Source organism: Equus quagga, chromosome 12 (assembly GCF_021613505.1).
Source record: "Equus quagga isolate Etosha38 chromosome 12, UCLA_HA_Equagga_1.0, whole genome shotgun sequence".
Lineage (NCBI taxonomy): Eukaryota > Metazoa > Chordata > Mammalia > Perissodactyla > Equidae > Equus > Equus quagga.
Window position 1 is genome coordinate 27,741,187 of NC_060278.1, and position 110,746 is coordinate 27,851,932.

At 38.0% G+C, this 110,746-nt stretch overlaps 2 protein-coding genes across 11 annotated transcripts; both read left to right on the forward strand.

Annotated features, from left to right (window-relative positions):
- The first annotated feature begins 20,946 nt into the window (after window positions 1–20,946).
- Window positions 20,947–70,109, forward strand: LOC124248569 (aldo-keto reductase family 1 member C23-like). Of its 7 annotated transcripts, XR_006891077.1 has the most exons (13): window positions 20,947–21,076; window positions 23,061–23,228; window positions 24,335–24,451; window positions 25,740–25,817; window positions 26,269–26,391; window positions 41,766–41,875; window positions 42,765–42,930; window positions 44,607–44,689; window positions 47,622–47,717; window positions 61,479–61,586; window positions 67,483–67,572; window positions 68,865–68,979; window positions 69,730–70,109. XR_006891077.1 is itself a non-coding variant. In XM_046678772.1 (9 exons), the coding sequence occupies exons 1-9, from the start codon at window positions 20,993–20,995 to the stop codon at window positions 47,662–47,664; spliced, it is 972 nt and encodes a 323-aa protein (XP_046534728.1). In that variant the 5' UTR covers window positions 20,948–20,992; the 3' UTR covers window positions 47,665–47,890. The 7 variants fall into 7 exon arrangements, 1 of the variants encoding a protein (XP_046534728.1); XR_006891075.1 differs by lacking the exons at window positions 68,865–68,979; window positions 69,730–70,109 and adding an exon at window positions 69,027–69,721 and having other exon boundaries at window positions 20,948–21,076; window positions 47,622–47,813; XR_006891078.1 differs by lacking the exons at window positions 67,483–67,572; window positions 68,865–68,979; window positions 69,730–70,109 and adding an exon at window positions 69,027–69,721.
- Window positions 70,110–70,140: 31 nt separating this feature from the next.
- LOC124248568 (aldo-keto reductase family 1 member C23-like protein) lies at window positions 70,141–90,280 on the forward strand. 4 transcript variants are annotated; one of them, XM_046678768.1, is made up of 10 exons: window positions 70,141–71,050; window positions 76,285–76,414; window positions 78,198–78,365; window positions 79,509–79,625; window positions 80,903–80,980; window positions 81,430–81,552; window positions 84,305–84,414; window positions 85,327–85,492; window positions 88,258–88,340; window positions 90,022–90,280. In XM_046678768.1, exons 2-10 carry the CDS (start codon window positions 76,331–76,333, stop codon window positions 90,062–90,064), a joined length of 972 nt encoding a protein of 323 aa, XP_046534724.1. In that variant the 5' UTR covers window positions 70,141–71,050; window positions 76,285–76,330; the 3' UTR covers window positions 90,065–90,280. The 4 variants fall into 4 exon arrangements, with proteins under 4 accessions (XP_046534724.1, XP_046534727.1, XP_046534723.1 ...); XM_046678767.1 differs by lacking the exon at window positions 70,141–71,050 and adding an exon at window positions 71,116–75,191; XM_046678769.1 differs by lacking the exon at window positions 70,141–71,050 and adding an exon at window positions 75,041–75,191 and having other exon boundaries at window positions 76,289–76,414.
- Window positions 90,281–110,746: the final 20,466 nt, after the last annotated feature.

Consider the following 110,746-nt stretch of genomic DNA (forward strand, 5'->3'; position numbering starts at 1 on the left):
AATTTTCAAACAATGTGATATTGTAACAATATATAGCTTTTTTGCAATACAGTTTGAAAATTACAAAAGAAACTATCCAAATATTTTTAATCTGTGTCTTATTTATTTGTGTTCTAGAAATCTATTTGTAGAAAATATTTCAAAATAGGTTAGAGCATGTCACTCCCTTTTTCCCTCCCCCTCCTCCTTCTTCTCTCTCTCTCTCTTTCAAGTGATTTGTGAAAGAAGCTAAGCTTTTTTTCCTTTAATTTTTCCCAAACAATTGATGTTACTCATTGATCCCTGTGATACAGTTTGACGTGATACTCTGTCTTTGTTCCCCTGTAAATTAGAGGTTACAGCTAGGACCTGATCATATATACATGTCATTGCAAAATTCATGAATTATAACAAATATGATGTTTTCCCATGCAGTGTAGTAACTATTCTTATTGATTATCAAATTGCCACTATGTATTGTCTCTTCCATTGAACTCTGAGTCCTTTGGCATGACTCATCATCTTTCCTGTCTTCTTCATTTTCTAGAGTGCACGATCTTCTAGGCTCAGTTTGAAGCTTTTTTGACCAGAAATGGAATCAGTCATTGTTCTATGGAATCTTGATTTCTTTCAGTAGGAAATGGCATTTAGAGGCCACAACCTGGGTGTGTGAGTCTTTAGTCATTTTACACACTAATTAAAAAATAAAAATAAAATTATTTTATCATTTCTGAAAACCAACACCATTTGACGGTGTTTCAGAACTTGCATGGGAAAAAGTACCAACCTGAAAAATATAGAATATAAATTTCATTTTCGTCTCGGTAACTTACAGGTGGAATGTCACCCTTACCTCAACCAGAGCAAACTGCTGGAGTTCTGCAAGTCCAATGACATTGTTGTAGTTGCCTACAGTGTCCTGGATCCCATAGGGACCCAAACTGGCAGTACGAAAATCAGACTGAATCTCTGTCAGCAACCCTATTGATGAAGAATACCTTTTATTATGTTAAGTTTTAAATTTTATTATGGAAATGTTCAAGCATAAAAATGTGAGCAGAACACTATAATGATCAATGGATGAATGGATAAAGAAGATGTGGTATAAATATAGAGTGGAGTACTATTCAGCCATAAAGAGATGAAATCTTGCCATCTGTGACGACATAGATGGGCCCTGAGGGTATTATGCTAAGCAAAACAAGTCAGATTAAGAAAGGTAACTACCGTACAATTTCATTCATAACTAAAGATAAAAATGATAACCACAACAGAAAAGAAACACATAGATATAGAGATTAGATTGTGGGTTCCCAGAAGGGAAAGGGAAGGGTACAAGCCAAAAGGGGTAAAACGGCACACGTATATGGTGACAGGTGGTAATTAGTCTTTGGGTGGTGAGCATGATGTAGTTTACACAGAAATGGAAATATAATGATGAATGTCTGAAACTTACCTAATGTTATAAACTGCTAGCTCAAGAAAATAAGAACATGCCAGTGTTTGCATCATAGAGAATTCTCTACTTCTTTACCCTTAGTCTCTGTGTTTGATGAGCTTCCACACAGGGCAGACTTACCCATTCGACACATAAGGTACAATGACTAGGACTCATTATACTTTCAGAAGCCTGTAAAATGTTTCATCTAAATTCTTTTTAAAATCAGGAGAAACATGATTTTATTCATAATGACTGTGTAAGAATTGACCCATCCTGAATGATATTCATTTTTATCCTACCACAAGAGTAAATTGTAATATTTACTGAAGGTGAGGGCCCAGGAAGTCAAATGTGCATAGCTTCTGTGAAAGTCATACACTGGCCCTGCTTCCACTTACTTTCCTAAGTATCCAGTGGCAATTCTCCTTAATGTTTTCCTGTCCCAAGATGCCATCCATTTCTTCCAACTTTATCTCTAGATTGTCCATTTTTCCCATCACAACTTCCATATCCTCAGCCCTGTGATCTCACCAAACAGAATTATAAAGGATCACTAACTTAATTGACACAAAAGTTACTGACTGATGTGTGCCCAGTGCCACACACCAAGGTGAGATCCTCTGAATTTCCCAAGTCTTCCTCCAACGTGTCCTTTGTCCATCAGGAGACTATCCCCTGGAAGCCTCCACCTCTTTTCACTTTGACTTCTACACTAACATACTATGCCAGTTGTTCAGTTCCTTCAGGAGCAACTCAGGATGAAGAAAGAGAAGACTCATTGAACTGAGAAGTTTAAAAGGGAGTTTAGAGATAAGGTGAATAAAATTTGAGTTATAGAATAAATGTTTAGTTCCAACAGAAAGATCTCAAAATTCTCCTTCTTGTTTGTAAAACTGTATAATCATTTTGAGAAAGATGTTTTTTATTCTCTAAGGTTTTTAAGTGTAAATCTATGATCTCCTTCCTTAGGCTGTGAATGCCTAGTCTCCCTCATCTCTATGGCCCTGTGCCAACCTCAGAGCTCCTAGCTTACAGAACTGCTCAGAATGCACTCGAATGGAACTGAAATGAAAAAAGAGGAATTTAAAAAGGAAAAGAAGAAGATGAAGATAAAGGAAAACAAGAGTAAATGCTATTTATTGAATACCAAGTATTCTCAAAAGTTATAAAGTCAAATAACAGTGATCACGTTTTGTTTGTATGGTTATGTATATATACATGTTGTCTCCTCAATACATTACAAGTTCCTTAATGGAGGGCCCTGGACTGTTGAGGGAGCTCTGTACAGGCTTGTTGAATGGATGCATTAAAAAGAGCCGCAAAATCCTTACTGTGATCATTCTCATTGGCAAGGAACAAAAGTTACACCTGCGGTGAAATGTTTACAACAATTTAACCATAGTTCTTACTTCTAAATAAATATAAATTGTAATCTAAATCAAACTACATGTCACTTTGGCTTTTATATTACATGGTAATGTTGGGGAATTGGGCATGCAGGTGGAATTTGCACACAGAAAGGGAGCCTGCACTTATGTGTGTGGGAATAGAAAGAGGGATGTGATTTAAAAACTAATTTTCAGCCATCCTGAAAACATGCTCAGAGAAACTGTCCCTTTGACAATGTGAAGGCACAAGTAATACGTTAATATGCCTCCCCTCCTTCTCTTTCAACATAGCTGATCATCTTTATTATTCATATTCTGAAGGATATTGACCACAAGCTATCCACCATGAACTTTCCAGAATTTCCTGCTTCTAACAGTGTGGAGAGGAATTCTGTTCTTCATGGTGGTGATTCAAAGCAGAGATTCTAATGCAGGCTGTTGGCCTTTCTTTTTTGCCTCTTCATTTTTTTTTTCATTTTGTGAAATCATAAGAACTTCAAAATGAGGATGTTTGCTCTTCCTGGTTATTAAAATAATACATACAAAATACAGAAAACTTGAAAAATTAAAAGGAAAAGAAAGAGAATAAAAATAACTTGTAATTAGCTCATTTAAAAATTCTGGAGAGGAGTGATATCAGCATCAGAGTGAATTTTTCCCTGGGGCACTTGTCTCTAAATACAGCTAAATGGACATTCATTAGCCATAAAGGGATTCCCTACACAGCACAACAGGATGCTTGGGAGTTCCATGCAGCAACACATCAGAAGGTGGGTGGACAGGAGCCCTGGGAAGCAGTGGAACTAGGTAAGCACACCCCTCTCCCTCACTGGTGGCAGTGATACTGGTCACAGTTCCTCAAACAGTGGCTGATGTGACTGTACGAAGAGGGAGGGAAGCCAGGCCAGTGTGTGAATGCTTTCAGAGTGGTAGCCTTGCCCACAGGAGTGCCCATCAGGTGTGGCAGTTCCCTGATTAGAATGTCCCCCACTGAGTGGTGGCAGCTCAGCCCACAAGATTGAGCCCTATCCCTCCAGCACAGTACCTAAGCTGAATGACCCATGAGAGCAGTGCTGGCACTCACATGAAAGAAAGTAGCTCTCCTGCCTAGCAAAACATCTCAGCTGACCTGCTGCCTGCATGAGAGTGATTCACTGGAAAGTTGTGGCCAGTGCACACAAACACAGAGAAGCTCTATGGGCACAACTTTCAGCAGAAAGGGCAGGGCAAGAAAAAAGAAAAAAACCATGCTCCCTCCAGCTGCAGAAGGTGGAATCTGTGACCTGATATTATCACAAATGTTCCAGCAAAGGGTCAATTCCTCATACACCACAAAGATCTACAGTAACACTTGAGAGAAGAAGGAAAATGACAAGTCTCCAGACACCAATCCTCAAGTCACAGAAATTTACAATTTAAATGACAGAGAATTTAAAATAGTTATCACAACAAAACTCAATGAGTTACAAGAAAACTCAGAAAGACAGTTCAATGAGCTCATGAATAAAACTAATGAGCAGAAGGAATACTTCACTGAATAAATTGAAACCCTTAAAAAAGTATTCATAAATTCTGGTTGTGAAGAACACAAATAAGGAAATAAAAAATAATTTAGAAAACATAAAAAATAGAGCTGCCCTTAAGGAGAAGAGAATAAGTGACCGATAAAATAGAAGTCTCTAAATGCTTCAGATGGAGGAAGAGAGAGAACTAAGATTTTAAGACAATGAAGACATTCTTTGATAAATATCAGACTCAGTTAGGAAAAGCAACATACTGACTATAGGTATTCCAGAGAAAAAAGAGCAGAGAGTGTGTTCAAAGAAATAATGGCTGAGAACTTCCCAAGACAGGGGAAGAAATTGGACTTACAATTACATGAAACCAATAGAACTCCTAATTATGTCAATGGAAAAAGACCATTTCCAAATCATAAAATAGTAAAATTGGCAAAAGTTAATGACAAGGAAAAGATATTAAACGTGGGAAGGCAAAAGAAAATAATCTACAAAGGAACCCCTATCAGACTTTCAGTGGATTTCTTGGCAGAAACCTTAAGGGCTAGGAGACAAAGGAATGATATATTCCAAATACTGAAAGGCAAAAACTTTCACCCAAGAATACTCTATCCAGCAAGCTATCCCTCAGACAGGACAGAGAAATTAAAGCTTTCCCATATAAATAAACACCGAGGGAGTTCATCACCACCAGACTTGCTTACAAGAAATGGTGAAGGAAGCCCTACTCCTAAAACATGAAAGCAAAGGTTTACAAAGCTTTGAGCAAGAAGATAAAGAGGCAGACAAAATCAGAACATTGCAAGTCTCTATCAGAACAGATTAACAAAGAGTTACTTACAACATAGAAGATAAAAGGAAGGAAAGCATCAAAAGTAACTGTAAATACTTCAACTTAGTCACAAACTCACAACACAAAACAGAAAAACTTGTGACAACGATAATTCAATAGAGGAAGAGGGAAGGGATGGAATCTACTTAGGCTAATGGAGGTAAGAGTCTATCGAAAAAGGGACTACCTCATACAAGAGATCTTTAATTCAAACTTCATGATAACCACTAAACAAAAATTCAGAGCAAATCCATAAATAGTAAATACAGACAAAACTGGGAAAACTATCACCAAAAAAATCTAACTGAAATGGCAGTCAGATATGCCAGGGAAAAGAAACAATAGAAATGCAGAAAACCTGTAAAACAAGAGACGGAATGGCAGTATTAACTCTCATATATCAATACTCACTCTAAAAGTAAATGGGTTGAATTCTCCAATCAAAAGACACAGAGTGGCTGGATGTATTAAAAAAGAAGACCCAACAATATGTTGCCTCCAGGAAACACATCTCAGCTCTAAAGACAAACATAGGCTCATAAGGAAAGGATGGAAGACAGCACTGCAAGCAAATGACAAGCAAAAGAAAGCAGGTGTTGCTGTACTTATATCAGATAAAGCAGACTTCAAGATTAAAAAGACAATCAGAGATGAGAAAGGCAGCAAAAATGATAAAAGGGGCTTTCCACCAATGGGGCACAACACTTATGAATATATATGCACCTCACACAGAAGCACCAAAGTATACAAAGTCCCTTTTAATAGACCTTAAAGGAGATATTAACAGCAACACAATAATAGTAGGGGACCTCAACATTCCACTTACTTTAATGCATGGATCATCCAGACAGAAATTCAATGAAGAAATAATGGATTTCAATGAAACACTCGATCATGTGGACTTAATAGATATATAGAGAGAATGTTCCATCCCAAAACGGCAGAATGTAATTTCTTCTCAAGTGCATATGGAACATTCTCAAAGATAGACCATATGTTTGGAAAAAAGGCAAGCTTCCATAATTTAAGAAGGTTGAAATAATATCAAGCATCTTTTCTGACCTCTCTGCTGTGAAACTAGAAATCAACTACAAGAAAAAAGCTGGCAAAGTCACAAATACATGGAGACTAAACAACATGCTGCTGAACAACCATTGGATCAACAAAGAAATCAAAGGAGAATTTTAAAAATACCTGAATACAAATGACAGCAAAAACACAATATACCAACTCACGGGATGCAGCAAAAGCAATTCTAGGTGGGAAATTTACAGTAATACAGCCTTATCTCAACAAACAAGAAAATTCTCAAATAAGTAATCTTAAACTACACCTAACAGAACTAGAAATAGAAGAACAAATAAGGCCCAGAGTCAGCATTAGGAGGGAAATGATAAAAATTAGAGCAGAAATAAATGAAATAGAGACTGAAAAAAACAATAGAAAGGATCAGTGAAACCAAGAGCTCGTTCTTGGAGAAGATAAACAAAACTGACAACTCCTAACCCAGATTCACTAAGAAAAGAAGAGAAGCCTCAAATACATAAAATTAGAAGTGAAAAAGGAGAAATCAGAATGGATACCACAGAAATATAAAGGATTATAAGAGAATACTGTGAAAAACTGTATGGCCAAAAATTGGATAACCTAGAAGAAATGGATACATCCTTAGACTGATACCATGGTTATAAACCCTTATGATCTCAATAAAATAATTTAAACAAAAATAAACACACAGACACACACAACATACAAAAAAGACAAGTAATCACAATCCATTAAAAAGAGGAAAATAAACTCACAGAAACTGTTCCTAAACAAGCACAGGCTTTGGACTTAGTAGACAGCTTTAAAACAACTGTCATATGTATGATGAAATTGCTAAAAGAAAACATTGACAAAGAACTAAAGGAAATAAAGTAAATCATATAAGTATAAAACAATAATATCAAAAATATATAGAAATTATGGAGCCTAAGGAACAGAAAGAAAAGATTAACAAGTAGTTAATTTCATAGTGAGCGTGATGCAGTCTACACAGAAAATGATATATAAAAATGTACACCTGAAATTACACAATGTTGTAAACCAGTATGACCTCAATAAAATAATAATAATAAAAAAAGAATGTTAAACTTTTGGTGCATTTTCCATAATGCCTTTCCTGGGAAATGTAGGGTGTGTGTTTATTTAAAAATTGAAATAATCTTCAACATACAGTTTGTATACTTTCTTTTTGCTTAAAATAAGTATTCTCACAAGCTATCAAATATCATTAAAAATTCCAATATTATATTCTGCTTGTCATAAAGCAGTGAATGTGCTAATTTATTTAACTTCTTAATCATCTGCCTATGTTTTGTCGTGTTGAAAAATTCTTGTATATTTTGAAATTGATTCATTTGGCAGCAAACTTTATTGAACATCCTTCGTGTGCGAGAGATTGTTTTACAATAAATGAAGGAGACAAGAATTAAATAAAGTGTCTTGAGTTTAAAGTCTAGTGGAGGAAGAAGAAGATGGAAGAGATGAGGAGTACTCAGCTGTTGTGAAAGGTAAGTTCCTGTCGGGAGATAACTCCACACAGTCTCTCATTTCTTTGTTTTTTCCTTTCAAAAACGTTATTGTTTTCTTCAGGTCATAATGGTGTGTAAAACTGTGTAATTTCAGGTGTACGTTATTGCTTTTTAGTTTCTGTATAGACTATATTGTGCTCAAAACCAATAGTCTAATGAAAATATTTGCAAATCATGTATCTGACAAGTGTTTAATTTCCAAAATATGTAAAGAACTCTTACAACTCAACAACCAAAAACAAACCACTTGATCAAAATATAGGTAGATGAAATGAACTCTTTTCCAAAGAAAAGTCACTAATTATTAGGGAAATGCAAATCAAAACGACAATGAGATATCACCTTACACTAGTCCGAATGGTTATAATTAACAAGACAAAAAAATGACAAAAGTGGGAGAGGTTGTGGAGAAAAAGAAACCCTCATACACTGCTGCTGGGAAGGCCCACTGGTGCAGCCACTATGGAAAACAGTATGGAGATTCCTCAAGAAGTTAAAAATAGAGATACCATATGATCCAGGCTCACATTTCTGTACCATGAGAAGCAGAGGCACTGACTACCATGCAGTCCACACTATTTTTTCTAGAAGTTTGTCCAGCAAACATCCTTGGAATGTAGAGATAGTAGATCCCTCTGAAGAAATGGAAGGAGCAGATTTTATACTTTTTTTACTTAGCATATGAATATTTTCCCAAGCTATCAAATATTATTAAAAATTCCCATGTTACATTTTGCTTGTTGTAAGTCAGTGGATCTTATTTATTTAATTTCTTAATCATCTGCTTCTGTTTTTGCATTTTGATTAGTTCCCGTATATTTGGCCATGCATTCACTAATTCAGCAAAAACTTTATTGTGCATGATTTTTATGCCTGACACTGTTTTATCAATAAAGAAACTAGACAAGAATTAAATGAAAATAAGAAATGTTTTGAGTTTTCAGGCTAGTGGAGGAGGAAGACCAAAAAGGAAATAAGGAGTACTGAGCTATTAGAAATGGGTAAATGCCCATTGGGAGATAATTCTGCAGTCTCACATTTCTGTATGCCTGATAAGCAGAGGCACTGTCTATCCTGCATTGCAGACTACTTTTTCAAGAAGTATGTCCAGCAAACAGCCTTAGAATGCTCCCTCCATAGATGTTGAAGACATGCCCACTCTCTGGCAATATAAAGAAAATACGTCCCTCCAGAGAAAGGGCAGGGATGCTCAGTGCCTGCTATAGTCCATCCAAGTTCCCTACACCCAGTTTTCCTCCTCTAAGTCAACATGTAATCTTGGGCATCCTGTGGGCCCCTTCACTTCACACTGTAGAAACGTGGGGTCAAGGACCAAGCATAGCAAACCTTATTGTGGGAAATACTTTCACAACATATCCTTGTATGAAACCATCACATTGTAACTCTTAAAATTACACAATGTTTCATGCTAACTATATTTCAATAAAGCTGGAACAAATGCTGTCACTTTGGCTACAGCTATTGTTGTGAGTCATAAACAGCCCTTTTTCTGTGACCCACAATTTTCATGACTTCTACCAGCACTCATGAAACTGTGGCAAAGTAATTGGCTAGTTTGTAAATCAGATTAAAATCTTAGATCCTTCATGATGATTGACATGGATATGGAGAAAAATTAAGCAGGCAGGAAAAGAAGTAGTCATTGGCAATAGGAGTGTTAGGTGCTATTTTAAATAGGATGGTTGAAAACACTTCACAGAGAAGGTGATACGAGCAAAAATTTGAATGAGACAAGAGAGTGAGTTTTGTGGATGTGTGGGAGAGTATTCCTGAACATGGAACAGAAAATTCTAAGGCCAAGAAGAAAGTGTGCTCCTATAATATCTAAGTGACAGAAAGTAGGCACATGCAGGTGACATTTCAAGAGCGAGGGAGGTCGTAGTAGAAGATATGGTCATATCCACAATGAGGGATTATGTCATGCAGGCTTTTGACATGGCTTCAACTTTTGTCCAGGGAGAAATGGAGAATGATTGAAGAGTAACTACATGACCTGGCATGTTTTAAATGGAATCACTCTGGATGTTACATTGAGAATATAAAAGGTAAAAGACTCCTCTGTTAGATTTCCCTACAAAAGTGAGTGATGATGTTGGATCGACCATGGTCTGAGCAGACAAGGTGGTCAGAAGTTGTTAGAATATGGATCTGTTTTAAAAGGAGATTCAAGAAGGCTTTATAACATATTGGATATATGGGCAAAGGAAAAAAAAAAGGAGTCAAAGTTGACACCAGATATTCTGAGATGAGGAATTGGAAGGAAAGAGTTGCCATGTGCTGAGATGGAGACGATGGGGAGGAGCAAATTTCTGTGGAAAGATGATGAGTTTAATTTTAGACATGTGCGTTTGAGATGCCTGTTAGGTATCACGATGAAGATGCTGTGTAGACAGAGGGGTAGACATGTCTAGAGGGAGAGGAGAGGTCCAGGCCAAAGATACATATTTGGGATTTGTCAGAATACACTTGTCATTTTAAAGGCACAGAGGTGGATGATCAGACAGATTAGATGGGTGAGTGTGGACAGAGAAGAGTCATAATGGGCCCCTTCAATAATAAACTGTTAAAAAAAAGTAGAGGATCAAGCAAAGGAGGCTGAGAAGGAGGGCTGGAAAGATAAAAGGGAAAGTGGGAGATTGTCATTTTGTAAAGCAAATGTAGGAACCATTTCAAAGAAAAGAGTCAGATGCTACTACGAGGACAAGTAAAATGAAAACTGAAAAGTCACGATTAGATTGGAATCTAGTACTCAGAATGCAGTGTGACCAGAGCAAAGGTTAGAATAGACAATGGTTAGATAATATCCCATTGCAGTGGGGATATTAAATTCCTTAGATAGAAAGAAATAGATAACTGTTCTTTTAAGGCTGATGTCTTCTGACCCTATTATCTTATCCACTTCTCAGTTCATACTCTTCAAGGTCATTGCTTGTAATTCCTTTCCAGGATATCTTGACATGATCCTTGTTCACACAGACAACTCAAGCTTCTCAGTGTTTCAACATCCCTCAACTCTGGAGTGTTTCTACTTCAACCTATACTACCAAAAGTAATTACTCCATTTTGTTTACTCCTTAGAATTGCTTCATCTGTGAAATCTGGTTTAACACATTCCACTCCAATCAGCTCTCTTTCTCTGTGGTTTCTACTACACCTCAATCCATAAGTTTCTTGATTCATCCTGAATGGCAATCACTGAGTCTCTTTTTCCCCTTTTCATCCTTTCAGTTCCCATTGAAGTTTACATATTCAAATCAGGTTAGGTAATAAATTAAATTGAAATTAAATCAGACTCCACTCATTCTCTGAATTTCTTCTTTAAACAGATTTGTTGCTGGGTGAGGTCTCCTGGCTATTTCAGGTCTTAGTCTGTCATTGTACCAATCATACAGGGCAAATGTTTCTAGAAAGAAGAGAAGGGCTCTGCTTTTATTAATGTGGAAGTTTTTGTTTGAATCTGATCCCCTATGTTTTAAAAGCTCACCAAGTGGTTCTAAGTGTGACCAAGATTTGAAACATCTAATCTAAAGTCCATCAGATTCTCACTATGATTTCAGTGGTCAAGGTATTTGCCTTCCGAACACCCATTGTACTACAAATGGTTTGTTTAGGTCACTCTTGTTAACTCCATTGCCCTGGACATGTAATCACCGTGGGAAGAGGACTGTGTCCCATTCCTAGCCAGTGACACATGAGAGGAACTGTGCAGGGGGCTTCTAAGACAGTTTCCCTCACTTCTTAAAGCAAGCGGCCCCTCTCCTTTAAGTGGATATGCCCTATTGATATGTGTTGTGAAATTGCTGCCCTGTCTTCATCCAGCCCTAGGAGGATGCCAATACACAGAAGAAGGAAAAGCCAAGAGAACATCAGAGAAGATCTGGCCCTCCCGTGATAGAACCATGGCTAGCCCTTCCTCTGGAATTCTTGTTATGGGGTAACACATTTCTGTGGGGCTTAAGCCAATTAGAGGTAGGCTTTCTTGACGTGGTTGTATTCTAACTGAAAAAGCCATACAAGTTAATCACTAACTCTACACCTCCCTGCACTATGCATCTAGGCAGGAGTTTCACAATCTGTGGAAACTGCTGAGTCATCCCCTGAGAGCAGGAGCCGTGTGGATTCTAAAGGTTTCATGATAGTATTGGGAGATGTTATAATAAAAATGACGCTGTAGAGGTGGTGATCCCCAAAAGAGCCTCAGGTTCTCCTTCACTCATCTTGAGGCCACATTCAAGAGACACTTTGTTCCTCAGACAGAACCTAATTCATAAAACAATAGTGAGTGAAGTGTATTTTACTTCAAATTCATAGGGTGTGAATTTCATCAAACATCATAATTCAAACTCCATAAGTATCTCTTTAAACATTACTGTTTTTCCCCAACGTTCCTCCCAGGGCAATGACAGTGCCTCACATGCTATCATCTCCACCCTCCCTCCCTTCCATCCCTCCTCTCACACAGCCTCTATCATTGCCTGCCTTTTCCAAACCAATACAGTCTTACATTTGGCCCGCAGAGCCCCTCAGCCCCACGTTCCACAGCTATAAGCCTCTGTCAAGATAAACGGCACTCCTTTTGTTTCCACAGAACAACACATGACTCCAGTCTCCCCCGAGAAAATTCATTAAACAAAATAGGTCATTTCCGAGGGACAAGGGCTGCTGGGAAATTATTTTATTTATTTTTTAAGCCATGTCAATATTTTCTCTTCTGAGCAAATATTTGCTGTTCTCTGTGCACTGAGAATTCTCTGGTAGGGAATGAATGAGGAGAAAATAAAGCAATTATTGACTGGGAACATGAGCATTCTTTATTTATAGTTCCAACCTGCTCTCAAGGAGCTTATGACTGATAAATCCTTAGTTCTCTTGACATACAGTTTTCTTGTTCACACTGATTGTATAAACTGGGGAAAATTTGAATCCCCAACAACTCCATTAACCCAGAATGGTCAAGCACGAGCCCTTATGGAGTAGCCAGTTTCTCCAGGGCACCTTGGGAAGCTAGGGGTTTCTAACTGGTCATTGAATTCATAGGGGACTGTCTAGCCTGGGCCCTTTTATAAAAGATTCAGAGGTGAGCTGACTGTGGCTATTTTGTAAACTGGTATTTGAGAAGTCTTTTTTAAAGACTGAGTAATGTATGGTTTTTCTTTGGAAAAATCCAATAATGCCTACCAGGCATGTTTTATAAGGCATTCCATGTTTTTCCTTTTTGAGCAATTTAACATCGCTGATGCAATGGACTATTTTCTGACCATTGCAGGTTCTAATCACTGTCTAGGTCACACTGCATTCTGAGTATTAGTTTCTGAATGACCACAGAAGAAGCACTGATTGGGATGAGTCCAAAACTTACTAATTCAGAACAAGATTTCATAGCACTGAGATGTAGGAGGGGGGTGGGTGTGATTGCTTAGTTGGTGTAAGCTGTCTGTCTCTGACCTTGGCGTTCACAATGAGAATGACAGAGAAGCTCACCAGTAGTCCCCCCAAAGCCACATCTGTTGTCTTTAAGAAGCTGTAGTTCAGGAAACTGAACTTATTTCTTCATCTTCATTAAAGCTGTAATCAGAAATTCTACCTATTCTATTCTATTAGAAATTATCACTAATATTTTTCTGCTCTAAGTCTTGCACGTAGTTAATTGACATTCATTATTTATAAGGCGGTCCTGAAATATCTTCTTGTCTATGTTTAATATTGGAAACTCACTTGTCAATATTGCAAGCTAGGAGGAATTCTGCTCTACCCACACTATAATTCCACATAAAATAAAGAGATTAGAAACTTTGATCTTTGTTTCTTTTCAGAAATTAACTAAAAGAACAATGACCATAGCTTCCCAAATCATGGAAAACTGACTATGACTCAGATCTGTGAAGGAGTAAAGCAGAAATAATTTTAATATTAATCCAGACACATCCAATATATATATTTCAACACTATAATAAGTACAGTGTTCACCACACTAGGACCTCATGCCAACCAGTGCTTCCTTCCTACACTTATTCAGAAACTCATACTCAGAATGCAGTGTGACTGGAACAAAGGTTAGAAGAGGATTATGGTTAAATATTAGCTGATTGCATTGGAGGATATTGAACTCCTTAAAAAGGAGAAACAAGTAACCCCAAACTGCTGCTTGAATGTATAATAATTCTCCTTGAATGTGTCTGGATATTAAAATTTAACAACATTCTGAAAGAATTCATACCATTTGAATGAGTAGCGTCAGTGGGACAGATGGCAGCTGAGTTGAAAAATCAGAAGGCTGACTAAGGAAGAAAATTCAGAAGGTGAAATTCAAATAACATCCAAAATCAGAGGGGCTCAAGGGAAGGTCAGGCTGTGGAATTGCAACTACCGTATTCTTCTTCTTTTTATTTAAGATTTTATTTTTTTCCTTTTTCTCCCCAAAGCCCCCTGGTACATAGTTGTGTATTTTTAGTTGTGAGTCCTTCTAGTTGTGGCATGTGGGATGCCACCTCAGCATGGCCTGATTAGTGGTGCCATGTTGATGTCCAGGATTTGAACTGGTGAAACACTGAGCTGCCGAAGCGGAGCTTGCAAACTTAACCACTCAGCCACGGGGCGGCCTCCCTTTTTTATTTTGAGTGTTCAAATTTTTAGTTGTTTCATAAATGTTATAATGTTTTTTGTTATATTTTATCTTATTATTTCAGAGATGATTTGAATCAGGGTTTTAAAATATGCATACATTGCATCGAGTTGAAATCTTCTGTTTTCCTTTTTTTTTTATTGAGTTGATAATACTTTACATCACTGTGAATGCAATCCCAATTACAATCGCAACAAAAAGAATAAAATATCTGGGAATAAATTTAACCAAGGAGCTAAAGGACTTATACAATGAAAACTATAAGACATTATTGAAATAAATAGATGATGACATAAAGAAATAGAAAGAGACTCCATGCACATGGATCAGAAGAATAAATATAGTTAAAATGTCTATACTACCCAAAGCAGTCTACAGATTCAATGCAATCCCAACCAGAATCCCTATGACATCCCTCACAGAAATAGAACAGAGAATCTTAAAATTCATAAGGGGCAACCAAAAACCCCAAATAGCTAAAGTAAGCCTGAGAAAAAAGAACAAAACTGGAGATATCACAATCCCTGACTTCAAAATGTACTACAAAGCCATAGTAGTCAAAACAGCATGGTACTGATACAAAAAAAGGCACACAGATCAATGGAACAGAACTGAGAGCCCAGCAATAAAACTGCACATTCATGAACAGCTAATCTTCAACAAAGGTGCCAAGAACATACAATGCAGCAAAGATTATCTCTTCATGGGGCTGGCCCAGTGGCGCAGCGGTTAAGTTCACACGGTCCGCTTCCCAGCTGCCCGGGGTTCGCTGGTTTGCATCCCAGGTGCAGACATGGCACTGCTTGGCATGCCGTGCTGTGACAGGTGTCCCACATATAAAGTAGAGGAAGATGGGCACAGATGTTAGCTCAGGACCAGGCTTCCTCAGCAAAAAGAGGAGGACTAGCAGTAGTTAGCTCAGGGCTAATCTTCCTCGGAAAAAAAAAAAGAGATTATCTCTTCAATAAACGGTTTTGGGAAATCTGAACAACCACTTGCAAAAGAATGAAAGTAGACCATTATCTCACACCATACACAAAAACAAACTCAAAATGTATCAAAGATTTGAAGATAAGTCCTGAAACCATAAAACTCCTGGAAGATAATACAGGTAATATACTCTTTGACTTCGAAATGCCATGTCTTCTCAGACAAGGGAAACAAAAGAAAAAATAAACAAGTGGGACTTCATCAGACTAAAGAGCTTCTGCAACACAAAGAAAACTAGGATCAAAACAAAAAGGCAACTCACCAATTTGAAGAAAATATTTGCAAATCATATATCCAACAGGGGGTTAATCTCCATAATACATAAACTCACACAACTGAACAACAAAAAAACAAACAGCCTGATCAAAAAATGGGCAGTGGATATGAGTAGACATTTTTCCAACTACTACATTCTTGATCTCAGTGTCAACAATTTGTGATCTCTATTATTGAGACCATGGGGCAAGTCCTGAACATCCCCAATTTGAGCTAAGTACTGGGTCCACCAAAATCTAGACAACCCGCTCACTGATTGTGAATAATCCTTGGAATTTCTAACCTGGTGGTTTTCAGTAGGGTCATCATATGTGCTTACAGCAGATCTACTGTGAGAAGAGAGGGCCTACACCAGGCTGTTGGGGTATGTAAGGAATCCCTTAGATGTGTAAATCACTTTGGTTAGTATTGCCATCTTAATATCAAGTCTTTCATTTATGAAAGTGATTGTCTTTCTGTATATCTGGTCTTCTTTAATTTCTTTAAACAGCTTTTAGTATTTTTATTGTACATGTCTTTTGCCCCATTAGTTGTTATTCCAAAGTATTTTATTCATTTTCATGCTGTTATAAAGGGAATTGTTTTTATAAATTGCATTTTCAGATTGCTCTTTGTTCATGTATAGAAATGTAATTGATTTTTCTGCATTGCTTTTGTATTGTGCACCTTTGCTGAGATTATCTATTAGTTCCAACAGTTTCTCATTTGATCTTTAGGGTTTTCTACATATAAGATCATGCATCTTGGAACAGAGATGATTTTACATTTTAATTTCCATTTTGGATGCATATAATTTCTTTTTCTTGTCTTATTACTATAATAGGAACTTGCAACACTATGCAGACTATGAGTGGCAAAAGAGGCTAAATTTTTCATATTACTCATCTTAAGGGGAAATATTTTTTTCCCTGTGTGATGTTACTTGTGGCTTTTTCATGTGTGCTTCATTGAGGAAGATTCTCTTTCTAGTTTGTTGATTTTTTTTCTCATGAAACGGTATTGTTTTGTGAAATGCTTTTTCCACATCAACTGAGATGATCATGTCATTTTCTTAAATCCTATTAATGTGGTATATTGCATTTAACAATTTTTATATGTTAAACAATCGTTACATTCCAGGAATGAATCCCACTTGGTCATGGTGTAAAATTTTTAGTATGCTGCTGAGTTCAGTTTCTAATTTTTTTTTGAGAATTTTTAGTTCTCAAATCATAGGGAATATTTGTCTTTAGTTCATTTTCTCATAGTATCTTTGTTTGGCTTTGTATCAAGGTAATGCTGGCCTCATATAATGAACTAGAAAGTATTCCATGCTCTTCAATTTTTTGCAAGAGTTAAGAATGATTGTTGTTAATTCTACCTTAAATGCTTGGTGGAATTCATTAGCAAAGCAATCCGTCCCTGGGCTTTTCTTTGTTGGGAGGTTTGTGATTACTGATTCAGTCTCCTTAACAGCTATAGGTCTACTCAGGTTTTCCATTCCTTCATGACTCAGTGTTTGTAAATTATGTGTTTCTAGGAATTTTCCATTTCATCAGAATTTCTCAATTTATTAGCATACAGTTGGTCATAGTACTCTTTTTTTCTATTTTCTTATTGATCTTCTGTCTAGTTGTATTTTCCATGATTGAAAGTGGGGTACTGAAGTTTCCAACTAATTTTATAGGGTGTCTATTTCTCCCTTCAATTCTGTCAATGTGGTTTTTACATATTTTGGAGCTCTGATGTTTGGTACATATGTGTTTATAATTCTTCTATATTCTTGGTGGATTGACACTTTTATCAATATATAATATCCATTTTTTTGTCTCATATCACAATTTTTATCTTAATTTTTTTTGTCTGTAACTGATATAGCCACACCAGCTCTCTTTTTTGTTACTATATGCATGGAATATGCTTTACCATTTTTCCCTTTCAAACTGTTTGTGTCCTTAAACCTGAAGTGAGTATCTTATAGAGAACATATACTTGATTCTGCTATTTTAAACACGCTCTGCCAATCTGTACCTTTTGATTGGTGGAGTTTATTTACATGTAAATTATTTACTAATAGGGAAACACTTAGATTTTATTTTTTTCCATGTGACTTAAGTTGCTTATTTCCTCCAGTAATACCTTCCTTTGGGTTTAGAGGGTTTTTGGTAGTGACATATTTTCATCCCTTCTCACTTTCAATTGAATATATTCTATTGTTACTTTCTTTCTGGTTACCATGGGGATTATGGATAATATTGTAAAGTTATAATAATCTATTTTTAATTGATACTCGTTGAACTGCAGTGCCATGGAAAACTCTGTTCCCATACAGCTCTTTCTCTTCTCCTAATTATGCTACTGATATCACCAATTTCATCTTTATGCATTGTGTACATATCAATGTAGATGCATAACTAGTTTTATGCATTCATCTTTTAAATTTTATAGAAATGAAAAAATAGTTACAATCCGAGATTATGAAAGTACATGACTTTATGTTTGCACATATATTTACCTATACTGGAGGCCTTTTTATCTTTATATGAATTTGATTTTCTTTTAATGTCCTTTTATTGAATCTTAATGACTCCCTTTACATTTCTTGTAGGGCGGTTCTAGTAGTAATGAGGTCTTTCAGCCTTTGTTCATTTGACATTGTCTTAATTACTCCCTTATTTATAACAGATATTTTTGCCTAATATGGAATTCTTGGTTTTCAGGGTTTTTTCTTTCTTTTAGAACTTGAAATATGTAATCTCAATACCTTATATCACCCAAGGTCTCTGATGAGAAATCTGTTGATAATCTTATCCAGGATCTCTTGTACCTGATGAGTCACGTTTGTTTTGCTCCTTCAAGAAAGTCCCTGGACTTTGTTTTCAACAGTTTGAATATCATGTATGTAGGTGTGGATATCTTTGAGTTATCCTACCTGTAATTCTTTGAATTTCTTGGATTTGTTGATGATAAGTGTTTTACATCCAGTTTCGGGAGTTTTTGTTCATTATTTCTTCTCCAGATAATCTCTCTGTCCCATCCTCTCTCTCTTCTCGCTCTGGCACTCTGATAATGTGTATATTAGTCCTCATGATGGTTATCTATAAGTCAGTTTAGGGTCAGTTCATGTTTCTTCATTTTGTTTTTTCTCTTCCTTGGGCTCCACAATTTCTATATCTATTTCATATTATCATTTTATTTGTATATGATTTATCTGAATTCCTTTAGTTTTATGTCAATTTTTGCTTTAGCAATTTGAGCATACATAAGACAGTTGTATTAAAACTCTTTCTCTACTAAGTCCAATGCGTATGCTTGTTCAGGAACATTTTCTGCCAGTTTTTTTTCTTTTTAATCAATAATGGTTTGGGGTTTTTTGGTACGTTTATGTGTATGTTTAATGGGGCATTAGAAAAAATACTCACCTCTCCCAGTAATTGCAGATTTGTTCTGTGAACTGACAGTGTTTCACTTCTTAGCTTGGCATACTCCTAGTCTTGAGATCAGCCCAACATGAAATGTGAAAGTCTATTCTGTTCTTTTGGGATCATGTATCTTGCCTGGCCTGTGTGGATTTTTTAACTCCCCTGAATACATGGGTGATTTATGAACGTCTGAATATCCCAAAAATACATACTCCAGATCCTCCTCAGTGCTTTATGTGGTCTATTCTATGTCTTCACTCTTAATCTCTTGCCTCTGGCAAGAAACTATAGATCTGTGAATCTACAGTCCCCCTGCAGCCAAATGAGCCATTCCAGCTACCTTTCAGCTCAATCTTAGAGTCCAGCAAAACAGAAAGCAGTCTTTCAGGCAGCCCCCAAATAGCTTAGAACATTGCAAATCAGATCTCTGATCACTCTGGTTTGAGGGAGGTAACTGGGCAGCGGGGTAATGGCTCTTACAGACCAATTCAGCGCTGTGCCAGGAAGGAGGAGGGGCAAGGGTGAGTCAAAACATGGTGAAATTTCCCATCACTTTTAATAATGGCTTTTTCCTAACTGAGTGCTCATTTTATTCCTGTAGATCTTTGACAATTTTCCACAGCTCCTATAAGGTTATTTCAGCTAGTTTGTGGTTGTTTCCTTATGTTCCCATGGGAGAACTCAGAGTTTCTAGTCCACCATTTTGCTGACATCACCTTGTGTGTTCAATTTTCAATGACTTAATAATATTTCATAGTATCAATGCATCATGATTTCCCTAACTGTTCCCAAGTTGATTGTAATGTAAGTTGTTTATAGATTTTTCTTTCATGAATCCTGTTGAGCAAGGTAATAAATTATGTAAAATATTTCTCAGTTCTTCTGGTACTTACATCATGATAGTTTTCTAAAAGTGATATAACTGGGTGAAATTTATAAACACTCTGAAATTCTGTTTTCATACTGCAACTAATATCCAAAAATTGTTAATAATTAAGAATCCCCTTGCCAAAAGATCTTTCAAAATTACGCCCTTGTTAGGACAGTATATTCTTTTTATAAAGCAAGGAAGAAAGAAACAAAAAGAATTCTGCTGATGGCAAAGGTAAAAAGGCAAATATTCTTTCAATTTGAAGTTTTAATTCTTTATTAAGGGTCAGAATTTTGAAAAATGCTGATTAATCATTCCTCTAAATTGGGGGTGTGTGTGTGTGTGTAAATGGAGTAAGATAGTTAATTGTCTCAAATAATTTCTGATCAAGAAGGGGCTTATTGGGGCTAGCCCTGTGGCTGAGTGGTTAAATTCATGTGATCCACTTTGGGGAGACAGGGTTTCACTGGTTTGGATCCTGGGCATGGATTTGGCACTGCACATCAAGCCATGCTGAGTCAGTGTCCCACATAGCACAACCAGAAGGAGCTACAACTAGAATATACAACTATATGCTGGGGGCTTTGGGGAGAAGAAGAAAAAGAAGAAGAAGGAGGAGGAGGAGGGGGAGGAGCAGGAGAAAAAGGAAGATTGGTAACAGATATTAGTTCAGGTGCTAGTCTTTAAAAAAAAAAGACGGGCTTAATCATGGCAAATAGAAAGAGATTGACATCTGGAGGTTTCTAGTCTAAAATACAGTCAATATTATTGTTCAGCAAGTCTCTTGTAATAATTACAGTGTACGTGGATCCTGAATGAAAAATTTACTGTGTAAGAAATTAAAGATTTCTTTACTTCTATATAATAGTTCATTAAGTTTCCTCTTTGACAACAAACAAACACATTAACTGGTTCCAATTTTCTTCTCATTCCATGGCTTAATCTTTTGTCCATGCTTCTCCCACAATCCTTTTGCTAATAGCTGGACTATGGACTTGGGTGTTACCTTCCTGTTATTCATATAACTTGTGAGGGCAGAAGAATAAAACAGTCTGTTTTGATAGAGGAACAACAGGCAATGGATCCCAAAGGTTGGCGTGTGGAGCTAAACGATGGTCACTTCATTCCTGTCCTAGGATTTGGCACCTTTGAAGGTGAAAAGGTAAGAATAGTGGTCATGTATTTAAGGATTCAAAAGAAAAAAGACCTATCATGAGTGGAAGCTGACTGCGGTTGTCAAGTCATGGAAATCCTGTGTGGCTTTACCAGGCTTATTTGGTTCTTCTAACCAGGCTGGAACCATTGTTTATACAAAGAGACTATGTAGCCAGGGTTCAATATGCATTGGAGTCTAATCATGTGGTCACCTACAGATTATTGTGGATTCTCCTCCAGGTCCTATCTATTTCCCAGCTTGGCAAGAGAGATGAAACTCAGAAGTCAAGAATACTGATTATCATGTGCATTGCTTTGAGTATGATTACATGGGAGTGGTTTCTCTGCATATTTCTGGAATTCAAAAAATCTTTCCCCCCAACAAGAAGACATGATCCAGAGAAAGATTTGTAGTTAGAGTTCCTGGAGATGAGGTGAATGACAAATGATGGGAGAGAGTTGCTGTTCTGCTCTGGGGTAGGCTGCTGAGTGCCAGGCAAAACATACTGTGCCTGTAGTTTCCTTCATACTCCTCCTTTTGCTTGGGAATTTATCCAGAATAGAAAATATGGTATCATTTGAAAGAATAATCTTCAGTCTTCCAGGAAAAGTTTCAAGATTTGGTCCCTTGTTACTGTACATTTGGTTGAAGCAAATAGGTTGAGTTTGAGCTTAGAAATAAGAGTAAACAAGTGGACAAGTCACTAGACTGTAAACCAGAATGTTTCCATCCAATTCTGTCTTTAGATAAGCTGTATGACAAGGGATGAGGGCTTAAACTTTGAGTCTCACTTTCTCATCTATAAAACAGAAGGAAATATTCAAAGAGATGTTTTGGAGACAGATGACAGGGCTTGTTTACTTTGTAGTGAAAAGTGAGATGAAGGGGAGGCAAGGGTCAGGGGTACCACTAAAGCTTCAGCTTCCATAAACTTCTCAAGGCCTTTACATGTCAGGAAAGAGCATGAACAGCAGAGGGCAGTTAGACCATATACCTAGTTCCTAGCAACATCATTGAATAAAGAAAACTTCTGAAATACTTAAAAAGAAATGGAATACTATTCAGCCTTAAAATAGAAGGAAATTCTGCCATTTGCAAGCTCATGGATGAAGCTGAAGGACATTATGCTAACTGAAATAAGACCTACACAGAAAGAAAAATACTGCATGATGTCACTTGTATATATATGGAATCTAAAAATGGGAAACACATAGAAGCAGAGAGCAGAGGAGTGGTGACCAGGGGCTGGGGAAGGGGCAGTAGGAGAAATGGGGAGAGGTTGGTCATAGGATACAAATGTCAGTTATAAGATGAATCAGTTCTGGAGAACTAATGTACAACGTGGTGGCTATACTTAACGATAATGTATTATATTCTTGAGATTTGCTAAGAGAGGAGATCTTAAGTGTTCTCACTCCACATGTAAAGAAGTTATCTGTATGATGTGATGGGTATGTAATTTAGCTTAATCGTGGTAATCATTTAACAATGTATACATATATGAAAACATCAAATTGTGCAACTTAAATATGTACTTCTTAATACAATTATACTTATATACAATTTTTATTTAGCATGTTCTGTGTGACTACATTAGTATTCTTAGAAGCTATCATCTTGTTTCTTGAGACTTCATTCCATGTATCTTTTCCCTGTGTTGATTTTGCTTATAACCTCTTGAAATATAAATCATATCCATGACTACAACTATATGCTGAGTCCTTAGTGTTCTTTCTGCAAATCGCTGAACCAGGGGATGGTCTTAGGAACCTTGATTGCTAGTGATGAAGCAGTAAATGCCCAGGATTGAAGGGGTTTCCTGGGAAGTCCAGCTTTTATTACTTACAAGGAACGACCCAGGCAGATTGCATTGTGTTCCTCACCACACATGCAGAAGTGACCTAAGACGTGAGGTAAAGGACAAAGTTTGTTCCTTATCTCTCTCTCAATTGAATGAATATCCAACTACTACCTTTGTTTGCTCACCTAGGTTCCTAAAAGCAAACCTACGGAGGACATTAAATTAGGTATAGATGCTGGGTTCAGACATATCGATTGTGCGCATTCATACAGTAATGAAAAGGAGATTGGACTGGGTATCCGAAGCAAAATTGAAGATGGCACTGTGAAGAGAGAAGATTTATTCTGCAGTACAAAGGTGCTGTGTATGTGGTGTGTGTGCACAGGTGTGAACATGATTGTGTGGAGAAGATAATTATGTGACAGAATCAGTAGTTGTTTGGTGAATTGGGCTTATTGGCACAACCTCTTACACATATTCATGTATTAAATTTACTGTCAAAATAGATGATGGCAAGGGCTGGCCTAGTGGTGCAGCAGTTAAGTGAGCATGCTCCACTTCAGTGGCCTGGGGTTCGAGGGTTCGGATCCCAGGTGCAGACCCAGCACCACTTGGCAAGCCATGCTGTGGCAGGTGTAACACATATAAAGTAGAGGAAGATGGGCACGGATGTTAGCTCAAGGCCAGTCTTCCTCAGCAAAAAGAGGAAGATTGGCAGCAGATGCTATCTCAGGGCTAATCTTCCTCAAAAAAAAAAAAGAAAGAAAAAGATGATGACTTTCTCCTCCTTGCTTTGTCCACATCTTTTGATTTTAAGGTAAAGTCAATTTACTTTTCTGAGGCTCAGGCCATATCAGTGTGATTTTGCATTGAATAAGGCAGAATTGTGATGAAATTATAGCCCTTCTTATTATCTGGGTGACTTACTAAAATTTCTTAGTATTCTGAACCTCAATTCTAAACTCCACCAGTAAGACAGGTAAATACAAGAGGCACTTTGTGTATTAAACAAGATATAGCTAAAGTGTCTCGAATTGTGTCCAGCCCCTATTAATGTTTTCAAAGCACTTTTTCCCTACAGTTATCGAAACAAAAGAGATACCACTTATTCCCCACAGGACTGGACATTTGGTAGAATTAGGCTATGTTTGTGAACTGATTTGTAAACTCCATCAAGCGGAATACAGATAATGGGCATGGTTATTATTTGGTAGCACATTTTGTCTCTTGGTTCATTTCACTCCATTGTTAGTAGATGTACTGATGATAAACCCAAACAAATAATGGAGTTTCTGTGGGTAATTCAGATCAAAAAGGAACCCAAGAAGGAAAAAAAGCATTTTTCCTCTGTGGTCATCAGCTTCCAACCAGTAGAAAAATGTCTAATTATTATGTGAAACAAGAAAAACAAAACTGACTGAAGTATTAATCAAACACAACTTCCATTCTTTTAACTTCTGCAGCTTTGGTCCACTTTCCTTCGACCAGAGTTGGTCCAACCAGCCTTGGAAAACTCTCTGAAAAATCTTCAACTGGACTATGTTGATCAGTATATTATTCATTATCCAGTGGCTCTGAAGGTTGGCAATTTGTGTGATCACACCTATTTTACTACTTGGGTCACAATGTCTATTTACTTGCATGGATGATTGAATTAAGATTTTACTTATAAGGATGTAGGCATTATTACACTAGAGAAGAATTTCCAGAACAGTCATTCCTCATTAGCTGTTTATGTCCTTTTTTTGAATCCTCAATTTCCTTACCATGCCTCCCAGAGAAAAGGGTTGAACAAGCTCAAGTCCTCTGCCTCAAAAACTTGAGGAAATAAAAATAGGCATCTTCAATATGCAGTCCTATTCATGACTCCCGAGCTTCTTGGGGATGTCACAAACACAGTTTCATGCAGCTGTGTTGAGCAGTGAAACTGCTGTATCCTTGGGCATAATGAGTTGATCTCCTCTTTTGCCATTTCAAGTGGGAAGCAGATATGATGGTGGCACCTCTGGGTGGCTCTAAAACTAGCCGCCTTCATGGCATTTGTGACACCTTGACTACACCATTGGCTATCTTCGCAATGGAATTTTGTAGACTGCACTTAACCATTAATTAGTGTGTTATGTATAATTCTTCATTGTAAGTTATAGAGAGCTACTCAAGCTCTCCTATGAAGAAGTTTATTGGTCTATGTCAATGGGAAGTCCATGACATGGATAGATTTAAGAATTTGGAATAGTCTTCAGAAATATCTCCTCTCCCCTATCTCTTAACTTTGCATTGCTATTGGTTTGCTTCATTTTTGTTACAACATTTTCCACTGATGGCAAATATGGCCATGGGACATTGCAAGGCAAGTGTTCATTTATACTTGAGAGTGTCTCTGAATCTTTCAGCATCCATAATAATCCTTAAGAGAATTTTCAATCAATGTTTGGTTCATGTGCCTGCCCTTGGACCATTGGAAACTGGGAGGGATAAGGAACTCTGATTGTCTAGTCTGGGCCAAGATTGCAATAGTTATTCTGGAAATAAGGCCATGTATCTTACTGTCATCCCAGTGCTATGGAAGCTTTATGTAAGAAGAAAGTATAGGGAGCAGTAACATAAGTCACAATGAGTCCACAAGAGGACCTTGGGAAGTGGTATTTATTAAAACATACAATAAGTGTAAGAGCTTGGAGGAAGCCTGCTTCCTAAAGACATTCCTTACAGCTCCATAAACAAATAACATCAGAAATATTAATATCTAGAATGTTACACACCCACCTCATGTAGGTTTAGTTTCTTGGCTCTAGATGGACCTGACAGCCTAGCTAAGTGTGGGGAAATTATCTTATGACATCACTAACATAGCTACTTCTACTCCAGCCAGGGGAGGAACTTTTTCCAGAAGATGAACATGGAAAACTGATATTTGACACAGTGGATCTCTGTGCCACATGGGAGGTGAGTGCTTGAGGAGAGAGCACAGAGGAGAAAGACAGAAGGGAATCTAGTTAATTTCTTCCACTTGTGAGAATGGGCTATGCACTTTCAGATTTAGAAATTAATTAAAATAATGGGTATGCTGTAGTAATGTGTAGGAAATAATTACTGAAATGTTTATAGAGAGGAACAGAGGAGGAGAATTTGGGACAATGAGGATAGGCATCTCTTTTCTTCAATGTGTAATACTCTTTCACATTTTTCTAAGTAGAAGACTGTAATTCTTACTCTTGCTGTCACTGCATTCTTTCCCTATTTAATTTACTAGATTTTCTCTTCTTGATAATCATGCCAATTGGGTTCATTGTGGTGTCTCGATAGTTGTTCCTTGTAACAGATTTTTTTTTCTTCCATATTTTCTTGGTTTATAGCTATTTTAACAAATGATTCTTCATCATCGCTTCCTCCACAGGCCATGGAGAAGTGTAAGGATGCAGGATTGACCAAGTCCATTGGCGTGTCCAACTTTAATCGCAGGCAGCTGGAGATGATCCTGAACAAGCCAGGGCTCAAGTATAAGCCTGTCTGCAATCAGGTGAGCACCCTTGGTCTCATCTTCTTTCTGCACTTCACCTCCTTCTTCTTACACTATTGTCAGATGTCTATTCTCCCTACCTTTTTGGAAGAGAATATGGTAAAGAGCAGAGCCTCTGTCTAGATTGGCATGAATAGAACTCATAATTGTACCTCTGTTTTGTAAAGTCTTTGTGAACAAACTGGTGAGACTTTAGTTCTAAATTGCACATGAGAATTTAGGGAAGGTATAGGAGGTAATGGAGGGCTAAAATAGTTACCAGACCTTAGAGGGCAGGTGACGTTTCCCTCAGCTGTCAAGTAAAGCCAGAAATTGGATGGGTGAGTGATTTGGAGGGTATTAGGTACATCATGATGATCATGAAAACATGGAATGGGCAGTAAATAAGGAAAGAGTGAATATAAGATGAAGGCGATGCCAGGGATTTTTGTGCCATTTGAATACCTGGATTCTTCATCTTGGTATCTCTGTTTTCAGGGGTCTTCTAGTGGGATGCATGGATATAAGAAAAATTAGCTGTAGATTATGAAAGTCGTCTAGGCTAGAGGGATGGTTTATAGTGATACTAGTGTTGGACAAAATCAACATTCAGGAACATTTAGCGGGAACATAGAGCAGACCTTGTGATTTACTCAGTCTTTGTCTGGTTCTCATCATTGACTTATACCCTTAAATGAATTGTTTAGATACATTATTCTGTGTCTGGTTCTGTGCTTCTACTTTTTTTTTGTTCTATTATTTTTAATTATGAAAAGAATGCTTAGCAGATTGTTCATTTTAGACAGATAATTTTAGATTCCTCATATACCTGGTATCATGTAGTAGTTGTCCTGCTGTGCATGTCTCATTTCATTTGCCATATGTCCCCAGGGTATAACTTGGAGTCAAGGAGTAAGAGTCTTTGATTGCAAAATCCGGCCTATAAAATTCAAGAAATTGACATAGTGTTATAACATTATTGATTTTCAATTATAAATGTTAAAATACTCATGTAATTCTAATATTAGTTTTACTCCCAATTAATATTATAAAAATTTTCAGATATTCAGAGAAGTGAAGAGTATGATACACAACATACAGGTTTTCCCTCCTATATCCAAAATTGTTCACATTTTGCCACATTGGCAAATATATGTATATATATGTGTATATATCTGCATACATATATGTAACATTTTGGCAACCTTCTTCAAAGTAAGCTATAGACATGATAATTCACCCCTACAGACCTCAGAAAGATTATCATCTAGTAGCCAATCCAAATGTGTCTTTCAATGTCATTTATTGATCTTTTTTTCTAATGAGGAGCCAATTGTGGTCCACATATTACTTTCAGTCATGTGTCACTCTCAATCTAAAATAGTCACTCAACCCTTTTTATACCGTGACATCCAGACAGGTTTTTGTGAAATGTTCTGGATTTATCTGATTGTTATCTGGAGATGTTAATTAACTTGTTTCTTTATCCCCAGTTTCTGTAAATCAGAAGTTATATCTGAATGCCTTATAACATTAAAGTTAAATATTTATGGCAAAAAAAAAAAAAATCCTTTGCATGCTGTGTTCCTCACCTCACACTCCATTGGGAAACCCATCATGACAAGTTGTCCCACTAGGAGAGATCTTAGTTTTATTCTCTTGGTTAAGCGAGTGTTAGCCAGGTCTTTTCTTTGTAAATGTGTATTTTCCCCTTTGAATTTACCTAGTATTCTGGTGGGTGGTGATTGTCATCAGGGGAAGTCATATTGCCCCAAAGTTTTCACAGAATGGTTGAGTAGCCAGCAATGATTTTACCAGCAAATAGTTATTTCATTGAGATTTATAAATAATCGTTTTAAATTTTTTCTCCTTTTTAGTTAATTAATTTTCATGTTTTTATTGAGTTCATAATAGTTTATATAAATGTGAGATTTCAGTTGCACATTATTTTTTGACTATCACCACATAAATTCTCCCCCTCACCTCCTGTGCCCACCCTCCATCCCTTCCCCTGGTAACCACTGAACTGTTTTCTTTGACCATGTATTTGTTTATATTCCACATATGAGTGAAATCATCTGGTGTTTGTCTTTCTTAGACTGGCTTATTTCACTTAGCATAATTCTCTCCAGGTCCTTCCATGTTATTGCAAATTGGATGAATTCGTCTTTTTTTCTGGCTGAGTAGTATTCCTTTGTATATATATACCACATCTTCTTTATCCAATCAGTCGATGGGCACTTGGATTGTTTCCATATCTTAGCTATTGTGAATAGTGCTGCAATGAACACACGGGTGCATATGTTACTTTGGACTGTTGATTTCAAATTGTTTAGGTAGCTACATAGTGGTGAGATAGCTGGGTCGTATGGTAGTTCTATTTTTAGCTTTTTGAGGACTCTCCATACTGTTTTCCATAGTGGTGGCACCAGTTTGCATTCCCACTAGTAGTGTATGAGGGTTACCTTTTCCCCACACCCTCTTCAACACTTGTTATTTTTAGTCTTAGTTATTATACTCATTTTAACAGGTGTAAGGTGGTATCTTAGTGTAGTTTTGATTCGCATTTCCCTGATGATTAGTGATGTTGAAGATCTTTTCATGTGTTTGTTGGCCATCTGTATATCTTCTTTGGAGAAATGTCTGTTCATATTCTCTACCCATTTTTTGATCGGGTTGTTTGTCTTTTAATTGCTCAGTTGTGTGAGTTCCTTATATATTATGGAGATTAAGCCCATGTCAGATATACGACTTGCAAATATTTTCTCCTAGTCAGTGGGTTGTCTTTTTGTTTTGATTCTAGTTCGTTTGACTTCCAGAAGCTCTTTGGTCTGATGAACTCCCACTTGTTTATTTTTTCTTTTGTTTCCCTTGTCTGAGAAGACATGGTATTTGAAAAGATCCTTTTTTGTTCAATGTCAAACAGTGTACTACTTACATTATCTACCAGGAGTTTTATGGTTTCAGGACGTATCTTCAAGTCTTTGATCCATTTTGAGTGTATTTTTTTGTATGGCATGAGGTAGTGGTCTACCTTCATTCTTTTGCATGTGGCTGTCCAGTTTTCCCAACACCATTTATTGAAGAGACTGTCTTTTCTCCATTGTATGTTCTTGGCACCTTTGTCAGAGATTAGCTGTCTGTAGATATGCTGTTTTATTTCTGAGCTCTCAGTTCTGTTCCATTGATTTGTGTGCCTGTTTGGGGACCAGTATCACACCATTTTGTCACTATGGCTTTGTAGTACATTTTGAAGTCAGGGGTTGTGATACCTCCAGCTTTGTTCATTTTTCTCAAGATTACCTTAACAATCTGGGGTCTTTGATTGCCCCATACGAATTTTAGGATTCTTTGTTCTACTTCTGTGCAGAATATCATGGGGATACTGATTTGGATCGCATTAAATCTGTAGATTGCTTTGGGTAGTATGGACATTTTAACTATGTTTATTCTTCCAATCCATGAGCAAGGAATCCCTTTCCATCTCTTACAGTTATCATTGTATAAGTCCTTCACTTCCTTGGTTAAATTTATTCCTAGGTACTTGATTCTTTTAGTTTTGATTGCAAATGGAATTGTATTCTTGAGTTCTCTTTCTGTAAGTTTGTTATTGGAGTATAGAAAAGCAAGTGATTTTTGTAAGTTGATTCTGTACCCTGCAACTTTACTGTAGTTGTTAATTATTACTATTAATTTACTGATTGGTTTTTTGGAGATTTCTAATATGTAAGATCATGTCGTCTGCAAACAGTGAGAGTTTCACTCCTTCACTCCCTATTTGGAATCCTTTTTTTGCTTTCTCTTGCCTAATTGCTCTGGCCAAAACTTCCAGTACTATGTTAAATAAGACTGATGATAGTGGGCATCCTTGTCTTATTTCTGTTCTCAGGGGAATGGCTTTCAGTTTTTGCCCATTGAGTATGATAATGGCTCTGGGTTTGTCATATATGGCCATTATTATGTTGAGGTAATTTCCTTCTATCCCAACTTTTTAAGAGTTTTTTTTTTTTTTATTAATGTTATGATAGATTACAACCTTGTGAGATTTCAGTTGTACATTTTTGTTAGTCATGCTGTGGGTACACCACTTCCCCCTCTGTGCCCTCCCCCCACCCCCCCTTTTCCCTGGTAACCACCGATCAGATCTCCTTATCAATATACTAACTTCCACCTATGAGTGGAGTCATATAGAGTTCGTCTTTCTCTGACTGGCTTATTTCGCTTAACATAATACCCTCGAGATCCATCCACGTTGTTGTGAATGGGCCAATTTCGTCTTTTTTTATGGCTGAGTAGTATTCCATTGTGTATATATACCACATCTTCTTTATCCAATCATCAGTTTCTGGGCATGTAGGCTGGTTCCACGTCTTGGCTATTGTAAATAATGCTGCAATGAACATAGGGGTGCAACGGACTCTTTAGATTTCTGATATAAGTTTCTTAGGATAGATACCCAGTAATGGGATGGCTGGGTCATAGGGTATTTCTATTTTTAACTTTTTGAGAAATCTCCATACTGTTTTCCATAGTGGCTGTACCAGTTTGAATTCCCACCAACAGTGTATGAGGGTTCCTTTTTCTCCACAACCTCTCCAACATTTGTCACTCTTGGTTTTGGATGTTTTTGCCAATCTAACGGGTGTAAGGTGATATCTTAGTGTAGTTTTGATTTGCATTTCCCTGATGATTAGCGATGATGAACATCTTTTCATGTGTCTATTGGCCATATTCATATCTTCTTTTGAGAAATGTCTATTCATGTCCTCTGCCCATTTTTTGATCGGGTTGTTTGTTTTTTTGTTGTTAATCAGTGTGAGTTCTTTGTATATTATGGAGATTAACCCTTTGTCAGATAAGTGGCTTGTAAATATTTTTTCCCAATTAGTGAGCTGTTTTTTTGTTTCAATCCTGTTTTCCCTTGCCTTGAAGAAGCTCTTTAGTCTGATGAAGTCCCATTTGTTTATTCTTTCTATTGTTTCCCTCAACTGAGGAGTTATAGTGTCCAAAAAGATTCTTTGGAAACTGATGTCAAAGAGTGTACTGCCTATATTCTCTTCCAAAAGACTTATTGTCTCAGGCCTAATCTTTAGGTCTTTGATCCATTTTGAGTTTATTTTGGTGTGTGGTGAAAAAGAATGGTCAATTTTCAATCTTTTGCATGTGGCTGTCCAGTTTTCCCAGCACCATTTGTTGAAGAGACTTTCTTTTCTCCATTGTAGGCCCTCTGCTCCTTTGTCGAAGATTAGCTGTCCATAGATGTGTGGTTTTATCTCTGGGCTTTCAATTCTGTTCCATTGATCTGTGGACCTGTTTTTGTACCAGTACCATGCTGTTTTGATCACTGTAGCTTTGTAGTATGTTTTGAAATCAGGGATTGTGATTCCGCCAGCTTTGTTTTTCTTGCTCAGGATTGCTTTAGCAATTCACGGTCTTTTGTTACCCCATATGAATTTTAGGATTCTTTGTTCAACTTCTGTGAAGAATGTTCTTGGGATTCTGATTGGGATGGCATTGAATCTGTATATTGCTTTAGGTAGTATGGACATTTTAACTATGTTTATTCTTCCAATCCATGTGTATGGTATGTCTTTCCATCTCTTTATGTCATCGTCAATTTCTTTCAAGAAAGTCTTGTAGTTTTCATTGTATAGATCCTTCACTTCCTTGGTTAAGTTTATCCCAAGGTATTTTATTCTTTTCGTTGCGATTGTGAAAGGGATTGAGTTCTTGAGTTCTTTTTCTGTTAGTTCATTGTTAGTGTATAGAAATGCAACTGATTTATGCATGTTAATTTTATACCCTGCTACTTTGCTGTAGTTGTTGATTGTTTTTAATAGTTTTTCTATGGATTCTTTGGGGTTTTCTAAATATAAGATCATGTTGTCTGCAAACAACGAGAGTTTTACTTCTTCGTTACCTATTTGGATTCCTTTTATTTCTTTTTCCTGCCGAATTGCTCTGGCCAGCACCTCCAGTACTATGGTGAATAGGAGTGGTGAAAGTGGGCACCCTTGTCTTGTTCCTGTCCTCAGAGGGATGGCTTTCAGTTTTTGTCCATTGAGTATGATGTTGGCTGTGGGTCTGTCATATATGGCCTTTATTATGTTGAGGTACTTTCCTTCTATACCCATTTTACTGAGGGTTTTTATCATAAATTGGTGTTGGATCTTGTCGAATGCTTTCTCTGCATCTATTGAGATGATCATGTGGTTTTTGTTTTTCATTTTGTTGATGTAGTGTATCACGTTGATTGACTTGCGGATGTTGAACCATCCCTGTGTCCCTGGTATAAATCCCACTTGATCATGGTGTATAATCTTTTTGATGTATTGCTGTATTCGGTTTGCCAAAATTTTGTTGAGGATTTTTGCATCTATGTTCATCAGTGATATCGGCCTGTAGTTCTCCTTCTTTGTGTTGTCCTTGTCAGGTTTGGGGATCAGAGTGATGTTGGCTTCATAGAATGTGTTAGGGAGTTCTCCATCTTTCTCAATTTTCTGGAACAGTTTGAGGAGAATAGGTATTAAGTCTTCTTTGAATGTTTGGTAGAATTCTCCAGAGAAGCCGTCTGGTCCTGGACTCTTATTTTTGGGGAGGTTTTTGATTACCATTTCTATTTCCTTACTTGTGATTGGCCTATTCAGATTCTCCATTTCTTCCTGATTCAGTTTGGGGAGATTGTAGGAGTCTAGGAATTTGTCCATTTCTTCCAGGTTGTTCAATTTGTTGGCATATACTTTTTCATAGTATTCTCTTATGATCTTTTGTATTTCATTGGTATCTGTTGTGATTTCTCCTCTGTCATTCCTAATTTTATTAATTTGCGATTTCTCTCTTCTTTTCTTGGTGAGTCTGGCTAGGGGTTTGTCAATTTTGTTAATTCTTTCAAAGAACCAACTCTTTGTTTCATTGATCCTTTCTATTGTCTTTTTTGTTTCAATATCGTTTATTTCTGCTCTTATTTTTATTATTTCCCTCCTTCTACTGACTCTGGGCTTTGTTTGTTCTTCTTTTTCTAGTTCTGTTAGGTGTCGTTTGAGGTTGCTTATGTGAGCTTTTTCTTGTTTAGTGAGGTGAGCCTGTATTGCGATGAATTTCCCTCTTAGGACTGCTTTTGCTGCATCCCAAATGATTTGGTATGTCGTGTTCTCATTTTCATTAGTCTCCAGATAAAATATGATTTCTTCTTTAATTTCTTCAATGATCCATTGTTTGTTGAGAAGCGTGTTGTTTAGTCTCCACATTTTTGCACCTTTCTCTGCTTTTTTCTTGTAGTTGATTTCTAGTTTAATAGCATTATGATCAGAAAAGATGCTTGATATTATTTCAACTCTCTTGTATTTATTGATGTTTGCTTTGGTTCCCAAAATATGGTCAATCCTTGAGAATGTTCCATGTGCACTTGAGAAGAATGTGTAACCTGCTGTTTTTGGATGAAGTGTTCTATATATATCTATTAAGTCCATCTGGTCTAATTTTTCATTTAATTCTATTATTTCCTTGTTGATTTTCTGTCTGGATGTTCTGTCCATTGGTGTTAATGGTGTGTTGAGGTCCCCTACTATTATTGTATTGTTGTTGATGTCTTCTTTTAGTTCTATTAAGAGTTGCTTTACAAATTTTGGTGCTCCTGTGTTGGGTGCGTATATATTTATAAGTGTTATGTCTTCTTGGTGGAGAGTCCCTTTTATCATTATATACTGTCCCTCTTTACCTTTCTTTATCTGTTTTGCTTTGAAATCTACCTTGTCTGATATTAGTATAGCGACACCTGCTTTCTTTTGTTCATTATTAGCTTGGAGTATTGTCCTCCATCCCTTCACTCTGAGTCTGTGTTTGTCTTTGGGGCTGAGGTGTATTTCCTGGAGGCAGCATATTGTTGGATCTTATTCTTTGATCCATCCTGCCACTCTGTGTCTTTTGATTGGGGAGTTCAATCCATTTACATTTAGAGTGATTATTGAGATGTGGGGGCCTACCACTACCATTTTGTGTCTTGTTTTCCGGTTTTCTTCATTTTCCTTTGTTTCTCGTCCCATGGTTTAATCTGTTCTGATGTAGAGCTGCTACTCTCTGTTGTTGTCCTTCTACTTATCTCCTCTGCTCTTGGTTTTGTAGCCCCTTTCCTTTTTTGGATTTTTCAGGAATGAGGGTTTTCCTGAGGATTTCCTGTAGAGGAGGTTTTGTGGCAATGAACTCCCTTAATTTTTGTTTATCTGGGAAAGTTTTTATTTCTCCATCGTATTTGAAGGATATTTTCGCTGGGTAGAGAATTCTCGGCTGTAGAGTTTTGTCCTTCAGATTTTTGAATATATCATTCCACTCTCTTCTAGCCTGTAAAGTTTCTGCTGAGAAATCTGCTGATTGCCTGATGGGGGTTCCTTTGTAGGTTAGTTTCTTTTGCCTGGCTGTCCTTAGTATTTTCTCCTTGTCGATGACTTTTGCTAGCTTCACTACTATATGCCGTGGAGTTGGTCTTCTTGCATTGATAAAGTTTGGAGATCTATTGGCTTCTGTCACCTGAAGATCCATCTCTCTCACCAGGTTTGGGAAGTCCTCAGCCATTATTTCTTTGAATAGGCTTTCTGCCCCTTTCTCCTTCTCTTCTCCCTCTGGTATACCTATAATCCTTACGTTGCATCTCCTAATTGTGTCTGATAATTCTTGGAGAGTTTCTTCATTTCTTTTTAGTCTGGCTTCTCTCTCCTCCTCTGCCTGCAGCAATTCTATATTGCCATCTTCCAAATTGCTAATTCTTTCCTCCATATTATCGGCCCTACTGTTCAGAGCATCTAGATTTTTCTTAATCTCCTCTATTGTGTTCTTCATTTCCAATATTTCTGTTTGGTTCTTCTTTATCGTATCAAACTCTTTTGTGACATAGCTCCTGAACTCGTTGAGTTGTTGGTCAGAATTCTCTGTTAACTTATTGAGTATTTTAATGATGGCTGTTTTGAAGGCATCATCATTTAGATTATATATCTCATTTTCTTTGGGATTGTTTTCTGTGTATTTGTTACTTTCTTTCTGTTCTGGAGATTTAATGTATTTTTTCATATTGCTTGATGTTGTTGATTTGTGCCTCCACATGGAGATAGAGTTTAGTTGCTCCTTTCACTTGTTTCAGCTGCTGCGGTGGGGGAGCAGCTGTTTATGCTGCACCAACCAGGAACCCTGTCCACAGTTGCTAACTGGGCCTGGGCCCCTCCTCATAGTCACAGTGGTCCTTTGGATTCCCTCCTCTGCTGTGGGGGCTGTCACAGGGGAGCTTCAGGCTGCTGGTGCCTACTGTTGCAGCCCACCTAGATGTGCTCCCTCCTTGGGGTCTGCAACGGTGTTATGGGCTTTTCCAGTGGCCAGGGGTGGGATCACTTATATTTGTCACTCTGTTACTGTCGGCACCCACAAAATCTCACTTGTCCTCTATGGGTTGCAGGAGAGCTATTGGCATCTTCTACAGTCTGTGGTTAGTTCACCTAGCTATGCTGCTTTTGCCCTGGGGTCTTCCAGCCTTGTGGCTGCCAGCTGGGTGCTTTCTACTGGTGCTGTGCAGAGGCTTTCCCTAAGGCTGCTGTGAGCCTATAGGGTTTCCCCCTAGGCTATGGAGCTGGGTCTCTGGAACTCCCCCCAGCCCCAGTCCTCTCTGAGATCCCCGGCAATCCCTAGTCCCATGGCAGCCGGGGGTCACCCCGCCCTCTGGGATTCTCTCCGGGACTTTCCCGGAGCCGAGTGCTGGGTGTGGCCCCTCCGCCAATGGCAGACAGAGAGCTCTGTCTGCTGCCCGGGCAGAATTCTGTAACTTCCCCTCTGGGGTGCAGAGCGGGCCTCTGGAGCTTCCCCCAGCCCCAGTCCTCTCTGAGATCTCCAGCAATCCCTAGCCTCATGGGGCGGGCAATGGCAGCTGGAGGTCGCTCCGTCCTCTGGGATTCTCTCCGGGACTTTCCCAGAGTTGAATGCTGGGCGTTGCCCCTCCGCTAAAGGCAGACAGAGAGTTTTGTCTGCTGCCCGGTTGGAACTCCGGAGCTTCCCCTCCGGGGTGCAGAGCCGGCCTTTGGAACTTCCCCCAGCCCCAGTCCTCTCCGAGATCTCCGGCAATCTCTAGTCCCATGGGGTGGACAACGGCAGCTGGGGGTCGCCCCACCCTCTGGGATTCTCTCCGGGGCTTTCCCGGAGTTGAGTGCTGGGCGTGGCCCCTCCGCTAATGGCAGACAGAGAGTTTTGTCTGCTGCCCAGGCAGAATTCTGTAACTTCCCCTCCAGGGCGTGGAGTCGGCCTTTGGAGCTTCACCCAGTCCCAGTCCACTCGGAGATCTCCGGCAATCCCTAGCCCCACCGTGCCAGCAGTGGCAGCCGGGAGACCTCCGTACCCTCAGGGACTCTCTCTGGGACCCTCCGGGCGCTGCGAACATCAGGCAGGATCTCCCGACCAATGGCGGGGAGAGACTCTCCCCCGCGGGCCCAGGTGTGCAACTCCAAAGTTTCCCTCTGCGTTTAGGAGTAATTGCGGGGGGTTAGGTAGGGTTCTGGTCACCTGTTTCCACCGTCACTCCTCTGTTGTGTGCTCGCTCCTGCCCTAGATGTGTGTAGATCCTCTGGGGGCATCCGTTGGAAGAAAGCCGCTTGTGGGTACTAGGCTGCTCGGTCGGGGTCGGAGAGTTTTCACCTATTTCCACATCCTCCCAGAGGAAAGTCCATCCGCCTTCCGATGTATAGTCGTGTGGGTATCTCAGACGTCCTGAGATGCTGTCTGGATATCCTTTGTTAAGCGATAAGTGTCCAAATAATTGTAGACTCGAAGGGGGAGAGACAAAGAGGACTACTCACGGTGCCATCTTGGGCATTAGTCCCCCAACTTTTTAAGAGTTTTTATCATAAACGGCTGTTCAATTTTGTCCAATGCTTTCTCTGCATCTATTGTGATTATTGTGTGGTTTTTATTCCTCAATTTGTTGATGTGGTGTATCACATTAACTGATTTGCAGATGTTGAACCATCCCTGGTATGAATCTCATGATGTATGATCCTTTTGATGTATTGCTGAATTTGGGTTGCCAAAATTTTGATGAGTATTTTTGCATCTATGTCCATCAGCTGTATTGGCCTGTAGTTTTCCCTTTTTATGCTTTCTTTCTCAGGCTGTGGTATCAGAGTGATGCTGGCCTCATAGAATGTGTTAGCAAGTATGCCATCTTCCCAAATTTTTTGGAATAGCTTCAGAAGGGTAGGTATTAAATGCTCTCTGAAAGTTTGGTAAAATTCCCCAGAGAAGCTGTCTGGTCCTGGGGTTTTCTTCTTTGGGATGCTTTTGATTACAATTTCGATCTCTTTCCTTGTGATTGGTTTATTCAGATTGTCTGTTTCTTCTTGACTCAACTTTGGGAGGTTGTAAGAGTCTAAGAATTTATCCATTTCCTCTACATTATCCATTTTGTTGGCATATATTTTTTCATAATATTCTCTTATTATCCATTGTATTTCTGTGGAGTCAGTTATTATTTCTCCTCTTTCATTTCTGATTTTGTTTATCTGATTCTCTCCTTTGTCTTTGTAAGTCTGGCTAAGGGTTTGTCAATTTTACTTATCTTCTCAAAGAATCAGCTCTTTGTTTCATTGATCCTTTATACTGCCTTTTTTTGTTTCAATAGCATTTATTTCTGCTCTGATTTTTATTATTTCTCTCCTTCTGCTGACTTTGGGCTTTGTTTGTTCTTTTTCTAATTCAGTTAGGTGTAATTTGAGATGGCTTATTTGAAATTTTTCTTGTTTGTGAAGGTGTGCCTGTATTGCAATGAATTTGCTTCTTAATACAGCTTTTGCTGCATCCCATATGAGTTGGTATGGCATGTTATCATTTTCATTTGTCTCCAGATATTTTTTTATTTATCCTTTAGTTTCTTCAATCATTCATTGCTTGTTCCACAACATGTTGTTTAGTCTCCACATCTTTCTCCCTTTCTCAGCTTTTTTCTTGAAATTAATTTCTATCGTTATAGCATTATTATCAGAAAAGATACTTATTATTTCAATTGTCTTAAATTTATTGAGGCTTTCCTTGTCTACTAACATAAGGTCTATCCTTGAGAATGTTCTGTATGCACTTGAGAAGAATGTATATCCTGCTGTTTTTGAATGGAGGGTTCTATATATGTCTATTAAGTCCAACTGGTTTAGCTTTGCATTTAATTCCACTGTTTCCTTGTTGATTTCCTGTCTGTATGATCTATCCATTGATGTGAGTGGGGTGTTGTGGTCCCCTTCTATTATTGTGTTATTATTAATATCTTCTTTTCAGTTTGTTAATAGTTGCTTTATGATCTTTGGTGTTCCTGTGTTGAGTACATAGATATTTGTGAGCATTATTTCTTCTTGATGGAGTCTCCCTTTGATCATCATATACTGCCCCTCTTTGTCTCTCTTTACCTGTCTTATCTTGAAGTCTACTTTGTCTGATATAAGTATTGCAACACTTGATCTCTTTTGTTTGTCCTTAGCTTGGAGTATCATTTTCCACCCCTTCACTCTGAGCTTGTGTTTGTCGTTGGAGCTGAGGTGTGTTTCCTGGAGGCAGCAAATTGTTGGTTCTTGTTCTTTAATCCATCTTGCCACTCTGTATCTTTTTATTGGAGATTCAATCCATTTACATTTAGGGTGATTATTGATGTATGAGAGCTTAATGTTGTCATTATATCACTCATTTTCCAGTTTTCCTGCATTTCCTTTGTTTCTTGTCCTGTGTGTTTTGGTCTACCCATTGAATTATGTAAGATGTGTTTCTTTTTTTTTTCTTTCTTTATTTTTTGTGTTTCCGTTCTGCTTTTTTGTTTAGTGGTTACCCTGATGTTTGTATTCAGAATCTCACGTATAAGATAGTCCATTTTCTGATGGCCTCTTGTTTCTTTAGTCCAAACCGATTCAGTCCCTTTCTTCCTCCACTCCTAGGTTGTTTTTCTCATATCTTATTAAACTCGTGTTGTCAGTTTTTGATTAAAGTGACAAGACTGTCTTTGTTTTTGCTGTCTTCCTTCCCTTTAGCCTAATGTTACAGTTGAATATTTGCTCTCCTATTGTGATTCTGTCTACCTGTTTATCTTCTTACTCTGTGTTTTGTGACCCTTTTCTCCCTTTTATTCTTTTTGAGGTATGAGGGCATTCTTAAGGATTTCTTGTAGGAGAGGGGTCTCATGGCTACGAAGCCCCTTAGCTTTTGTTTGTCTGGGAAAGATTTAATTTTTCCTGCATATCTGAAGGATATTTTTGCTGGAGAGAGTATTCTTGGGTGAAGATTCTTGTCTTTTAAAGTTTTTAATATGCTAGTCCATTCTCTCCTAGCTTGCAAGGTTTCTGCAGAGAAATCTGCTGAAAGCCTGATGGGGTTCCTTTGTAAGCTATTTTCTTCTGCCTTGCTGCCCTGAGTATTCTTTCCTTGTCATTCATTTTTGCCAGTTTTATTACTATATGCCTTTCAGTAGTTCTTTTTACATTGACATGTCTAGGAGATTTGGAAGCCTCTTCTACACATATTTCCCTCTCCTTCCCCAGATTTGGGAAGTTCTCCGCTATTATTTCTTTGAACACACTTTCAGCTCCATTCTCCTTCTCTTCACCTTCTTGAATACCTATAATTCTTATGTCCCATTCCTCATTGAGTCTGATATTTCTCAGATAGTTTCTTCATTTATTTTTAGTCTTCGTTCTCTCTCCTCCTCTGTCTGGAGCATTTCAACATGTCTATCTTCAGTTATGATGAAACACTCCTCCATGATGTCCACTTGAGCATTCATGGAATCCATATTTTGTTTTATCTCTTTCATTGTGTCTTTCATCTCTAAAAATTCTGATTGATTCTTCTTTATAGTTTCAATCTCTTTTGTGAAGTAGCTCCTGAATTCATTGAATAATTTCTCTACATTCTCCTTTACTTTGTTGAGTTTGTGAATGATAACTATTTTGAATTCATTGTCATTTAGCTTATGTATTTCTGTGTCCTCAGGATTGAGTTCTGAGTGCTTGTTGTTTTCTTTCTGGGTCTGGAGATTTTGATGTAGTGTCTGATGTTGGAAGGTCAGGTCTTTCTCACTCTGGTATTATTCAGCTGCCATTACCACCAATCAGCACTGGGTGAGTGTTGAGAGCTGCATATTCTGAGCCCTGTGACTTCAGCCAAGATCACAGGCAGTGGAGCGGTGTGGTACAGGGTTGGGGGGAGGGACACTTTCTCCTGCATGCACTCCAGGATTTCTCAATCAGCTCTTACTATCTGGTCTCCTGGGGTCTAGGATTGAGGAGATCACACCCCACGATAACTTTCACTCCATTAAAGGGTTTCCTTCTAGGCTAAAAGAACCCTAGGGAGTCCTTGGTGATCCTGTGATGAGTGACCCCTCCCCCACTCTTTCCCTCAGGGATCCTCCCATGGATATTATCACAGTATTTAGGGGAGGGAGCAAAGTTCTCTCTTACCCGTTCCAGCTCCTCCAAGGGGGGCTCCAGCTTCTATGTACTCTGTCGTGTGGCTGCCTGTCTCTCTGATGTTTTTGTGTTGTTTAGATATCTTATGTTGGAGTATGTATGCCCCTTTTTGTCGCATGTTGGAGGGGAGAGAGTCATGTGCAAGTTCACTCTGCCATGATGCTGACATCACTCTATAATCATATTAAATTTTATACACACTTTTATAAGTCTTTTTACATGAAATTTTAATGTAAACATAAAATTCACTCATGAAGTAAGGATAAAATATAATTATTCCTATAAGGCAAGAGAAAAGGTTAATTCCTTCCCATTGAATATCAATGTTCTGAGAGAGAAGTTATGCAATCCTCACCATCAGTGGCAACAAGGATTTTTGTTCTCTCTCTCTCATCACTATGGACTCATGGATTTTTATTTACTCTATGTGTTATAATTGCTCTTAGTCATTATTCCCTTTGCTGCTCAAATCTACTCAAATTTCACCAGTGGGATCCCCATCAAACTGTTGGACCTTTTTGTTTTCCTTTAGACATTCCTTCATGAGTCTTTGATTGTTTTCTGGCACAATTTGATGTTCAAGGTTCAAACAAGTTATATTCCTGTTCCACATCTGGATTTAGCTATGGATCCTTGTAGCATACAATGGTATTGTATAAACAAGATCTGATCCATAGATTTGCCTGTTCTCAGAAATATGTTTCTTTTTCTTTTTTTACCCTTTTAGGAAATCCCTAAAATATTTTAGGGAACATATATATGATATTTACTTTTTAAAAAATAATTACTTGATGTTGATGTTTCTAGTATAAATTGAATATTAAACAGTTTTTTGTTCAGCTTTTTTTCCTTTTAAACTTTCTGTTTCATATTAATATTCCCGTATCATGCAGTGTGACATTTTTCTATCTTGGCATTCTACAGGTGGAATGTCATCCTTATCTCAACCAGAGGAAACTGTTGGATTTCTGCAAATCCAAAGATATTGTCCTAGTTGCCTATTGTGCTTTGGGAAGCCAACGTCCAAAACAATGGTAATGAAGGCAAAAGGGAGTATGCCTAAAACACACTTTTGATGAAATATTTTAAATCATACTATACTCAGTTTTCTGGAATTAGCTCTCAACTGGCTTGGGGAGAGAGGGGAGGGACAGAAGAAATCCTTCCCCTTTGTCACCCCATGACCTAGTCAATGCTATTGCATTATATGTGTTGGTTGTAGATTAATCAATAACAAATGTCTGCATGAAAATCTATATATAATCCAAAAAATTGAGACAAAAGTCATAAGCTTAAGTCATGATTTAGATGTTTTTGAACTAATTAATGCATTTCTAGTAATAGACTCTCTGAGTTTACTTATGTCTAAAATCAGGATGGTAATATGTAACTCCTAGATTTATTATGATAGAACAAATTGTGATCAGAAACACTTTTGTAAACTTCTATGGAAATATTGCATACTATAAGTAATGATAAAATGAATAGTTCACCTTTTGTGACTACTCAACTTTTATCAATATCATACAAAATTTAAAATAAAGACTATCTCATTCATTTCCTTTCTCTTTCTCCTTTCATACTCTTATTCTTACTGTGAGGGCTATAATCAGAGAAGATAAACAGCCTCTGAGAAGTAAAAGGGAAAAAATCTATGATTTGAATGCAATGGTCTGGACTCAAACATGCATCAAAATGACCTAGAGGGCTTCCTAAATAGAGTTTCTGAATCAGGTGGTCTTCAGTAAAGTCAGGGAATTTACCTTCCCAACAAGTTACCAGATGATACTGTTGCTGCTTGTCCAGGGACCATCTGTTGAGAAGAACTGGTCTAGAGTGGACGACCTGGGTCTTTTTCAGAAGGCTGAGAACAAACTGAAAAATTCAGTTTAAGGTCTTCAGCATTTCTGCATTTTCTTCCAGGGTTGACCAGAGCAGCCCGGTTCTCTTGGAAGATCCAGTTCTTTGTGCCATGGCAAAAAAGTACGAACGATCTCCAGCACTGATTGCCCTTCGCTACCAGCTACAGCGTGGGGTTGTGGTTCTGGCCAAGTGTATCAATGAGAAGCAGATGAAAGAGAACATGCAGGTGATTGTTGAAGCTCTGGGCATGGGGCTCCTAAAGAGTATCCATCACATGAGTTCTTCTTTGTAAGGATCTTAAGACATCTTTGGGCCCTGATGAATTACCTATTATTTCCCATGCGTTTATTACTTATGTGTATTCTCACTGGTTTTCTCCTCTTTGCATGAGGCCAAGGCAGTGATTGTATACTTGCAAAGCCTTTTCATTCTAGGATAAGAATTGACTCACCCCTGCTTCTGGAAAATTTTCTTGTCCAGTGCAAGATACAGGCCAGGCCAGGTTCAAAGGGTAGAGAAACTTCCAAAAGTGCCTGTGTCTTTTCATTCAAATTTGGGTCTCTAATATACCTGTAATTGATTGTTTAATACAATGACAAAATGAACCTAAATATGTATATGTTGAAAGGGAAATCCAAATGTCCATCATTTCCCACAGCTTTTCACTGTCATCTCCGTCATGTGTCAAATGTCCCTCAGTTCATTTCTGGCCTCTCTCTTCTATTCAACTACTTACTTTTCTATACTGTCTATTTATAGTGGAAATGTTTTGCTTTCCAGAATGGTAAGTTTTTTCTTCATTTCTTTTTCTTCTTTAAGAACATCTTGTGTATTCTTCACTAGTTGTTCTTTTATGTAAAATATAGTATCATTTGTCAACTTTCACAAAAAATAATAGTGTAAGTCTTTGTTTCATATTGCATCAAAACTATAGCTTAATTTGGAGAAAACTGACTTCTTTACAATATTAAGACTTCCAATCAATGATTATGATATGTTTTTAAATGCTTTGATGTTATTTATATATTTTTAATAAATTTCAAAACTTCCTCCACAAGGTATTTACTTAATACTGCTGTTGGATTTATTCATAGATGACTAGTAAATTAGATATGCTTTTGATAGCTTTTACTAACTTTTTACTTTACAGATATTCAAATGTTTGGAAAAGTTGAAAGACTATTGCAATAAGTGTGTAACTCGGATCAATTTTTATATTTTTGAAATTTTGCCTGCTACCTATCAACCTGTCTATTGATTTATCTACCTCTCCAACTTCTCCATCTAATCACTCTCTTGGAATATTATTATGGATTGATGGATTTATTTGGTTCAACATATTAGCCATTACTCACATTCATTTTGATGCTTAAAATGTCCCACATTTAGACAGTAACGTTCTCATCAGGCTGGGTACTGTGTCCTTTGAACATGACATTGTTAGTATTTGGACAATTATTGTTTTAAATTACCTTGAATAAAATTTATTGACTTTCTAACTGTTCATTGATGGGATATAGACATCCACTTGTATTAGTGAGAATTACTACATTATGTTTTGTATTTTTTAAATCTATTTCTAGAGTCTTCTGGATCTGCTAAGTACATGACCCTATCTCTTTGAATAATGTGGGCTTTGTTCCCTCACTTTTTTAAAGATCTCTTTTTTTGTCTGTAGTCTTGTGCAGTTTCAATCTACCATATCTACTTATGGATTTTTATTTAATTTTTCTTGATACTTATTAATACTTGAGATTTTTCTTGATGTCTTTGAAAACTCTTGGAAATTCCTAAGATATTTTGAATATTGCCTCTGCATGATTCAGTCTGATGTGCCTGGATTTTCCAAATTGGCAATATGCAATCTGGAAATCAAAAAAAATCTTTCTACTTCTGTGGTAGGTTTTTGAATTCCAGTTGACTTCAGAGGACATGAAAGTCCTAGATGGCCTAAACCAAAATCTTCGATATGCTTCTATTAAAATGTAAGTAACTTTGGTAAATACGTTTGCTTCAGTTTATATTTTGATAATGAGAGTATGATCATTGTTAAAATTGATGTCAATACTAGGGATTCAGAGGCTAATTTGAGTCAGGGACGAGACAGGAACTTTCTGGAATCTCATGCAAGGCTCACTCCAGAGCTTTGTTCACTGACACAATGGCAGGATGAGTGGAGCAGGGTCGGCTTGGAATTATACACATGTGTCCTGCCCTCATCACTCCATGTAACTTTCCAAGACGCTTGATGTCATTTCTGAATCTGTATATTCCACATAGGATTCTCATTTCCACAACAATCCAGTGGACATAAACTGTGAATATCACCAGTGTAGCCTAATTGAATGTTTCCAAAACTATATTTATCTTCTTTTTCCTCCAACTTCTCAATTCTTTATCAGATTAAAGGATTCTCCATCAAGCTTGTGTTCATAGCAGAAATGCTCATTGCTCCCATAAGAATCTTCATGAGATTCTGCCAAGTTTATGTCCCTCATAAGTTTCCAAATCTCTCCCTTCCTTTTCATTGTATGTTTGTTCAGGACCCAAATACTGCATTTCCCTCCACAAAGGCTGTCATTGTGGAGTCCACAGGAATTCTTGGTTAAGATTTTCTGAAATATGGAGATCTCGACACAGAGGACAAAGTTTTCAAGAAGAGAAATATAAACCAAAGGAAGAATGTGGAGGCAAATCACAATTTGTGGAGATAATTTATAGCCAACAAAAAATCTTTAATATTCCTTCATGGCCTACTGTTTTGTAATTTTAAGAAAAAAATTTTCATTATAAATGAGGGAAAGGGAGGAATGCACATTCCCTCTCCCTGTGAGAATTTTAACTCGTAATAGCAATAAATGTGATAATGTATGGAAAGCAATTAGCATAGTGGAAAATTGTGAATACTCAAAAGCTGTAGATAATTTTTGTCCTTACCAATATACTTATTAATATAGAGACAAACGACGAATAAGGTATGTAAGTAATGATGAGAGAAAAAGAGAGTAGTAATGAATCAGCCATTCTTCAAATAAATTAGATGTTTTAATAAGAAGCCATTATTTTCTATCAATTTACATTTTGTGTTATTACTGAATAGAGATCATCCTACCTCACAGTAAGCTCCTTGGAGATGGAACCCAATGTTTACATGACATTCTTTCCATTTCTGGATCTAAGTGGATGTGTTGTATGTGGTGGGAAATTAGTAAATAATTAATAAATTTAAAAAATAGAAGTGAATGGACAATTAATCTTCGACAAAGGATCTGAGGGCCTACAATGGAGAAAAGAAAGTCTCTTCAACAAATGGTGCTGGGAAAACTGGACAGCCACATGTAAAAAAATGAAAATTGACCATTCTTTTTCACCATTCACAAAAATAAACTCAAAATGGATCAAAGACCTAAAGATTAGGCCTGAAACAATGAGTCTTCTAGAAGAGAATATAGGCAGTACACTCTTTGACATCAGTTTCAAAAGAATCTTTTTGGACACCATAACCCCTCAGATGAGGGAAACAGTAGAAAGAATAAACAAATGGGACTTCATCAGACTAAAGAGCTTCTTCAAGGCAAGGGAAAACAGGATTGAAACCAAAAAGAGCCCACTAGTTGGGAAAAAAAATATTTAGAAGTTATTTATCCGACAAAGGGTTAATCTCCATAATATATAAAGAACTCACACAGCTCAACAACAAAAAAATCAAACAACTCAATCAAAAAATGGGCAGGGGACATGGACATTTCTCCAAAGAAGATATACAGATGGCCAATAGACACATGAAAAGATGCTCATCATCACTAATCATCAGGGAAATGCAAATCAAAACTACACTAAGATATCACTTTACACCTTTTAGAATGGCAAAAATATCCAAAACCAAGAGTGACAAATGTTGGAGAGGCTGTGGAGAAAAAGGAACCCTCATACACTATTGGTGGGAATGCAAACTGGTGCAGCCACTATGGAAAACAGTATGGAGATTTCTAAAAAAAGTTAAAAATAGAAATACCTTATGACCCAGCCATCCCACTACTGGATATATATCCTAAGAACCTGAAATCAGTAATTCCAAAAGTCCCATGCACCCCTATGTTCATCGCAGCATTATTCACAATAGCCAAGACATGGAACCAACCTAAGTGCCCAGCAACTGATGATTGGATAAAGAAGATATGGTATATATATACAATGGAATACTACTCAGCCATAAAAAAGGACAAAGTCGTCCCATTCACAACAACATGGATAGACCTTGAGGGTATTATGTTGAGTGAAATAAGCCAGACAGAGAAAGACGAACTCTGTATGACTCCACTCGTAGGTGGTAGTTAACGTATAGACAAAGAGAACTGATCGGTGCTTACCAGGGGAAAGGGAGGGTGGGGGGAGGGCACTAAGGGTGAAGTGGTGTACCTACAACATGACTAATAATAATGTACAACTGTAATTTCACAAGGTTGTTAACTATCATAATCTTAATAAAAAAAAACTCTGAAAAAAAAATCGAAGTGAAATTGCATTCAGTAAACTGTATCACCATAAAGTATTAGTGCTGAGCAAGTGGCTGGACATGTCTTTTTCTTCCACTGAAGATTTGAAATGAGAAAGGAGAGACTATCTTGTTGCTTTATTGACATATGTAGCTAAGGAGAGGAAAATATTTGATTATTTGACTTTGCGTATTCTGTGTATTAAGTACAGGGCAAGGAATATTATTTGAATAATTTAATTATTATTATTTAAATATTATTATAAAGTCATGTTTGTGAAAGAAAGAAAGGCAGACTCTACACCTGGTCAGGAAATAAAATGTTTGACTTTACCTCAATGACAGCTTCATAGAAATCACTTCTCTACCACCATTGGAACAGAGTCATTGACCCCATATATGCCTTGTTTTTCTCATTTTAGTTTTGCTGACCACCCTGAGTATCCATTTTCTGATGAATATTAATATGGAGGCCTTTGTCCTGACTTCTACCAGAAGCTCTGCATGTGGATATTGAGGTGGGAACTGTCTCGGATGTTGGTGATCACACACATCTGCATGGGTTCCATCCATGCTGCTTAGCAGCTCATACTCAGCTAGCCTTAAGTGCTTAGGTCAGTAAGGAAAGGCACTCCATTTTTGTCACTTTCTGTAAAAATTAAAGATTTTTACCCCTAAATTGTTTTACCTACTCCTGTCTCTGTTGAATATTTTATTTCCTTCTGACTCTTAGAGCCAAAAACTGGTTTGCCTGGATCTTCTGGTGTAAGAAGTGGGAGGGGATACAATAAAGACAATTTTATAGATATTTCTGGAACAAGATGGATGAGTTTTCAGTCTCTAGGGAAGTAGTAGTTAGCAGGTATTTATCAGTCAGTGTTCCTTTAGCCTTTGAGGAATGAGAGGACATATTCCATGTGGTCTGTATGGTTGGGCATATATTGCAAGGATGATCAGCAATATGTAGGCTGTCTTTCAGCAGCACGGGGGATAAATGCTCCAGAAAATCCCAGAATTAAGTATTCCTGTGGCAGAGTTGGCCCAGGATGTTGGAGGGGAACCAGCCTGGAAGGTCATTAGGACTCAGACGTACATAATTTTTAGGAGAAGAGATTCGAGCACATACCTTTTTGGGAAAATTTGGAAAATGCCTCTCTGCTACTTTTCTCCTGTACATGAAAAGGAATTTTCCACAGTATTCTGTGGAATGGCCAGACCTGAAAGTCAGGACTAGGCTGCCATGTGTGCCCAGGAAACAGTAATGAGCTTGCTGGGGTGTTCTCAGATTGTAGTTCACATTTGTATGACTACAGCATACCCTTATATTATTAAGACATAGTGCATAATTATCAGGATTGAATCTTCTAAGATTTAAATTTTTTATAAGGGATCCTTGACATTTTTTTCAGTTAATTTATTAAAATGCGTCTTAAAGAGTTGCTCCCCTGGGAGGATCAATGTAGATGGCAAAGGTAGCCAAGTAAACTCCCTAGGCCTGATTCAGGCAGGAAAAATGTAAGGAGAAGATGCTAAGGCCAAAGAAAATATATTGTCTAACTAATTCAGAACTGTTCAAAAAATAGGGCCAAACTTTAATAATATTGAAAAAGCTAGACTTCTGGGTTTTGGTCACATAGATAAAGACCTTGGAAATCAACACTTCCTTCCTCATAAGGCAAAAAACAACAAACTAAGAATCAACAACTCTCCTTCGATCTACCAGAAAATCGAAGTCACAAAGAAAATTGCAGACCCCAAAATTATACAGACAGTTGGATACAGAGAATCGTGGCTTAATGGAAGCTGGAGAACAAGAAAGTTAGTGGACTGACATTACTCAACTTCAAGGCTTACTGGAAATGTACAGCAATCAAGACAGTGTTGTATAGGTGAAAGTACAGACACATTGATCAATGGACTGAATAGGGAGCCCACATATAGACCCACTAAAATATAGTTAACTGATCTTTGATAGAAAAGAATGACAACTCAAAGGAGAAAGATTAGTCTTTTCAACAAATGGTGTTGGAACAACTAGACATCCACATACAAAAACTGAATCGAGACTCAGACCTTACACCTTTCACAAAACTTAAGTCAAAGTGAATGATAGATCTAAATGTGGAACACAAAACTATAACACTCTACAAGATAATGTGGGGGCAATCTAGAGTACCTTGGGAATGGTCTTGACTTTTTAGATACAACACGAAAAGTCCAAGCCATGTGGGAAATAAATTGCTAGACTTCATTAAAATAACTTAAAAATTCTGCTGTGTGAAAGACACCATAAAGAGAATTAAAAGACCATACACTGTCTATGAGAAAATACTTCCAAAACTCTAACTGATAAAGTATCAGTACCCAAAATATACAAAGAACACTTAAAATTCCATAATAATAAAACAAAAACTCATTTTATCAACGAGCAAAAGATCTGAACTGACAGTTCACCAAAGACGATACATAGATGACAAGTAAACATATGAAAAATTTCTCAACATCATATGTCGTTAGTGAATTGAAAATTTTTAAAAATGAGATACTGCTACACATCTGTGAGAATTGCCAAAATCCAAAACAGTGACAACACCAAATACCGGAAAGGATGTGAATCTACAGCAACAGTCTTTCCTTGCTGGTGGGAAAGCAAAATGGGACAGCCATTTTGGAAGATAGTTTGGCAGTTTCTTTCAATGTCAAACATACTTCTACCATATACTCCAGCAACTGTGCTCCTTGACATTTAACCAAAAGACTTACAATCTTGTGTCCACACAAAAAATTTTACACAGATGTTCATAGCAATTTTTAGTAATTGTCAAATTTTGTATAGCAGTTCATTGGATATAGACACATAATTGTATCAATACAGTAGAATTTTATTCAGTGATAAGCATAAAGGAACTAACAAGACATGAAAAGACATGGAGGAAACTTAAATGAGTATCACTAAGAGAAATAAGCAAATCTTAAAAGGTTACATACCATAAGATTTCAACTGTATGCCATTTTGCAACTAGCAAAACTATAAAGACAATACAATGATCAAGGTTGCCAAGAGTTTAGAGGAAGAGGGAAAGGAAAGGATAGTTAAGAGGAGCATAGAGGTTTTTAAGATGATAAACCCGTTCAGTATGTAGACATTAAGGGTAGATACATGTCAGTTTGCATTTTTCAGTATTCACAGAGCTGTACAAAACAGAGAAACCCTAATGTAAACCATAGACCTTAGCTAATAATACTGTGTAAGTCTTATCTCATTAGTTATCATAAATGTCCCACAGTAACACAAGATACTAATAATAGGGGAAATGGGGGCATGAGTGGGGAGGAGAACAGAGACTGAACGGCAGCTCTCTGTACTTTAAAAACATTTTTTCTGTAAATACAATTGTATTCTAAAAAGTAAAGTCTATTAATAAAAATAAAAAATGTGTAGTCCAATTTTTATTGTAACAGTGTATTCCTGTTAATCGAAAAAGTTTTTGAGCACCTGCTAAGAGTCAGATTTTGCGACTGTCTTAAGACACAACTGTGAAAGGATCTGATATTCATGTAGTCAAGATGATGGTGTTTCTGATAACTCTGAGGTCTGTGAAGATGAACTGGAACAGGAGGTGAGGTCGTTCTCTGGTAATCAGCGACGTCTTAGTGAACTAGGTTAGCAGCCGTAATCACATGAGATCGTATGGAGTCATTTCGTAGAAACTTGTTTCCAAAGGAGCACTTTCTTCATAAGGAAAGTGGAATCAGACCTCAAGGAACCATCCACCTCTGTGAGTTGACCTGGTTATCTCTGCAGACTTGTGGAAGCTCTCCTAGGCTAGACATTTTCTGCCTGCACAGAATTTATAGATGCCAAAATTCTTTCATAGCCTGCCCAGAATAATAAGGTGCAGTGGCACCAAGGTAAAGAGCAGCTATTCCCTCGTCCTATGGGAAGGTTCAGAGATGAAGCCTGAGATGGCATGGTCTGTGAATGGCCCCTATGTCCAGGGTAGGCTTCAAGAACAGCCTTGCAGTTATAGAACTGAGCCACCTAGGAAAAATCCCCAGCTGGTCATTAATTTCTGCACTGCATTCTGTGGAATTGAAGCTGTCAAAAATAGTCCTTGCCAGAAGAAGTCATGGCAATTGCAGGCCCAAACACAAAGGAATTGAGAAATCATGGAATCTCTTACAGAGATTCAGCCAAGATGCTCCAAGTAAAAGGCCAAAGAGTTATACAAATATTGGTCGGTTTCAAATCAATGTCAGGAAACTTGATTTTCAGAAGGAAGAGTGCAATCACCCTGAATCTTAACCCAAGACCTGGGACCACGAGAGTTACCACACAACTCCAAGACAAGCAGGAACAAGACTGCTTCTCAAATCAAGTGTAATGAATCAGAGAAGGAAATCTACAACCATGAAAAAGAACCAAGAGAACCAAAAAATAGGAAAAAAAATCACACAAGAAGAAAAAACAAATGAGTAATTTAAGCATGACCTGAAAATAATCTGCTTAGCACTCTCAAAGGAATTAAGCAGGGACAAGTATTTATGAAAAGCCAAGGAAACTAAATAAATAAGAAAAGACAGATGGGAGAAATAAGTAATTAAAATATTAGTATATAAAAAATGAATTATTTGAATAAAAAGAGGAAAGCCTCAATAGACACAACAGACAGGAGACTACACACAGCAGCTATGAATTTTTATTTAAGTTAGTCATTGTTTTTAGAACCTACTTGACTTCTCTTTATCTAGCAAAGCCATTGACAATGTTATCTTTTGATGACTTCCATGTACAACAGATTGCTCAGTGTTTTTTACCCAGTTAAAATTATTTTGACTATAAACATTTTTGATATTTGCATTCAGTTGTTAAGCCACATTTACAAGTATTTAGGCTGAACTCTTCATATAACTGCTTACAAACTTTAATTCCATGCCTTTTATTCATGGCTACCACTTTTGACTCCTTCTTCTTGGCTTTCTTTCATGAGCCTCCACTTCTGCTCCATAGTGGGAAGCTGAATCAGGCCAATTCAGATTTAACGAGCAAATTCAGTGATTCAGTCACTTCAGGCTTAGAATTTGTCTTCTTTCGAGAACTTTCAAATCAATAAAAATACGTGGGAAGGCAACTGCATGCTCCCTCACTCCTTCCTTTGCTGGCTGTCTTGTTCTAACCAGAAGATAATGGCAGTCCACAGGCTTTGTTTTCCTCTCACAGGTCACTTTTGTGTTCCCCTCAGAACTCATGGACACTTTCAGATGTTGTGTACTCACCCGTAATAAGATCGAATCTCTGGCATTGCCACTGGAACACACAAAATGGGGGATTTTGGAATTATGTCCTCAAGGAAAATTCATTAATGTTCTCCAGTGACATCTGAGAGAAGGTGAACAGGAAAAATACTCCTTTATTAAAGGTCACTTTGCTGGAAATCTTATAATTCAAACATTAATTCTCCATTTAATAACCTCCTGTGGCCATTTTTAAAGGCAGATACAATGGTTTGGTGACTCACAGCTGACTTTGTAACTTAAATGTGGCTGTCTTGCCAATTACTGTTGAAGTCATCAAGACATCCAAAGGACTCCAGGTGACTACCTTGCTGGCATCGATTTGACTACCATGTTTTCTCCATATCTGTATCTAGTTTGCCCTCATTTATGAAGGCATTCAATGGACATTTTCACATCCTGCTGTGGCTACTTCAGTAGCCTGTCATGTCACACAACCTCTGCCCCTAGGGCTGAAACAGTTAAATCACCACATTTGGTCATTATGTGATCCACATTATGTGACCACACTTGGTCATTTTTGTGGGCCCTGCTTTAGAACAGGTGACCCAAGATCTTAAATCTCTCACAAGTCATTTGCAAAACAGAGGCTGTGCCATTGCCACTCACAAGATTCAAGGGTCTTGGTTAATGTAATGTGGTCTTCTGCAGGGTGAACAATTCCTGAGACCACCAAGCAAATTTTGTTGCTTAGGCCACCTTGAACATGAAAACAGTCACCTGTTTTGTTCAGATGCCACTTCCTTGGCTTGTTTCCCTTCAGAGACAACACACATCCTTCTTGTCGATTTTACCACACTTATTTCTCAAATTACTGGGGAGACTGCATTGTTCCTGGGACAATAAGAGGACGCCTTTGTATTAACATATGAGCTGTATGCAGGCCTGGCTGTGGTCCCAGGTTGTGACTTTCCAGTGATGCCCTGGTTGCCACGTATTACCTGGAGTTTATAGACCAAGCTGGACCTTAAGGGGCGCCCATGGGTTTTGTGACTAAAGAGCTGCCACAAGGTGCCTTGTAGGAGACAGCTTAGAAAAACAGATACTTGAGCCTACTGGGCTCCTGAAGACTGAGGTCCTGAGCCCCATTCAATGGTCTGAGGACTCAGATGCCTCTCGTCCATTAGTAAGAGACACTTCACATAGGCCACTGAGTCCAGACTAGGAGCCTCCTTGTTTAAATGACAATAGCTCTTTCAGGACAGTCCCAATCTCATGGAGGATGCCTACACTCACTCTCAGCTGCTCACCTGTGACCATGGGGAACGTGGAGGCACCCCCTCTACTAGCCCCCTTGTCAAAATGAGGAGCCCTTTTGGACAGTGGCAGTGACACCATAATATAGAATGGAGCTCACAGGCAAGTGGCATCATTCCACCTGCCTCTAGCACATTGCTGACCAGCATGGGACAGAGGGCTCTGCAGGATTGAAAGGTCTCCATTTGGCCCTCCTAAGATACCTCAAAGAGAGGCCTGAGTTTCCTGTTTTAATTTATTCATGGGAAGCTGCTAATGGTCTTGTGACATGGCCTGGAATGGAAAAAGCATAATTTGATTTTTTATTACAAGGACAATCACTTTCAGCAGCCCACATTCAGCAGGCATTTGTGTATTTTCTCCTCCCATTAGGGTTACCCATGTCTTGGCTCTCTCCCATGCCTGTACACAAGAGGCTTCATTTAATGTCATAGCAGACAACCTATCAAAAACTCAAAGAGCTGCACTGGCTAGCCCCGAGTCTTAGGGTCACAAGTAGGCCACCCCAACACATCTACTCTGCCCTAAAGCTGGTCATCTGGGTTCATAACAGGCCAACAAGTAGCCTGAGGGGTTGCTGTTGGCCGAGGCTAGTCCCTAGAGCAGGCTGCCTGCCCTGGCTGAACTGGATTAAATCTGTGCTCTAGTGGGTGTGGCAGAACCCTGGGCTAACAGGCCAGGGGAAGAATTTCAATGGTGTCTACCAGGGCCTGTATCAGCCTACCTGGACTAGGTCACAACAAGGGTCAACACCAATGTCTCAGTCTCCAAAGAGGTCTCTCCTCTCACCAAGGTGCACCCAGAGCCCACCAGGTGAGTATCTTTTCACCAAAGGACTGTCAGCCTTCTCTCTGGTGATTTTAGTTTGCTGAGAAAGATGACTTTATGCATGACCCCTTTAAGACCAAGGTCTTTATAGCTTTCCTCCAATAGCTTTTAAGGAGGTAAGCCTGCAGCAGTTATTAGCTATTGAAGCCAGCTAGTAAGACATTCATCTCAGTTGTGGTGAGTCTGAAGGATGCTTATAGCAGTATTGTCCCCCACTCCAGACCTCACTCCTCCAGGGGGGGGCTGCCTACCTCAGGGTGGCTCCCACCTGACTGGCTGAGAAACTCTGCTGCTCCTGAAGATGGCTTTTTTTCTTTCCAGAAGGAATTTATGCCTCTTCCACCCTAGTCAGGAATATCCCTTGTTGTGGGCGTTCTCTTCATTCAGTTTTCAGTTTTCTATCCAGGATAATTTTTCCAAAAATAGTCGTAACCTGGTTGTGTTCATGGGAGGAGATGAGTTCAGAGTGCCTACGCTGCCATCTTGAGATCTCTACCACATCAATTTCTTAAAGTACTAGAGAGCCGGCTTTCTTCCAGTGGGCAAACAGCAATAGAGGGCCTTAGGATTAACACACAAGCTGTCTGGTAAGCCTGGTCGCTGGTCCCAGGTTCCAAATTTCCACTGAGGCCCTGGCTGCCACACACTATGCCTGTGGGATTTTAGAGACCAGGTATGGCCCTAGGGCCACCCATGGGTTTTGGAATCAAACGGCAGTCACCTTGCACTTTGCAGGACACAGCTTAGAAAAATAAATACTTGAGCCTCCTGGGCTGTCTTGAAGACTGAAGTCCTGGGCCCCAGCTAGTCACCTCAGGATTCAGATTCCTCTTTGCTATGCATAACAGACCTTTCATGTGGGCAGCTGTCCCCAGACACAGAGTCTCCATGGTTACATAGCAACAACTCCTTCAGAACAGGGCCAAACTCCAGGAAGATGACTTCCCCCATGCTCATCCTTCATCTGAGACCGTAAAGGAGAGGGAGATGGATCCTCTGCCTCCCACCTTGGCAAAATAAGGAGCTCCTTGGGACAATGGCACAGACACCACTGAAACGAAGAACATAGAAGTTAAAATCTCCCCCAGAGTCAAAAATTTTAGATTAGCTTTACTAACTGCAGCTGTGAATGTCCAGTATAATAAATTGTTTAGAAATAACCAGGTCTTTCTGTTCCTCCTTAGCATATCAGTGAGCTGTCTTTCTTAGGAAATCACTGTCCAAATGACAAGATTCAGTCTCACAAGAGGAAATGCAGGCTGAAAATGAAAACTAACCAGAAAAGTGCAGAAAGTCACAGGAAAAGAAATTCAGTCTTCAAGGCCAAATGTAAGCTGGAGGGAAGGCGTTAACCAGCAAGGCATCCTGCTCCCCCACCCCTATGTAAAGCCCCAAATAAACACCTTTACCTTTTTTCCCTTCAAAGAGGCAGTTTTGAGTTTTAACTCCCTTCTCATTTGCCTACCTTTTGATAATAAACCTCTTTCCTTACCATAAGCCTAGCATTGCAGGTATTGTCCCTCCTGTGTGATGGTTAAACAGACCTGTGTTTTTCTTCAGTAACAATTTGGTGATCCAGTCTGAAGGCTGTTTGCCTGTGGCTCCCTGGCCCTGGTTAACTCTGATTTCCTGGGAAGAAGTCTCACAGCTGCCTAGGGGATTCACCTTCCAGATTATGCCGGATACTTTCCATCTGTCCTGGCATCACGGGATCTAAGACTAATTTTCTTCTGGCAAGGAAACAAGCGTTAGATTTTTTTTATTTGTTTCTTTGTTTTTGCTTGTGATCTGGAATGGGCATCCTTTTGTTGAGTGTCTGTTAAAACTGACTGGGTGTTATTTTTCCTTTCATTTGTTTCACTCTGCTTCAGGAGTTTTGTTCCAAGTTGTTGGAGTTTTGTCAGAGGGGGGCTCCAATTTTGTTGAAAGGACTAGGTACCTTGCTCAGAGAGAAAACTCTGTGCCCCATTTGTTTTGATTGAGTCACATCCTTAAGAATGACTGAGTCTTCCTTTTCTTTTCATTTGTTTGCCTCTGTTTCAGGGGTTTTGTTTTGGGATGCTGGAGATTCATTGGGGGGATGATTTTGTTGAAAGGAGTAGAGACTTCTCTCAACTAACTCTGGGCTCCATTTGTTTTGATACGTGTGTGTGTGTGTGAATATGTAATTTGTTTGCCTCTGTTTCAGGGGTTTTGTCCCAGGTTACTGGAGTTTGTTGGGGGGACCTGATTTCTTGAAAGTACTAATTTGTAGCTCCATTTGTCCTGATACTTGTGTGGAAATGTGAACATGTATAATATGTGTGGGGTGATGACATGATAGGAAACTCAGATGCCATTCCCAGTGGTAGCTTTCTGGGTTATCCTATTACAAAACTGGAAGGTTTTCAGTTAAAAACTTATGAAAAAGGAAAAGACCATATGATCAATTTTAGGGTCCCAGTTTACTCTCGTGCTCTTACAGATCCTAATGAAAATATTAAGTTACCAAAAACTAAAAAGAAGCTGAGAAAAAAAAAAAGGGACTCTTCTAAACAATGTGAAAAATTTTAAAGGGGTTTTTAAGAAATAAGACAGTGGCATGAATATAATAAACACTGAAAGGAGGAAAAGCAAAGAGGAATCAGAAAGGGAAGATTCACAGGACACATCCCAGTAGGAAAGAAATCTTTAGCTAGTTGTTAAAAAGAAAACTGCGATACATAAAACAGGTATTAATGAGGTAAAACAAAGGTTTTAATAAATGACTGCCCAAGGTTGGGAAGACTCATCAGAAACCTCACTGGTCTCCCAAAGATAAAGGACCTCAAAGAAATCTATTCTATTCACCCCACTTTGAAAAAACTATTTTTAAAATACCAGAAAGCAGAAATCACAATAAGAAAGATGACCATCAGTTTCTTGGGGCAACAGCTAGGTTGCTCAGCTTGCTAAGATTATAAAGATCAACATATTTGACCTAATATTATATGAAGGGGTCATGTCAACTTTGCCTGAACACTTTTTGTGAATGCATGTTATGTCTGGCTGAGAATGTTCCCCCAGACAGTGTTGTGAAACTAAGACTTGTTAATGGAACCATAATGGAAACTATGATTAGAGGGATAAGAGTTGATAAAATCAAGATAAAATTTTGGAAGAAAAATTTAGTATATTTAAATGAACTTGATGTGAAATGATGGCCATGCCTTTGCCTGATTGTGTTATAGATTATGTTGTAGGGATAAACATTTTTTCTCACTGTAGAACATTTCCTTTGTCTGATACTGTAACAGCACATAAATCCACTCTTCAGACAATGTTAGTTAAACATGCTAAAGGAGATCTCACATTAAAATAGCCAAAGTGGTGCAATTTCAGTCTACTCAATTTCAGTGTGTTTGTATATGCAATTGGAATAAGCAGGCTAGAAATTAAACAGCCAATGGGAAGCCTATTTTATTCTCTTGAGGCTTCCAAATGAAATCAGGAATACCTTACTTCCTCTTTAAAAGAAAATACTTAAATAGAAAACACGCCAGATTGGAGGATGTCAGCTGCACCAGCTGCCTTAAAGCTAACAAAACACAGCCAAATCTGCTGCTCCTCTGTCCTCTCTCCCTGAGCTCCCCTACATTAACACTCCCAAAATTTGTGACCTAAATGTAAGCAACTGAAAATAAGTAAACTTTGGAAATAATTTGCAATAATAACGTCCATTCTGGGGAAGCTTTGTTTCAGATGAGTCCACCTTATGGATCACCCTCAAAAGAGAGGATTCGAAACCTCTCAGACACAATGGATTGCAGTATTTGATTAATATGCAAAAGCTTTTAAAAGGCAAAATTATTTCAAAAACAGCTCTAAAAGGGATCCTTATAGCAAAAACAACAGAATCTTGAATAAAAATCTTTGGCCGTCTGAATAAGTCTATCTCCTAGAAAAACAGTTTGGAACCAACTATTCTTGAGTTTTGTGTCTGAGACCTGGTTAAAATTTCAAAGATCTCTATTTGTGTCCATCTGTCTCTACATGTATTTGCCTGCCTCAGGTGGTATAATTTATAAAGGAACTCTATTTAATTGGCTCAAAGCAAGTGCTTATATAAATGAATTTTAGATGTAATAAAACCCAACCCAAATGTTTTTCAAGTTGACATGATATAAAATGATCTTTGGTAAATGAAAGCTTGTTTAAGTTTTTTGGTTTGGTTATAATAATATGTTTTCATAGTTAGAAACATTGGATATGATACAGACATGTTATCTCTTTTGCAAAACTTGTCAGTAAAAAGAATAACATAGCAGGGGTCAGCCCAATCGCCTAGAGGCTAAGTTCAGTGCCCTCCATTTCAATGGCCCAGGCTTGGTTCCCAGGTGTGGACCTACACCCCTCGTCAGTGGCCATGATGGGGTGGCAACCCAAATACCAAAAACTGGAAGATTGACACAGATGTTAGCTCAGGACAAATCTTCCGCAAGCCAGAAAAGAGGAAGATTGACAATAGAAGTCAGCTCAGGGAAAATCTCCCACAGCAAAAATAATACTAATAATAGAAATAATAATAATACTTTTGAATAATAGCTGATTTTCTTTGATGTCTTATGAAATTTTTGTAGTAAATCTAAATATAATTGTTGGGAACAGTTAAACTAAATAGATGGGGAAATGATAAAAGCTTCTGGGAGAACTTTTTAGAAATAATTGTGTGTTACTGGCTGTGTACTTAAAACAACTTAAGATGATGGCTAATTGCTTCAATGTCACATGAAGTTTTTGTCAGTAATCAAAATGTAATTGTTGGAAACAAATAATTTAGATGGATAAAAATGGGCTAATTCTTTTAAGTATAACATTTATGTTTTATGGTATATTTGCTTAAAAATAGCTTCCAAAATTCTTTTGGTAAATTAAAACTTTAGAGTTTTGCTAAGCTAAATTAAATGATGAAATTTCATTGAATATCTGGATCATTCTGCAAATAAGATAAAATATTAAATATTGATCACTGAGAATAGATTTCTCTATTTTGGCTTCTTTTTTCAGAGTAACTGAAAAATGCTTGGGTTTCTTGATAAAGGTTTTGTATATGCTGAGAAATTTTCTTTGAGAAAGCATGTATTTCAAGAAAGTCGGTATACATGGAAACGAAAATGTATATTTTCAGTAAAGTAGATATAAAACAAAGAGATACTTTCATTGTTTTGTTAAGAAACATAAATTTTTCCTAAATTTCTAGGAAAGAAAGCATGCGATAAATTCTGAATATAAAAATTGACAGAAGGCTTGTGGAAGTAAAACCCTGAGGCGTTATAAGCATGATCAAGTTAGCTAAGATTTAAATGAATTTAATTAAGTAAGTTTCAATTTCAAAAGTAAGCTGGTGTAAAATTAGAATTTGTCTTTCTCTGTCTTGAAAGATTAATTTTCTTAAATTATTGGTGTGCTCTTGATAAGGAGGTTATAAAACGTTTTTATTTTTGAGTAAGTCTACGGAAAAGACAGAAATCTATCTTTAGTTAAAGTAACTTCCTATGGTCAAAAAGACTGAGGTCACTCTACTAAGTTTTTTTTACTATTTTCATTGTCACTTTGATTGAATGGATAACTAAGGATTGTCTCCTATTTGATCAAGTGTTTTGAAACTTTTTGATATTTTTGACAAACTTCCTGCAGAATTAAAGTCTTTCTTTTGACTTAAAAGGAACTTTGAGAATTATGAATTGGCCCTGGGACTTCTCAAATAATTTGTTCTGTCATTCTATGAAGAGAAAAATATTAAATTAATTAGGTTTATTTGGTATATTAAATTACATGGGAAGCATTGTCCAACAGATGATGATAAACCTCATGTTATATTGTGTGAGTAAATGCTATTAATAATTTTTTTTGAGGAAGATTAGCACTGAGCTAACATCTGCTGCCAATCCTCCTCTTTTTTCTGAAGAAGACTGGCCCTGAGCTAACATCTGTGCCCATCTTCCTCTCCTTTATATGTGGGACGCCTGCCACAGCATGGCTTGCCAAGTGCTGCCATGTTTGCACCCAGGATCCAAACTGGCGAACACTGGGCCACCAAAGAGGAACGTAACTTAATCACTTCGCCACCCAGACAGCCCCTAATAAATGTTTTTTAAACTCTATAACATTCCAAAATTTCTAATCAGTCCAAGTTTTTACTCACAATTCTAATTATGTTCTCACTGTGCTGCATATCACAGAAATAGGCATGTGTCTTTGCCAATTGCCATTTTTAAGTGTTATTTACAAACAGTTATTCACTTGGTGGTTTTGCAAACACATTTCATCTTCAGAGAGACTCGTGGAAATCACTGGAATACTTGTCTTTAAAATACAGGTTTCTGATAAACTTTCAGATTACAAAACTGAGTAAGGTAAGAAATTATAGAACTGTAATGGAGAAACTGATGGTTTTATAAAACTACTAACAAAATATGACACATTGATTACATAGGATTAATTAAATCGATGAGGTTGATTTTAATTTTTATTACATTTCATTTAAAATATTTCTGAATTTTTAATATTGTGTTTTTCCAGGTTTAAGGAAACCTTTTCTGTTTTATCTTAAGCTACTACAACTTACGGCAATTTGTAAGCAGAATTGAAGCATTTTTGTTCTTCTCCCTACTGCATCCCTCTATAATTTGGAAATTCTAGATGAGTGTTCTTATTACCATGGCAATATAGTTATTTGTGTGAGTTCAATAATAAACTTTTCAACTTATAGCAGGATACCATTGGAAACACTACTTGTATTGCCAAGGCTTTGACTGGGATGTCATATGAGAGAACCATACTTAGGTTAGGATATGACCATACGGCTTTAAGGAACAAGGATTGACTTTATGGAACAAATGAAACCACCTGAAAATATTGGCCTCATACCTTGTTTACAGAGTTCACAGCAACCAAATCGGGTGAATAAAGAAGATCATTTCTCTGGCAGGAGCAAGAGCCTCAGGATAAGTTGAAGACCTCGAAAAGAGAGGAATTCACCCAAATCTGTAGGTATTGCAGACAGAGTCTGATCACAAGTCCTTGGCTTGTCTTCCCTGGGCTCCAGAAGCCTTTAAAGTTGAATCTGAGATTCCTTTAAAAAGTTCTAGCAATGCATATTTAAAAGAACATATAGGATCAATTGCTAATCTTGCTATAAATATGTAAATAATTGAGACAACTTTATTGAAACTAGACTTATTTGATAAACCAACGAGTCTTAATTTGGCTATTTTTGGCAAAACTGAGAGTAATTTTAGAGAGAAAAATTTTGTCTCAATAGAAAGTACAATTCATATTTGTTAATGTTGGATTCTGATTGCGTTAATTGTCTGTCAGGTTATGTTTTCTATCTAAACTAGAACAAATTCTGAATTCCTATAGTTTCCTCAAATAACTGGTCCAAATGTATGTTTTCAATTTTTTCCATCCTTTGCACTTGGAATCCTTGAGAACTGGGATAATTCTTTTCACTGAAGCCCTATAAACTGAAGCTGGACAGCTAGGTGTAAACTAAATAGACAGCACCATGATAACCCATATTTGGACAAGCTTCATGCCTGTTGCTGTAAATTCTCCTGTTTAAATTCATAGTTTCATGCTTACTCAAAGTAGGCCTAACTTTGGGAGAAGCTTCTTACATTTTAAAGGTGATCAACAGAAGACCTGGAAGAAATTCTGAATGGACAAATAAAACCCTGATAGATTGGAAGTTACATTCAGAAGATGGTCTCCTAAAGATAAAGAATGAATCACTCCCAGGTTCTTACCTTAGTTGTTGGACTATTAGCAAGCTACTTGGCTCCATCATATTTCACTTGAGGTTCACGGATGGCAGGGGAGTTGAATAATTAGATGGCTGACTTCAGAAGAAAATTCAGCAGGTGAAATTCAAATAACATGTCAAATCAGATAGGGAGCAGCGAAGGCCAGGCTGTGGAATACCAACCAGTATATCCTTGATCTCAGTGTCATCAATTTGTGGTCCCTAAAATTCAGATCATGAGGCAAATCCTGGACTTGCCCAATTTGAGGTAGTCACTGGGGTCACCCCATTCTGGACAACCTCCTCAGGGATTGTGAATGATCCTTGGAACTTCTATCCTTGTGGCTCTCAGTAGGGTCACTACATGTGGGTACAGGAGATCCATTGTGAGAAGAGAGGCGCTACACCTGGATGTTGGGATATATATATAACGAATCCACTGGATGTGTAAATCTCTTTATTTAGTATTGTCAGCCTGATATTAAATCTTTCATTTATGCACGTGATTGTATTTTCATAAATTTTCATCCATAATTTAAGTTTGAAATTTTGATTACACAAGCCTTTTGCCTCCTTGGTTGAGTTATCCCTAAGTATCTTATTCCTTTTCATGCTGTAGTAAATGGAATTTTCTTTTTTAATTTCCCTCTAATATTGTTCATTGTTAGTGTATAGAAATGTCATTGAAGGGCTGGTCCAGTGGCCAAGTCGTTAAGTTCGTATGCTCCTCTTTGGTGTCCCGGGGTTTCGCAGGTTCATATCCTGGGAGTGGACGTTGCACCGCTCGTCAGGCCATGTTGAGGTGGCATCTGAAATGCCACAACTAGAAAGACCCACAACTGAAATATACAACTATATACTGGGGGAATTTGGGGAGAAAAAGCAATAAAAAAAAAGGATTGGCAACAGTTGTTAGCTCAGGTGCCAATCTTTAAAAAAAAAAGTCCTGGCTCTTTCCCCATCCATGAATATCCTAAATAAATAAATAAATAAATAAATAAATAAATAAATAAATAAATAAATAAATAAAAGAAATGTCATTGATTGTGTTGATTTTGTAATTTGCACCTTTGTTGAAATTCTTTGTTAGTTCCAAATTTTGTTGTTTGATCTTTAGGGTTTTCTATATATAAGATGATATCATTTTAGAACAGAGATAATTTTATTTCTTCCTTCCCATTTTAGGTGACATTATTTCTTGTTGTCTTATTTCTATAGCTACAACTTCTAATACAATGTTGATTTTGAGTGTCAAAAGCAGGCAAGTGTTTCCCATTATTAATATTAAGGGGAAATGTTTTCAGTCTTTCAACATCCAGCTTACTGTTAGTTGTAGGTTTTATATATATGGGCATTGTTATGTTGAGGAAGAATTTTCTCTGTCTGTATGTTTTTGTGTTTTTGATCACAAAAGGGTGTTGAGTTTTGTCAACTGCTGTTTCCGCATAAACTGAGATAATCATATGGTTTTTCCTTCATCCTGTTAAGATGGTGTATTACATATACTAATTTTTTCATGTTGAACAATGCTTGCATTTCAGGAGTGAATCCTACTGGGTCATGGTGTAAAATCTTAGCATGCTCTTGAATTCAGTTTTCTAGTTTTCTTTTTTTTTTGAGAATTTCTGTTCTCAAACTATATGGAAGACCTGTCTTCAGTTGATTTCTCATAGCATCTTTGTCTGGCTTAGTACCAAGGTAATGTGAAACTCATGGAATGAGTTAGGAAGTGTTCTCTCCTCTTCAGTTTTTTGCAAGAGTCAAGAATGATTGTTGTTAATTCTGCCTTAAAGTCTTAGTAGAATTCGCTAGTGAAGTAATCTGATCCTGGGATTGTCTTTATTTCATTTTTTAATTACTGATTCAATGTCCTTAATAGTTATATGTCTACTCAGTTTTCATATTCCTTCAGGATTCATTCTTTTATTTATGTGTTTCTTGGAATTTAGAATTTCTTCAGAACTTCTCAATTTGTTGGCATACAATTGTCCCAGTAGTCTCCTTTCTCTTTCCTTATTGATCTTCTGTCTTTTTCTAATCCATGATTGAAAGCAGGGTATTCAAGTTCCAAACTAGTTTTGTGGTGTTGTCTATTTCTCCCATTTAATTCTGTCCATGTGAATTTCAATATTGTGGAATTCTGATGTTTGGTACTTACATGTTTACAGTTATTCTATATTCTTGGTGGATTGACTCTTTTATCTAAATATAATACCCTTTTTTATTGCTTGTCACAGTTTTTGTCTTCATTTTTTTATCTGTTACTGGGTCAGCACACAAGCTCTCTTTTGGTTACTATATATATAGAATATCTTTTAGCATCTTATGCTTTCAAACTATTTGTATCCTTAGATGCACAGCAAGACTCTCATAGACAGCATAGACTTGATCCTGTTTTTTTAATCCATTCTACCAATCTGTATCTTTTGTTTGGTGGAGTTTATTCACATTTAAAGGAATTAGTAATCAGGAAATATATATGTATTTTTGTATACAACTTAGCACCTTTATTTCTTCTATACTTCCTTCATTTGTGTTTAGATATTTTTTGGTAGACACATATATTGATGTCCTTTACATTCTCAATTGTGCATATGGTATTGTAATTTTTTATGGTGAAGATGGGGATTACAGATAATATTGTAAAGTTATAATAATCTATTTTTTTTAAAGATTGGCACCTGAGCTACCAACTGTTGCCAATCTACTTTGCTTTTTTTCTGCTTTTTCTCCCCAAATCCCCCCAGTGCATAGTTGTATATTTTAGTTATGGGTCTTTCTAGATGTGGCATGTGGGACAACACCTCAGAATGGCCTAATTAGCAGTGCCATGTCCGGGCCCAGGATACAAACTGGTGAAACCCTGGGCCGCCGAAGCAGAGCATGTGAACTTAACCACTCAGCCACAGGGCTGGTCCCTAATAATCTATTTTGAATTGATACCAATTTAACTGCAATGCCATAAAAAAACTTTATTCCTATAAAGCTCTGTTCCCTTCTCCCTGTTAATGTTACTGATGTCACCAATTTCATCTTTATACATTGTGTACATATTAATATAGAGAAATTATTTTCATGTATTCATCTTTTAAATATTATACAAATGAAGAAATAGAATTATAAACCAAAATTACAAAAGTACATGATTTTATATCTGCCCATATATTTACCTTTACTGGAGGTCTTTCTATGTCTTCAGATGGCTTTGAGCTGTCTAGTGTCCTTTCATTTGAATCTGAAAGACTCCTTTTATATTTCCTGTATGGCAGTTCTAATGGTAATGAATTCTTTCAGCCTTTGTTTGTCTAAGACTATCTAATTACTCCCTCATTTTTGAAGGACATTTTTATCTGATATAGATTTCTTAATATACAGTTATTTTTTCTTTCCGCACTTTAGACATATCATCCCACTGGCTTATGTCCTCCATGGTTTCTGATGAGAAAGGTGTTGATAGTTTTATCCAGGATCACTTGTACCTGATGACTCATGTTTCCTTTGCTGCTTCAAGATAGTCTGCTGTCTTTGTTTTTCAACAGTTTGAATATAGTGCATGTTTGTGTTACATGAGGTAACTACTCCCATGTTTACTTCTTAGAATTGCTTCATGTCTGAAACCTTAACTTTAACACATTCCACTCCAGTCAATTCTCTTACTCTGCAGGTTCTAATACACCGTAATCCATCAGGTTCTTGATCCATCATGAATTGTAGTTATGGAGTCTGCTTTTCTCCATTTTCATCCTTTCAGCTCCCATAGAAGTTTACACATTCAAACTAGTTTAAATAATAAATTAAATTGAAATTAAATCAGACTCCACTCATTCTTTCCACATTTCTGCTTTAAACAGATTTGCTGCTAGGTGAGGCCTCGGCTTTTCTACCTCTTAGTGTGTCCTTGTACCAGTCATACAGAACAAATGTTTCTACAAGAAAGACAATGACTCTGCTTTTATTAATATGGACCCTTTTATCTGAAGCTAAGTCCCCACACCTACTGGAGATTCTTATTTGTTTGACTGTAGCAAATCAAAAGTATCTTTATGTTTTAATGGCTAACCAAGCAGTTCTAAGTCTGGTCAAGGTCTGAAATATCTAATCTAAAGAACATCAGGATCTGCCTGTTATTGCAGTAGTCAATGTTTTTGCTTTCCCAACACCCACTGTACTCAAAATGGTTTGTTTAGGTAACTCATGTTAAATCCATTGCCCTTGACATGTGCACATGTAGTCACCTTGGGAAGAGGACTGTGACCCAATCCTGACCAATAGCAAATGACACGAACTGTGCTGGGGTGGGGTTGTAAGAGAGCTTACCTCACTTCTTAAAACAAGTGGCCCCTCTCCTTTGAATGGATATGTCCTGTTGAGATGTGATGACTGAAATTGCTACACTGTCTTCACTCAGCCCAAGGATGATGCCAACGCACAGAATAAGGAAGAACCAAGACAATATCAGAGAAGATATCTACCTCCCCCACTGACCAGACATGGCCCTTCCTCTTGACTTCTTGTTATGGGTGTAACACATTCGTGGGGGAGCTTAAAGCAATTTTAGATACAGGTTTTTAACTTGGTTATATATTAACCATATCAGCCAAATAAGTTAATAATTTTCTCTTTATAACTCTGTGGACTAGGCCAGGAGTTTCTAGCCAGGAGTTTCACAATCTGTGGAAATTGCTGATTCATCCTCTGAGAGCAGGATCCCCACAGTTTTCTAAGGGTTTCACAATAGTACTGGTTGATTTTAAAATTAAAAAATGATGCCGTGGAAGGAGTGATTTCTAAAAGAGCCTCAGTTTTTCCTTCAATTATCTTTAAGGCACATTGAGGACACATTTTGTTCTTCAGACAGAGCCCTCCTGACAACATACTGATTGAAGTGGATTTTATTTCAAATTCCATGAGTTATGAATTTCAACAAACACCATGCTTCAAACTTCATAAATATCTCCTTAGACGTCTCTGTTTTTCCCAAAATTCCTCCATATCAACAGAACATCTTATCCTATCTCCACCTCCCTCCTTCCATCCCTCCTCCCATCTCCTGCCTTTTCTGGATTTGGCTTATACAGTCCCTCAAGTCCCCACTCCACACCAATAACCCTAATTAATTTCATATTTTCTCTTTATAGAATGAAAGAACAAATTTCTTACAAGTTCTAGTGCAGACTGGAAATTCTCAAAGTTCCTTTTTAAGTCAAAAGAAATACTTTAATTTGGGGGTAAGTGTGTCAAAAATATCAAACGCTTTTAAAACACTTGGTCAAATAGGAAACAAGGCTTAATTATCCATTGAATCAAAGTAGGAACAGAAACAGCCAAATAAAAATCTTACTGGAGAGACCTCAGTCTTTTTGAACACAGGAAACTATTTTACTAAACACAGATTTTCTGCTTTTAGATAGACTTTCTCAAAAAGAGGGGAAAAAACTTTTATAACATCTTTATCAAGAGCAGACCAAAGGTTCAAGAAAATAATCTATTTAATTGAGAGAAAGGCAAATTCTAATTTTACGTCAGATAACATTTGATATTGAAACATTTATTTAACTAAATTCACTTCAATATTATCCAACTTGATCATGCATAAAACTCCTCAGGGTTTTACTTCTACAAAACTTTTGTCATTTAATTTTTACATTAAGAATTTGTCTCATGCTTTCTTTCCTTTTTTATTTCCTAGTGCTTTAGGACAAATTTATATTTCTTAACAAAACAAACAAAAATAACTCTATTTTTTACACCTTCTTTATTTAAAACATGTATTTTGCTATCTTGTATACACACATTCTGGATGCAATTAAAAACTCTGCTTATATTACCAAGGCCTTGATTTGAATGTCATGTGAGAGAAACATGCATAGACTCAGATATTACCATACAGCTTTGTGGTACAACAATTTATGTTATGGAACAAGTAAAGGCACTTGGAAATAGTGGTCTGGTGCCTTGCTTATAGGATTCCCAGAAGCCTTACCAGGTGAATAAAGAAGGTCACTTTCAGGGCAGCTTCAAAAACCTCAGAGTATTTTGGGGACCTTGAAAAGAGAAGAATTGACCCAAATTGATAGTAGTTTCCAGCGGAGTCTGATGACAAGTCCTTGGCTTGGCTTTCCTGACCATGAGAGGCCTTTAAAGTTCAGTCTGAGATTCCTTATAAAAAGTTCCATCAAAGCAGATTTAAAAGAGCCTATATGATCAATTCCTATTCTTGTTGTGCTTATGTAAATAATTGGCCCAAGTTTATTGAAATTAGACATTTTGCAAACCCATTCCTCTTAATTTTGCTATTTTTGGAAAAAATGAGGGTGATTTTAGAGAGAAAAAATATGTTTCATTAGAAAGTATACTACACAGTTGTGGATGTTGGATGCAGGTTCTGTTAATTGTGTCTGAGTTTTTTGTTTTCTATATGTAAACTGGACTGGACACTGACTTCTTCAGGCATCCTCAAATACTTGCTCCAACTTAATGTTTTCAATTTGTTCCATCCTTTTCATTTGGAATCATTGAGAACTGGGACCACCTTTTTCCCTGAAGGCTTGCAAAGTGAAGCTGGACAGCTTGCTGTAAACTGAAGACAGAACATCTTGACAGCCCATGTTTGGACACTCTTCATGCCTGTTTCTGTAAATGCTGCTTATTAAATACCTGGTTTCTTGCTTACACACTATAGGCCTAATTTTGGTAGACACTTCCTACGTTCTAAAGATGTCCAAAAGACCTGGAGGGAATTCTGAATGGACAAATGAACCTCTATTAGACCACAAGTTGCTGTTCATAAGTCTCCTAAAGATAAGTAACAAGTGGCTCCTTGGTTCTTACCTTACTTGCTGGACTATTAGACAGCAGGCTACTTGGCTACGTCCTATTTCAGCTGAGGTTCTAGGTAATAACCTTGATTGGTTCACAGGCCTCTTGTCCTGGATTCCCCAAAGATGAAGGTCTATTATGGAGAAGATACTCAAATTTTGGCTGTGCATTTTGTTAATCTTTGTTGTCACCTGTATAATCATAATATGTGGGCATAAGTGTTGTTCCAAAGCCATCATCAGAGGAGTAAAATTTTAGTCATGCAAAGCATATCTCACTCTCCCAAATGGAACCCAAAAGTATTTAAAAATAAATGTGAAAGAATTTCATTACTCTTACCCTGATCTTCACCCTTTTAGAGCAGGAAGTAGTTAGCATGGTTTTCACCCAGATTCCCTGAAATTGACGAATGAGTATAAGACAGTGGGGATTTAAACTGAGAAGGAAGGAACTAAAATCTTCCCTAGAGTGAAACCTTTGAGATGAGCTTTGTTAACAGAGGCTGAGAATACTCAGTATAATCAACTGTTGTTTAGAACTAACCAGGTATTTCTGTCTCTCCTTAGTATACGAGCCAGCTGTTTTTTCTCATGAATTCAAGCTGCAGACATCAAGATTCAGCCTCACAAGGCAAAACACACACTGAAGATGAAAACAAACCAGGAAAGTTCCAGATAGTCAAGAGAAGAGTAATTCCATTTTCAAGGTCAAATACAGGCTGGTGAGAAGGCATCGACCAGCAAGGACATATGCTCCTCCACCCCTTCTCAAAACTTCAGCACACACTCCCCCTCTCAAAACTCAAACCCCAGATAAAAACCCCTGCTTTTTTCCCTTCAAGGAAGTGGTTTTGAGTTTTAACTTCCATGACCTCATCGGGTGTCCTTTCAATAGTACACCTGTTTCAATGCCACAATCCTGGCATTCCAGTAATTGGACCTCCTGTGAATCAGGTAAAGGAAACTCTATGTTCAGTGAAACATTACATGGAATGGAGCTTACAGGCTACTGGTGGCATTCCACTGGCCTCAAGCACATCCCTGACCAGGATTGGACAGAGGGCGCTGCTCAGTTGGCAGGGTTGAAACCTCTCCACTTGGGCCTCCTAAAATGCCCTGAAGACAGACATACTTGAAGTTCATGTTTTTAGTTATTCATGGGCAACTGCTAATGCTCTTGCAACATGGCCTGGGAAATGTAAAAAGGATAATTTTTTAACACAAGGAAAACCTCTTTGAGCAGTCCACATTTGGCAGGCTATGGTGGATTTTCTCCTCTCATTTGGATTACCCATGTCTTGATTGTCACCCTGTATGACTGCTAAAAGGGTAGACCAAGATGAGAAAGAAAAAGGAGGCCTCATGCAGCAGTAAATCTGTTTAAAGGAGAAATGTAGGAAGAATGAGTGGAGTCTGATTTGACTTCAGTTCAGTTTCTTACTTAACCTAATCTGATACGTAAACTTCTATGGGAACTGAAAGGAGGAAAAGGAGAAAAAAAAGACTAAGTGATTAAGACTGTCCATGAATCAATGACTTGTTGGATTGAGGTGTAGTAGAAGCCGCAGAGTAAGAGAAGTGATCAGAGTGGAATGTGTTAAAATTAAGATTTCAGAGATGAAGCAGTTCTAAGAAGTAAATGTGGTAGTAGTTACCTTGTGCAGTGTAGGTACAAGTAGAAACTCTCAGGCTGAGGACACCAAAACACTGAGAAGTTTGAGTTGCGTACATGAACAGGGATGATGTCAACGTAGCCTGGAAGGAATTATAAACTTTATGAATTTATAAACATTATACAGATAATGAAGGGAGTGTATGGAGAAGTGGGTTAGTAGAGTCACGTTGATGTCAGCCATAGAAGAACAGTCACATGCTTCTCTCTTTACAGGTAATTTAATATGCCCAATGCAATGGGCTCTTGTATGAAGATTTCCTGTTCTAAGCTTTGCCCCAGACATATTACATTCTGAGTATTACATTCTGAATAACCATAGGAAGGAGGCACTTGTTGGGATGAGGTCCAAGTCTTACCAATTCAGAACACAACAAAGCACCTTATCTCTGGTGTTTAGGGGTTGGGTAGGGGGGCTTTGCTTAATTGGTTGAAGTTGTGTGTCTCCGACCTTGGAACTGGCAAGAATGGCAAACCAGCTTCCCACTAGTCCCTGCAAAGCTATATCTTTTCTCTTTCACAGGTTGTAGTTCAAGAAACTGACCTTATTTCGTCATCTTCAACAAAGCTCTAATCAGAAATTCCACCTCTTCTATTCAATTAGAAATTATATCTAATACTATTCTACTCTAACTCTTGCATACAGTCAACTAATATTCATTATTTTTAAGGCAGTCCTAAAATATGCTCTTGTCTATATTTAATATTGGAAACACTTATCAATATTGCTAAGGAGGAACAAATCTGTTCTACCCACACTATAATTTCTCAAAAAATAAAGAGAACAGAAACTTTGATCTTTCCTTCTTTTCAGAAATTAAAAGAACAGCCACCAACTCTTCCAAACACATGGAAAATGCACCAAGATTTATGTCTGTGAAAGCATAGAGAATGATAGCAACAATTTTAATATTAATCCAGACATATTTAATATGTTTATCAAAATGATAATAAGTATAGTGTTCCTCATCCCAACCAGTGCTTCCTTCCTACGTGTATTCAGAAGCTAATGCTCAGAATGCAGTGTGACTGGAGCAAAGTTTAGAAAAGGGAATTGTTAGAAAAAAACGCCATTGCATAGGGGGATGTTGAGTTATTTAAAACGGAGAAACAGGAAACCTAAAATTGCTACTAGCAACACTATAATTACCCTTGAGTTTGTCTGGAGATTCAAATTTAACAGCATTCTATAGGAAACCTGCCACTTGAATGAATGGCTTAAATGGGACCGATGGCAGGGGATGTGAATAATGAGGGGTGAATGATGGAGAAAATTCCGCAGGTGAAATTCAAATAACATCCACAACGAGAGGGTACAGGGAAGGTCAGGCTGTGGAATATCCACCAGTATATTCTTGATCTCCATGTCCTCAATTGGTGGTCTATATAGTTGTGATCATTCTCATGATCCCAAATTTGAGGTAGTCACTGGGGCCACCCTATTCTGGACACCTCCTAACTGATTGTGGAAGATCCTTGGGACTTCTAACCTCATGGCTCTTTATAGGGTCATTACATGTAGTGCAGAAGATCAACTGTGAGAAGAAAGGAGCTATACCTCGCTGTTTGGATACATATAAAGAATCTTTTGAATGTATACATCACTTTGATTTGTATTCCCATCCTAATATTGTCTTTCATTTATGAACATGATTTTATTTTCATATATTTGTGAATTTTTAATTCTCAAACAATATGGAATATTTGTCTTTAGCTGGTTTCTTATAGTATCTTTGTCTGTCTTTGTATCAAGGTCATGCTGGCCTCATAGAATGAATTAGGAAGTAGTCTTTGCTCTTCAGTTTTCTGCAGAAGTTAAGAACGGTTGTTCATTCTTCCCTAAATGCTTGGTGGAATTCACTACTGAAGCAATCTGGTCCTGGGCATTTATTTGTTGAGACATTTTGGTTACTGATTCAACCTCCTTAAAAGTTATAGTCTACTCATGTTTAATATTCCTTCATGATTCAGTCTTTGTAGGTTATGTGTGTCTAGGAATTTTCCATTTCACTAGGATTCCTCCTTTTTTCTGGTTTACAATTATTCTTAGTACTTTATTTTTCATTTCCTTATTGATTTTCTGTCTAGATGTTTTATCCATTATTGAAAGTGTGATAATAAAGGTTCCAACTAGTTTTGTGTTGGCATCTGTTTCTCCCTTCAATTCGGTCAATGTGGGTTTCATGTATTTTGGAGGTTAGATGTTTGGTACATTTACATTTATAATTGTTCTATATTCTTGGTGGACAGGCCCTTTTATCCATACATAATATCCTTTTTGTTTCTTGTCACCATTTGTCTTAATTTTTTTTTTTATCTGTTACTGGTATAGCCATGCCAGCTCTCTTTGGTTACCATAAATGTAGAATATGTTTCACCATCTTTCCCTTTAAAACTAGTTGTGTCCATAGATCCAAAGTGAGTCAATTATAGAAACCATATACTTGATTCTGTTTTTTGAAATCCATTCTGCCATCTCTTCCTTTTGATTGGGGGAGTTTATTACATTAAAGGATTATTGATAGGGAAAGACTTAGATTTTTATTTTTTTATATATGACTTAAGTCTCTTATTTCCTCCATTACTACCTTCCTTGGCATTCAGAGGATTTTTGTTTGGATGACATGTTTTGATGTCCTTCTTATTTTCAGTTGTGTATATTTTATTGGTATTTCCTTTGTTGTTACCATGGGGATTACAGATAACTTTGTAAAGCTATACCAATCTATTTTGAATTGAGGCCAAATTAACTGCAATGCCATACAAAATCTCTACTCCTAAAGCTCCATTTACCTCTCCCAATTTATGTTATTGATGTCTCTAATTTCATCTTCATACATTGTGTACATTTTAACATAGATGCATAATTAGTTTTATGCATTCGTCTTCTAAATCTTGTGGAAATGAAAAAGTAGAGGTACAAACCAAAAGTACGAAAGTAGATGGTTTTATGTTTGCCCACATGTTTACCTTTGACTGAGGTATTTATATCTCCATACAGCTTTGAGATATTGTGTAGTTTCCTTTCATTTGAACATGAATGACTCCCTTTACATTTCTTGTCAGTTATAAGGGTAATAAATTCTATCAGCTTTTGTTTATCTGAGATTGTCTTCATTAACCCCTCATTTTTTAAAGACGTTTATACCTGATATAGAATTGTTGGTTGACAGGTAGGTTATTTCTGTTATAGCACTTTTAATACATCATCTCACTAACTTATGTCCTTACGGTTTCTGATGAGAAATCTGTTGATAATGTTATCCAGGATCCCTTGTACTTACTGAGTCCTACTTCCTTTGCTGCTTCAAGATAGTCTCTTGTCTTTGTTTTTCAATGGTTTGAATATAACGTTTGTGGGGGTGGATATCTTTGAGTTTATTCTACTGATAATTCTTTGAATTTCTTGGATTTGTTGATTACTCATGTCTTACATCCAGTTTAGGGAGTGTTTGTTCATTATTTCTTCAAATAATCTCCGTGCCATTCTCTCTCTCTTCTTTTGGGGCTCTGATAACGCATATATTAGTCCTCTAGATGGTGTCCTGCAACTCCTTTAGGGTCTGTTCACATTTCCCTATTTTTTTCTTTCTGTTCCTTAGGCTCCATAATTTCCATATATTTTTTGATGTTATCATTTTATTAATATATGCTTTACCTGATTTCCGTTGGTTTATTTTCAAATGTTTGCTTTAGCAATTTTGGCATGTATAAGACAGTTGTCTTCAAACACTTTTGTCTATTAAAGCCCAATGCCTATGTTTTTTCAGGAACAGTTTCAGCAAATTTATTTTCCTTTGTGGTTGATAATGGTTTTGTTTTTTGTGTGTGTTTAATTGTGCATTTGAAAAAACTGCCACTACTCCTACTCCTCTCAGATTTGTTCTCTGTCCTGACAATCTTTCACTTATTAGCTTGGCATGCTTCTAGACTTGGGATAAACCAAACATGAAAGCTGAAGGTGTATTCACCACTTTCATGAGCATGCATCGTGCCTGGCCGGTATGTGGATTTTTTAATTCCTCTGAATACATGGCTGGTTTTTGAACGTACTAATATCCCAAGCTTCTCCTCAGAGCTTTATATGGTCTATTCTGCATCTTCAATCTTAATCTCTTGCCCGTGGCACCTATGTTCTTATAGTCTCCCTGCAGTTATAATGAGCCCATCCAGCTGCTTTTCAGTTCAAGCTTAGAGCTAGGCAATATATACAGCAGTCTTTCAGACAGCCTCCACATAGCTTAGAACATTGCAAGTAAGATCTTTTATGATCACCCAATTTGAGAGAGGTAACTGGGAAAGGCAGGTCCCTCTTACAGATCAAACCTACAGTGTGCCAGGCAGGAGGAGGGCAAAGGTGAGTAAAAATATGATGAAATTTTCTACCACTTTGAATCTGTCTTTTTCCTGAGTGTTCAGTTTGTTGCTGTAGACCTTTGTTTGACTGTTTTCATGAGCTCTTAAAAGGTTATTTTGGCCGGTTTATGGTTGTTTCCTTCTGTTTCCACGGGAGAACTCAGAGCTTCCTAGTCCATCATTTGGCTGAAATCACTCTATTTGTTCAATTTTCAATGGCTTCATAAAGTTCCATTGTACCAATGCATCATAATTTCCCTAACTCTTCCAAAGTTTACTGTAATTTAAGTTGTTTAAATTTTTTTCTTTCGTGAATGTGATTATATAATAAATTTTATAAAATATTCATCAGGTTTTTTTTGGCAGTGAATCATGATAGTTTCCTAAGTGTTATGTAACAGGATAAAAGACATAATAAACACCCTAAGATTCTGTTTTCTTGCTGCAAATCGTATCCAAAAACTCTGGTAATCATAATTCCATAATGTTTTTGGCACACTTTTCAGGATTGCATCCTTCTTAGGACTGGATATTCTTCTTATAAAGCAAATAAAAGAAAGAAATATTTTGATGAGAAAACAAAAAGGCAGTTTCTTTCAATTTAAATTTTTGATCCTTTCTCGAAGGTCATCTTTTTGAAAAATGCTCATTAATCATTCCTCTAAATTGTGTGTGTGTGTACGTGTGTTTGTGTGTGTGTATGGTGTAAAACACTTAATTGTTTCAAATGATGTATAATCAACAAGTGGCTTCATCATGGCCAAAACAAAAAACGGAGTGGTATCTGGGGATTTCTAGTCTAACACATGGTCAATAATTGTTCAGCAAATCACTTGTAATAATTTACTAATGTATATGGATCTTGATAAAAATATTTACTTGTACTGAGTAAAAAATTAATGATTTCTTTATCACTATATAATAATTCATTAAGTTTACACTTTAATAAAAACCAGAGAAACAAGTTAACTGTTTTCACTTCTATTTCACTCCATGGACGACTGCTTTAACCTTGCTCCTCCTACCATACATTGACTAACAATTGGACTGCGGACTTGGGTGTTACCTTCCTGTTATACATATGATCTGCGAAGGCAGAAGAATAAAACAGAGTCTGCTTAGACAGAGGAGCAACAGGCAATGGATCCCAAGGGTTGGTGTGAGAAACTAAATGATGGCCACGAGATTCCCGTACTGGGATTTGGCACCCATGCACCAGAAGAGGTAAAAAATAGTTGTTTGGGGTTGAGGGTTCCAAACAAAATAGACTTGGCATAAGTGGAAGCCAACCTTGGTTGTCAAGTCATTGAGTTCTTGTGTGACTCCTGGAGGCTCACTTGGTTTTGTAACCAGGCTAGAACCATTCCTTATGCAAAGAGATAACATAGTCAGTGTTCGCTCTGCATCAGGGCCTGAACGTGTGGTCACCTACAGATTATTCTGGGTTTTCCTCCAGTTTCTATCTATCTCCCAGGTTGGCAAAAGAGGTGAAACTCAGCAGTCAAGAACACTGACTGTTGGCTGCTTTGCTTTGAAAGTGATTGCAAGTGAGTGGTTTCTCTGTGTATTTCTGCAACTCAAGAAATCTTCCCTCCCACCAGGAATACATTATCCAGAGACATATTGTGATAAAAATTCCTGAAGAAGGGGTGAATGACAAATTATGTGGCAGAGTTGCTGTTCTGCTGTGGGGTAGCCTGCCAAGTGCCGAGCAATAAATAATCCACCTAGAGTTTCCCTCACACTTCTGCTACTTTTGGGAATTTATCACAAATGGAAAACATAATATCATTTGAGGGAATATGCTACAGTCTTCCAAGGCAAGGTTTCAATTCTTTGTTCTAGTTAATGTAATTTTGATTGAAGCAATAGTTAGAGTTGGGCCTTGTACATAAGGGGCGCAAAGTAGACAAAACTCGAGACTGGAAGCCAGAAGGTTACCTTCCAATTTTGTCTTTAGACTATTTAGTTGTATGACAAGCGACTAGATCTTAAACTTTAAGTCTCAGTTTCTCATCTATAAAACAGAAGATAATATTCAAAGGAACATTTTGGAGACAGATTGCAGGACTTCTTTACTTTGTAGTACAAAGTGGAATGAAGGGGAGAGAAGGGTCAAGGCTATCCCAGAAGCTCCAGCTTCAGTAAACTTCTGAATGCCTGTGCACCTAAGGAAGGAGTATGACATGCAGAGGACAGTTAGACCAACTATCTAGTTTCTTGCAATGTCATTGAAAAAAGAAAGCTTCTGAAATACTTAAAGAGAAATGGAATATTTTTCAGCCTAAAAGTGGGGATATGTTGGTCAAAGGGTACAAACTTTCAATTATAAGACGAATAAATTCTGGGGAACTAATATACAGCATAGTGACTATAGTTAATAATAATATACTATATTCTTGAGATTTTCTAAGAGATGAGATCTTAAGTGTTCTCACCAGACACAAAAAAGTTAACTAGGAGGTGTGATGGATATGTTAATTAGCTTAATTGTGGTAATCATTTCACAATGTGTATGCGTATGAGAACATCACGATGTATGCCTTTTTATTTTCATACAATTTTTATTTACCATGTTCTGTCTGACTATACTGATAGAGGACTCTTCGAATCTATCACATTGTTTCTTGAGACTTTGTTTCATATGCCTTTTCCTTTTGTTGACTGAGCTTACCAACCAAGCATAATTTAAATCATATCCATGACTGCAACTCTGTGCTGAGTCCTGTGAGTCCTTTCCATAAATCACTGAAACTGTGGGAGTTCATGGAAACCATCGGGCTAGTGACCAACCAGTGATTACCTTGGATTGTAGAAGTTCCTAAGATGCCCAACTTTTATTACTTACCGGGAAAGACCAAGGCAAACTGCAATGTGTTCATCACCACACATGCAGAAGTAACCTAAGACACTAGGAAATGTTCACTCTTAGGAAGTCCAAACTTTATGCCTTAGCTTTCTCTCAATCATGTGGATATACAGCTACTACCTTTGGTTGTTCCTCTAGGTTCCTAAGAGCAGAACTGTGGAGGTCACCAAACTAGCTATAGATGCTGGGTTCCGCCATATTGATTCTGCTTATTCATACAATAATGAAAAGGAGGTTGGACAGGCCATCCGAAGCAAAATTGAAGATGGCACTGTGAAGAGAGAAGACATATTCTACACTTCAAAGGTGCTGTGTTTGTGGTTTTTGTTGAATGCTCATGTGTGAAGGTGATTGTGTTGAGGTGACAAATATGTTACTGGACCAGTAGTTGTTTGGCGAATTGTGCCTATTCATACAACTTTTTTCACATATATTCATGTGTTAGCTCTAATGTCGAAAAAAGGTGATGGCTTTCTCATGATTGTTTTGTTCAAATTTTATGATTTTAAAGTCACTGTACTTTTCAGAGCCCTAGATCATATCATTGTGATTTAACATGGACTACTGAATGAGACAGAACAGTGATCAGCCTATGGCTTTCCTCATCATCTGATGACTTAATAAAATTTCTTAACATTCCGTATTATCAGTTCTCACCTCCATCTGTAAGAGAAAGCATTATAAGAGGAGCTCACTGTATTAAACAAGATATAGCTAAAGTAATTTGAACTGTATCCAGCCCCTATTAATATGTTCATAGCCCTTTTTCCCTACAGTTATCTAAACAAAATGGATACTAAGAATTTCCCATTGGATTGAATGTTTGATAGAATGAGGCAGTGTTTGTCAATGGCTTTGTAAACTCCATCAAACAGAATTCAGAAAATGGGCACGGTTATTATTTGATAACACTTCTTATCTGAGTCATTTCATTTTGTTGTCAGTGGGTGTGTTGATGATAAATGCAAACAAATAATAGAGTTTTTATGGGTAAGTAAGGTCAAAAGTGAACCCAAGGGGGCTGGACCCGGGGTCGAGTGGTTAAGTTTGTGTGCTCCACTTCGGCGGCCCAGGGTTTCACCGGTTTGGATCCTGGGAGCAGACATGGAATGGCCATGCTGAGTCAGCGTCCTAGATAGCACAATCAGAGGCACTCACAACAAGAACACACAACTATGTAGCGGGGGGGCTTTGGGAAAGAAAAAGAAAAGAAGATTGGCAACAGTTGTTAGCTCAGGTGGCAATCTTCAAAAAAAAAAGTTAAAAAAATAAAACAGCATGCATTAATTAAAAAAAAAAATGAAAGGGAACCAAGAAGGAAAAAAGTATTTGTCCTCTGTTATCATCAGTTTCCAAAGTAGAAAAATGTCTAACTTTTAGGTGAAACAATAAAAACAAAACTGACTAAAATATTAACCCAACACAACTTCCATTCTTTAACCTCTGCAGCTTTGGCTGACATTCCTTCGACCCGAGTTGGTCCGGCCAGCGTTGGAAAAATCTCTGACAAATCTTCAACTGGACTATGTTGACCTCTATATCATTCATTTTCCAATAGCGCTGAAGGTGGGCAATTCGTGCAGTGACACCTATTCCACTTCTTCTGTCAGAATGTTGATCAGTTTGCATGGATGGTTAAAATATCTCTTGGAAGAATGCAGGGGTTATTACACTAGAGAAGAATCCTCAAAATAATAATTCCTGGTTAGCATTTTACTGACCTTTTTTGAATCCCTAAATTCTTTTCCATGCCTCAAAGAGAAAACAGTTCAATAATCTCAAATTGTTTGTCTCAAAAACTTGAGGAAATAAAAATAGGCATGTTCAAATGCAGTCCTGATTAGAGTGGCGATGTCACAAACACAGTTTCATGCAGCTGTGATGAACGATGAAACTATGTTGCACTTGGGCATAATGAGTTGATCTCCTCTCTCACCATTTAAAGTTGAAAGCAAATTTGATGGTACTCCCTCTGGGTGAGTCTAAAACTAGCAGCCTTCATAGGGACTTGCAATACCTTACCTACACCATTGGCTATTTCCCCAGTGGAATTTTGGTAAATAGACTTCACTTAGCCATCAAGGACTACATTATGTAGAATTCTTGATGTTAAATTATAGAAAGATACTCAAGCTATCCTATGCAAAAGAATTTATTAGACTATGTAAATTGGATGTCAAAGCCATGGATAAATTTAAGGACTTGGAATAGCCTTCAGAAATATCTCCTCTTCTCTATCTCGTAACTTTGCCTTACTATTGGTTAGCTTTATTTATCTCAACATTTTCCACTGGTGACAAATATAGACTTGGGGCAATTCAAGCATGATGGTCATTAACACTTGAGAGCATCTGTGGATCCTCTGGCATCCATATTATTCCTGAAGAGAAACTTGAATGACTCTATTTGGTTCATGTGTCTTCCCTTAGACTATCAGATGTTCAGAAGGATAAGGAAAACTCATTATAGCCTGGATGAAGAGTGGGAGTTATTCCAGAAATGTCGTGTGTAACTTACTGTCATCCAAGTGCAAGGGAGGCCTTTTGCAAGATTAAAATATAGGGGACTGACAAAGGTAACATAAGTCCTTGTGAGTTCTCATTAGGGCCTATGAACATAGTATTTGTTCAAACACATGACAGTGTAAGAGAATAGAGGAAGCCTGTCTCCTAAAGACATTCCTTACAACTCCATATGCAAGTCATTTTGCAAATATTAGTATCTAGAATGTTGCACCACCTAACTGAAGGAGGTTTAGTGTCCTGGCCCTAGATGTACCTGGCAGTGTGCTAAATGTGAAAAAATTATTGTGTGATATCACTAAAATGACTGCTTCTATTCAGCCAGGGGAAGAACTTTTTCCAGAAGATGAACATGGAAAATTAATATTTGACACAGTGGATCTCTGTGCCACATGGGAGGTGAGTGCTTGGAGGAGGGAAAACAGAGGAGGAGGCCAGGAGAGGGGGAATCTGGTTCATTTCTTCCACTTATGAGAATTGGCTCTGCGTCTTCACATTCAGCCATTCATAAACTTTAAAAGAGCTGGTATGCTGTGGTAGTGTGTGGGAAATCATTACTGAAATGATTATAGTCAGGAGTAGGGCAGAATAATTTGGGTCAATGAGGATAAGCATCTCTTCAACATGTAATAGTCTCTCACATTTTTCCAAGAAGACAGTAATTCTTATTCTTGCTGTCACTACCTTCCTCCTTATTTAGTTTACTATCTTGCCTTTTCTTGGTAATCATGCCTATTTGCTTCATTGTCATTTCTTGACAGTTGTTCCTTTTAACAAATTCTCCTTGCCTTTATTCTTGATCTATAGCTGTTTGAACAAATGACCCTTCACCATCTCTTCTTCCCCAGGCCATGGAGAAGTGTAAGGATGCAGGATTGGCCAAGTCCATTGGGGTGTCCAACTTTAACCGTAGGCAGCTGGAGATGATCCTGAACAAGCCAGGGCTCAAGTACAAGCCTGTCTGCAACCAGGTGAGTACGCTTGGCCTCCTCACCTTTCTGTTCTTCATCTCCTTCTTGCACTATTGCCAGATGTCTATTTGGCTTCCCCTGCTATTATTCATCTTATCCCTACTGAATAGAAGATTCTAGAGAGTAGTAGAGTTTCTACCTACTAGGGTGTGAATAGAACCCATAACTTTATCTCTGTTTTCTAAAGTCTTAGTGAAAAAAGTGGCCAGACCGTAATGATAAATTGTGCATACAAATTTACAGAAGGTAAAGGAGGTGACAGATGGCTGGAATAGCTACCAGACCTCACATGGAAGGTGACATTTCCCTGGGCTGTAAGGGATGTCCAGAGATGGGATCGGTGAAAGTGATTTGGAGAGAACTGTGTACAGGAAGGAAGGCCATGCAAACATGGAATGGACAGTAAGTAAGGAAAGAGTGAAAATAAGATGAGGTAGGTGTTAGGGGTTTTTGTGGGATTTCAAGGCCTGAATGCGTCCTCTTGGAGTCTTTTAATAGGAAGCATGGATACAAAAAAAATTAACTGGAGAGTATGAAAGTCATCCAGGCTAGAGGGATGAAGCTACTGGTTTACTGGATGCTAATGGTGGACAAAATCAACACTCAGGAACATTTAGAAGGAACATAGAGCCAACTCATTGATTTATTCATTCTTAGTTTGGTTCTCCTCAGCAATTTCTACCCTCAAATTAACTGTTTAGACACAGTGTTCTGTGTCTGACTCTGTGCTCTTACTTTGTTTAAATCTGTTCCTATTTTATTGTGGAAAGAACTCTTAACATGAGATCTACCTACTTAACAAATCTTTATGTATACAATGCAATAAAAGTTAGATAACTGTTGGGACAATGTTGTACAGCAGATCTCGAGAACTTAGTCGTCTTGCATAGAGACTTCATGCCCACAGTTAGCAACTCCCGATTTCTCCCTCCTCCCAGGTCATGGCAACCACCATTCTGATCTCTGACTCTAAAAGTTTGACTATTTTATATTCCTCATGTAACTGGTATCATGTAGTACTTTTACATCTATGAGTGTCTTATTTACCATTAAGTACTCAACGTGCAACTTGGAGTTGAGGAGGAAAAGTCTTCGACTAGAAATTGCAGTTTAAAAAGTTGTAAGTGATCACTTATATAGTGATACAGCCCCATGATTTTGATTTACAAATGTCAAAAATTTTCATGTGATTCTAGCATTAGTTTTACTCTCAATTTTTACTATGAAAATTTTTAGATATTCAGAAAAGTTAAGAGTATGGTAGAGGATATCCATGTTTTCCTTTCTATATCAGCAATTTTTCACATTTTGCCACTTTACCAAATATATATATATGTGGATATATCTGCCTAAGTATATGCAATATTTTTCAGAACTTCAAAGTAAGCTGTAGACATGACAGTTCACCCCTAGAGACCTCGGAAAGCATATGATCTAATATCCAATCTATATTCAAGCGTCCCTATGGTTTTCCCAATGTCTTTTATAGATCTTCTTTTTAATCAGGAGCCAACTGTGGGCCACGTATTACTTTGACCCATGTTTCCTAAGCTCTCTTAACTTCAAATGGTCACTCAATCCTTTTTATTTACATTGACGTCTAGATAGGTTTTCATCAAATATTCTGTATTTAACTCATTGTTATCTTGTGATATTACATAACTTGTTTCTCTCTTCCCAGTTTCTGTAAATTAGAAGTTAGATGTGAATGCCTTATTACATTAAGATTAAATTTTTTTTGGCAAGAAAATGTCGTTTGCATGCTGTGTCCCTCAAATCGCACTCTAGGAGAAGCCCATCATGACAAGTTGTTATCTCACCACTGAGAGAGGTGTTAGTTTTGTTCTCTTGGTTAAACTAGTGGTAGCCAGGTCTTTTCTTGGTAGATGTATATTTTCCCCTTTGAAATTACCCAGCAGTCTGTTGGGTGATGATTTTAGTCAGGAAGTCACATGGCCCCCAAATTTTCACATAAAGGTTGAGTATCCATCAATGATTTTACCCTGATTTAGTTATTTAATTGGCATTTGCAAATAATTATTTCCAATTTTAAACATTCTACTTAATTTTCCCACCTGGCAATTTATTGTAAAAAGAAAATTCCCTCCTCACGTCAGGATAAAATACAATTATTCCTATAAGGCAGGGTAAAAGCTTAATTTCTTCCTTTTAATTATCAATGTTCCCAAAAAGCAGTTATGTAACAATCACCTGCAGTGAGAACAAAGATTTTTGTTCTCACTCTCATCACTATGACTCGTGGAGTTTTATTTACTCCATGAGTTATAATTTCTTTTACTCCTTAATCTCTTTGATTCTCAAATCTATACAACTGTCGTCAGTGGGATCCCCAGCAAACTGGTTCCTTTGTCCATTAGACATCCCATCATGAATCTCTGAGTAGTTTCTTCTTTTCTGGCACAATTTGGTGTCCAAGGCTCAAATAGTACTTTTTTTGTCCCACATCTGAAATTGACCATGTCTCCTTACAGAGTACGATGGTGTTGAATAACCAAGATATGCTCCATACAGTGCCCTGTCCTCAAAAACTTAATTTTCTTTTTTTTCCACCCTTTTATAGAACAGAGGTATAATTTTTTAAATAAATCATTACTTGATGTTCATATTTCCAGTTTAAATTGAATATTACACAGCTGTTTATTCAGCTCTTTTTTTCTTTTGAAGCTTTCTCTTTCATAGTAATACTACCATTTCATATAATCCGACACTTTTCTCTCTTGGCATTCTACAGGTGGAATGTCATCCTTATCTCAACCAGAGCAAACTGCTGGATTTCTGCAAGTCAAAAGATATTGTCCTAGTTGCCTACGGTGCTTTGGGGACTCAACGTCTAAAAAGATGGTAAAGAAGGCAATGAGGAGTTTACCTAAAATGACATTTTTGATGAAATATTTTTGATCATACCATACTCAGTTTTCTGGAATTAACTCTCAACAAGTTTGTGGGAGAGAGGGGAGGAACAAAAGAAATGCTTCTCCTTTATCATCCTATCACCCAACCAATGGTTTTACAGTATATGTGTCTTATTGTAGATTAATCAATAATAAATGTCTGCATTACAATGTATAATAATCCAAAAATTGAGACAAAGGACATAAGCTTAAGTCATGATTTAGATATGTATTAACTAATTAACACCTTTCTAGTAATATACTCTCTAATCCTCACTTACCTTATGTCTGAAATCAGGATAAAATGTCTTAATTCCCAGGTTTATCATGACAACAAAAATTACAATCTGAAACATTTTTGTAAACTTCTATAGAAATATTGCACACTATAAGTAATGATAAAATCAGTAGTTCTCATTTTGGGTCTACTCAATTTTTATCAACATCTTAGAAAAGTTAAAAAATATCCCAGTATTTTCATTCTTTTTTTCCTTTCGTACTCTTTTCCTTTCTTTGGGGCTATACTCAGAGAAGAAAAACAGTCACTGAGAAGGAGAAGAGAAAAAGACCCATGAGTTTGGAAGTGTTAGTCTCAACTCAAGCATGGATCAGAAAGTCCTGGAGGGCTTTGTAAACACAGATTGCTAGGTGCCACACCTGAGTTTCTGAACCAGGTGGTCTTTGGTGAAGCCATGGAATTTGCCTTCCTAACAGGATCCCAGATGATACTGATACTACTGGTCTAGGGACCACCTTTTGAGAAGCACTGGTCTAGAGAGGGCCTACTTCATCTGCGTGGGAAGCCTCCTAACAAACTGAATACTCAGCCTCAGGTCTTCAGCATCTCTGCATTTTCTTCCAGGCTTGCCCCAAACTCCCCAGTTCTCTTGGAGGATCCAGTTCTTTGTGCCAAGGCAAAAAAGTACAAGCGAACTCCAGCACTGATTGCCCTTCGATACCTGCTACAGCGTGGGGTTGTGGTTCTGGCCAAGAGTTACAATGAGAAGCGGATCAAAGAGAACATGCAGGTGATGAGTGATGCTGTGGGCATAGCCCTCCTAAATTATATCCTTCATATGTGTTCTTCTTTGTAAGGCTCTCAAGACATATTCGATCCCAGTTGAGTTACCTGTTATTTCCCACTCATGTGTGCCTTATGTGTATTCCGACCAGTTTTCTCCTGCTGTGGCAACATGAGAGGCAGCATGGCTGGACGGAATTCAGATTGGACAGAAAACAGATTTTAGTTCCAGTATGAATTCTGAAATGTGCTCTGTAGCCCTGTGCAAGTAAATTTCATTTCCTTCATTTTAAAATTAGGGAATTGAGAGAAAGATGGGCACGGATGTTAACTCAGGACCAGTCTTCCTCAGCACAAAAGAGGAGGATTGGCAGCAGATGTTAGCTCAGGGCTAATCTTCCTCAAAAAATAAATAAATGAAATAAAATAAAATGAAGAGATTGTATTACATGGTTTTCTTAGTCCATTTGGGTTGCTATAGAGAAATATCAGTCTAGGTAGCTGATGAACAGCAGAAATTTATTTCTCACAGTTCTAGAGGCTGGAAGTCTGAGATCTAGGTGCCAACATGGTCATATGAGGCCTCTTTTCTGGGTTGCAGAATTCACATTGTATCCTAGCATGGTAGGAGAGGCAAGGGAGCTCTCTCAGGTCTCTTTTATGAGGGCATGAATCTCAGGGTTCTACTATAATGACCTGGTCACCACTCAAGGGCCCCACTGTCTAATACCATCATAGTGAAGGTAATGTTTCCAATATATGAATTTGGGGGGGCATGCAAACATCCAAAGTTTAGCAACGATCTGTCTCCAAATTACTGTGGTTTTAGTTTGCATTTCCTTGAATACTAACGTAGTTTCCTTTTCATGTATTTAATACCGTTGTTTCCAATTTTATGAAGTGTTGAAGTCTTTGTACATTTTTATTAAGTTATCTGTTTTTTTATTTACTTTAGAGAGACCATTAGTAAACCATTAGCTGTAGCTGTATAACAAGCCATCTCCAGTGTAGAGGTTTACTACAGAAGCCATTTATTTAGCTCATGATTCTGTGGTTTGACATTTAATCTGGGATCAGCTAAGCAGTGCTATTCTTGGCTGTGCTCTCTCATGTATCTTCGGTTAAATGCAGAAGAAACAAGCAGCTCTGCTTTAGGAGGTTGATTTGACTGTTGTCAGAGGTGCATAAACCCTGTTCCATATAATTTTTCAAATAGTTGACTAGACCATAGCCAACTAGCCTGTTCTTAATCTCATCACAGTGGCATGATCCCAAGGCAGTGGGTTGATACTTGCAAAGCCTTTTCATGTCTAGGCTCAGAATGAGCTCACTGCTGCTTCTAGCAAATTTTCTTACCAGTGTAAGTTACAAGCTAGGCAGGACTCAAGGGGTAGAGAATCTTGCAAAAGTGTTTTTGTCTTTCCATTCAAATTTGGGTCTCTAAAACACCTGAATTGATTTTTAATATGATGTGAAAATAGACCCAATTATGTATATGATTAAATGGAAATCCAAATGGCCATATTCTCCCACAGATTTTCACTATCCTATCTGTCATATATCAAATGTCCCTCAGTCCATTTCTGGACTCTCTCTTCTATTAAACTACTTACTTTTTGGTACTAATTATAGTGGAAAATAATTCTTGCTTTCCAGAATGGTAAATTTTTTTTTCATTCCTTTTTCTTCTGTAATCATGTCCTGGCTATTCTTGACTAGTTGTTCTTTTATGTAAAGTTAAAATGTGCTATTACTTATCAACTTCCACAAAAAGTAAAAGTGTAAATCTTTGGTTCATATTGCATTGAAACTGTAGAAGAATTCAGAGAAAACAGACTTCTTTATAATATTGAGATTTCCAATCTATGATTACGATATGAATTTTTAATCATTTCGGTATTCTTTATACATTTTTAATAAATTTTTGTGCCTTTATCCACAAAGGCATTTACATAATCCTTCTATTAGATATTTTCATAGATTACTAGTAATTTTAATATCCTTTTGATAACCTTTTATTAACTTTTTATTTTAAGGATTTTCAAATGAGAAGAAAAGTTGAAAGAATAATGCAATTAATGTGTAACTTAGATTCATCACTTGTGAAATTGTTGACATTGTGCCAGCTATCTATCTATATCTATTTATATATCTTCTTTATCTATCTCTATCTTGGAATGTTACTTTGGGTTTATGGATTTATTTGGTTCAACATTTTAGCCATTACTGACATACTTTATGATGCTTAAAGTGTCCACATTTAGACAGTAACATCCTCTTCAAGCCAGTTACTGTCTTTTGAACATGACATCATTAATATTTGGACAATTATTGGTTTAAATTATCCTGAAAAATTTTTTCCACATTCTAACTGTTCATTGATTAGATATAGAACTCCACCTGTATTCCCAAATTACTAAATTATGTTGTGTATTTTTACAGTTTACCTCTGAATTCTTTTGGATCTTCCAAGTACATGACCTTATATCTTTGGGTAATGTCAGCTTTGTTCCCTCAGGTCCTTTAAAGATCTCCTTTTTGTCTGTAGCTTTGTGCAGGTTCAATATATTATATCTAGCGAAGAACTTATATTTAATTTTCCTGATATTTTTTACCACTTGAGTATTTTGCTTGATGTCTTTAAAAACTTTTGGAAACTTCTAAGACATTTTGATAATTGCCTCTGCACCATTCAGTCTTATTTGCTTGGGTTTTCCAGATTGGCAACTATGCAATCTAAAAGTTTTAAAAATTCTTCTACGTTTGTGATAGGTTTTTGAATTCCAGTTGACTTCAGAGGACATGAAAGACCTAGACGGCTTAAACCGAAATCATCGATTTCTTCCTTTACAAATGTAAGTGACTTTGGTAAATGTGCTTGCCTCAATTTATTTTCTGATAATGAGTGTACAATGATGGTTAAAAGTTACCTCCATACCAGGAAGAAAGAGACCAGTTTAAGTCAAGGATGAGACAGGAGTTTTCTAGAATCTCATCCCAGACTCACTCCAGAGCTTTGTTTACTGACACAACCACAGGGTGAGTGGGCCAGGGCCAGCTTGGACTTACACACATACGTCCTGCTCTCATCACTCCATGGAACTTTCCAAGAATCTTAATATCATTGCTGAATCCACATCTTCCACATAGGCCACCCATTTCTACAACAATCCGATGGGCATACACTGTAGATATCACTAGTGCAGCTTAATTCAATGTTTCCAAAGAGTGTTTATCATCTTCTTCTCCCAGCTTCTCAGTTCTTTATCAGATTAAAGTCTTCTCCATCAAACTTGTGATCAACAGCAGAAATGCCTGTGCCCCCCCCCCCCCCCCATGGAATCTTCATGAGATCCTGCCAAGTGTATGGCCTTCATAAGTTTCCAAATCTCTCTCTTCCTTTGCATTGCATGTTTGTCCAGGACCCAAGTACTGCATTTCCTTCCAAAAAGGCTGTCATTCTTGGGTCCATAGGAGTTCTTGGTTTAGATTTTCTGAAATATGGTGATGTTAAGACAGAGGACAAAGTTTTCAAGAAGAGAAATATAAACCAAAAGAAGAATGTGGAGTCAAAAGCACCATTGTTGGAGAGATTATAGCCTCTAAAAGATCTTTACTATTCCTTCATGCTCTAAGGTTCTGGAATTTTGAGAATAAAGCTTCATTGTAATTGAGGGAAAAGGAGGGATGCACATTCCTGCTGCATGGGAGAATTTTAATTCATAATAGTGACAAATGTGATAAAGTGTGGAACAAGATAGCATGATAGCAAGTTGTGAATACTCAAATGTTTATAGATATAGTATTCTCCTTGCTAATATAGAGACAAGTGAAGAATAAGGTAGGGAAATAATGCAGAGAGAAAGAGACGGATAATCATTCCGTAATTTTTACAGGTAATTATATATTTTATTAATAAGCAATCATTTCTCTATCACTTTCTACTTTGAGTATTTACTGAAACGAGATCTCCTTATTGTACAATAAGATCCTTGGGTATGGGACCCAATTTTTACATGACATTCTTTCCATTTCTAAATCTAACTAGATATGCTGTATGGGGTGGACAGTTCATAAATAATTAATAAATTTTAAAAATGTAGGTGAAATTTCATTCAGTAACCTGTATCACCCAAAGTATTGATTTGTGCTGAGCATGTAGCTGAACATCTCCTGTTCAAAACAAGGCAGAATCAGTCTCTTCTTCCCCTGAGGATTCGAGATGAGAAAGGGCGGTCTATCTCATTGCTTTCTTGACCGATGTAGGTAGGGAGAGAAATATATGTGAATATTTGACTTTGTGTTCAGTATATTCAGTTCTGGGAAGAGAATATGATTTCAATGATTTAATTTTTGTCACTATTTTTTTATTGTTATCAAGTTATGTTTGTGAAAGAAAGAAAGGCAAGCTTCACAACCAGTCAGGAAATAAAATGTTTGACTTTACCCTAATGACAGTTCCGTAGAAATCACTTCTCTACCACCCTATAAACAGAGTCATTGATCCCATGTATGCATTGTTCTTTCTCATTTTAGTGCTGTTGACCACCCGGAGTATCCATTTGCTGATGAATATTAACATGGAAGCCTTTGTCCTGAATTCTACCAAAAACCCTGATTGCAGATAATGACACAAGAAATGTCTCAGATGTTGGTGATCAGACACATCTGCATGGGTTCCATCCATGCTGCTTAGCAACTCATACTCAGCTAGCCTTAAGTCTATAGGTTAGGAAGGAAAGGTACTGCATTTTTGTCATCTTCTGCAAAAAATTAAAGACTTTTTTTACCTAAAGACTCTTACGCACTCCAGTCTCTGTTTTGTATATTTTCTGACTCATTAGAACCAAAAACCGATTTGCCTAGATATGGGGTAGGAGGGAGATGAAATACCATAGCAGAAATTTTATAGACATTTGTGGAGTGAGGTGGGTAGAGTTTTTAGCCTCTAGAGAAGTAGTAATTGGCAGGTATTTGTCAGTCAGTGTTCCTTTAGTCCTTTGGGGAACAAGAGGACACACTGCATGTGGTCTGGAAGATGAGGCACATATAAAAGGATGACCAACAATGCATAGGCTCTCTTCCAGCATCACAGGGCATCAGAACTCCAGGAAATCCAAGAATGAGGTTTCCCTGTGGCAGGGTTGTCCAGGAGGTGGGAGGGGAACCAGCCTGGAAGGATGGTTAGGACTCAGATATACAGAAGATTTGGGAGGAGAAAGTTTAACACATAACTATTTGGAAAACTTTGGAAAATGCATCTTTGCTACTTCTCTCCTGAAGATAAAAAGAAACTTTCCACAGTATTTTACCAAAGGGCCAGAGCTGAGAGTCAGGACTAGAATGCCACATGTGCCTAAGAAACAGTGATGAGCTTGCTGAGGTGTAGTTAGACAGGAATTCAAAGACATAACTGACAGATCAAATTACCCTGAACATAAACTCCATGTTTATCAAATTTTATCAGGTTCCAAAAAATATTAATTTGATATATTGATAGTGAACCTGAAGCGAATTTGCTCACCTGTTGTGCAGCAAGCCAATCTCTGACACCGGGTGCAATGGAAGAAAATAGGAATTTTATTATTTCACAGCACTGAGCAAGGAGAAAGGGCAGCTAACTCTGAAATCCCAAACTCCCTGAAAAGCTAAAAGGGAGGGTTTTTATTTGGGGTTTTAGGTTGGGGAGGGGGAGCATATGACCTTGCTGGTCAGAGCTTTCCCACCAGCCTATCTTTGGCCTTGAGACCACTTGCAGAGAGGAGGAAGCCAGTGACCTTGCTGGTCAGCAGCTTTCCCACCAGCATGTATCTCCTTGGCAGAGAGGAGATAAAGAATCCAGGCGCTTGTCCTTGGCAGTGTTTGTCTCCATGGAGGATAGTGGATTCTGGAGCCAGGAAGCCAGGGAGTAAGCAGGGAATAAGTGTTTGGGTTTTAACCCCATATATGCTGGGTTTAATGTAGGGAAACTGATATCAGGGTTGGTAATATTTGATCCTTGTAAATGAGTCATACACAAAGTAAGGCACACAACACAGAATACTCCTAAGCATTACATATTTTCTGTAAAGCCCATATAAAGAAGCAAATACATTTAGTAATTCCAATTCCTTGAAGTTTTCCAATGCCATTTGAAAATGTATGGATGCAAAATAGCACAATGCTTACAACATTTATTAACTTTTAGGAACATCTTTTATAAAAATATATACCTTTATTTTCTATATATTTTTTTTAAGGAAGGTTATTCTTGAGCTAACATCTGCGGTCAATCCTTCTCTTTTTACTGAGGAAGACTGGTCCTGAGAAACATCTATGTCCATCTTCCTCTATTTTGTGTGGGATGCCTGCCACAGCCTGGCTTGCCAAGTGGTATGGAGGTCTGCACCCGGGATCCAGGCTGGCGAACCCCTGGCTGCCAAAGCAGAATGTGAGAACTTAGCCCTTGCTCCACAGGGCCAGCCTCTATTTTCTATATTTTTTAATGGTACAAACTTGGTCATGTAATCATAGAGAACTAAATTTTTATCAGATCACTTTGTTAAAATATGGGACAATCATGGACCAAACAGGGACAATCAAAGAACCTTGAGAGTAAGAGTTGTTCAGAACCTGGTACACTTTCTAACACCTATAGCTGCAAATATTGCTTGCTCTCATGACCACATCCATCTGTCGTAACCAACGCACCTTCTACAGCCATGTTCTTCAGCTGGGACCTAACCAACAAGCTGTGCAACCCACAGTCTTTCCTAAAATGATTCTTCCTTCTAATTAGAGAAGACCATCTATGTTCTCAGATTTTAGTTCACATTTGAATGACTTTAGTATAACTTTCTGTTGTTCGTTCTGTTGTTAAAGAACGAATCTATAATTATTGGGAGTGAATCCTTTCGATAGGCTGCAATTATACCTCTTTTATTCTTTATAATTTCTCCTGGGACTTTTTTTTAGTCAACATATTCAAATTCTTTGTAGAGACTCACTCCTCTGGAAAGATTAGTGTATACGACAAAGGTAGCCAAGTAAACACCCTTGACATGCTTCAGGCAGGAAAATGATAAGGAGAAGATGCAAATGCTGAAGAATCTATATTGTCTAATTCAGAACTGTTCACAAACGAGGGCCAAATTTTAATAATATTGAAAAGCTAGCAGTGATGCTACCACACAGAATGGAGCTCACAGGTGAGCAATGCCGTCCTACCCCTGTCTAGCTCATCCATGACCAGAATGGAGTTGAATCGACAGCTGTCCATTTCGCCCTCCCAAGATGCCCCTGAAGAGATGCCCCTACCTGTGTTTTCACTTATCTATAGGCAGCTGCTAATGGTCTTGCAACATGGCCTGGAATATAGAAAAGGTTTAATTTTTTATTACAAAGGAAACTGTTTTGAACAGCACACATTTGGCAGGCATTGCTAGGTTTTCTCTGCCCTTTTGAGTGACCCAGCTCTCAGCTCTCACCTAGGCCTGCACAACAGAGGCTCCATTGATGCCACAGGAGACAACCTATAAAAATCTCAAGCAGCTGCACTGGCTAGCCTCAAGTCTCAGAGTCAAAAATGCACCACCTCAGTACATCAATTCTGGCCATCTGGGCTCGTAGTGTCACTGACTAATTGCCCCAGGAACTCAAGGGTGGATTGGGAAGCATTTAACTGTTTAAGAAATGCAATCACCACCCACCCTCAACCAGACCAAGCCTCACTACAAGAGTGATGCCTGTGACCTTTGCCTCATTATTAATGCTAAGATTGCCTCTCTAGAAGGACCCTAGGCCTTATTTCCATAAACTACTTTGTACATGGAAGCATGTTTTCCAATTGAGTCTGGGCAAGGGAATATACACCTCTCCCTCTTGACTATTAATGCCTCAATTGAAATAAAAGGGCCCTACGTTCCGGTGTTCTAGGATTTCCATGACTTTGAAAATGATTCTGCATGGCTACCTATGTGTTGCAAACATACCTTACTATGTGTGACAACTACTTCTGCTGGAGAGTCTGATTTTAACTCACAAGGAGGCGAACCCACTTTTGTTCAGTAAGAATACGACTCACGGCCATACTGGTATCCAGGCTCTGCCTTGGGAGTGTCTCTGGACAAAACAGCCATCCATAACTGTGTCCCTTGTAACCAAAGTAAGCCCTGGAAACTTGTTCAGTAGGGAGATCTTCCCTGTGGCCAATTAGTTCCCTCCAGATGGCAAATCTATCATATTGCTCCACCACCCTTCTCTGGTGCCACGTGAGCATATCACGTGGCGATATGCTCTTACATGGTAGATATGCCCTTACATAGTAGACACACAGAAGGGTAATGCTCAACTAATGAACAGGGCCAGTGTGGACTCCGCAATACAGGCATTAGTCTAAGTTGGTACATTTAATGACAGACTCTGGTCAAGGCTCCCACCTGACTTCCCAGCCTGTGCAACCATGGGTATTTGAACAAAGCACACAATGGAATTTTCACTCCCCTATTGCCCTCAGCAGCCCATTTAACTAAAAGACATAATGGCCTCTTTAACGAATTGCTATGTAAGTTACAATCTGGCAATGGTCCCCTTAAATGGGTCTCTGTCCTACCTTCGGATTTGATCCTATTAAGTTCGAGATTGGTGGGCCTTAAAAAACCCCATAATAACTTTCATAAGCTGTCACATCTCCTCTTATGAATTTTCAAGAGGAGGTAAAAGGATTCAGTGTGCACTAAGAGTCTACTTTTATATTTACCTCCTCAGCCACTTCCCCCTTCTTGTTTGATTTCCTAACCACCTGTCCTCCCATGAGTGCTGAGGGCAGGGCACATCTTATGACACAGTGACAATAGAATGCACTGAGGGAGCCCTGATGGCCCTGCTATGAAAAAGCCCTCAAGAAAAGCCTATCTCTTCTCCATGCTCCAAAAGTTTTGCCAGAGTTTGCAGGATGTAAAGGCTAGTTAACAAATGCTAATGTCCTCTCTGCTCCCTTGCAGGAAATAGAAATAATTGCCCCAGGGCTGACTTCAGGACCACTGAGGACCACTAAAAGAGAAGATGACAAACTCCACTTAGTGAACACCAGCCATACCTGAAAATGACGAGGGAAGAAATTCCTGTGATTTTGGTGGAGGCCCAGAACCACACACAGATAGTCAGGGGGCCACACTTCTATAAGCACAGAGAGAAAAGACCCATACATCCACAACCATCCTACTCTCCCCTGGTAAGGGTGCAGCTCTCTGAGAGAACAGTGACAAAATGAACAAGAAACAAATCTATCAAATGCAACTTGAGCCCTCATGCTGGCTGGTTGTGTCTGTCTAGATACTTGGCTAGTTCATGACACAGGCCCAAATACTTCGACCAGTCAATTGTTACAAGCTGCTGGACAATCAAACATGCCCCTAGAACAATTGGACATTTTCAAATTGGAAATATATTGAGTCTCTCCTAAACTTCTCAGACTTGCTTGCCACTGCGTATGGTTTGTCCAAGGCCCAAGTGAGCACAAAGTTCACACGCCAGATGAACAGCCTGGAGACCCCTCAGGTAGAATGACTCACAAGGCTGTTATTAGAGCAGACCACATTTTACCTGAGGTGAGTCCACCTGCACTCTTATTGACCTGTACCCAGATTGCCCAAGGCACCTGTCGTAACTTACCTGGGGAAAGCTGGGTTATTTGCCAACCGTTCTGCTGTCCCAGTTACACTGGCTTTCCAATGTGCTTCCAGTAAATGAGCTGTGTGGTCAGGCTCAGAAAACATTGCACAAGAAGGTCAGGCCTTTGCCAACCTTTGATGTCTCACTGATATTTGCAAGTCCAGTTCCTGAGCCCAACAATGCCAGCAGGTCCCCCAGATTGTCGAGGCCAATTTTAATCTTAGAGAGCCTAAACTTAGGAACCCCACACCACCTGAGAAGATAGCCACTTGGGAAGGCTATCCCAGGCCCAAACACACAATGTCGCCCCAGCCAAAGGACTTGACACTGGATCTGATGGCCTCTCAGACCCTTCCATTCCCAGGGGAACCCACACAGGGTCTCCGTGAGACTGCAACCAAACACCTCTGAGTGACCAACTTTACACAGAGTGCTACTTTAAACCCTGGACTCTGCTGACATGACTGACTTTCCGACATCGCTGCTTGTTGGCCCTGGGACAATGCTTGCTCAAGGACACCTGCACCACTGTGAGTCCTGCCCCTCATGACTGGGACTCTGACAAAACTCACGCCTACCTTCTTTGGGTTAAAGTGCAGTGATTACATAGTACTCTTAAAACAAAGTTGCCCACCAACATTACCACTCTTTCTAGCCTACACGGCTCCCTACAGAAGTACTCTCCCTCTTTATACTCCCAAAAATTATGGGAGACTTTCTTTGGCCACAAACCATACCACTAGGAGGCTTCTACAAATACCCCCTTTCTCTCTAGCACTAGAGAATAGCAGTCCAAACACAAGGCCTCCGCAGGCACTTTTTGTGTCTCTTACATCAGAGAATATCTTTCCTTTCATGTGTCCTCTACTAACACCCAAATCATGTCTTACATGATAAATTATCCATTGTCGCATGCAGCCTCCACCAATACCCTCTCTTTTATACTAGAGAATAATTATCCCTACACGAGGCCTTCCCCGTAACCCACACTCCCTTTTACACTCTAGAATACCCATCCAAGAACCAGGCCTTGTCTAACACCCACTATGTCACTTACACTAGAGATTCATTGTCCAGACATGAGACCTCCAATAATACGCACTCTCTCTAGTACAGTAGATAGTATCTATCACAACACGAGGCTTCCACTGACATCCACCCTCTCAATTACACTAGAGGATACCCACGCCAGATGTAGGCCCCACTAATAACCACTCTATTACCAGAGAATGCCTATGTCATCACATGGACACCAGTGACACCCTGTCTCTCTCCTACTCATCCCTAATCTTCCATGCCACATTGTACTGCTCGAGCTCCTACCTTATCCTTACCAATGTGTTCTTCCCTAAAGTCACATCAACGCTACCAACATACATGTCCATCTTGCTCAGATCACAACTAGGCCTTTAAACAAATTCATCTGTTGGACTTGCCCTGATCACTGTCTTTACCAAACCACCACACATTCACTTACCCAGCTGATGTCTAGATCAGCGATTACATATGTGAATATCAACACCACAGTCAATGCCCATCTGCCCTCCACCATGCATTCCTCTCACCCCATGCAGGCTTCCACTAATTGCTTACAGCAGTCCTCCCTAGGGGTGAAGTGCAAGGTTCCTCCAGAGGACAAGACCAATTATGCACAGTCTGTGTCTGTGCTACCCCATCTACTGTTCTCCTCTCTCAACTCTTGACTAACATATTACCTACTTCACTTTATGTCACCCTCTCTTACAGATCATTCCAGTGATAGGTCTATCGAGTATGCAGTGGGACTGATACCTCTACTTCTCCCGCTTCATAGCACATCTATTTTGTGATCTCCTTCCCCATAGATCAGCTATCAATCACTTGCTTCCCTATCACTGTGGGATGTCCTGTTCTCATTAAGGACACTTCTACTCTGCCTGCATCCTGCTGTTAATATCATTTGTGAGCCCTTTCTATCCCAGGTATACTCCTTGATGTGGAAGCATTGCCCATTCCCAAGAGGACTGACAGAGCAGGCAAACTTACAGAGGCCAAATGGCAATGTCTCAGGGTTTAATCTCTCAAATGACACAGACACCACAAGACCTCGGCCTCTTAAATCAGGTAACTTCTCTCTCAGAACCTGTACATATAGGAATTATCTTGTTCTGTGAACACATTTCATTTCACTTTTCTCCCCAAAGCCCCACTACATAGCTGTATATCCTAGTTGTAGGTCCTTCTAGTTCTTCTATGTAGAATGTCACCAGTGTATGGCTGGATGAGCGATGTGTATGTCCACACTCAGGATTGGAACCAGCAAACCCCAGGCCACAAAAGTGGAGCACACAAACTTAACCACTTGGCCACAGCGTTGGCCCCTGAACACATTCCTTCACAACAGGAAAACAGGAAGGATGGGAGAAGGAGTAGCTGAATGATAGGGAACCAAAATGCTGAAAGGGAAGGTGGGGTGACATTCAAGGAAGTTTTGACAAAGTCACAAGATACAGAGCACTAGGTCCTATCTTGTGAAAGAATCACTTAATAAAGGCTTTGACAGTGGTTTTAGTGTGTCTAATGCATTGTTATGTCTGGAAAGGAATGGTATTTGCAATTGGTTATCCTAAGTTTCATATCTATCAGATTAATCTTACTCCACCAATCAAAACATGGAAATTAATTTTTGTTGAATAGCTAAAAATTGGCTAATTTTTTAAAAATTCACGTCTCTGAAAAAGCTTGTGCTGAAATTACAAATTTAACATCACCAATGAAACAAACTGTAAGGAAACATGAGAAAGCAATGATTGTAAAATATATTACTATACCGACACTTAAAGTTGTTTCCAAAGATATTATTTCTTCAATATTTCTAGTTCAGTTTTAACTATATAGGTATATGGCTACCTATTTTAATGTTTTCCTGGGATTTCAATACTCTTATCAGATCTGAAAGTAAAATTATACCTTCAAAGATAAGCCCAAATATTGTACAGAGTGATCTCAGGGAAATAGCAGACTAGGAAGTGCCAGGAATCCATCTCTCCACCTAGATACAGGTGTGTGCGTAGAATCTGTCTGAAGTAATGATTTTTGAACTGTGGAGTCTCTGAAAGCTTGCCACATCCAGGGAACAGCTTGTCTGGTAAAGCACAGTTATTATGAGTATGGAAATCAGAGATTTTGGTGCAGCTTGCTGGAGCCAGGGTGGGCAATAAAGAACTTCTCTTCCACATATCAGTGTTCTGTGTTTTGATTATGGGTTGTTTTTTCTGATTGCTGGGTCAAGCAGAGGCTACTGCCATTGGCTCATACCCCACTGGCTAAAGTGGCTTTCAACGGTTTAAAGGAGCCATCCTTGCTTTTGGGCGTATTCAAACACACTGTTATCGGGGACATGCACTTGCAGTAAGGGCTCGTGTCAGTTTAGGGCCCTTGAAGCCCACTTAGCCACACAAAATGGATGATGAGGCAGCAATATTGTGGGGTAATTTAGCTAAACTCTCAACAAAGTCATATATCAAAAACCCAGATACAATATCATACTCAATGTTAAAAGACTGAAAGCATTCCCCCTAAAAACACAAGACAGAGTGCCCTTTTTTCACCACTGCTATTCAAACTCTACTAGACACTCTAGCCACAGCCGTTAGACAAGAAAAAGAAATAAAAGGCATCCAAATTGGAAAGGAAGAGTTAAAACTGTCTCTCATCACAGGTGATGATGACCCTATATGTAACAAATCCCAAAGAATCCACAATACTAGAGCTAATAAACCATTCAGCAGAGTCGCAGGGTGCAAGATGAACACACACAGATCAGTTGTGTCTCTGTGCACCAACACTGAACAATCCAAAAGGAAATTTTTTAACAGAGTTTTCGTTAGTGATGACAAAAAATGTTTTGGGTATGGATAGTGGTGATGGTTCTGCAACATTGTGAATATATTTAATGCCACTGGATTGTACACTTATGGATGGTCAAAATGATAAATATTATGTTATGTATATTTTACCACAATTTAAAATGTAATAACCTTTTGAAGATAATCATAGATATTATAGTAACAACTACGAATAATATAGAGCAGACTTCCACAAACAGTGGCCTGCAGGCACAGCTCACTGCCTGTTTTTGTATAGCTTGTGAGCTAAAACTGGTTTATACTTTTTCCTTTTCTTTTTTCACTGAGGAAGACTCGGCCTGAGCTAACATCCATGCCAATCTTCCTCTATTTTTTAGTATGTTGGATAGCAGCCCTGTATGGCCACTAACAGAGTGGTGTAGGTCTGCGACTGGGAGCCAAACCCCAAGTAGACAAAGTGAAGCATGCTGAACTTAACCACTACGCCACTAGGACTGGACCTACCCATTTTTTTTTAAGGGTGGGAAAATTTGAAAGATGAATAATATTTCATGACATATGGAAATTACGTGAATTTCAACTTTCAGTATTCATAAAGAAAAATTTTTGGAAGAAAAATGTTAGCCCAAATTGCAGAATTTGGATGAATGATTTATTTTTGGTAGGACCCCAGGATGGTTGACTGTCTGAGAATCATTCCAATCTACCCAACTGATTATCAAACTGACTTCTGTTTTTATAGTAAAACTTTGCTTTCTACACACTTTTTAAAATGCCCATGCCTTTTGCCTTTCTCTTAGGTTTTAGTATTTTCACAACCTGTTATCCCCTGAGTTGACACAACTTTGAGAGTTTCCATTTATCAGTGTTACATAACCCATCATATTTAATTAGCTTTCTTCCACACTGTTGAACTCTGCTTGAACTTGGGGAATGTGACTGACCAACGGGTGGTTAATGTTCCTTTGCTGTGGCTACAGATGGGATCGATAGTCGCTCTTGTACTTGGCACACTTTCAGAACTGCTTGGCTTGCTCTTAATTTCCTGCTTACAAAACCAGAGAAGTGCATGGCTCTATTTTAGAACCTGACATTAATATAGGAGAAAAATCCCTCATGTACATTTACCTCCCCTAACTTATTAAAATTAGTGAGAAATTAATCATATTTTATTTTTGTTCATCCTTCTTTTACATTTCAACTGCCTTTTCCTAAACTTCATCTTAGTTTTCTGTTTTTCAGTATGTTTAGAAACTCATTGCTTTTTATAGACTCAAATTTTTCAAATAACTATGCTACCATTATTTTCATTTTCAAATTGTCACAACTGGTCCAGTAGGATCCCCTCAGTCGACACCTTCATCGTTTTCAGAGTTGTTGTGGCAGCCGTTGTAACCAACCTGGAATTCTTACAACAACACAATATTCAGCTATGTCCTGATTTTTCCTGGTGTAAGATAAAAATAGCTACTCGCCAAGAAGTCAGCTTTCTTTTAGAGGTAAATAGAGTTTGGGACCAAACTCTGATCATTAGTGTTGCACATGAAATGGTGCTGAGCAAATGTGCTACTGGATACTCTTTGCCTCCTTTAGGAGAAACAGAGCTGGAAACAATACTTTAAAGATATGCGTTCACATAATTTTCCCAATTTAATATATTAATATTTCTCACAGTGTGAGGTATCATCAACCATAATATTTTCTACTATGTTGACAGTTACTTTATTAAAGAAGTTGTTTAAAGGAAACTAAAATAGCATTGAGGAATCAATAGGCAACTAGAAACTCAGGTTTGAAGAATGTGACAATAAATACTGAGAGGGAACTGCAGAGAAGCTGGCTGAGCCAATGAGGTGGTCTGCATCAAAGACCGCAAAATACTAACATGTATTTCGTAATCATAATCCGTGGTGTGGCCTGGGGAACAAAGGGATTTGCCAGTAGCTGAGCTGGGTTTGCAAGCTCAAAGGTCTCAGAAGAATTTCTAAACTCAGCAAGACAAAGATAGAAGCAAGTCTAGGCAGTAGGGCCAACATCGGAAATTAAAGTATAGGAACAGGGAAAGGTCTGAACAGAGGTCAAGCAGGTTGAGAAGGACGCATTCCAGGACCCTGAATAAGCTGAGGTGCATGCTGGGAAGTTCATTATGATGAGGGGGAACAGAATATGCCATCTCAAAATATGCTGTTTTGGCATATTGATTATTAGGAATTAAAGTTACTTAAGAAATAGCAAGGGCAAGAAGGACACTCAGACCCTCATTTGACCCTCTGACAGCAGGAAATAAATCTCCCATGTGAAATTACCCCCCTATAGGAGGAAGGAGAAGGCATGCTTATCTTCAGAGATAAGGAATTCAGAGCTAAGAAGGCTGAGTGAGCAAGCCTTGTTACTTCCTCACTAATTTGCTAACCCAAGTCCAAATCCCCTTGTCTTGCCAATTTTTCACAATTTCATTGTTTCCAGTCCAAAAAGTATAAAAGCTGCCTCCTTCGGTTACTTCTTTGAGTCTCACATCGTTATAGGCTCCCGTATGTATGAAATTAAATTTGTTTTTTGGTTGTTAATGTATCTTATGTCAAATTACTTATTAGACCAGCCAAAGAACCTAGAAGCAAAGAAGGGAAAAGTTATCCACCCATATAGTGGCCAATTGTGCAATAAAATCAGGAAATCCATGGAATTTAAAAATAAATTTTAATCTGTTTCTTCAAAAATAATACATTTTCATTTAGAAATCTGAAAAATTGGCTACTATAGATAAAAGAACAAAATCACAATAAAATAACACATCACTTCCAAAGTCATAGCTCCAGAGCAAGGGAAAACACGTGCCTTTATTTCAGAAGGGGAATGAATATTAAAGGGAAGTTTCATCATCATGTGTAGAGGTGGGCATTCACTCTCACAGGTGCAGTTTGAAAACCTGCTTCCACATCTACATATGCTGTGGTAATAAGGCCTAAGCTCCCCCTGGGGCAGAGATCACAACACTAAAGTGAAACAAAGGTAAACCTTGGGTACTTCTTGGCCCATTTGCACAGGTGTCACTCTTGTGGGGTTTGCATTGCTTCAGAGCAGTTGTGATTGCATCTCTTAACATAACTGAAGAAGCACATCTTCAGACACCTTTGAGTTGCTGGGAGGAATTAGTCCATGGAACTTGGTTAAATATCAACGGCTTCTTAAAGACAGGGCCAAACTCAAGGAGGATGACTTCCCGTCTGCTCATCCTCTCACCTGCCACCATGGGGGAGGTCAAAGTGCCCTGTCTAACTGCCCCCTTGCCAAACTGAGAGCCACTTGAGATGATGGTGGTGACAACACCATACAGAATGGAGCTCACAGGCTAGTGGCAGCATTCCATCTGCCTCTAGCACATCCCTGATCAGGATGGGACAGAAAGTTCTGCTCAGATGGTAGGGTTGAATGCTGTCCATTGGGCCCTTCCAAGATGCCCTGAAGAGAGACCTACCTGAGGTCTATGGTTTTACTTATTCTTCGGTGACTGATAATAGTCTTTCAATATGGCCTGGAATACAAAAAGCATAACTTTTTATTACAAGGAAAACCACTTTGAGCAGTCCACACTGGACAGGCATTGGTCCATTTTCTCCTCCATTTGTGTTAACTCTGTCTTGGCTCCAACCCTGTAGGATGGGTACAAGGACAGACTAAGTTCAAAAAGAGCCAGGAGGCCTCATCCAACAGCCTATCTGTTTAAAGAAGAAATGTAGAGAGAATGAGTGGAGTCTGATTTAACTTCAAGTTAATTTTTTACTTAACCTGATTTGAATATGTAAATTTCTATGGGAACTGATAGGATAAAAAAAAAACTCAGTGATTACAATTCTTGATGAATCAATAATTTGATGGATTGAGCTGTGGTAGAAACCACAGAGTAAGAGAATTGATCAAGAGAGTAGAATGTGTTAAGGTTGAGATTTCGGAGATGAAGTAATTCTAAGTAGTAAACATGAGAGTGCTTACCTCACATAGTGTAGGAGTAAGTAGAAACACTCAAGAGTTGAGGACATCAAAACATGGAGAAGCTGGAGTTGTCTGCATGAACAAGGGTGATGTCTATACATTGGGAAACAATTATAAACTTTATAAACAGTATGAGTACCATGAGGTGATGTACTAAGTGTGTAAAGGAGTAAGGTCAAGATGTCAGCCTTAAAAGAACAGTAAGTGCTTCTCTCTTTCTAAAGAATTTAACAGATGCAATGGGCTACTGTTTGACCATCTCCTGTTCTAACCTTTACTCCAGTCACATTGCATTCCGAGTATTAGGTTCTGAATAAACATAGGAAGGAAGCACTGGTTGGGATGAGGTCCTAATCTTACCAATTAAGAACAGGGCACCAAGGTGCAGGGCATGAATGCTAGTGCCTTGCTTAGTTACTGTACCCTGTGTATCTCTAATCTCAGCACTGACAATGAAAAGGGTGCAGTATCATCCAACTAGACCCCCCAAAGCCACATCTGTTCTCTTTAAGAGGTTGTAGTTCAGGAAAATGAACTTATTCTTTCATCTTCATTAAAGCTGTAATCATAAATTATAACTATTCTATCCCATTATAAATTACAACAAATAGTAATAAAAAATAGTTATAATAAATTATAACAATAGTAACAAATAGTAAGAGTTAGTAAAAAACTAACTCTTGCACATAGTTAACTGATATCTGTTATTTATAAGGCAGTCCTCAAATATCCTGTCTATATTTAATGTTGGAAACCCATTTATTAATATTTCTAAGTAGGAGCAAATCAACTCTATGCACACTATATTTCCACAGAAGATAAAGAGAATAAAAACTTTAATCTTTCTTTCTTTTCATAAATTAATTAAAAGAACAACAATCACCCCTTTGAAAGCATGGGAAACTGACCTTTACTTAGGTCTGTGAAGCAGTAGAAAAAAACCGAAGTAATTTTAATATTAATCCAGATACATTCAATATATGTATTTCAGCATGTAATCAGTATAGCTTTTGTCACATTAAGACTTCATCCCAACCATTGCTTCCTTCCTATATCTATTCAGAAGTGCTTACTCACAATGCAGTGTGACCTGAGAAAAACATAGAACAGGGTTCTGTTCAGACAATAGCCTTCACACCAGGGGGTGTTGAATTCCTTAAAAAGGAAAAACATCTAACCCCAAACTGCTACAAGCTATACTGTAATTCCACTGAGTGCGTCTGGATATTAAAGTTGAACAACATTCTAACAGGATACCTGCCATTTGAATGAGTGAATTCAGTGGGAGAGAAGTCAGGGAAGTTGCATAATCAGAAGGCTGACTAGGGAAGAAAATTCATCAGGTGGAATTCAACAACATCCACAATCAAAGTGGCACAAGGGAAGATCAGGCTGTGGAATACCAACTAGTAGATTCTTGATCTCAGTGTCATCAATTTGTGATCTCTATAATTGAGATCATGGGCAAATCCTGACCATCCCCAATTTGAGGTAGTCACTGGGGCCACCCGATTCTGGACAACCTCCTCCATGATGGTGAACGATACTTGGAATTTCTAAACTGGTGTCTCTCAGTAGGGTCATTCTATGAGGGGGAAAGAGATCCGCTGTGTGTAGAGAGGAGCCATACCTGGATGTTGGGATATATAAGGAATCAACTGAATGTGTAAATCACTTTAGTTCGTATTGCCATGCTAACATTGTCTTTATTTTATGAATGTGACTGTGTTTCCGTATATGTGTCTTCTTTAATTTCTTAAGCAACTTTTTGTAATTTAACTGTACAAACCTGTTGCCTCTTTAGATAAGTTATTCCTAAGTATTTTATTCTTTTTCATGCTATTATGAATGGAATTTTTAAAAAAATTTCATCCTCAGATTATTCGTGGATAGTGTATAGAAATGTAATTGATTTTTCTGTGTTGATTTGAATCCTGCAGCATTGCTGAAATTTTTTATTAGTTCCAGCAGTTTGTTGTTTGATCTTTAGGGGTTTCTACATAGCAGATCGTGTCATCTTGGAACAGAGATAAGTTTACTTCTTCCTTACTGTCTTGAATGTGTATTGTTTCTTTTTCTTGTCTTATTACTATAACTGGAACTCCAATACAATGCTGACTATGAGTGACAAAAGCAGGCAAGTTTTTCATATTATTGGTCTTAAGGGGAAATGCTTTCAGTCTTTCACCATCAAGTATGATGTTACTTGTGGGTTTTTCACATATGGGCTTCCATATGTTGAGGAAGATTCTTTTTCTTTTGAATTTGTTGTTGCAGGTAAAGAACTTGGAAGTCAACACTTCTATCCTTATAACAAGAAAATAGATAAACAAACTAAAAATCAACAACTCTCCTTAGATCCATCAGACAATTGATGTCACAGGGAAAAATGCATACCCCAAAGTTGGAGAGACAGGTGGATGCAGAGAATTATGACTTACTGGGAGCAGGAAAGTAGCAAAGTGAGTAGACTGATCACATTCAATTCCAAGTCTTACTAGAGAGCCACAGCAATCAAGACAGTGTGGTATTGGTAAAAGTACAGACAAATCAATCAAGGAAACAAAATAAGAAGCCCAGAAATAGACCCAAAAACATAAAGTTAACTGATCTTTGACAGAAGAGCAAAGGCAATCCAATGGAGAAACAAAAGTCACTTCAACAAATGGAGCTGGAACAAGTAGACATCCAAATGCCAAAAATGAATTTAAACTCAGAGTTTACACCTTTCACAAAAGTTACCTCAAGATGAATCATAAACTTAAATGTAAAATTCAAAACTATAAATCTAAAGGATAATATAGGTGAAAATTCACATGACCATGGGCATGGTGATGACATTTTTAGACACAACACCAAATGCACAATCCATGTAAGAAAAAAATTGTTAGACTTTCAAAATAAAGACAATTCTGCTCTGCGAAAGACACTGTAAAGAGAATAAAGAGACAAGCCACAGACCATGAGAAAATTCTTGCAAAACTCTATCTAATAAAGGATCATTATCCAAAATATAAAAGAACTCTTAAAACTCCATAGTAAGAAAAACAAACAGCCCAATTTAAAAATGAGCAAACAATCTAAAGAAAAATGTCACCAAAGAAGATATATAGATGACCAACAAGCATATGAAAAGCTGCTCAATATCATGTGGAATGGCAAATTTTTAAAAAAGTGAGTTACCACTACTCATGTACTAGAACTGCCAAAATAAAAAACAGTGACAACACCAGATGTTGGCTAGCATGTGGAGCAATAGGAACTCTCTTTCATTGATGGTGGGAGCGCAAGATGGTACAGCCAATTTGGAAGACAGTTTGTCAGTTTTACAAAATGAAACATAGTTTTACTATGTGGACCTGAAATTGAACTCCTTTGTACTTACCCAAAGGATTTAAAAACTTCTGTTCACATAAAAACTTTTGCACAGATGTTCATAACAGCTTTTAATAATTGTCAAATTATGCATAGAGATTCCTTAGATATAGGAACATAATTGTATCCATAGAGTAGAATCTTATTCACTGATAGGAAGAAATGAACTATCAAGCCATGAAACAGCACGGAGGAACTTTCAGTGCATGTTACTGAGTGAAGAAAGCCAGTCTTAAAAGGCTACATACTGTATGATTTCAACTTTATGACATTCTGAAAAAAGCAAAACTATAGAGACAGTAAAAAGATCAAGTTAGCCAGGAATTTGCAGGAAGAGAGAAAGGGAAGGATAGATAAGAGGAGTACAGTGGAGTTTTAGGGTGATGAAACCCTTCTGGACATAGAGAGTAATCTTAGATACACATCTTACATATTTTTCAATATTCATAGAGCTGTACAACATAGAGGAACCCTAATGTAAACAACAGACCTTAGTTAATTACAGTGTGTCTATATTGGCTCATCAGTTATCGCAAACGTCCACAGTAACACAAGTTGCTAGTAGTAGGGAAACAGAGAGACAAGTGCCAGGGAGAAACTGTATGGGAACGCTCTGTACTTTATGAGAAATTCTTCTGTAAATCCAAAACTACTCCAAAAAGTAAAGTCACTAATAAAAATTAAAAATGTATGGTCCACTTTTTATCACTTCTAGAAGTTTATTCTCACTAATTAAAAATAGTTTGTGAGCACCTACTAAGAGTCAGTTTTAGTGACTGTCTCATGACACACTGTTAAAGGATCTGACGATCATGTAGTCAAGATGTTCGTATTTTTGATAATTCTGAGGTCTGTGAAGGTGAACTGGAGCAGGATATGATGTCATTTTCTGGTCATCACCTGCTAGTGATTAGTGAACTAGTTTATCAGGTTGCAAGGCTTAATCACATGAGATCACGTGGAGTCGTTTTGGGGAAACTGGTTTCCAAGGGGATATTTCCTTCACTATGAAACTGGAAGCAGACCTCAAGAGACCATCCGCCTCTGTGAATTGACCTGCTTATGTCTGCAGGTTTGTGGCAGCTCTGCTAGGCTAGATATTTTCTGCCTGCACAGCATTTAGAGATACCAATGTCTCTCATAACCTGCCCAGCATAGTAATGATTTCATTCCTTACTGGTTTGCAGTAGCACAAAGGTAAAGAGCAGATATTCCCTGGGGCTATAGGAAGGTTCAAAGATGAAACCTAGGATGGCATGGTCTGTGAATGGCACCTATGCCCAGGGTAGTCTGCAAAAACATCCTTGTAATTGTAGAACTGAGCCAACTGGGCAAAATCCCCAGCTCATCACTAAGACCTGCATGTAACTCTGTGCAAATGAAGCTGTGAAAAATAGTCCTTGCTGGTAAAAGCCCATGGAAATTGCTGTCCCAACCACAAAGTGGTTGAGAAATCATGGAATCTCTTACAGAGATTCAACTAAGATGCTCCAACTAAAAGACCAAAGAGTAAATACCATATGGGAATACTTTGAATCAATGTCAGGAAGCTCGATATTCAGAAATAAGAGTGTAATCATCCTCTATCCTAACCTAAGACCTAGAACCATGAGAGTTACCACACAACCCCATAATAGGTATCAACAAGAATGTTTCTCACATCAAACATAATGAGGAAAACAAGGAAATCTACCACCATGAAAAAGAACCAATAGACACAACAAATAGGAAAAAACTCACACAAGAGAAAATAAAAATAATGGAGTCATTTCAGCATGCCATGAAAATAATTTGATTTACCACTCTCAAAGGAATTGACAAGGAACAAACATCTATGAAATGAGAAGGAAACTGAGTAAGTAACCAAAAAAAAAAAAAAACAGATGGGAGAAAGAACTAACTGGAAACCATTAGTTTATGAAAAATAAATTATTTGAATAGAAAGAGGAAAACCTCAATAGATGCAAAAAAACAGGAGACGACACAAAAGCTATGAATTTTTATTTAAATTCATGATTGCTTTTATAATCTACTTGATTTCTCTTGATCTGCCAAAGCCAATGATGACAAGAATATATTCTGATGGCTTCCATGTAGAAGAGATCAATCAATGTTTGTTTCCCAGTAAAACTTATTTTGCCTTTAAAGCTTTTTGGTGTTTGAGTTTAATGGCTAAACTATATTTACAAATATTTAGCCCTCACTCTTTACATAATTGTTCTCAAGCTTCAATTCCATGCCTTTTGCCCATGGCTAACACTTTTGGCTCCTTCTTCCTGACCCTCCTTTGTGAACCTCTAGTTTTGCTCCATACTGGAAAGCTAAATCAGGTCAACTCAGATTTAACCAGAAAACTCAGTGATTCAGTCACTTCAGCTTTGAAATTTGTCTTTTTCAGGAACTTTCCGATTAATAAATATATTTGAGGGCAACTACATGCCCCCTCAATCTTCCTTTGCTGGATCTCTTGTTCTGACCAGAAGATAATGGCAATCCACAGCCTCTGTTTTTCCCTCACAGGTCACTTTTGCTTTTTTTCAGAATCCATGGAAACTTTCTCTTGTCACGTTCTTAACTGGAATAAAATCAAACCTTTGTCATTGTTGCTGGGATACACAACAATATGTGGAAATGCATCCACCAGAAAAATTGTTAATATACTGCAATGCAATCTGAGACAAGTTATGGAGGAACAATGTTCTATTATTAAAGACTGCTTTGCTGAAAATGTTAAAATTTGAACAATAATTCTCCATTTAATAGCCCCCTACAGCCAGTTTTATAGACAGACAAGATTGAGTGGTGACTCCCAGCTGACTATTGTAAATTAAATGTGGGTGTCCTGCCAAATATTATTGAAGTCAAAAGGACACGCAAAGGACTCCAGGTGACTACATTGTTGTTATAAATTTGGCTACCATGTTTTACTCAATACCTTCATCTGGTTTGCCCTCATGTCTGAAGGTACTCAATTACATTCTCACAACCTCCTGTGGGAACCTCAATACCCCTGCCATGTTACACCACCTCTGCCATTGGGACTGAAACACTTCAATACACCACATTTTGGCATATAAATATATGATATATTTATGTGTGACCCTGTTTTAGAACAGGTGACCCAAGATCTTAAGTCTCTCACAAGTTGTTTATAAGCTATAGGCTGGGCCATTGCCCCTCACATGATTGAAGGGCCTGCAAATATTGCTCAGATTCTTTGGTTAATGTCCTGTGCTCCTCTGAAGCACAAACACTTCCTGAGACCACCAAGAACCTTTTGCTGCCTAGGCCACCTTGAATCCGAAAATTGGCACAACACCTTCAGCTTTTTCAGCTTTAGGGACTACACATATATTTCTTGTCAATATTACCACATCAATTCCTAAAAGTTGGAGAGTCTGCTTCCTTCCAGTGAGGGGACTGCAATAGAGGGCCTTAGGATTAACACACAAGCTGTCTGATAAGCATGGTCGCTGGTCCAAGGTTCCAAGTTTCCACTGAAGCCCTGGCTGCCACACGCTATGCCTCTGGGAGTTTATGGGCCAAGAATGGCCCTAGGGCCACCAATGGGTTTTGGGATCAAATGGCTGTCACAATGCACCTTGCAGGAGATACCATAAAAAAACAGATACTTGAGGCTACTGGGCTGTCTTGAAGACTGAAGTTCTAGGCCCCACTCAGTGGCCTCAGGATTCAGATCCCTCTCTGCTAGTCATAGGAGATCTTTCATGTGGGCAGCTGGACCCAGACACAGTCTCCATGGTTACATGGCAACAACTCCTTCAGGACAGGGCCAAACTCCAGGAGGATGACTTCCCCCATGCTCACCCCTCACCTGTGGCCATAAGGGAGGTGGAAGTGCGTCCTCTGCCTGCCGCCTTGGCAAAATAAGGAACCCCTTGGGACAATGGCAGAGACACCGTTGAAACCAAGAACAAAGGAGTTAAAATATTCCCCAGCGTCAAAACTTTTAGGTAAGCTTTGCTAACTGCAGCTGTGCATGCCCAGTATAATAAATTGTTTAGAAATAACCAGGTCTTTCTGTTCCTTTTCAGTATATGAGTGAGCTGTCTTTCTCAGGAAGTCGAGGTCCAGATGATAAGATTCAGCCGCACAAGACCAAATGCAGGCTGATGGAAACTAACAGAAAAGTTCAGACAGTCAAAGTGATGAGGATTTTTAGGCTGCTTAATTTTAAAACTACAGATGAGAAGCAGGCTCCAAGGAGTGGAATTTGCTTGTCCCTTTGTTGGGGAAGATTTACATTTCTAAGGAAAACCTCTATCTGTGAAGATGTCTCCGTTCTGTGCCAGGAAGAAGGGGGATGGCCTTATCTCTAGAGGCTCCTGATCAATGCCAGAGGCAAGAACTTGAGTTGTTTACTGTCTGGCAACCTC

Excerpts from the sequence above, each read along its gene's own strand:
- LOC124248569 (XM_046678772.1), top strand. The coding sequence starts at position 20,993 with ATGGATCCCAAAGGTTGGCGTGTGGAGCTAAACGATGGTCACTTCATT. Across the intron at positions 23,229-24,334 it reads ATTTATTCTGCAGTACAAAG|CTTTGGTCCACTTTCCTTCG; the intron begins GTGCTGTGTATG and ends TAACTTCTGCAG. Across the intron at positions 25,818-26,268 it reads ATCTCTGTGCCACATGGGAG|GCCATGGAGAAGTGTAAGGA; the intron begins GTGAGTGCTTGA and ends CTTCCTCCACAG.
- LOC124248568 (XM_046678768.1), top strand. The coding sequence starts at position 76,331 with ATGGATCCCAAGGGTTGGTGTGAGAAACTAAATGATGGCCACGAGATT. Across the intron at positions 81,553-84,304 it reads ACAAGCCTGTCTGCAACCAG|GTGGAATGTCATCCTTATCT; the intron begins GTGAGTACGCTT and ends GGCATTCTACAG. Across the intron at positions 84,415-85,326 it reads ACTCAACGTCTAAAAAGATG|GCTTGCCCCAAACTCCCCAG; the intron begins GTAAAGAAGGCA and ends ATTTTCTTCCAG.